Source organism: Periplaneta americana, chromosome 1 (assembly GCF_040183065.1).
Source record: "Periplaneta americana isolate PAMFEO1 chromosome 1, P.americana_PAMFEO1_priV1, whole genome shotgun sequence".
Lineage (NCBI taxonomy): Eukaryota > Metazoa > Arthropoda > Insecta > Blattodea > Blattidae > Periplaneta > Periplaneta americana.
In genome coordinates this window covers 201,424,435-201,568,613 of record NC_091117.1, presented here as the reverse complement: position 1 = coordinate 201,568,613, position 144,179 = coordinate 201,424,435, and the positions used below count along the sequence as shown (strand labels likewise).

The 144,179-nt window shown below is 35.2% G+C and overlaps 2 protein-coding genes across 2 annotated transcripts in view; both read right to left on the bottom strand.

The window, feature by feature from the left end:
- Positions 1–68,250: 68,250 nt before the first annotated feature.
- LOC138706379 (methanethiol oxidase-like) lies at positions 68,251–129,550 on the bottom strand. The gene is made up of 11 exons (XM_069835591.1): positions 129,394–129,550; positions 121,957–122,123; positions 112,918–113,103; positions 104,124–104,283; positions 94,471–94,614; positions 92,252–92,417; positions 82,664–82,758; positions 79,475–79,662; positions 74,922–75,067; positions 73,608–73,730; positions 68,251–68,502 (listed from the first exon to the last, which is right to left on the bottom strand). The coding sequence occupies exons 1-11, from the start codon at positions 129,407–129,409 to the stop codon at positions 68,445–68,447; spliced, it is 1,449 nt and encodes a 482-aa protein (XP_069691692.1). The 5' UTR covers positions 129,410–129,550; the 3' UTR covers positions 68,251–68,444.
- A 9,529-nt stretch (positions 129,551–139,079) lies between these two features.
- LOC138706383 (methanethiol oxidase-like) overlaps positions 139,080–144,179 on the bottom strand; it is a 36,929-nt gene continuing 31,829 nt past the window's right edge. Inside the window, exon 11 of the mRNA XM_069835606.1 lies at positions 139,080–139,318. Coding sequence (XP_069691707.1) covers positions 139,270–139,318 — 49 coding nt within the window. The 3' untranslated portion in view covers positions 139,080–139,269. The remainder of the gene's footprint in view (positions 139,319–144,179) is intronic.

Here is a 144,179-nt window from a genome sequence, read left to right as displayed (position 1 = left end):
CCCGAATTATGTAAACACGTATAACTCACCTGGAACAGAGTTGAATTGTGAGGTTAAATCCAACCAGGTAGCCTGCTTTTCTCTTAGAGAACTTCCGTCAGTACTTTTATTTTCTAATATAGATGCCGAATTGCCGACGAGTTCTAAAAGAATTCCCACTTCGAACTGTGAGAAGTTCGGTGCTCTTTTCTTTTTTTCTTCCATGAAACTTGTTTTGAAACCTGTGACGATGTTTGAAACAGTCCGACAAGGCGACAAACAAAAACGAAGCGATAATTGACAGAGTGCGTTCGTTCGCTGTTTTATACGCGGTTACCTAGCGCTCAGATGATTCTTCTCAAGCGAGCGTACCGTCAGCTGACGGTAATGAGTTGATCGAGGGAAAATGTCGGTGCACCGCATCTGTAACTTGATCATTGTCAAGAATTGACCATGTTTCCGTGATTGCTGATAAACGGGCTAGATGATCGAGAATGGTGCACACGGCCATCAGTATTGATCAACAAGAAGGAAAAGATTAGAATGGGCCAGAGATGAAATGAACGCAACAAAATTGAGACTTTGCATTGGAACGGGGAATGTAAATACCCAAACCTTGAAGGGAAGAAGAGAAGAAGAATAGGCAGTAGCATAATTGAGATCGCGTGTAATGTTCTGGACACGCGATCTTTATTATCATAGAATACAATTTCTAAAAGAGTATCGAAGGTATTCGTGCCTGCTACACAGAAGAAAACTGCACCTGTCAGATGCCATCTATAGTTTACACGCATCACTGAAATGGTAAGCAAGGTTAAAATACAAATGAAGGGCTTTTTGAAAAAAAATAAAAATAAAATAACCATAGTCCAAAAACATAAATTTTCAGGAGAAACAAAAAACTATGTGGCATGGGTGTTGTTGATACTTCAAGTATCAAATTCATCATGCCCTTTCTTAAGGTGTTGTAGAAACTTGGGAAAACTGAAGCAGGTACATCTATCAAGTATGAATACCGAAGATGATGTTGCAATGGACAGCGGAGAGAAGGAGAAACACAAGGGAATCAAGGGAACAATGGATGGACAGCGGAGAGAAGGAGAAACACAAGGGAATCAAGGGAACAATGGATGGACAGCGGAGAGAAGGAGAAACACAAGGGAACAATGGATGGACAGCGGAGAGAAGGAGAAACACAAGGGAATCAAGGGAACAATGGATGGACAGCGGAGAGAAGGAGAAACACAAGGGAATCAAGGGAACAATGGATGGACAGCGGAGAGAAGGAGAAACACAAGGGAATCAAGGGAACAATGTATGGACAGCGGAGAGAAGGAGAAACACAAGGGAATCAAGGGAACAATGGATGGACAGCGGAGAGAAGGAGAAACACAAGGGAATCAAGGGAACAATGGATGGACAGCGGAGAGAAGGAGAAACACAAGGGAATCAAGGGAACAATGGATGGACAGCGGAGAGAAGGAGAAACACAAGGGAATCAAGGGGACAATGGATGGACAGCGGAGAGAAGGAGAAACACAAGGGAATCAAGGGAACAATGGATGGACAGCGGAGAGAAGGAGAAACACAAGGGAATCAAGGGGACAATGGATGGACAGCGGAGAGAAGGAGAAACACAAGGGAATCAAGGGAACAATGGATGGGCAGCGGAGAGAAGGAGAAACACAAGGGAATCAAGGGAACAATGGATGGACAGCGGAGAGAAGGAGAAACACAAGGGAATCAAGGGAACAATGGATGGACAGCGGAGAGAAGGAGAAACACAAGGGAATCAAGGGGACAATGGATGGACAGCGGAGAGAAGGAGAAACACAAGGGAATCAAGGGAACAATGGATGGGCAGCGGAGAGAAGGAGAAACACAAGGGAATCAAGGGAACAATGGATGGACAGCGGAGAGAAGGAGAAACACAAGGGAATCAAGGGAACAATGGATGGACAGCGGAGAGAAGGAGAAACACAAGGGAATCAAGGGAACAATGGATGGACAGCGGAGAGAAGGAGAAACACAAGGGAATCAAGGGAACAATGGATGGACAGCGGAGAGAAGTAGAAACACAAGGGAATCAAGGGAACAATGGATGGACAGCGGAGAGGAGAAACACAAGGGAATCAAGGGAACAATGGATGGACAGCGGAGAGAAGGAGAAACACAAGGGAATCAAGGGGACAATGGATGGACAGCGGAGAGAAGGAGAAACACAAGGGAATCAAGGGAACAATGGATGGACAGCGGAGAGAAGGAGAAACACAAGGGAATCAAGGGAACAATGGATGGACAGCGGAGAGAAGGAGAAACACAAGGGAATCAAGGGAACAATGGATGGACAGCGGAGAGAAGGAGAAACACAAGGGAATCAAGGGAACAATGGATGGACAGCGGAGAGAAGGAGAAACACAAGGGAATCAAGGGGACAATGGATGGACAGCGGAGAGAAGGAGAAACACAAGGGAATCAAGGGGACAATGGATGGACAGCGGAGAGAAGGAGAAACACAAGGGAATCAAGGGAACAATGGATGGACAGCGGAGAGAAGGAGAAACACAAGGGAATCAAGGGGACAATGGATGGACAGCGGAGAGAAGGAGAAACACAAGGGAATCAAGGGGACAATGGATGGACAGCGGAGAGAAGGAGAAACACAAGGGAATCAAGGGAACAATGGATGGACAGCGGAGAGAAGGAGAAACACAAGGGAATCAAGGGAACAATGGATGGACAGCGGAGAGAAGGAGAAACACAAGGGAATCAAGGGAACAATGGATGGACAGCGGAGAGAAGGAGAAACACAAGGGAATCAAGGGAACAATGGATGTAGGTATGACATCATCTATATTAATAATAAATCTGTAGCCGAAATTTTTCTGGTAATTTTCGATTTTCCAAAAATAATTGGTGTTAACATGTATAATTAACCATCCTGACAACGGAAATCGCTTTTTTGAAATTTTTGTTTGTATGTCTGTCTGTCTGTCTCGATGTTTGTTACCTTTTCACGCGATAATGGCTGAACCGATTTATATTAAAATTGGAATATAAATTAAGTTCGTTGTAACTTAGATTTTAGGCTATATGGCAATCAAAATACTTTATTTAAAAGGGGGTTATAAGGGGGCCTGAATTAAATAAATCGAAATATCTCGCTTATTATTAATTTTCATGAAAACTGTTACATAACAAAATTTTCTTTAAACATGATTTATGATTTCCGATAAGTTTTATTCTATACAAAATTTTGATAAGACTGATATTTAATGAGATAAATAACAACGCCATCTAAGGCGCTGTATTGAAATAAAAACAAATGACTTCGTCTATAAGGGGCCTTGGACAACAACAATCGAAAGCTATTAAACATAGCCTACAGAGAATGTTTCTGTGTTTGTATGAAGTAATATCGAAAGCTAATTAATTGTTTAATTGTTATTTCACCTTTGGAAAGTGTAGTTTCTCTAGATGGACATAATTCTACAATGTTATTACAGTAACTTCTGAGTGAAATGAGACTTTAAAATAACAATACAATACATTTTCACCGCCGCCTCAGATTATAGCGTTGTTGTTCCTGCAGTAACTCCTATGTGCAAAATATAAAATTTTTGAGTAGGAAGAAAAAACACATTTATTCAATCCATGGCAAAGGGACATAGGAGATCGAAAATTCTTACATTTTCGAAAGAAAGAAATATAATTACATATCACTGTTTATGCTGTATCACTATTTAAGTTATTTGAAGGGTTCAGAACCATGGTGGGCCAAGCGTCATTTACTGAAGACGTAGAAAACAAGGGTTAAAATTGAGTTATTACCATAATTCAATGGAAACATAGCAAGTAATATAAAGTTTACACAATAAAACTAAATGCTATGTCAATCTTCATTAAACTATGGTTACATGTAATAACAATTAAGAAACATGTTAAAGGAATGGTCATTGCACCAAATGAGTGTCTCTGGACCAAAATGACCGCATTGAAATTATTTAAATACAATTTAAATTAAGTAACATATTAAACGATTTATCCTTCTATCAAACACGAATGTTCCCTGGATCAAATGTCCTATTTTAATTATGTAATTACTTTATATTTATTTCTAATGTGTGCAGCGGAGCGCACGAGTACGGCTAGTAAGGAATATGACTAGATGAGATCTTATTAAAGGAGATGCTGAGAATAGAAATTTGTGAAGGAGGAAAATTTCTTTGAGTAAAAGTCCGAGTGGTTATGTCGCATCTCAGGTTCTTTCACCTCTGAAAAGCCTTGTGACTGGACTGTTTTAGCTATTTCCTGAAAACATTTGCTATTCAGAATAGTAATTATTCTCAATACTGTATTACACGACTGTTTAAAATAATGTACTGTAAAAAAGGGCCCCGTTAAGTAACTGTCACGTGATGAGTCTGCGACTAGGGCTGGGGACGGAGCGGTTCGGTTCGGAGCAGTTACTGTGACGTCATTACTCGGTTGAACCGAGTACAGTACAGAGTACAAATTTGTGGCGGCAGATTTAAAATTTAGATAGATTGAGTCGATTTTAGAACGTACTTTGAAAGTGAAACCAAGTGTGTTTTAAAAGCGTTGTAGTAAAGCGCTTTCGCTTTGCCGATTGACGAGAAAAAAGTGCTTCTCTTCATTGCAAAATGGCGGTTGCAGATTTTATTTGCGTGATTACAACTATTTGCGGAGTTATTTTGTATGAAAGGCCTATTTAACTTTCAGTGTTGTTATATATGACAGAAGAAATAAAATTGATAAAACAATTAATAATACTAACAGGTAATAAATTAACATGTGAGGCAAACGTTAAACGCTGCTAAGTTAAAAAAAGAAGATGGAAGGAAACGGGCTCAATGAAGCGCTGCCTAAAACACTTAAAAATAACACACAGAATTATTTACTATTACGGAAAGTGGATAAAATAATCAATAAAACGTGGAATCTTATACTGAAGAACATAATGTTTATTTATTTTATAACATTACTAGCCTTCAATACAACCATGTTCTCTTTGTGAAGAGTAATGTTATTGATAAATTAAAGTAATTAGGTAATATAATTCGTAGAAATAAATACAAATAAAATGATGACTGATGAGGTAACACAAATCCAATAAACACAAATAGAAGAAAAATATAATGCACTTCTTTTTTTAACATATTTTAATATTAATCAAACACTATAATATGATGATATTATTATTATCATTATTATTATTATTATTATTATTATTATTATTATTATTATGTACAGTAATAATGTTGAGATTCGGTGTTCATTAGGCCCACTTGACAGGTCATATAATAGGATGAACTCCTCTTCAATACTAGAAGCCTTTCAGCCCGCCTTGGGGATAAGGAAATAATTTGTCCTGCAGCAGATAATATTTACATACAACAGTACCTACGTTGTTGTCTGCTAGAATTAAATAAAACACGTGAACTCTGTTTGAACTGACCGGTAACGGCTACGGTTAACCGAGTAGCTTCGGTGCTCCGCTGCCAAGCACATAAACCGATAGAACCGAGTAACTCAACAGTTCTACTCGCTCCGTCCCCAGCTCTATCTGCGACATAACTACTCGGACAGACAGTGCTGTGTTGTAGAGAAATGCTGATAACATGCGCATCTCTCGAAGACTGTCACAGTGAACTTCATTTGACCTTCCTCTGGTGAGGACACCTGTCTTGCGCCGGGCTATTGGGAAACCTCGGTTGGCCGAAAACATCTGCCCAGCAGACAGATGTTGGTCGGATTCCTTTCCTACTTGTCATCTGGTGGCTCGTGGATTGCACCTGCCCAACCGCCCCTGCTCATCTGCACAACGTTCAAAATACAGAACTCCACAAATGTGGGCGAACGCAGAGACGGGTGTCTGCTATCAGATCAAGACGGGAACAGTCAGTCACAGAATGGCACTCAATGATTTACTGCTCAATGACCGAGCGCAGTCGATTCCCGGCGTTGATTGGCATGATATTTTTAATGGAAAACTGTGAGAATATTGATTTTCCTGGGTTCTTCAGTTTCCTGCAATAGTCTATTATAAATTTCATCCCACAATCACTCCACTTTACCTGACTTAGGGTGGAATTCATAGTCGTCACTTAAAAAATGAGTGAACCCTTAAGTAATAAGTGTTTGCTTATAATAAGGGAACCCTTATGTCAATTCCGAATTCATAGACAACACTTATTTTCACTTAATGAGTGCTCACTTATAGCTGCCGGACATGACGTCATAACAAAAGCTGACTCTCATTGAACTCATCGAAAGCAGCTCTGCATGTGGAGTTGCTATAACAACGAGTTATCAATATTATTGTACTGAATAAGTTATATACAGCAATAGTTTCATGATATGTTAAATTCTAGTTGCATGTTAGTCATAGTTATAATCAGATATCCTACTAATCGGAACACATGTTCTGTAGTAGTGAATTTCTTAAATAAATTAATTAAGCCTATTAGGCCTACTATATAATACTGTATATTGAATTTATTAACATAGTGTTATATTTACTCTATAATTTGCCAATTATAGCTACATTTTACATTTTTGGCTATGATATCTATACTTAACCCCTTTTAATTTATTTTAATTTAGTATTTTTCATTTATATCTAGATCTGTGTCTTTTATTTAGGTAGTATCTACTTGTTTTTTTTTTAATTTTTAATTTGTAATTAACCTTGTATCTGCTTTATCCCTTCTTTTCATGTTATATGTAATTCTATGTTTTTTTAACAAATATCTGTACTGTCTATTTTAATTGGGGCTTTGCCCTGTTATATAAATAAATAAATAAATCAATCAATCAATCAATCAATGATGAATGAGTGAATGAATGAATGAATGAATGAATGAATGAATGAATGAATGAATGAATGAATGAATGAATGAATGAATGAATGAATGAATGAATAACGATCAATTTGGCTAGAGCAAGAACTTCGAATTGATCTGAAAACGATATCGCTTCTTAAATTTCAGTTAACTATACATTTCCAGAGGATTCTCCATGTCTCTAATATACCTTTTTGGGACACATATTTTCCTCATTTCGTTCAACAAACTCCACAAAATCCTCAAAATCATTCTCAGTATACATTTTGAAAATGAGTGGTCACTTAAGGGTACAGATCAGCTCACTTAAGTAATCACTCATTATGTGAATGAGGGACAACTATGAATTAGAAATGAGTATAAGTAACCACTTAAGGGTTCACTCATTTATAAGTGACGACTATGAATTCCGCCCTTAGACTACTCCTTAATAATAATACAGGGACATCATTTTATTTTTACTTCAATTTTTATTGTACCTGCGTTCCACCCCTTTCACTAATGTCCTTGCTAACGTCAGTCACACAAACTTACGGCCGCTGTTGCTAGCAGTGAAGTAAACAGTACAAAGTACACTGTGTTTCAGAAATATGTTGCGTTTTCTATAGAAGAAAGAGCTTATATTATTGAAGTTTATTTTCACACAGGTATGGTGTGTAGCATAACTGAATTTATCTGTGTGGACTTAGCACAAGTGAAGATTAGAGTTACCGAAAGCACGGTACCCTATAATAAGGTACGGTACTTAACAGCATTATTTAAACAAGAGTTTTGTTTTACTATTTGTAGGTATGAAGGACGATGATGGAAACTGAAATTACAATGTAACCGAATGTGAACAACAGTTTTTCTTGTTTTCTTTCTTCACAATTTCCTGATTATATCATTACGGAATATTTTCGTAGAAATGTCATTAATCTGGTAGATAAATTTAGAGCAACAGAGTGTACAGAAAGGAAGAAAAGTGTAAGATGCCCAACAAAGGTGACAGAAGATGCTGTAGAATATGGTAGAGAAAGGATGCAGCGAGGTCGTAATAAGTCGGCCAAGAAGTTAGCTGTAGAAATTGGGATTTCTTACAGAAGTGCTCACAAAATTCTTAGGAATAAATTAGATTAGTAATATGCTGAATAAAGTAGACATTACATAATGTATATAACCGCCTGAAGACTTGAGTTTGTTAAAAAAAAATTGTTACTATTCTACTGTTTTTTGATAAAATACTGTAAAGTAATGACCAAACTGAAAATCGTAATAGGCCTACTATATTTCCCTGTAACATAAATGGATGCACTACTTTTCTCTCCTCCTGTAGCTAGTAAAGTGATTTGCTTACATATTGCACTAGCAACTCCAAACTCCTGCAATGGAAGGGGGGGTTACAGTGTTTCCGAGTATAGCCAGGTTAATGTTAAAAATGTTAGTAAAAATAAAGCGATGTCCCTGTAGAAGCACAATGGTCCGGTATTCATTCCAGTAACAAGTGGAGATAGTGTTCGTGTATGGCCAAGCAGGTGGAAACGGTCGAGAGGCAGCATGGATGTACAGAGACACGTACCTGACAGACAGCACCACCCACATCACACCACATTTGGAGCCATTTTTCGGTACATCATCTTGTTCCTGGAATGAATACCGGACCATTGTGCTTCTACGTTCCTTAAATCACACTATCTGCAACACACAAAACGCACACTGCAAGTTATGAGAGAATGTCGTCAGTGCCATCTACCGTGGAAACTATACATTTCCGGACACAAGGATATATATGAACTTTTGTGCTCAATTTTCAGTCAGGAATCACCCCCTGAAGTTTGTCGATGAACTTAAAACTCACTCTGTATTATTGCCTCCGATCGCACTTGTGATTCTAATGGCCGTGTGCACCATTCACGATCATCTAGCCCGTTTATCAGCAATCACGGAAACATGGTTAATTCTTGACAATGATCAAGTTACAGATGCGGTGCACCGATATTTTCCTTCAACTCAGTCCCGTCAGCTGACGGTACGCTCGCTTGAGAAGAATCATCTAAGCGCTAGGTTACCGCGTATAAAACAGCGAACGAACGCACTCTGTCAATTATCGCTTCGTTTTTGTTTGTCGGACTGTTTCAAACTTCCACACAGTTTTCAAATAACAAGTTTCAATAATCATGGAAGAAAAAAAGAAAAGAGCACCGAACTTCTCACAGTTCGAAGTGGGAATTCTTTTAGAACTCGTCAGCAATTGCATCCATATTAGAGAATAAAAGTACTAACTGAAGTTCTCTAAGAGAAAAGCAGGCTACCTGGTCGGATTTAACCTCACAATTCAACATGAGTTATACGTGTTTACATAATTTCATATAATTTTTAACGTAATTTATACAGTGGTTATTTCATATTATTGATAATAATTGGGAAAATTTCAGTATACGGATACCTCACCGACAATTATCTTGAAATAGGCTACTAAAAGAGCAAATTTGTATGCATTTGTCGAATGCTCATCATCTTGCTTACGAAAAGACACATTTCAGTGCCAATAATTTATCTGGGAAAATTTCAGTATACGGATACCTCGTTAACAATTATTTTAAAATAAAAAAAAAAACAATCCCTCTGTGTATGTCGAATACGCATCATCATGCATACGAAAAGGAAGTTTTTAGTGCCAATTTATTTTGTATGCACAAGGTGGAATTTTGAAGTAAGAGGGAAATGAAAGTATCCTTGTTCTGAAATTTATCCATTTATTTTGTATTCACAAGGTTGGAATTTTGGAGTAAGAGGGGAGGAAGGTATCCGTGTAATTTCTCTTAATTCAAGCGTAAATAGCCTAATTGTCCAAAACGTCATGTAGGTCCTAACAGTTTCAAACGGCAAATCTATAGCTAATAAGTGATAATCTCGCATTCTACAAAATGGTCATTTAGTTTTACTATATTATTACCGGCATAGAATAACTACTTTATTATTATGTTAACAAAATTGGACTGTTAGGCCTAAATGATATTTTGTCCCGATCTTCCAAAGCAGAAACATATAAAACATTAGTCTATTTTGAGAAAAAAAAAATTATTATTCATCTACAAACTTACTCTTTCTACAATAACAACAATTCTGTCATTTCCGCAGTGATTTGCGTGTTCAAGATACATCATTTCATCTTCAATTCCATCAAGTACGTCAAATCGTGCCGCCATTTTGGCTTTCTCGACTTGACCATGTTCAATTCAAGATAATCGGTCCTACACCCGTGATCAAATTTGATCATCATCAACTCGCTTGTTTAACTTTGATCGAGATTGATACTCCGCAAATTGGCGTTGAAGATGGTCAAGTGCCGACTTAACCATGGTCAAATTTTAATCGAGAATGGTGCACACGGGCATAAATGTCTGTTTCTTTTCATGTCTAGCTCTGAGACTAAATAAAGTGAGCTTGGTTCAAAGAGCAGATATTTTATCCCCCTCCCCAAGTTGTTCGCCATCACCTGCCCTCGCCAGGTAGACAAGGATCCCGAATCTTCCGCTCGGCACCTGCCCTCCTTAAGTACCCCGTGTAATCATTTGCTCGCTCTAGCGTCTAGCGCATTCTTCATGCTCTCTCCGACAGACTGAATCCCTACCCAGTCTGTAGCTATTGGTTAAGAACTCAGCAGAAACCATTCTTAAGAAACTAGTTCCATTTCTTTACCAGCGGATATCCCACGTGAAGATGTCTTGAAATAAATAGTATACTCTTACATAGATTACAGAAAAGTTGCATCTTAATTCTGAGGCGCTTCATTCTTAATCACTGATTATCTGTAGTGAAGTGGCGGCTCGTGATAAAATATTATGTGTGTTCACAATTTTGTGTTCCAAAATTGAGGAGGTTATGAAATGTCATGATTCCAATGTTTCACTACAAAAAAAGTATATAAAATCAAATAATAATAATAATAATAATAATAATAATAATAATAATAATAAAACCTAGTCTTTTTATTTTCAATTCTTCCTGGTAAGTCAGTTTACCCAGTTCTTTACTGTTCAAAATTGCTTGAACAGAATTCATTGTCTACGTTTGTTAAAAATTAATACATATCACAGTGCCGTTATTTACAAAAGCGTGTGTTCAGTAATACATTTTGATTCACAACAACTGATACACTATAGCCTATACCAGTACTGTAATCCCATTCGCATAGATTGATTACAATAAATATTTGCCAGTAAATATTATTCTTAGATAATATACACCACCATACATATACACCACCATACAGATATTTAAATTCATACCACCATCACATTCAGCCAAACTATGCTATTATGCTAACATCAAAGCATTGTAATTCACAAACTACACTCTCGTAGCAGCACTGTACACACATCCACATAAAGTAAACGTTCCGAAAGTGAGAAATGCTGACACCCTGTACAGGCTAAAATACAGACTATTAAATTTCCTCCTCGAGATATAGCACGTGAACGATAGGCATCGATGCACCTGACATCTGTAGGACAGATTCACTTTTCACTTAACGCTTTGTGCTCTTGACGAGTCATAAGCGGCCAGTGAAAGACAATTTTCTCCCGAACATGCGTGAAATTTCTGTAACCTTCTTGAAAAGAGCACGGTTTGTACGTGAACGCATGTTTCAAAGTTTACATAAGAAGTTTATGCAAGATGTGGGAAGTTTAAAATACTCGATTCTGATATTATACATCCCCACTACGTCAATACGGTATTAAATAATAAAACTAGTCGTGCATTAATGGAAACAAGGTGTTCACGTGTTCTTGTCCTCTTATTGACGCACCGCCACTGCTGTAGTGTAATAGTTAAGCGAATATTTCGCTATAAATGTATTATAAAACAATTGTTTATCCATTTACGTGAAAATATTCTCTTTTGACTGTTAAAATTGCAGCGACAGATATTAAAAATCCATTCTAAATGTTAACGATTAATGATACGTTATTCTTAACTACTTTATCTATGGATAAGTATTCCCTGTATAAAAATGCTTATGTGTGGAAAAAGTGTGAAATCGTAATGTATAGAGCATGAAATTCTTTATTGTTATTATTAGATCATCCTATTTATTTATTTCCAGGGTTTTAAATGCATACAATATAAACAGGAGTTATGAATTTTTACAGTCGGCAGTAATAAAAAATAGGTAATATTTTTTTAAAAACTCTCGGACGGATCACACGGATCAGAAAAAGACAATCTTTGCTGTAATTGTTATGTAACCGTGTTCACTACATCATATCGCACCCATCGGCTCTCGGTAAATCCGTCCACGTTTCCCGGATGAGCAACTTTTCCGATGCGTACGATCATGGCCTTCTTTAATAAATCAATTCTAATTGCTCAACTGTTACTATTATGTTGTGCCATGTTCAGTGTCGCGCCAAAATGGCAGACGGAAAACTTATTTCGCTTGTAGAAAACTGCGAAGAATTATATAATTTGAGGCGTTCCCATTACAGTAATCAAGTCGTTTCTTACATATATATTATGTAACCAATATCTCTTTCGTTTCTTCCTCCTCAATTAAGACGCATGAAGCAATTACAAATTCTTATTCGCTAACACTCATAATTAATAGACCTAACCTCAACTCCTCTGTTTTCAGTAATGTCAATATCGTACGACGTCATGTTTTAAACAGCTGATAGGGGAATCCGATGAGGCGATGAGGTGGAGCCGTTACAGTGAACGCACTGCACTTAAAATATCCGTTGCGTGCGTTTCATTCGAAGAGTGCGATACGATATAGTGAACAATTACCTTTAGAAAACCTTAAAATAAAAAATAAATAAATAAATAAATAAAATTGATGAACAGTCACAAATTTTACTTTGAGATTATCTTTAAATACTTTCTGTTTAGTTCAATGTGTGATCGAACAATACAATAATTGTATACTGGGACATTAAAGAACACATTACAAAACGTATGAAAAGGGTAATGTAACTTTTAGATTGCTGTAATATTGACGCGAAAACTGCATACACTGGAAGATCATGAAATTCTAAGATATCAGTTGAAATAAAAAATATATACATATGTATTTATCGTAACAATGTGAGTTCGAAATCTGAGGAAGGTTAGCAATCTTTCTCTTTCCACTTTCTCCGTCTTCTTCTTAATTGTTTTAAAAAAGTTTTCGTTTGAGATCAAGAATTAAAAATCGTCAATTGTTACACTACAAAAAACCAAACATCTTATGACATAAAATTCATCTCTGTTAAAAATGTGTTCTAAATTGAATTAATTACGTAACATATTGGATCTAGATTTCAGCTCATTACTTACATTAAATACAAACTTTTTCTTATTAAAATATGGAAGGTAATTGATTTAAAATGATAATAAAATGGTATTTGTTACTCTATAATCATCATTTACACATATTACATCTTATTTGTACTTACTAATGTTTATTGTTATTTGTATTTTTCATTTGTATTATTTATATCCGTGTCTTGTATTTACATCAGTATTTAATCTTTTTTTAATTTTTCATTTCTATTTATTTATATATTTATAACTTTTTCAAGTTTTTTTTTTCTTTTTCAACTTTTATGTCATAAGTAAGTATAATTTCGTGCAGCCTGTTGTAATTGGAGTTTTGCCCTATTATAAATAGGTAAATATATAAATAAATAAATAAATAAACATATAGATAGATAGATAGATAGATAGATAGATAGATAGACAGACAGACAGACAGACAGACGGACGGACGGACGGACGGACGGACGGACGGACAGACAGACAGACAGACAGACAGACAGACAGACAGACAGACAGACAGACAGACAGACAGACAGACAGACAGACAGACAGACAGACAGATAGATAGATAGATAGATAGATAGATAGATAGATAGATAGATAGATAGATAGATAGATAGATAGATAGATAGATAGATAGATAGGTAGGTAGTTAGGTAGGTAGGTAGGTAGGTAGACAGATAGGTAGACAGATAGGTAGACAGATAGGTAGATAGATAGGTAGATAGATAGATAGATAGATAGATAGATAGATAGATAGATAGATAGATAGATAGATAGATAGATAGATAGATAGATAGATAGATAGATAGATAGATAGATAGATAGATAGATAGATAGATAGATAGATAGATAGATAGATAGATAGATAGATAGATAGATAGATAGATAGATAGATAGATAGATAGATAGATAGATAGATAGATAGATAGATAGATAGATAGATAGATAGATAGATAGATAGATAGATAGATAGATAGATAGATAGATAGATAGATAGATAGATAGATAGATAGATAGATAGATAGATAGATAGATAGATAGATAGATAGATAGATAGATAGATAGATAGATAGATAGATAGATAGATAGATAGATAGATAGATAGATAGATAGATAGATAGATAGATAGATAGATAGATTAGCAAGTGAATGAATGAATGAATGAATGAATGAATGAATGAATGAATGAATGAATGAATGAATGAATGAATGAATGAATGAATGAATGAACTAATCCAGGTTGTTCAACGTATATACAGCTGTAAGTCTTCCGTATAAACTTCATATGGCAGACTTTCCTTCTCTGCTAGCACAGCAAGCAATTTTACGCAAAATCACAATCTCTGATTACGGCATTCATCCAACAGCCGTATGTTTTCGCGTAACATGCTGCAGCCGGCAAGTGAACCAACATCCAGTTACATAATGTAAGTGAACCTGCTCTGTTAGCAATGTTTCCGGGTTGCAGCACCTTTCCCAGCGTGATATTCGTAGAAGAAAGTTTTGGATCTACATTACACAGCGGAGCTAACAAGCGACATTTTATATTAAAAGCATATAACGCAATCTTCCACTCAAGTATTAGAACGGCTCTCGCTGTTGCAACTACAGTATTCCGTTCAGTCCTCATGCCAGGATTATGGGCATTGCAACTCATCTTTGACGTTATATGAAGTTACAGTCATGGATTCGAATTCTGTCTCGGGAATGAATGTTGGTTCATTTTGAATGAAAGCTGCTGACTTGCGATAGGAGAAGTTGAGCCCCGTATTTGTGCAGCGTGTGAATGGTGAATAATAAATGTAGAGAATTTTGATTACCTTAACGAAGAGTGTAACAGAAGAGAAGAAAAAGTAAGCGTAAAAGAAATTAAGAGAAAAAATAAAGATAAAGAAAACATATTACCATTATAATCCAATATTTTGTAAAGAGCTTTATTTACTTATCTATCTATCTATCTATCTGTCTGTCTGTCTGTCTGTCTGTCTGTCTATCTGTCTGTCTATCTGTCTGTCTATCTATCTATCTATCTATCTATCTATCTATCTATCTATCTATCTATCTATCTATCTATCTATCTATCTATCTATCTATCTATCTATCTATCTATCTATCTATCTATCTATCTATCTATCTATCTATCTATCTATCTATCTATCTATCTATCTATCTATCTATCTGTCTGTCTGTCTGTCTGTCTGTCCGTCCGTCCGTCCGTCCGTCCATCCATCCATCTAATCTAATCTAATCTAATGTAATCTATCTAATCTATCTATCTATCTATCTATCTATCTATCTATCTATCTATCTATCTATCTATCTATCTATCTATCTATCTATCTATCTATCTATCTATCTATCTATCTATCTATCTATCTATCTATCTATCTATCTATCTATCTATCTATCTATCTATCTATCTATCTATCTATCTATCTATCTATCTATCTATCTATCTATCTATCTATCTATCTATCTATCTATCTATCTATCTATCTATCTATCTATCTATCTATCTATCTATCTATCTATCTATCTATCTATCTATCTATATCTATATCTATATCTATATCTAATCTAATCTAATCTAATCTAATCTAATCTAATCTAATCTAATCTAATCTAATCTAATCTAATCTAATCTAATCTAATCTATCTAATCTATCTATCTATCTATCTATCTATCTATCTATCTATCTATCTATCTATCTATCTATCTATCTATCTATCTATCTATCTATCTATCTATCTATCTATCTATCTATCTATCTATCTATCTATTTATTTATTTATTTATTTATTGAAAAGTATTGGGAATAAATTAGAATAAAGAACAAAATAAGTTTCCTTCCCAGGCAGGATTCGAACCACGAAGGTCTTAGTTACCATCTATTGTGCTCTGGAATGAACAAGGCTCTGAAATCAGCTACAAGGGTCGGTCCGGTTTTTTTTTTGCGACTACTGTACGTTCAAAAACTCAGGTACAATAAAAATTGAAGTAAAAATAAAAGGATGTCCCTGTATAAGTCTTGCAAACTGACTTCATTGGGAAAAAAAACGAAATGTACTGTAGTATTGGTATGGGAATACCATGCATTGGATCCGACTAGGAATATTAGACTGTTGATTTCTAACACGTAGGACAGAAATGCAACAGAATTTGTACTAACTTATTATTCCCATTGAACAGCCATTGGCCCATTTGTGAAATAAAGAAGTTACATTATTCCGCACGAGTAGAGCCCACAGCTCAACTGAAGTCAGATCAACTTTCCTAAAGGGTCCAGCCGCTGAAATATGAACCCGTCGCCTTCTATAGTATGCACAGTTGCTCAAGGCTGCCAGGTGCCAGACGCCCACAGGTAATGAACTGGACGAGGTGCGCGGAAGAGAAGTTCGCTACTGCTGCGTGACAACGCCCTGCAAACAGACTGCTGGCTGCCTACACTGAAATAATTTAATTAACAACTTTATCGTCCGATATTGTGAGACAGATGAGCCGCCATTAGCATTCGTAATTAAGTTCCAAATCCACTTACACTAAAATGAACGTATGGCAACTGATTAATATTGCATTCGACCCCTTTTCTGTTACCTTGACTACCAAACTCTCTATAGTTAAACACGACATGGGTTCAAATCGCGCAGTCTGAGTGAAATTTCTGCAGAAAAATAATGTTTTCTTAGGAATTTACTTTTCCCTACCCATTACCATTTCTGCACAATCCAATCATTATCATCACATAGGAAAAACGCAGCTGAAAAACACTGCATCACGTCTTGTTACACGAGACAAACTCTATGAAATTCCCATGGCGACAGTTTGACGAAGCAAAAGAACTTTTAGATAATGATTATAATAAGTAAAGGAAAAGTGAACAAACCCTTCTTTGTGTGCCTGCAATGCTGCTGTCAAATTTTTAATGTCATTCTAAGTAAAATACAGAGTAAAAGTGAAATAACCTTCCTCATTGAAAGAGACGATAGGTTACACTTAAATGAATAGAAAACCTTCGTTTCGTGCTTAAATTATGATGATATTGGCGTAAAATACAAACAACTCAGACCCAGTTTCACCAACCTTCGTTATTATTATAACGTCTCGTTAAATAATTTAATTAAACATTAGTCAGTTTTTGCGTTTCACCAAGCATCATTATTGCTAACGCATCTTTAAACTCGTCGTTAATTTATTAGGACCTATTCGTCGCGTTAAAACAGTAACGATGCGTTAAGAAGTCAACAACATGGCGGACGTATTCGATGCTGAAATTCTTTAGTTAGTACTTCAATATAATGGCGAACTTATATGTTGTAATAACTCTCGGAATAATCATTTTGAAGATTTAAGTGATAAAGAATTCCACGAAAGCTACACATTAAGGAAATAAGCAGTAAGAATGGTTCTAGAAGAAACTGAATATAGGTTAGAATACGACAGATGGAAACACCCACTTAACGCCTCTTCAACAGATTCTTCTCGCTTTAAGATAATGTTACGGGAAGTTTTGAAATAGTAATTGGTGATATGGACGGAGTGTCAAAAGCTGCATTGTTTAGATATGTAAATAAAGTATCCCTACTATCAACATTACGACCACAATACAGTCATTATTTTTATAATAGGTTTATAGCTAAATTTCCTGTCGTTACTGACAACGATAGATTGTGTACATGTTCCAATCATCTCTCCTGGCAGTAATATGGCCAAAAGATTCTGCAATAGAAGATCCCATTCAATATTCAAACAATTTCATAGGCCTATGTAAAGCTCCACATATAAAAATTGTGGCTAAACTAGCGCTGTGGTAGTTTCCTTCGTACTCTGCTTATACAGCTTCCGTGACAGATTAGAGGTTTGGTTAGTTTAGGTTTTTGTTAAGTCTTGCATATACGTCAACTGCATCTCCTCAAAAAATATCTTATAAATTGAACGATTTTCACTTCCGAAACCAGCAGAATTACCTCAGCGTTAGTTTATTGAAATTGTAATAGGTTAGAATACGACAGACAAGAATCACCCACTTAACGCCTCTTCAACACATTCTTCTCGCTTTAAGATAATATTATGGTTAGCACAACATTCCAAAGGAGGATGCCTTTTTTAATGAAAAGGGTGCAAAGAGGTTTTCTTTTAGGAGAAAATGAATACCCCTTAAAATTCAATTTAATGACGGCTGTCCTGAATTCTGCCACATAAGCATGGTAAAATTGTTACAGAGTACATAAATCTGCATGAAATACAGTGGAAAAGTAGTATGCAATTTATGGAAGAGGCGATTTCCCGTCCTAAATTTAGGCCTAAGAACAACTGCTTAGAATGCTTTGATATAATTAATTGTGGCATCAATTCTGAAGCTTATCGTCCGCAAAATTGTACTGCTCTACATTCCTCTTATTTACATTTGGAAACATGTGTCTTTTTGTTTTTAATTATGTTATGACAACATACTGTATTTAGGAAGAATATCAAGAACTAAGAACTTTTAGATGTTCTTAAAATTACTGCCTCTTACCCGTTTGCCTATGATTATTTCCTCATGCCAAACAAAGTCAGCCATGATCATATGTAACCAATGAAATTTGTAATTTCGAAGCCATGGTCGTATGAGAAATAAAACATGCAAGATAGAAGTACAAAATCCCCACGTTAGTAAACGCATACTAATTTTAAAGAAACGATGCTTGATGAAACAGTCAACGTTTAAAGGTCTCGTTAAAATTAAACGATCTATTTGTTGACAAGTCGTTTGTGCTGATTTAAAGAAGCTTGGTGAAACCGGCCATCACTCTACTAAGTATAGGACGGAAGAAACGTAGTTCATCCATTTATGTAAACTGGGAAATATTGTAATTTTGAATTTTATAACTTTCATTAGGTTTTTGTTTAATCAAAATACAGTACAGTAATAACAATGAGTGTTTTTACTCACGAATTGAGTTATCCATGCGAACGTAATCATTATGCAGTGTATATTATACTGTCTAAAGCACATTAACGTAGAATATAGAGAATGAACTTAAATTGAAAAATAATCATAATATGAATATTTAAACACAATTTTGAAAATGGTGGCCGTTCATTTAGATACAGGCTTCAGTTCTTTTGAGCATATTATCGCACTATAGACTATTGCATCTAATTCCAATTACCAGTTTCGTCATTCATACTAGTAACTCATGTTGAAATAATTCTGTACCTACTTTGTAAAAGAGTACCTTACGTACTGTAAATTCAATCTTCACTTCTGCCCTACCCGCACAGATAAAATTACTCAGACCTGCTATCTACTGTCCGTCAAAGTAGTTACGTCGAAAGATCGTAAAAAGGGGGAAAATCACGTGACAGTTAATTACTTCTATTTAAGTTATTTTAAACAGTTGCGGGTGAGGGAAATCGTGATGCGACGTAGGCAAACGGACGACAGTATCTGTGCGAAAATATGATTCAATTTTGAAAGCTCTTTCGTCACTGGAAAACGCGAACATATTTCTGGAACGTACTATACTCACTAACTCAATACTGTTTGTGTTTACCACGACCTTAAGGCGACTTTGACTGTATACGCTTGGTTCTGTGAGGAGAAGAGTTGGAAGTTCACTAGTAGATGGGAGTGAAGTACATTCAAAAACTCAGGTATAATAAAAATAATAAAAAATAAAATGATGTCCCTGTATAATATAAACTAGCCCACTCCTGAATGAATAAGACTCGTGCTCAGGAGGGGATTCCAATACAAGTTCAAGCTTCCTGTCCATAGGTCTCCTGCCGAGCGGATGGCAGTTCAGTACAGGTATTCGATAAACAACTTACAATGTCATCCACAGTTCAGGAATATCATGATATGTTATTAATTTATGGAGAAAGTCTTCGTAATTCAAGTGCGGCAAGAAGGATGTACCCTCAACGTTTTCCGCAAAGAAAACCTAATCGGCGAACTTTTGTAGCAGTTTGTCAACGATTATTAGAAACTGGGAGTCTCTTACTCCGTTTCGAAAATCACACGACCAGAAATTTCTTTAAAAATGATACTGCTTTAAGGAAGTGAGAGAGATTAAAATTCTGCATTAGAAAAAAATTTCATGTGGTTTTGTGCATTAAACTAGTATTGTTTATTTTTCAGACGTACAATAAAAAATGGAGCAATATTGTTAAATGAAATTGTAATTTATCATAATGTTCTATTAAGGGATTGAAAGTTTGTATTTGCTGCTCTTTTATGTAAACAACAGTTGGTCTGGTCCGCCCCTGCATTGGAACAGAGCATCTGTTTTGTACAGGTATGTCTGTACCCGCTTGAGCTGTACTGTGCACTTGTAAACCCCCTCCTCCCCATCCAGTAACGTTGCCAAACGTCTAATATTGTAAACATTTTATAATTTGTTAAATACTGCAATTATAAAAAAATTGTGAAGACATTTTTCTTCCTTATGACATGAATAATTATCAGTTAAAATAATGACACTTATACCTCTTACACCCTGTATAATATTTCAATGATTCACTCTCAGAAATAAGCAAGACTCGTGCCTGTAAATCGTTCTGTTTTCTTAATCTTTTCGTTGCAGGCGGGCTAGCAAGTGAAGGAATGTTTAGGAAATTTAATTTTGCACTATAAAACAAGCTAGCAGTATGCACAATAAAACAAGGGAGTTGTTAAATTAGGATCTAGCAAAATTTTTGAAATTCAAAATTTAAGAGGCATATTGGTCCGACAAGTTAGCATATAAATAAAAGTTTAAATTGAAACATTCAAGTTGCAGAAACCTGCAAAAAAGTATTCTCATTAATCCACTCGTTTAGACGATTCAAGAATTTTCTACCCTTTTCCACGAAAAAAATGTTAGTGCAAACACTCGTGATGCCCCACTTCGATTACTGTGATATTCTGCTTACTGACCTAAGCGTTACTTCGGCGCAGAGACTACAACGTGTTCGTAATATGTGCGTTCGTTTCGTCTGCAATATTCGCCGGGCTGATCACGTAACACCATCCCTCGAAATGTTGTCCTGGCTCCGTCTAGAAGATCGTAGGAAAATCCACTGTCTTTCCCTTCTCTTTCACATATTGCATTTCTCCACTCCTGTCTATCTTGCGTCTCGTTTTCAAAATTTATCCACCCATCATAACCTAGACACACGATCACAACACTCCTCAATATTATCCATTCCCTCCCACCGAACATCCTCATATTCATCTTCTTTCACTGTGGCTGTTCCTCGACTTTGAAATTCCCTACCGAGTAATGTCAGGGACTGTCAGACATCAAACCAATTTAAGAATAGGCTAACGAGATATTTTTCTAACAATTCTTGTTAACAATAATAGCTGTTTCAAGTTTCTCAATGTTTAATTGTTATATATATCACAGATAAATATCTAAATTATCTCAATATTATTATTATTATTATTATTACTATTATTATTACTATTATTATTATTATTATTATTATTATTATTATTATTATTATTATTATTATTATAACTATTTCTTACCCGTGTTTATTATTGTCACACTAACATTAGTTATCCAATTTTCATTATTTACTTTCATGTTGTTTTATGATCTAGATATTAATGTAATAACTATGTAAGCAAATGTATTTAATTAGAATTAGAGTCTGGCTGGGCGGAAGAGAAGGCCTACTGGCCTTAGCTCTGCCAGATTAAATAAATAAATAAATAAAATTAAAATTAAATAAATGAAATAAATGTAATAATCCTCCAATAACTGTCTTATTAACCTAAGAAATGATACAAACATTTACATTAGGTCATTACACAATGAAACATGACTAGCGCTTTCGCCAAATAATGGCATCTTCAGGTCTGTTATCATATAGTGATGCTATGAGCATAAAGACATAAGTAAATGGCGAAATAATAAAATACGATAAATTGCATGATGTGAAACTGGAGAAGATTAATTACAAACAGTACTACATGAATAAACTGTACAGCAGTCGTGGCGAAAATCTGATTCACGAGCATAGCTGTGCATTTCTCTTGCTTTCTACCTCCCCCAACCCCCACCCTCTCGCTCACTGGAGTCAAACTCGAGTGGCATATTGTCGCAATGTCTCTCTCGAAATCATGTACCTCTACAAAAACGAAAGTTTCAAGTAGGATGGGAGGACGCATTTTTTGCTGCCAATATGGTCAGAATATTAAATGTATGATTTGTTCACAAGTATTACGAGGAAAACGGTTGTATAACATAAAACGGCATTACACTACATGTTACTTATGAAACATTAAAAGGTTAAGTGTTATTATTACTATTATTATTATTATTATTATTATTATTATTATTATTATTATTATTATTATTATTATTATCTCTGTACGTCGATCCTTTTTGAGCAGATCTACGAATAATGAGGTTAGATCTTCAATTTAAACTCACAGATTTACAATGTAATGTTACAATGAAAGCTAGAAGTAAGGACTTGACAAATGTTGAACTTTTCAAATCTTTGCCAAAAAATAAATATCCAAAGCTTCGTTCTTTCGCTTGCTCTGTTGAAGCCATGTTCGCTACAACTTACGTTTGTGAAAAATTATTTGCAACAATGAAAATAGTAAAAACCAAATTTAGATCACGACTGACAGACAAATACCTTCGTGATCAACTACGACTGGTAGTAAGTGACATAATTCCTGATTCTGAAACTCTGTCGCAGAGACATTCTGAAGAGAGTTAATTTTAGGTTGTGATAATGTGTCCTATGTTTTATTGTTCATTTCTTTCTTCGTTACACGTACTAAACATTAGTTTGTAAACTTATATTGTATAAAATTATATTTAAATGCTTGACGTAAGCAAAATGAAATCCATTAATAAGTCAGACAGTTGCTTCACTTCCCCTTCTGGTGTCCGCCTCCCTCCATAGGTGCTATGCACGTTGCAGGTTACACAGTGGCTCGCGCACGATTAAATTTTTGTCACGGCTGCTGTACAGTCACAAAGTAATGGAATAATAATCACTTAAAAGCGTGGTAGTTGTAGTGATTAGTCATCATACGGAGTCCAAATATTAAAATGCAAAAACAATACATTAAGTAGAAGACTAAGAACATGTGTGCAGCAAAGATGCATGAAAATAATATAGACTGCTGCGATATTTTTACCCGATTTAACTATGTTATTTTCATGCATCTACGCTGCAGACATGTTCTTCCAGTCTTCTATTTAATGTACGGTTTTTGCATTTTAATATTTGGACTCCATATGATGATTAATCACTACAATCACCACGCTTTTAAGTGATTATTATTCAATTACTTTGTGATTGTACAGTTTATTCATGTAATACTGTTTTTAATTAATCTTCCCCAGTTTCACATCATGTAATTTATCGTATTTTATTATTTTTACATTTACTTATGTCTTTATGCTCATAGCATCACTATATGCTAATAGACCTGAAGATGCCATTAATTGGCGAAAGCGCTAGTCATGTTTGATTGTGTAATGACCTAATGTAAATTTTTGTATTATTTCTTAGGTTAATAACACAGTTATTGAAGGATTATTATATTTATTTCATTTTTGAAATCCATATATTCTAGGATACACTATCATTATAGTCATAGTACGTACATTGTATGTAAAGTACACTGCGTAATGTTTTGCCCTTAATCAGTTGATCGGACAGCGCTGATATTTTGGTGCCACGTTCATTCGGTTGAGTACGCTACTATCGAACGCACTTTCTATTTACTTTAATGCTCGAAGGTTTCGTATGTAGAGCCCGGACGAGAAGTTATGGCACCGGCGCGAGGGACGCATTTTAGTTCGTTTGCTTGGACTCGCCCTCACACTCAACTGGAGGGGTGTTGGGTTAGTTGGTTACTAGCATTCCGAGTGTTCAGATCGTTCTGCTACTACCGCTATTGCTAATACTGAAAACATTGTCCTTCTGAGCGCCCTCATTATGACATTGTCTAAGGTGTGAAATCATAGAGTAGTTCATAGTCAAGGACATGAAATAGCATACAAAGTATGGAAATTCATGTCAGAAGAGGTATGAAATACCAATTCCATTGAAAAGCGTGTGTGCAAGAGTACTGGCTGCCACTGGTATTTCAAAGCGAACCTTGGCAAGAATCAGGAAAGAAGGGGAAAATATTGATGCAGGAACAGCAGATTCTTTCTCCAGTCGGAAAAATCACAGCCGAAGAAGAAGATTGTTGCAGCTGTAGACAGTTTTGATGAGGAAGTCCTAAGAAGACTCATCTATAATTTCTACGCTATGCATAAGCAGAGGCTGACTCTGCAATCGCTTCTTCCAAAAATGGATATCAGTGTATGATTATGTGAAGAAAATAGAGAACAATTACATTGAAAGTGAGCACGCGATGGACAGTATTTTTGAGAACATTTCCATAAACTTAGGGACATCTGATTCCAGCACAGATCAGTCGTCTGATTCGGACGGAGAGTAAGAATATAAAGATGGAATAGCGGGCGTAATTTCATTAGGTACCTTCGGACTCTTGAGTAGGAAATTGGTGATACTAAGGTAAGACGAATGTTTTTGGAAAGAGATGAAACGGATATGCCTGCCGCTCTGAGCTTGAGAACCGTAACCCAAACAACCCCCACTCCTCTACCCTGCTGGCCGGCAATTTAAAACTTCGCGCATATTGGTGCCATAACATCTCGTCTCAGCTCTACTAGCACTGAAGCTGGGACAGTTGGGGTTCAAATTATACTCGGTGTTCTGTGGACGGTTAATGGCAATGACGTCAATCCTTTTACTCCCTCCTTCCCCAGCAATGCATGAAACTTCTTCATGAACATCGTAACTCTTCCGGAAAAAGGCAGCTGTAATTTTTTATCGTATTCTATGCGGCTCGAATTGCTGAGCAAGTGTCATAGTTATGATTGACATGAGCCGAGAATATGGGGCAAGGTTTCGAGCCATCTATAACAAACGACAATAAAAACAGGAATTCAACAACAGTAACAACGGCCACTGATATACCCACAAATCTTAAACACGCGATATGACCACAGATGTTAAAACGTATGTATATAATAAACTTACCTCTCCCCCTCCTAAAAAACCTTGATGTTTAATAAACAAAATGGTAACTATGGGAATGCAAAGAATAACAAATGAAAAACCTGATAGTTAGCCAACACAGTGAAGTTTTAGTTCTTTTTTCTACCTCAAATACAGTATAATAAATATAATACAGACGTGGACAAATTATTAGACTAAAACCTTTTTCTTGGAAACATAATATAATTCGTCATATCAACTAACCGCATAATTCACAGAGTCTCTATTGTTGTAAATATGATTGTCTACATCTACTGGTATATTTTTCCAGTGTTTAAGTATATTTTGTCTGGCTGCGTTGATACTACTGTTGTTTTAATTATATACTGCAGAAGATATTCAACAGTCTGTTCTCCCATGGCCTGCAAGAAGACCGGACATGAACGAAATTGAAAATCTGTGATCTATACTGAAGAAGAAAGTGAACAAAAAGAAGCTTACAACAAATCATGGACTCATTTAAGCACTGTCTGATATCTGGCAAAATGATGCTGATATTCAAAGAAAGTGTCAAACTTTGGTTTCCAGCATCCCTGACAAAATCAACGTGTTAATAAAAAATAATGAAATGTTCACAAAATATTAGTAACCTCCAGACTCAATTTTCTGTTCATTATATCTGTGCAAAATACATTTTGTTCATTATTTCTGCCGATAAATACAGCTTTGTTATACATGTAATTAATTTATGTCTAATAATTTGTCCACGTCTGTATAATAATCTATACTAATAATAAATCTGTAGCCGAAATTTTTCTGGTAATTTTCGATTTTCCAAAAATAATTGGTCCTAACATATATAATTAACCACCCTGAAACCGAAAATCGCTTTTTTGAAATTTTTGTTTGTATGTCTGTCTGTCTGTCTGTCTGTCTGTATGTTTGTTACCTTTTCACGCGATAATGGCTGAACGGATTTCGATGAAAATTGGAATATAAATTAAGTTCGTTGTAACTTAGATTTTAGGCTATATGGCATTCAAAATACATTATTTAAAAGGGGGGGTTATAAGGAGGCCTGAATTAAATAAATCGAAATATCTCGCTTATTATTGATTTTTGTGAAAAATGTTACATAACAAAAGTTTCTTTAAAAATAATTTGCGATAAGTTTCATTCCTTGAAAAATTTTGATACGACTGATATTTAATGAGATAAATGAGTTTTAAAATTAAAATAACTGCCATCTAAGGCCGTGTAATGAATTAAAAAACAAATGACTTCGTCTATAAGGGGCCTTGGACAGCAACAATCGAAAGCTATGAAAGATAGCCTACAGAGAATGCTTCTGTGTTTGTATGAAGTAATATCGGAAGCTAAATTAACCGATTTGTACAATTAATTATTATTTCATCATTGGAAAGTGTAGTTTCTCCAAATGGACATAATGCTGTAATTTTATTACAGTAACTTCTGATATAATATAATATAATATAATATAATATAATATAATATAATATAATATAATATAATATAATATAATATAATATAATATAATATGTAATATTATATTATATAATTTAAGTTATTTCAAGGGTTCAGAACCATAGTGGGCCAAGCGCCATTTACTGAATACGTAGAAAACAAGGGTTAAAATTAAATTATTACCATAATTCAATGGAAACAAGTAAAATAAAATATACACATTAAATCTAAATGATGTCCATCTTCATTAAGCTATGGTTGCATGTAATAAAAATTAAGAAACACGTTAAAGGAATTGTCATTGCATCAAATGAGTGTGTCTGGACCAAAATGATCGCATTTTAATTATTTGGATGCAATTTAAATTAAGTAACATATTAAACGATTTATCCTTCTATCAAACACGAATGTTCCCTGCATCAAATGTGCTATTTTAATTATGTAATTACTTTATATTTATTTCTAACGGGTGCAGCGGAGCGCACGGGTACGGCTAGTATGTATAATATAATAAATATAATGAATGTAGGCTAAAAATAATAACACAGAAGTTTGCGGCCAGGTTACCAAATGGGATCATTCACAATGATTCACATAAACATTGACACAGACATTACCGTTAGACGTTAACATGAAAGTTTGCAAACTCCAAACTTTCATGCTTATGCTTACGTGATTTGCAAACAGTACACAATCGTGGACCGTTGAAGTATACGACAGAATATGAGGAAATGACGTCGTTGTTATGTTTTCATGGTTACCAAGTATCTTTGTGGTTATGTTTATGTTCCCATTGTGAATGTTCTTGATTTTACCGTAACGTTTACATTGTTAAGTTAACGCTTACGTTATGTTTAATTTTCATTGTGAATGAACCTTGAGCCTTAACGCTCCGAAGTTCTAGCCCTGTTTCTCCTGTTGACTTCACTTTACAGCGCAGTGATAGCTGTTATAAGACGCGCACGTGCTGGCAATAAAAGGTTTCTCTTCCAAGTCAAGAATGAGTCAGAATTAATTAGCATTGAGTTGCGATGTGGGAAACTTTCTCCCGATCTCCATTAATAAAGCCGTTACTTCTGTTTATGATCGAGACCTTCGAAAGTTTTGGTTTTATTGTAGCCTATGTCTTGGAAGAAAGGTAGTAACTGTCTGAAGTGCAAATAAATTTTTTGCAAGTTCAGCACATGTGAACTTCTCTTATAACTTTCTTTGGTAGCATGGAAATTTTCATTTCGGTAAACAAAAGATAGCCTTTCTTAAAATGAGGAGCAGACATTCAAAAACAGTTTGTCCAGAATTTAAAAAAAAAATTGTTTCAATATACTTTTTAAATGTAAACCTCTATGTCATACATACAATTTTCAATGAAAAAAAAAAAACAGTGATTTCCTCAGTTAATTCGCTATGAAGTTAATTTTTCATACTGCGTAAAATTATATTTAATTTTTTTTTTTAATTTCGAACAAACTACTTTTTGAAAAATTTCAAGGGAAAAATTATTCCGGGGCCGGGTATCGATCCCGGGACCTCTGGTTGAACGTACCAGCGCTCTACCAACTGAGCTACCCGGGAACTCCACCCGACACCGTCTCAACTTTTCCCTTTTATATCCACACAACTCGAGTGGGCAGACGAAACGCCAGAGACCCACATCGTGTGCACACAATCTCTGTGTGACTTGGAATTGTGGTTTTCTGTTAACGTACACAGTGACGTATATATTATGCAAATCTAGTCTTTCAGGTAAAGCTCCCTGTAAAGCAGATTTGAATAATTTCAAGGGGAAAATTGTTCCGGGGCCGGGTATCGATCCCGGGACCTCTGGTTGAACGTACCAGCGCTCTACCAACTGAGCTACCCGGGAACTCCACCCGACTTTTTGAAAGTCTACTCCGCAAATATACTGTCCATTGTAAACCAATATATCTTACGGAATGTTTCGAAATAAAATGTAAATATATAACTTAATAATTTCGTACTTGAGAATAAATAAAGGGAAAAGCGCAGTTCATTTAATAGACTAACGTTACGTTATTTGAATAGAGTTGAATTAGTTTCTTACACTTTCCTTTAGTCACAATATTATGTAAGCTGAAAATTCGGATAGAACATAACTTCAACCTAAATTACAAAATATAACGAATCAAATGTGAAGTAAAAATATAGGCCTATAGGCCTAAACGTAATAATTATGTTAAATATGTCTAACTTCCAAAATCATCGATTAAAATGAATATTAGTAACTTTACGCTCTGAAAAGCGATTTTCTTCGGATCAAATTTCTGCACATTTAAAGGACAAAACTAAAATTCTTTCAATCAATTATTATTATCATAATACAATGTTCTCTTAACTTGATTGAGAATTAAATCAATCGCTTCCCCAAAACACTCTAGGCCAGTGTTTCTCAAACTTTCTGAAGTAGGGACCACTTTTTTAAGTCAGAACAGTTCCACGAACCACCTTACTCTTGTTCCCTTCGAAAGCAAATTTATCATTTATGTAGCATATTTTCATACCAGTATACTTTTTAGTGTAGTAATTTTAGTGTAGAAATAATTAATTAAAATTAATTTAATTCCATTAATTTTATATTAGTATTAACTAATTAAGTTGATGTTAATAGAAGAAAATTTCTTATATCGTCATTTGCAAAAACAGAAATAAAAAAAAAATTAATGCAGAAACATGCCCGATTTTCAACAAGTAAAGATGCAATTTTACATGTTCTATTATTGGTTATCGACGTACAGTACGTGACCATTTGAATGTGCAGTCTGGGTGTCAGCAAAACTATTAATAAAGTCACAAATACATGAAAAGGTTCGGTACTTTGGTCCTGTTATGAATTCGGGTGGTCCCTGGCTGGGTAACAGACACAGCGCCAGATTTGCACGGAAAAGATGGCGAGAAATACCACGTTCATAGTGCTTTAAATCCCTCTTTTGTTGCTGAGAGTAGTGTGGGAAGGCGATAGACGGGTAGGTTAAATAAATTTCATAAAATGTCGGTACTTGGAGAAAAAGTGAAAGGCGATTGCCATGTGTCATTTACAAACTCTGAGATTTTCAGCTATAGTGTGATACGCAATTCGATTGAATTTTATTTTTTCTTCTGTCTTTTTTTTAAGGACCACAAGGGCAGACATCGAGGACCACAGGTGGTCCGCGGACCATAGTTTGAGGAACGCTGCTCCAGGCTCTGAAATGTTTAATATAAAATATTGATCTAAATGAGGGGTTGGAAAGCAATGGTGGATTGTTAATGTTTAGGTGAGGGGTTTGGACTTTTTCCATTGCTGGTAGTCACATTCAAAAATTAAGACACAACGTTTCGAAGGGTGGTTCTCCCTACCACCCTTCGAAACGTTGTGTCTTAATTTTTGAATGTGACAACCAGCAATGGAAAAAGTCCAAACCCCTCACCTAAACATTAATATAAAATATATAATTTTTATCTCGAAAAGGAAGCAAAAACGAGCAAAATTTTATTAAATCGTTTGGTTTAAATATTTCAAAGAGTAAACCCTGAAATTCAGCTGGCTACGGACTGGAAGGTCCGGGGTTCGACCCCAGGTGGTGACAGGATTTTTTCTCGTTTCCAAACTTTCAGAACGGCCCCGAGATTCACTCAGTCTCCTATAAAATTGAGTACCGGGTCTTTCCCGGGGGTAAAAGGCGGCCAGAGCGTGGTGCCGACCACACCACCTCATTCTAGTGAAGAGGTCATGGAAAGCATGGGGCTCTACCTCCACGCCCCCCAAGTGCCTTCATGGCATGTTACGGGGATACCTTTACCTTTTACCTTTTTAAACCCTGAAATTAATGGCATTATTTATATATATACGACACGAAAATGATCCCCTCCCTTAATGCGAGAGCTCTAGGTAAAATTTACTGACTATTTCTTGTCAAAATCCAAATTTTTAGGTAGCACAATGAACCCACATGAATCTCATAAAAACGTGTGAGTTTGTCCTACATTGCATTTGTAATTCCTTCATCCAATATTTCACCAAGAAAATTTGCCAGTGTGCACAAAATAACAACTTTAATACATTTACAACCACTTCTAATAATTTATTATTTTACAAATTTTCCTGCTTTTGTTAATCTATATATATATATATGTCTGATGACTTCTAAGTAACACGGACATCTTGTTTACTGAGTAGCCCTTTAATCTTTCGGTCCATTGCCATTGGCACGTTACCACACAAGGTTTTGTTCTACGCCAATATTGTAGTTCCAAACTCTTCAGATTTTTATCCTCCTTCGCCATGTTAGTCCTGGAAATGTCATTTCCATTACGTTGTGAAAACTGAAAGAGCAAATCTTTTTAAAAGAAATGGAAATAGCTTGCTATGAAAAAGTACTTAAACATTTAGAAACCAATATTATCTCATTTATTTTTAATTTTCAAAACAATCACTTCATTGCTGGATATGTACCGGTATGTATGATAATTTGCCCTATTTGCTGTTAATTTATTGTACGACTCGAAGAAAGACAACTACGAAATTAAAAGCTTACCAGAATTATTATTACTAGTGGCAACAATGACTAAGTTTTCAAAAGCTTGAGAAATTCTAGCGTACCTCACTGAAAATAGTCAGGTGCAACAAAAAACATGACATCGCAGCCATATAATTTGACCGTTCAATAGAGATTCCCACACCTGCATGACCCGCCGTGTAGTCAAGCTCGTTTGGGTTTGGTGAGAAGAGGTCACAGACTCATTGTCATGAAGCAACTTTCTCTACCCCGGCCTCCGTAATAATATCGATGTGGACAAGGAGAAACTCGTATTACGGTACATAAGATGTTGCAAAATCGTTACAAGTGCGCGCAGTAATACATCCATATCGTCTTTTCGAATATTCATCTTCTGATGCGGCAATAACGAACTTGTGCTTGCCTTAATGACTTTTCTTACTTTCTGATGTATGTTCAGCTACATGTAGTCAAGCAACTTGCCTTAAATCATCTTCTTCCATTATAAATTCTATCATAAGATAATGTCCAACAGCAAATCATTTATACAAACCAACCAAAATATCAATCAAAATTGGAGATATTTTAACAGAATGAGGATCAATCTATACTGGCGTTCGACAAGGTTTGGCTTATCACTTCTGCTATTTATAATATAATTGCACTCATGAAGAAGTGAAAACGAACACACCATTATGGTTCGTCCTCTGAATTCACATAATTTGTATCTACGTTTATGAACTTGTAGGAGAGGTCACTTCATACAAATTTCCGTTTACGTTTTTGAACTTGTTTTAAGGGAAGTTATTTCACACAAGTCTCTCAGGTCACATTATTTGCCGTCTACGTTTATGAACTTGTAAGAGATGTCACTTCACACAAGTCTTTCAGTTCAGATTATTTGCCGTCTATGTTTATGAACTTGTAAGAGATGTTACTTCACACAAGTCTCTCAGTTCACATTATTTGCCGTCTACGTTTATGAACTTGTATGAGATGTTACTTCACACAAGTCTCTCGGTTCATATTATTTGCCGTCTACGTTTATGAACTTGTATGAGATGTTACTTCACACAAGTCTCTCAGTTCACATTATTTGCCGTCTACGTTTATGAACTTGTATGAGATGTTACTTCACACAAGTCTCTCAGTACATATTATTTGCCGTCTACGTTTATGAACTTGTATGAGATGTTACTTCACACAAGTCTCTCAGTTCATATTATTTGCCGTCTACGTTTATGAACTTGTATGAGATGTTACTTCACACAAGTCTCTCAGTTCACATTATTTGCCGTCTACGTTTATGAACTTGTATGAGATGTTAATTCACACAAGTCTCTCAGTTCATATTATTTGCCGTCTACGTTTATGAACTTGTATGAGATGATACTTCACACAAGTCTCTCAGTTCATATTATTTGCCGTCTACGTTTATGAAGTTGTATGAGATGTTACTTCACACAAGTCTCTCAGTTCATATTATTTGCCGTCTACGTTTATGAACTTGTATGAGATGTTACTTCATACAAGTCTCTCAGTTCACATTATTTGCCGTCTACGTTTATGAACTTGTATGAGATGTTACTTCACACAAGTCTCTCAGTTCACATTATTTGCCATCTACGTTTATGAACTGTTATGAGATGTTACTTCACACAAGTCTCTCAGTTCACATTATTTGTCGTCTACGTTTATGAACTTGTATGAGATGTTACTTCACATAAGTCTCTCAGTTCACATTATTTGCCGTCTACGTTTATGAACTTGTAAGAGATGTTACTTCACACAAGTCTCTCAGTTCACATTATTTGCCATCTACGTTTATGAACTGTTATGAGATGTTACTTCACACAAGTCTCTCAGTTCACATTATTTGTCGTCTACGTTTATGAAGTTGTATGAGATGTTACTTCACATAAGTCTCTCAGTTCACATTATTTGCCGTCTACGTTTATGAACTTGTACGAGATGTTACTTCACACAAGTCTCTCAATTCACATCATCTGCAGTCTACGTTTATGAACTTGTACGAGATGTTACTTCACACAAGTCTCTCAGTTCATATTATTTGCCGTCTACGTTTATGAACTTGTATGAGATGTTACTTCACACAAGTCTCTCAGTTCACATTATTTGCCGTCTACGTTTATGAACTTGTATGAGATGTTACTTCACACAAGTCTCTCAGTTCACATTATTTTCCGTCTACGTTTATGAACTGTTATGAGATGTTACTTCACACAAGTCTCTCAATTCACATTATCATTTGTAGTCTACGTTTATGAACTTGTATGAGATGTTACTTCACACAAGTCTCTCAATTCACATTATCATTTGTAGTCTACGTTTATGAACTTGTATGAGATGTTACTTCACACAAGTCTCTGAATTCACATTATTTGCCGTCTATGTTTATGAACTTGTATGAGATGTTACTTCACACAAGTCTCTCAGTTCACATAATTTGCAATCTACGTTGATAAACTTGTATATGACATTGTTAGCGAAAGAGAAGATATGAGTCCTGTAGAATCATAATTCACAATATTCAAAAACTTATTTTTTGGCAATTAAGTAAAACTTACATCTCATTAATTACCATTTGGCAGAATTATTTTAAATATGACATCTGTTATAATTATAAATATTAATGACTGTTTTAAGTCAAATCGTTTGTTTCATACAAGTTTAGTAATTGTTAAAGAATTGAATCGGTTATTGTTGAAAGGAACAAAGTCCACTTTTTAAAGTTTTGAGATAATCGAAAAAAACTGTTTTGTGGAAAATCTATCGAAGATTAAACCAAAATATATTGTACACATATATTTCATGTGTACAATACATTTTAGTTTAATCTTCAATAGATGATTCACAAATCAGTTTTTTTCGATTATCTCAAAACTTTAAAAAGTGGACTTAGTTCCTTTTAACAATAACCGATTCAATTAGTAATTTGTTGCATATTGTGATTTATGATTCTAGAGGACTGGCAAAGGAAGCTTTTAATGGAAAAACGAGCATCTTCTGCGGAATTTAGGAAAAGGGACTAAGGAAGAGACTAGTGAAGTGCTTTGTCTGGAGTGTGGCATTGTATGGAGGCAGAAACATGGACCTTACGACGAAGTGAAGAAATACAACTGGAAGCATTTGAAATGTGGATATGTAGAACAATACAATGTGTGAAATAGACTTATGAACTGAGAAATAAAGCTGTAATAGAAAGAGTGGGTGAAGAAAGAATAATTTTGAAACTCTTCAGGAAGATAAAATGAAATTAATAGGTCTCTGGCTGAAAAGAAATTACTACTGAAGGATGCACTGGAAGGAATAGTAATCGGATAAAAGTTCTGGACAGAAGAAGTTATCAGATAATAGACAACATTACATTATGTGGATCGTATGCGGAGTCTAAGAGAAAGGCGGAACAGTGGGAAGAGTGGAGAATGCTGGGTTTGCAGTGAAATACCTGTGAAAGAAGTGTATAAATTTAAATGTGTTGTTATTTTATAAATTACATTACTTTTTATTTTTTAAACAATTTATCACCTTTGTTTAAAAATCCACCGCCTTAACTGCAAGTGTGAGAAATAGATTATGGCATACAAATCCATGTCATCTATACTAATAATAAATCTGTAGCCGAAATTTTTCTGGTAATTTTTGATTTTCCAAAAATAATTGGTCCTAACATATATAATTAACCACCCTGAAACCGAAAATCGCTTTTTTGAAATTTTTGTTTGTATGTCTGTCTGTCTGTCTGTATGTATGTTTGTTACCTTTTCACGCGATAATGGCTGAACGGATTTCGATGAAAATTGGAACATAAATTAAGTTCGTTGTAACTTAGATTTTAGGCTATATGGCATTCAAAATACATTATTTAAAAGGGGGTTATAAGGGGGCCTGAATTAATTAAATCGAAATATCTCGCTTATTTTTTATTTTTGTGAAAAATGTTACATAACAAAAGTTTCTTTACAAATAATTTGCGATAAGTTTTATTCCTTAAAAAAAATTGGTAGGACTGATATTTAATGAGATAAATGAGTTTTAAAATTAAAATAACTGCCATCTAAGGCCGTGTAATGAATTAAAAAACAAATGACTTCGTCTATAAGGGGCCTTGGACAGCAACAATCGAAAGCTATGAAAGATAGCCTACAGAGAATGTTTCTGTGTTTGTATGAAGTAATATCGGAAGCTAAGTTAACCGATTTGTATAATTAATTATTATTTCACCATTGGAAAGTGTAGTTTCTCTAGATGAACATAATGCTATAATGTTATCACAGTAACTTCTGAGTGAATCGAGGACAGGTAAGATTAAAATAGATTCTTATGCACAGAAAACTTGATAGGCTATTCTTTATATTCTTTTCCTGTATTTCCTAAACTGATTTTTATGACCAAATGAGTGGTCTCTGGATCAAAATGATCGCATTTTAATTTTTTAATTCAATTTAAATTACGTAACATAATAAACGATTTATCCTTCTATCAAACATGAATGTTCCCTGGATCAAATGTCCTAGTTTAATTACGTACAGTAATTACTTTATATTTATTTCTAACGGGTGCAGCGGAGCGCACGGGTACGGCTAGTTAACAATATGTGAATGGTACGAAATTAATTGTACGATTTATTTTAATGTGTGTAATAATGGTTATAACTTTGGAAGGATAATTACAAGGAAACTTAACTACGCAAAGATAATAATCTTCTCAAGATTAGCTTTGTTCACATTAATAATTATGTTATAACTTCCGCTGCTATAACGAAACATGCAAGAAAAGTTTCCTATTCTTTACATTTAGCCTATACGTACAAATTTGTTGGAGACGAATCTGAAAGAGAAATTGTGAGAAAAATGGACAGTTACTATGTGACTTTTATATTCTGACAATTCCCATTTGTAAAATGCTTTCTTTATTCTCACAAATACATAATATGCTGTATGGTTATAGGAAGTAAACTGAGAAACTTGTACAAGGAAGCTGATTCGACAGAATAACTTCCGTAGTTTACATTTCGGAAATTTTTCCAGAGACAAACTAGAAAAAGTGAGTGCACTTCGTCAATATGCCTGCACTGATGTAACATTTTATTCAAGTTTATTTTGGTACCATTCCTGGTTATTCTACAACATTAACTCAATAGTAAAAAAAAAAAAATTATCATTCATTGCTACCAACAACAGTTTCGACAAATCGTATTGTATTGTTTTGTATTGTATTTATTTACATTCCATGGTATTCATACATGCTTACAGCTAGAATATGGAACAAGTCAAAAAACGTAATACTATTATAAAATCTTAATTTATAGTCACAGTCTAGATGAAATATATACAGACGAGATTTACAATATAGTCTACTAGTACAACACAAAGTTTTAGTATCAATTTCAATTTCATGAAGTGTTATTGAATGTCATGAATTCACCTACAGAATAGAAGGCGTGAGAAATTAGGTACTTCTTTAATTTGGCCCTAAATAATTTTATGTTTTGAGTATCATTTTTATATCGATAGGAAGGCTATTAAACATTTTTACTGCCATATAACGCACTCCTTTTTGATAGCACGATAGACTTGCCGATGGAGTATGGAAGTCATTTTTTGACGTGTATTTATGCTATGAACTGTTGAATTAGTTACAAAGTTTTCACGATTACATACGAGGAAGATTATTAATGAAAAGATATACTGACAAGGCATGGGCATTATTTGTAGTTTTTTTAAATAGTCCTACACGATTCCCTACATTTAGCACCCATTATTCTAATTACTCTTTTTTGTAATAGAAATATATTGTTACTATCTGTGGAATTTTCCCAGAATATTATTCCAAAACTCATTACCGAGTGGAAGTATGAAAAGTATATTGTTTTTAAGGTATTGATATTTACTATCTTTTGCATAGATCTAATAGCAAAACAAGCTGAATTTAGCTTGGAGGTAATTTCTTTAATATGATTTTTCCAATTTAACACATTATCGATTTTTAAGCCAAGAAATTTGGTTGTTGTTGTTTCTAAGAGGGATCTATTATTAATTATTGCGCTAGAAATTTGCGATGTTGAATTTGAACAGGATTTAAATTGAATTATGTTAGTTGTGTTACATTTTAATACTAATTTATTGACTGAGAACCAGTCACATATTTTGAAGAGAATTTCCTCTGTTGAAGATTGGAATGTGTTGGAGTTATTGGCTGTAATTACTATACTTGCGTCATCTGCAAATAATATGGGATGACCTACATCTTTTATTAGGGGGACAAGATCATTTATAAACACTAGAAAAAGTAGCGGACCTAATATTGATTCTTGAGGAATTCCATTATTAATAGTTCCCCATGTCGTGAGATTGCTAAAAACAATACAGCAGTCAAAGATGATGTTGAATTTATTTTAATCCATTGTAATTACTGTCGACCACAAACGAACTCGCAGTGGACGTGCTAGCTTTCCTTCATTGTAATTAATTGACTCTTCAATATTTGGCGTCATGACAATGGGACGTTAGAACAGCATATTAATAAGCATGGGGTATAGATCGCGATTACTTTCTCCTTTTATACAGGGTGATTCAAGAGGAATAGTAAATAGTTTAGGGAGTAGTAGTATTCTGTCAGATTAAATAAAATGAAATTGAAAACAACAAATCCATACATTTTCTAGACATCACAATAACAAAAGTAGACAAAAAACACACACATTCAAAGTATACAGAAAATACACAACAAGAAAAACACACATACACAGCACATCCAACCACCCAACACAACACAAACAAGCTGCATTCCGAACAATGGTACACAGACTAATCAACATACCAATGAACCAAGAGGATTACAACTAAGAGCTAAACACAATCAAATACATAGCACAAGAAAAAGGATACAACCCTAACATAATAGACAACATAATACGTAAGACAAAACATAACTACAAAAAACATAAGAATACAACACAAACACAAAAACACAAACAATACATCACACTAACATACGAAAACAAAAACACACACAAAATTGCAACCTCATTCAAGAAATTAAATTACAACATCGCATACAGAACAAATAACACTCTACAAAAACATCTCAACACACAAACAACACAAACAAACAAATACAACCATACAGGCGTATACAAACTCAAATGTAACACCTGCAACAACTTCTACATAAGACAGACAGGCAGATCATTTCAAACACGTTACAAAGAAAACATCACAGCCATAACAAAATTACAAAACACCTCCATATATGCAGAACACATCACAAATGCTAACCACACCCACAGAGACATCAACACAGACATGGAAATACTGCACATCCAACCAAAAAGCCAGAAACTCAACACACTGGAACAATATAAAATATACAGACACACGAAAACACACTCCAACGAAATTCTCAATACACAACTCAATTTCAGAACACACACACTCTTTGACTCTACATTATACCACACGAACACACCCTCACAGGAAACAAAACAAGAGGCGCCAAGACCAACAACGACCAGTTCTGAGGATGACCCATAAATAGGTCGAAACATGTAAACAAGGTACTTTAGAATATAATACAAGTCTTATCATAATATTCCGAAGTGATACAGTGTTAAAAGTTGTGTAATCAAGATGCATAAAATAAAATGAATGAAATAACCTGATAATTGCTATTCTTACGATTTTGTGTTGTCGTCGTTGTGTAGTGATGAACATACTGGCCGTTGAAGCCGAGGTTTGCGAGTTCAAACCATGTCAAGAGCAATGGATTTAAAAGGGCAATAAAATTCTTACCTTGGTTCTTGCCGGGAATAAAGTTGGGAGGCCTATGTCGTAGATCTATAGTAAGTAAGTGAAATCCGTCCCTGACAGAGAAATCCAGGTAAAATTTTTCGTTTCTCGTCCTTGTTAATTGTCGACGTCGAATAGCATCTGTAGTTCAAAGCGTCGTTACTTACAAAACAGGTCGTAAATTATGTCTTCCATTTTACTGCGCTGAAGTTCAATCGCATTGGCAGGTTAATTGCTCTTAATGACAGGATAATCGTCAATTGAGTGTCCACGAGAAGTGTGTGAAACGCGGAGGAGACTTTCTCCTCGTGATGAAATAACAGTCATTCACTTTTTGCTTTTCCTGTCTGTGAGGCTCCATTATGTGTTATCATCTGCAAACGTCACGCCCATGACACTGCTCCTCACCTTTTCCTGAGCCGTACGCACTTTGACATCTCCGTGACTGGTTAACTCGTTTTGAGGGTTTTATCTTCTGGCATTTGCTGCAATTATTTGCATATATGTCTAAGTATTTCACCTCACTACCTTTGGTAAGAAATTTGGAGATTGACTGTCACATAATAATAATAATAATAATAATAATAATAATAATAATAATAATAATAATAATAATAATAATAATAATGATTTATTTAACCTGGCAGAGTTAAGGCCATACGGCCTTCTCTAACACTCAACCAGGAGTAAAAACTGCGTTACAAAAACACTACAAATTTACAAAGTACACTACAATTTTACACACAAATCTGAATAAGATAATAATAATAAAATGTAAACAACAAGTAAGAAGAAATCAGACATAATATATAACATACAGAAAGAAAGAAAAAAAGCATAATAAAATGTGAACAGCAAGTCAAAATAAATTAGGCATGCAAAGTATAAAAAATAAGACAATTATTGATAATAATAATAATAATAATAATAATAATAATAATAATAATAATAGGCCTAATAGTAATAATAATACTAATAGTAGTAATAAAATAGTGCAGTACAAAGCATACAATGAATACAATAATTTTAAGTACACACAGTAAGGAAAATTATGATTATATATAGCTCAACTTATCACATTAGAGATATACCATTATCGGAAAATATGAAAACAAAAATATAAAATAAGTTAAATATCACTAGAACATTTAAAAAAATGTGAATACGTGGAAACATGCAATACAACACTTGGCATAATAGTAAGTTAGTTTGGCAACTCGTCATAAGATAATTTTCTAACTTGTATTTGAAAGATTTTAATGTTCGGCAGCCCTTGACTTCAGGCGGCAGAGAGTTCCAGTGACGAGAGATAGCAACAGTGAAAGATGAGGAATACAGAGATGATGCGTGAAGTGGAATTTCTAGCGTGTTATCGCGTTGTGATCGAGTATTAATATTATGATAGCGAGAGAGAGTATGAAAACGAGCGAATAAATAACAGGGGGATGAAGTATGCATAATTCGATATAAGAGAGAAAGTGAATGCAGATTTCTCCTCTCATGTAACCTACGCCATGATAACTTCTCGAAAGAAGGTGAGATATGATCATAGTATCGAACATTACAAATGAAGAGGACGCACGCGTTATGAACACGCTGTAATACCCTCTCGCTTCTTGTATTCACCTTGTCCTCCTTGTATTTCTCTTCTTCTTTTTGTCCCCTTGTTCTCCTTATATTATCCTTATTCTCTTCGTTGTCCCCTTGTTTTTCTTGCATTCTCCTTGTTTTCTCTATATTTCCCTCATTCTCCTTGTAGCCACCTTGTTCTACTTGTCGTTCCCTTGTTCTCCTTGTATTTGCCTGTTTTCTTTGTTCTCCTTGTTTTGGTATTCACCGATGTTGCTTTGATAGAAACTTTATATTTATACAGGGTGAATATTAAATGTCGTCTTCGAAGACCAGGGCGTAATAGAATACAATAAAAACATGCATAAATAAGATAGAGTATTGGTTCTTGTCTTGCAATTTTTCCTAAATGTCTAATAAGGCAAGTATTATTACCGTGAGAAACGCTTCTGTATGCATGGGTTTAAGCTCACATTATAACTCCCAGATGTCCTCGTCGAACATCCCACACTCACTCCAAGCATCGCGCACACAGGTTTGCTGGGATTTACTTCAACGCTGGACAACGGGCGGGTCGCGCAGCACACTTTGAAAACCGGCGCCTTCTTGACGTAGGCAATGGAAACATCACGTGCTTATCTTATTCACAATGCGAAACAGATGCGTACAGTGTTGCCAATTCAGCGGTTTTCCCGCTAAATCTAGCTTTTTTGATAACCGTCTCGCGGGTAAAATTATATTATCCCGCTTAGCGGGAATACTAGTGGTTTTTAATCTTTAAAGTTTCTGAAATGAAATTCATATTAGCCTTATAAGCGGCCTTCATAATTACATTTAATTCGTTCAGTGTGTGTTTTGTGAAATAATGGATGTGTCAATGTAGTGATAATTCCGTATTATATATGTTACCGTTAAAACCCGAAATCCATCAAAACCAGTTTCAACTATCTTAAAAGTATTTATTTCAGTCACTGACTTCACAACATATGTTTAAGGTGCTACACCTTTACATTACATATTTAAAAGACGTATGAACGTTTTCGTTGGTCTAAGCCAACATCATCAGATACGAAGTACATTTCAGCAATATCAGTGCTCTCTACATAATATCTACAAACACAAAACATATTTAGTGGCATGCAAAATGAGACATATTAAAAACCAACATTGCTGTGATACACATGATACTCTATATGACTGCCTTGATTGTCACTTAATTAAAATACACGTATAGAATTACAAAAAAAAATATATATATATATATATATATATATATATATATATAAATGCAAGTCTTCACATATGAGATAATAAAATGACATGATTTAAAAGTGATAAAAATAATAAAATATAAAACTAAGATAAAAAGTATTATGAATGTGAAGAGTTGCAAAATTACAGTAATTACATTTATTATATTCCTATTTCTGTTTCTCAATAATATATATATTTCCACCATTCAGAAACGTATGTATCATGGTTTGTGTCACGTAATTATTTGAATATTTTTCAAGTTTATATGGTTTTATTATATACATTGTTCATATTAAGAGTCTGTTGTAACCATTTGTGTAAAAATTTACTAAGTTTATAATTAGGTGAATTCATATTATTAACTATTGGTCGCATTGAAAGAACGGTTTTGTGGGTTTTAGGCAAAGCTTTTAAGGTTGGTATTGAAGGATTCATATTTATATATTTATTAACTTCTGATTCTGGAATGATGTATGATGCTGACTTTAATGCTATTCTAATTTCTTTTTGGTAAGAGTCCGTTGGGTCCTGCTTTATTTCTTCTATTTTGGATTTTACTAGAAAATCTATAGTTTTCTCATTATATTGTTCTTTAGTCATAATTACAATTGCGTTATTTTTATCTGTCTTTACATGGATCAAGTTGTTTTCATTTAATTTCCGCTTTAATTTTGTTATCTTGCTTTTCAGCTTCTTTGAATTTTGTATGAGATTGTTTGTTCTGGGGTCATTTTTGTAATCATTTATAATTTTAGATGCGTTATATCTTAAATAATCTTTATTTTCGTGAGACCTGTTTTGTATTATGGTTTCGGTTTCAATTATTGTGTCTTCTACTATTTGATTAAGGTTTGCTTGAAGAAAGTTGGTTTTATATCCTTGATTAAGAATTTGAACTTCATCATCCAAAAATGTGACGGTGGATAAATTGACAAATTTTATCTGATTCTTGTTTCCTTTTTCTTTGGTCAAATTATGTTTAGGAATTTTATTTCTATTTGGCAACATCATTAATTTACTTTGTAAGTGGTTATATTTTTTTGTCCATTAAATGCTTTATTTTATTTTGAACTATAGTATCCAAAATTGGCCAATTGTTTCCGAAGGTTTTTCCTGCTAGCAAATGTAATTCATATAATTTGGTATTGATGTAATCTTTTTTCTTGTGGAGGAATTTTATTTCGTTCTTTACCCAGTTTCAACTAGTAAAAACTAGTTTAAGCAAATATAGATAGGTAGAAAGTGAGTTTTCGTATGATCGAGAATCAGTGTCAGGTTAGGTTTGGTTTGTTTAGGTTTTTGTTTGGTAAACTGGTTTTGTTGGATTTTGGGTTTTAACGATAACATTTATAATGCAATAAGAATTTAAATATGTTGTGTCTGTGATAAAAGTGTTCAAAATTGCTTCATAGCGCCACATTGGCAATGATAATAGTGTGCAATATTCGTTACATTGGCGGGCGGATGTCGTTACATTGGCGAGTGGATGCTCTATCTTGACCATTATTATTATTATTATTATTATTATTATTATTATTATTATTATTATTATTATTATTATTATTATTAATAATAATAATAAGTATACATTAAAATCTAGAGATATTTGTTAGAAGATCGCGGGTTTTCGAAAGCTATCTAGCGGGATTATACGAACAACTGATGGCAACACTGGATGCGTATTGTAACGTTAGTTTTAACTGGGACATTGCACAGAGAACTCACAGTACAGTACTTAAAAACAAACCAGCTACCGTCATTTTCTCCGCAGTTCTTGCGCTGAAACCAAGAAATCCGACCATTTCAGGGAGAGGTGAGGTACATGTCGCACACATTACATCCTTGTTATGTTCTTGACATGTAACTCCAATTACTACGAGCTATGGCTAAAAAGTAACTAATACCCCATTTCATCTCGACTAATACCACCTCGCTATAATAACATAAATTCCATCAATTCTAAATAACCCGTTATTTGATATTTATTTATTTATTTATTTATTTATTTATTTATTTATTTATTATTTATTTATTTATTCTGGTGTAGTTAAGGCCATCAGGCCTTCTCTTCCACAACACCAGGAATACAAATACAATAATATAGAAAAACAGAGAAAAAATACACTATATACAAAATAAAGCTACACAAAAAATAAAGAGAGAGAGAAAAAAACACTATAAACAAAGTAAAGCCACACAAAAATATACATAGGTTGCAGTCACACAAACTGTAAATGAGTGATTAAGTATTATAATTAATTGTATCCTAACTAATTAACTAACAAGGAACGACCACTCATATAAATTGAGGGAAAGAAGGCAGAGGACGGACACTGGAAAGTTTTCTTTTCTCAATCGTACTATCAGGGACTGGAATGCTTTACCTGCAGACTTACTAAAGGCTTTACCAACAACTAAAAATTCATTTAAAAATAGGCTTAAGGACCTTACTAATAGACGGTAATTATACACAGTATTTAAAGGGTGTAAATGATATGTTGTTATTGACGTGTTGTATCAGTGAAGAATTATGTTGTGTCAGTGAAGTGTGTTGTATCAGTGAAGAAGTATGTCGTGTCAGTGAAGTGTGCTGTGTAAGTGAAACGTGTTCCTGTCAGTGAAGCTTTATAGTTTATAGTGGCAGTGCAAAGAATTTGAACAGTGAAATGTTTTTGAAGTATTAGTGAAATCAGGATAGAATCAGTGAAATGTGTCGTAGTTCCAGTGCAGTGAGTGAGTTGACAGCGAAATGAGTGTAATGTTGAAAGGTACTTGTGCAGATATGAACATATACTCGTGGGTTTTAGTTCGATCTTAGTTTTAAGATACAAATTAGAATATTTAAAATGTTATTTTAAGTGATCGTTTCATTTAATTTAGTATATTACCTGTTGTTGTTTTTGTTATTATTATTATTATTATTATTATTATTATTATTATTATTATTATTATTATTATTATTATTATTATTAGTATTAATTATTAGTATTATTATTAATTGTATTTTTAATTAATAAGTTTATTATTGTCATTATTGAGTGTAATTAGTTACCACTGCCACCGGCTATATACCCATTGCAGTGTGAATAAATACATACATACATACATACATACACATACAACATAAACAAGAAACGTGCAATTTTAATCTAGATTAAAAAAGAAAAAGAAAAAAAAACACAAATCAATACTTCTAGCAATACCTAAAAACATTAACTAAGACAAAATTTTCCAATTTAATTTTGAATTGTGATAAAGTCCGGCAGTCCCTGACGTCGTTAGGTAGGCCTAACGAATTCCAGAGGCGAGGTATTTCTACAGTGTAGGAAGATGAGTATAAAGACGTTCTATGATGAGGGATAGAAACAAGTGCTTGATGTCGGTTTCGAAGAGTTCTAAGAAATTGAAAGCGCGATAACAGATAATTCGGAGTAGAAGTATGCATGATTCTAAACAGAAGAGACAGTGAATGTATTGTATTGTTCTTCGTTCCTTCAGACGCACCCATGAAAGTAACAGCGTCGTTAAATAATCAATCCAACCAATATTAAGAAACCCATAAACAGAAGTTGCACATGGCATGGCTCAGTGGGTTAAGGCGCTTGCCTGGCGGTCTGAAGTTGCGTCGGGCGCGGGTTCGATCCCCGCTTGGGTTTTTCCGAGATTTTCCCCAACCGTAATGTGAATACAAGGTAATCTATGGCGAATCATCGGCCTCATCTCGCCAAATACCATCTCGCTATCACCAATCTCATCGATGCTAAATAACCTAGTAGTTGATACAGCGTCGTTAAATAACCAACTAAAAAAAATAATGCGATAGTAAGAAACCGGTTCAAAATTATTTCAAGTTACTTCATGAAATTGAACTTGACACGAATAGGCCTATACAAAGTTTGTCTTGTCCTGTGGCTACCTACACCACTTAAACAGTGCTAGTGTTTAGTCACACCACATGCTCTAAAACCTTCGCTAATAAAGAGATTACGATATGTGGTAGAAACCTGCTTGCCTGAGCGCATGTGATTCTAATATTTGTCTAGTCATAAATTCAAAGAAACCGGAATCTTAATTAAGAGACTAGAATATTTACTATATAACCTATACGCTTCTTCCTGATATTTCTGAAGCGTCGTGAGATTCTTGACTCTCTGCTCTGTATGAAGTAAGGAATAGCAATCACACCAATTAAAGCGTCGGCTGGAACAACGTTATAAGTTACATTTGATAAAATCTACAGGAGCTGCAAAAATGTGTACACGTACAACGTTGTTCTTATAGGGTAGCAAACTTTGGAGTGGACAAACTTCACGTACTGCATTGATGGACAGTTGCAAGCCAAAGAGCATAGCAAGGTAACATGACATACAACATTATTACACGGAAATATGCCGAATGAAAATTTTGTGACTTACAACGTTGTTCCAGCCGACGCTTCAATTATTGATCGTATTAGAAGGTTCTATCACGAAATGGGTGAACAAAGATTTATCCTTACCAAGTTTATGATCACAAATTGTAACGATCGTTTCCTGTTCGGTAGAGGTAATTTTATTTTTTACATTTTAAGATATTGATAAAAACTACACATTTATTCAATGCTTGTACATACATAGCAGTCATATCTCGTCTAGCTGACAGGTACGCATAAAAGAACAGTCGTTTGATAGGTCTATGTAGAAGATTTTTATCAAATGTTGCACAAAAGTAACCAGAACAATACTTCTAAGCCACATCTTCTTGGATTTATAGTTCACATTTTTTATAATTTTATCATAATCATATTGAACATTATTATCATTATTACTAGCAAGGCATGGATCTGTCGCTATGTTTCCCTGTGTTTGAAGAAGTCCTTTCGACTATAGTTAGTTTTATAACTAGGGGGCGGATGTTGATGAAAAGTCATCTTCTTATTTTTCACATTAGGACGATGCCTATTAATATAGAAATCCTTTCTATGTTAATATCAACGTATAAAAGTAATTTCTTATATTGATTTTTTTTTTTCATTTTTGGCGTTTTTGAACTAATAAGTCATTTTTATACTTTTTCGGCATTTTTTGGTCATTTTTAATACTTTGAAGAACTTTCAGATCATTTGGAATATATTTTACTTTTCTTCTTTACCGATAGGTCTGTTAAATCATTTTCTAACAAAATAGGTAAGTAGTAATTACTTACTGAATAAGTGAATAACAGTGAAGTTTGAGTTTATAGTTTGGAACAGGCTCTAAAGTCCATCCCTCATTCCACTGAAGGCTTCACTTCACACAACGGAAGTAATATAAAATGCTTGACAACAGCTTAGTTTAAGTGAGGACTTCGACCGCTAGTGTTCTTTTATCGGTACGAGGGTGTCTTTAGAATTTATGTTTGAAAGGGGAGAAACTTTCACCATGTCCTGGACAGGACGTTGTGTCCTCAACATGGTTCGGAAGGGATGTCTTCTGTAGTAGACAGTATTTTTAACACAAAGATTGTAAGAATGCATGCTGCGCCCGCACTCCCTCATCTGGAAGATCTGATAATAAAAGTGAAGCGCGGAAGGAGGAGGAGACGGAGAATGAAGGCATTGACATGGATCACCCTTGATTGAAACTCATTGTAAATCCTCATTAAAGTCTATAATTTTCCCTTAAAACCTTCATTTTGTTGCATGTTCTTTTCCTTTGCCTTAGCCAAATTCCAGGAAGTTGCCTCCTCTCTCCGAGATTTGCAGGGCAGTCATTGAAACAAGGTGACTAATTTTTAAGAAGTTGTGGTGCGAGTACGGTGAATAATATTTAAATGTCGTTTTCTTTTAATTTTATGTCATTTTTCCATCAGTTTAAGGGAAGAGGATGGTATTTTTTGGTGAAAAATGAGTAAATTAAAAAAAAAATCTTTAAAATACTCTGTGATATGTGTGGAATGCATTGCACAACATTTTGTATTTGTGCCCTTATAGGATGTTGAGTCTCCATTTTTAAACTTCCTGCGTTATGGATTTTTAAATCACTTGCCCACTTTTATTGTTGCTTCCGGTAAATTAAACTTAAAAAAAATTGTTTTTCTTTAAAATACCCTTTGATATTTGTGGAATGCATTGCATAACATTTTGTGGGTATTTGTGCCCTTATCGGATGTTGAGACGTCATTTTTAAACTTCCTGCGCTATGGATGTTTAAATCACTCGCCCACTTTTATTGTTGTTTCCGGTAAATTAAATTTTCTAAAATGTTTTTCTTTAAAATACCATTTGATATGTGTGGAATGCATTGCATAACATTTTGTGGATATTTGTGCCCTTATCGGATGTTGAGACGTCATTTTTAAACTTCCTGCGCTATGGATTTTTAAATCACACGCCCGCTTTTATCGGTTTCCAGTAACTTCATTTTTTTTTTTTTGCTACATTGCCAGACAAAAATGGATATAATTTCTGAACTATTAAAGATACATGCATGAAATTTAGAACACACATTCTTTAGACAATTAGGAAACTTTTCTCTGAAACAGAATTTTGTTAATTGATTTCATTTTAAAAATGCGTCCGTTTGTTTGCAAGAAAGGAAATCAGAAAATTGTTATTAAATTTTAATTGTTTATTTTACAAACGTAGGGACTAATATCAAAATTCTGTTACAGACAGTTTGTAGAACATGCTTTTGCAAATACATTGCAAAAAATTGTTTGAATCTATCTTTAAAAACGGTTTAGATATATCGGTTTTAGTACAATCCTGCATTGGGTATATTTTTTTTTTTAAATTTGGGCCCCCAAATAACTTTTTTTTTTTTCAAAATATTTTTATTTGGTTGAGTTGCCACAGCTATGAGCTCTGTACATACAAAAAATTAATATTTTACACCAAATAGGAAAAAAGTTTTAAAAAATACCATCCTCTCCCCTTAAGGGCATTTTAATGATCATTTTAAGTAGATTTTTAGATCATCAATATCCTCCCCCTATTTATAACCATTAAGTTCTTCAGTCTGTCTATTTTCACATCGTTTTTAAACTTTTCATTTAAATGAAAAGGTTTCAGTTCTTCCCAGATATGCCTATTGTTCCTGTTCAAGTTATTACCCAGCTTGTGGTTTTGTAGATTTTTTTCAGTTCGTATATCCTCAGTTTGAAAAACAAAATTGGCCAAATGTTAATATACTTTCCCCTGCTTTAATTTATCTCGCAACGTCATTGATTAAGGCAGAAAAATTAACATAATTTGAACAAGGACATTACGCAAATCTTCAAATCAACATTGTATATTGTATGGTATCTTTCTTTCGATCGAAGAGAATTTATGGGCTGAATTTATTTACGTCACGTAGGCCTATATCCTGGAAATTTCCTTATGAATCATTCACCCTGATCTGACGTAAGAGATTCAATCTGCTATTGTGTACATGAAAAATAGGTGGAAACGTTTTCACACGTTGCTCACTGTGGTAAATTGTCCAGAAAACAAAAGTGGATTCCTCTTTAACAATAACCGGACGTTACTCCGGCAACACGAAGGAAGGTAATTTGCTTTGTTTTACACTTGTGAGAAAATGCAGCACTGTTTCTGTTAATGTTTGTAGTGATATTTAATTACTGACTACCTTTCTAAAAGAACTAATTTTATCTACAGGCGGCCTGTTTTAAGAGTTGCACTTCTCTAAAGAATCTTACTGAGTGAATTATAACTACGATTATGTTCAAGTACTACATCAAAAACATGTCGAAGTTCAGACTTTTTAACTTCGGCTAAACTAGTGCTGAGGTAGTTCCCTTCGTACTCCGATTATACATCTTGTAGGGGAGATTCGGCTAATTCCGCAATATTAAGAAATAAATCTATAATATTTTTTATCAAAATGTTTATTGAAAAATATTATCAAGGTATGTAGACATGGACGAAACACGTTTCTCGGATGAGCAACTTTTCCGATGCGTGCGATCATGGCCTCCTTTAATAAATCAATTTTAATTGCTCAACTGTTACTATTATGTTGTGCCATGTTCAGTATCGCGTCAAAATGGCAGACGGAAAAATTATTTCGCTTGTAGATAATTGCGAAGAATTATATAATTTGAGGCATTCCCATTACAGTAATCAAGTCGTTTCTTACATATATATTATGTAACCAATATCTCTTTCGTTTCTTCCTCTTCAATTAAGAAGCATGAAAAAATTACAAATTCTTATTCGTTAACACTCATGAATAATAGACCTAACCTCAACTCCTCTGTTTCCAGCAATGTCAATATCGTGCGTCATATGTTTTAAACAGCTGATAGGGAATCCGATAAGGTGAAGCCAGCGAATAGGGATTATAAAGAATGGACACTGAGCGAACTTTCCTGTGTTTTGTTTCTCTGTGAGCCAACGTTTAGTTCCACTTTCAAGCGCTAGAGGTTAGTGTAATCGAGCATACGCTAAGATAATAACTGAGAATAGAGTTGAGACACAGGATCCAAACATCGCCTACCTTATTGCATAATCCAGTAACGCTTTGCTTCAAATAAATTCAAGTTAACAGCTTTTCCTTATTTCTCAGTGACAAACTAGTTGTAATAATAATATTTTATATTTCAGATATAATAAATTATATTATAAAATAATATAATACATTATAAAATTAAGTATCGAATTCGTTTAATATTTGTATATAATATAATATAGGTATATGGTTTTACTTCTCGTAAGAGTTTTGTTTTTCCATTTTCAGCGCTATCAAATCATTACATATTTTAATTGTTGTTGGGGTTAACGTCTCAGCTCTCATTGCAAAGTAACTCTAGAGTCTAGACATTACAGTTAATGAAGGATTTATTATTTTATGGATCCAATTTATTTTATTTGAGTACATAATGTATCTAGATGTATTAATTGTATGTGTTATATTTCCGCTGTGTCGACTGCTAGCTGGTGTGATGTCAGCGCCAACTCTAGGGAGAAAGCAGAATCTGACGCTCTAGCTGGCTTGAAGGTCATTGAAATCAGTCCGGCTACATCAAAGGTATCGACGCGAAGTGTCCATTCTTTATAATCCCTATTCGCTGGTGAAGCCGTTACAGTGAACGCCCTACACTTAAAATATCCGTTGCGTGCGATTCGTACGAGGATTGCGATACGATGTAGTGACGTTAATTTAAAAAAATGTTATATCTATTTCAAAATGCAACTTACTTTTAAATAAACCTATATTTGTAATGAAATCTCTCTTCAAATGTTTCAATCTCTTTCATTACTCTATCAGTTTTTTCTGAATCGCTTATTTAACGACACTGTATCAACTGTGAGTTATCTAGCGTCGGAAGAATGTGTGTATGTATGTATGTATGTATTTTTTAATTTTATTGGGTTATTTTACGACGCTGTATCAACATCTCAGGTTATTTAATGCCTGAATAAAATGATGGTGAAAATGCCGCTGAAATGAGTCCGGGGTCCATCACCGAAAGTTACTCAGTATTTGCTCGTATTGGGTTGAGGGAAAAGCCCGGGAAAAAACTTCATCCAGGTAACTTGGCACGACAGGGATTCGAACCCGGGCCTCCTGATTTCGAGGCCAGACGCGCTGACCGTTACTCCACAAGTGTGGACTGTCTGTATGTATGTATGTATTCACACTGCAAATGGGTAAATACGCAGTGACAGTGGTGACTAATTACACTCAATAATGACAATTAATAATAAACACAATATAAATACAATTAATAATAAATTAATAATAATAATACTAATAATAATTAAAGCTAATAATTAATAATAATAATAATGATAATAATAATAATAATAATAATAATAATAATAATAATAATGATAATAATAATAATAATAATGAGCATCCTAAATTAAATGAAGCACGATCACTTAAAATAACATTTAAAGTAAATCTAATTTGTATGTTAACCCTAAGTTCGAAATAAAACCCACGTCGAACTAAAACCCAATAGTGATAGCGAAATTGTATTTGGCAAGAGTTAGGGATTCGCCGTGGATTATCTGATATTCGTCTTATAATATTGTAGAAAACTTTCCCTAATAAAAATAAAAAGCGGTAAAGAGAAGAAGAGGGATTCGAACACACACGGGAATCAATCTCGTATCATCCCAGAACAATGTCGGTAATTGTAACAGTTATAGAATAATAACTGTGAAATCACTCACAGTGAACATTAAACACGATGTTAATTGTTTGAGATAATGTATAAAGAAGAAAATTGTAAAGCTGTTTTGAAGTACTAATTAAGCATATCTTTATTATTGCAAGAACGTAAGTAGGTACGACTGAAGAAGCACTAAGCCAGCATGAAGAAGAGCTTCGAACAGCAAACCGAGAGTCTCAATTCGGACATCCAGCTCCCCATCGTCTCCTCGAAGATTAGCAGGGATGTCCTGCGCGCAGCTAATTATAATTATTTCTTTGTGCGAAGGAAGAAGCGGCCAGCTGCCTTGTTGCAACTGTTAAGCCTTTGTTCCGGAAAGCAAGCAACACGTCCGCTAACAATTTATTGCCCTTTCATTCCAACCAGTTCCAGAAAGGCACAGAGGTTCCAGTCGATAAGCCCGGAGGAAATGAAAGTGTAGTGCTACAACTACAATATTGACACAGACCTCTTCTCGTCTTTTTCTGTAAACACGGCTGCTACGCGTACTTTCTCCTACACGGCAATTTTCTCAAACAAGTGAAAATTTAAATATTAACACCTTTGGCTCAGTGTGAACGTAAGTGTTAATTCTCTTCCGAAGAGATTTTCAAAACATTCTTCAATATCCATTACCCAAATAAATATTTACCCAAGAAGATCACATTACTGTAGGCTATATTCTGTACACTGTGTCATTTTGCAACCACATTTAAATTTTGCAGGTTCAGCGCCGTAGCTGAGGCGTCGTGCCTTGGACTAGAGATAGGAAATGAGCTCTGGTTCGAATCTTAATGAAGGAAGAAACTTTCTCAAGAAGTTTCGGTCAGTGTATTTATTTATTTATTTATTTATTTATTTATTTATTTATTTATTTATTTATTTATTTATTTACTTATTGACCAGCCTCATGGTCTAGTGGTCAGAGATTCTGGCTATAGTTCATGAGGTCCTGGGTTCGATTCCCGTCACAGGAATTTTTCCTTAAAGGGGATTATTCCTGTGTTCGTCCATGGTCTGGAATTTAGGTTAAGTTTAGATTTAAGACCTCTCCTGGCACCACACAATCATGATCATCCTATTACATCATCGGGGTGACGTAACTCCGCCTTCCAAGCGCCCCAATGTCAGAAGTGAGTTACAACTAAATCACTGCCAGGAGAGATCAGAAATGTCGAAAAGACAATCTGGTGGCATGGGTTAAAAAATGTATTTATTTATGTATTTATGTATGTATTTATGTATGTATTTATGTACTTATTTATGTATGTATTTATTTATGTATTTATGTGGAAATATGCATGATTCTAAATAGAAGAGACAGTGAATGTATTGTTCTTCGTTCCTTCACGGGTGCCATGAAAGTAACTGGAGGGAAGGCGTTATATGGTCAAATTTACGAGTATTGCAGATGAATCGTATGCACACATTACGAACACGTTGTAGTCTCTTAGCTAAAAGTGAACTTACATTAGTTAGCAAGGAATCGCAATAATCAAAATGGGGCATTGGTCGAAACTAGAAAAAACTTTCCTATAAACAAGTGTCCGAAAACAAATATCTGTTGAGAAATGGGTCATGCTGTATTGTGGCCTACGATACCCACCTGTCTGTTACGAAGACACTACAGAAGATGCTCTATGTGGTTACCACCCATTGTTACACAAGCTTCAGCCCTTCTTCTCAGAGAATCACGAACTCTTGCGACCACAGCTGGCTGTTGTCGGATTTACTCACAACACGTTCAACTTATAAAAGAGTTCTACATACAATGACCATGCCTGTATCTCAAGTAATAGAGCGCTGGTCTTCCATTCAAGCGATCCGGGTTCGATCCCAAGCTAAGTCGTGATGGAATTTGTGGTTAGCAAAGAAGATGTACAAGGGTTTTCGCGGAGTGTTCCCGTTTCCCTCTATCATTCTACCAACACTCTTCATCACCCATCATAAGAGTTAAACCTCCTTGATTGAAAACGGCCTTAAATAAAATACTACTAATGATGATGATGATGATGATGATGATGATGATGATGATGATGATCTATTTTTATGTTATTATAATGTACCGAAGTACATATGATATTTCCGTGCAGAAATTCTCCGTTCCATTCATCTTTCATCATATGATAACGCAGAATTTCTGCACGGAAATATCATAGGATGTACTTCGATACATTATAATAAAATAATATATGACATGCGAAAAATAATCACTAGATTGCTTTTCATAGAATTTCGCTAGCCCGCGCTACGAGCATGCTAAACTAGCGCCGGCTATCGACTGGTTACTTGTACAGGATTCATATCATAGCATATCGCTAACACTGGTTTATGAATGCGAAAAACGTTAATTAGCTGATCATCCTTCGGAAGCCCGCGCTAAGAATGTCTATGAATATGGCCCTAAAGTGATTTAAGATGGCGCTTACTCCGTCGGATCCCGGCCACTTAGTCACTCATAATGATTGCACCTCTGCACATGTGTGGACATTGTGCCACTGTGATACATCTATGACGCATTGCATGAGGGTAGGCACTAGAGATAACCCAAGGTAACTTAAACCGAGAGGATTCAATCCGACATCGGGATGGGAATCCGGTGTGGCTTACTGTATAGAGCGTCAGCACGTTGAGCTGAAAACCCGGGTTCAAATCGGAGAGAATTTTTCTTCGTTCCACTCATCTTTCATCATATGATCTATTTTTGTTGGAATCAAAATAACCAGAGTCGGCCTCGGTAGTGCAGTGGGTATAGCGCTGGCTTTCTGTGCTGGAGTTTGCGAGTTCGATCCCGGCCCAGATCGATGACAGTTACGTATGCTCTCTCTCACTTTACTCTTCAATATTCTTCAAACCTCTAACCCTAGCTACCTAGCTTCCCGTTTTCAACATTTGTCCTCATATCACGAAATAGATACTCGCTCACAACACCATATCACACTCTCCATTCCTAAACACAGAACATCCTTCTACTCTTCATCTTTCACCGTCTCTGCAGCTCATCTCTGGAACTCTCTACCACAACATGTCAGAGACTGTCGGACATTGTCTAGTTTCAAAAATAAATTAAAATTGCACTTTTTGAATTAGATTCCTTTCAGTTATAAGCCCCTTTCTCTGCCATTGTTTTGTAAAAATATAGGCTATATATTTCTTTTTCTTTCCTTTCCCCTTTTTGTTCTCTTTATCAGCCGATGAATTTATTATCATAGCCTTTTTATCGTGAATTTTATTTAATTTTCTCATTTCTTTTCTTTTTTATTATTATTATATTACATTCCATTTTGATATATTCTTCCTTACGTTTTTCCATATTAACCATTTGTACTAAATGATTTGCTTTCACTATATTCCAATGTATTTTACTTTCTTTTTTTTCTATTATGGTATTATTTTCATGTTGTTTGGTGTCGATTATTATTATTATTATTATTATTATTATTATTATTATTATTATTATTATTATTAATATTAGTGACAGGATTTTTTCTCGTTGCCAAACATTCAGAACGGCCCCGAGGTTCACTCAGCCTCCTATAAAATTGAGTACCGGGTCTTTCCCGGGGGTAAAAGGCGGTCAGAGCGTGGTGCCGACCACACCACCTCATTCTAGTGCCGAGGTCATGGAAATCATAGGGCTCTACCTCTATGCCCCCCAAGTGCCTTCATGGCATGTTATGGGGATTCCTTTACCTCTTATTATTGTTATTATTATTATTATTATTATTATTATTATTATTATTATTATTATTATTATTATTATTATTATTATTTTCTTTTTTTTTTTGTAATATGTTAGTATTCTGTTCTTTAACTTTTTGTTAAATTTTAACTGTTTGTATACTTTGTGACCTGGTAGAGTGTAAGAGAAGGCCATATGGCCTTAACTCTGCCAGTATAAATGAAGAATTATTATTACTATTATTATTATTATTATTATTATTATTATTATTATTACTATTATTATTATTATTACTACTACTATTATTTTCTTTTTCTTTTTTTTTTTTGTAATATGTTAGTATTCTGTTCTTTAACTTTTTGTTAAATTTTAACTGCTTGTACACCTTGTGACCTGGTAGAGTGTAAGAGAAGGCCCTATGGCCTTAACTCTGCCAGTACAAATAAAGAATTATTATTATTATTATTATTATTATTATTATTATTATTATTATTATACTTAAATGCGACAGGCTCATCTCAGTAGATTTACTGGCATGTAAAAGAACTCCTGCGGGACAAAATTTCGCCACATCGGCGACGCTGATATAGGCCTAACCTCGGCAGTTGCGAGCGTCGCTAATAAACCATAATTTAAAAAATAACCAGAGTGGATACAAAGCAACGAAATGCTACTAATGCATGTAAAACATGCTCCAGAACAGTACTTAATGGTGTGTGACCGAACTGGTGAATCCTGTTGCTACTGCAGCGCTTTGAATCTGATGATACGCACGCCGCCGCGCTGGGTCTCCCGTCTGCGCTCAACTTTCATGCAAGACGTGCCTCCATTCACTGTTACCCTAACAGAACTGGTTGATGCCAGCAGGAAGTGTAGCCCATTCATTCCCAGTCCCACTGACCTTCCTAGGTGATCAAACCCGCTAGCAGCCAGCGCCATCTCTGAAAAACTCGTGGCACTACGAAGCCTAGTTGCCAGAATATTTTGATTAATCAAAACTCATTATCTACCATTAAAGAAAGCAAAGCAGGTGTTCCCCAAGGATCAATATTATCACCTTTCTTATATAATCTCTACATCGCAGATATTCCAACCTCAGCAAATATTAAAATATATCTATATGCAGATGATACAGCCTTCACATCAACTTCGTAAACTCCAGACTTTTCTATAAACAAATTACAGCAATACCTCCCAGCCAGTGGCGGTGTGTCAATAAGAGCACAAGAGCAGGTGAACGCCTTATTTCCATTAATGCACGACTAGTTTTATTATTTAATACCGTATTGGCGTAGTGGTGACGTATAATATCACGATCGAGTATTTTAAACTTCCCGCATCTTGCATAAACTTCTTATGTAAACTTGGCAACATCCGTTCACGTACAAGCCGTGCTCTTTTCAAGAAGGTTACAGGAATTTCACGCATGCGCGGGAGAAAATTGTCTTTCGCTGGTCGTTTATGACTCTTCAAGAGCACAAAGCGTTAAGTGAACAGTGAATCTATCCTACAGATGTCAGGTGCATCGATGCCTATCGTTCACGTGCTGTATCTCGAGGAGGAAATTTAATAGTCTTTATTTTAGCCTGTAGTTGTCAGCATCTCACTGTCGGAACGTTTACTTTGTGCGGATGTGTGTACAGTGCTGCTACGAGAGTGTAGTTTGTGAATTACTATACATCAGTGTCAGCATAATAGCATAGTTTGGCTTTCAAACACGTGCTGGCTGAATGTGATGGTGGTATGAAGTTAAGTATCTGTATGTTGGTGTATATTATTTAAGAATAATATTTACTGATATGTATATATAGTAATCAATCTATGCGAATGGGATTACAGTACTGGTATAGGCCATAGTGTATCAGTGTGTTGTGAATCAAAATATATTACTGAACACACGCTTTTGTAAATAACGGAATTGTGGTATGTATTAATTTTTAACAAACGTAAACAATGAAGTCTGTTCAAGCAATTTTGAACAGTAAAGAACTGGTTAAATCGGCTTACGAAAAAAAATTGAAATAAAAAGACTGGGTTTCATTATTATTATTATTATTATTATTATTATTATTATTATTATTATTATTATTATTATTATTATTATTACATGTTGTTTTGAATTTATATACGGTTTTTTCGGTAGTGAAATATTGGAATCATGACATTTCATATTAGGCTAAACGTACGATTTCAAACTCTCTTCGATTTTGGAACACAAAATTGTGAACACAGACAATATTTTACCACGAGCCGCCACTGCTCCCAGCACTAGAACTATGGCTCCAGAAATGAAAAATGAAACTCAACGTCGCAAAAAGTCAAGCAATAATCTTCACGAGATGTTATTCTAGACCACACACAAATATCGCTCTGCTTCAGACACCAATCCCGTGGACATCAGTCAAATACCTAGGAATTACATTGGATTGTCGACTTACATAGCTACCATATATCAACACTAAAATAAAGAAAGGTTATAGAAGGCTCCATTTATTATACCCACTCATCAAAATCTTCCGCTCTCAATTACAAAGCCAAAGTGAACATATACAGAACCCTCATTCTATCTGTTCTAGTCTACGCAGCTGCAGCATGGGCATTCATACCCAAAACTTCAATGAAGAAACTCCAAGTCTTCCAAAATAAAATCTTACGTATTATTCATGGAAGTGGCTGGGATACACGAACAGTTCAACTACATGACGACCTGGAAATAAACACTGTTTCTACTACCATTCGAAATACAGTAGCGTGCAAATTAATCCGAACACGACATATTTTTACATTTTCTGTCATTGTTGACCTCACAGCTGCTCATACCGCTTCAATTGACATCTGTAGTACGTGTAATTCCATTGTTGAAGGTCTGCCATTATTTTTTTATAATATGTGACATTTTGCCTGTCGTTTTGTACTTATAAGCATTTCAGTTGTGTTGAAGACTTAATAATGCAATCCTGTGTACATTCTGTCGTCTTCACAAATGGATACAACTCACGAAAACGGTCTAAAATTATAACATTAGCAGAGCATTCTTCTATGACACAGAGGCAAATTGCTGCAGAATGTCACATCGGTTTGGCTGCTGTTAATTCGATCATAAAACGACACAGGGAGACTGGATCCATCACAGCCCAGAAAAAAGGAAACTGTGGCCGGAAAAGGAAGACTTCACCTGCAGATGATCGTTTAATTGTCAGAAAAAGTAAATTAAATCCTAGACTAACTGCTGTCCACTTAACCCGCGAGTTAATGGCTACCACTGGGGCGAATATTCACGTCACAACAGTGCGGCGTAGGCTTTTGGAAGCTGGACGAAGGGCTCGTAAGCCTATTAAGAAGCAACTGCTAACCCCTGTTATGTGCAAAAAACGCTTAATGTGGGCAAAATTACATCAACACTGGACAGTGAATGACTGGAAGAATGTATTTTTTTTTTCGATGAGTCTCATTTCGAGGTCCACGGCCACCGTGTTTCTTACGTACGGAAAGGATCCGAAAAAGTAGCAGTAGCTCTTCTCCAACAAGCACCCAAATACCCCCCTAAAGTAATGTTTTGAGGTTGTTTTACACATGAAGGGCTTGGAGCATTAATACCTATCAAGGGAATGATGAATTCTGACAAATATATTCACTTATTGGAAACCAGAATCGTACCCCAGCTGCAAAAATCATTTCCGGATGGCAGAGGTGTGTTCCAACAAGACTTGGCACCATGCCATACGTCTCGAAAAACTACAGAATTCTTCAACAAGAAGAATATTCAGGTACTCCCCTGGCCAGGCAACTCACCCGACATCAACCCTATTGAGAACTTGTGGTCAATTTGCAAAAGAAGAATGCAAAAAATGGATTGTTCTACAAAGGAGAAGATGATTTCTGCCCTCATTGGTGTATGGTCTCGCGATGAAGAAATGAAGAATATTTGTGGGAAATTAGTGGAATCCATGCCAAATCGTGTCAGAGCTGTTATTAGGAACAAGGGAGGCCACATAGATTACTGAGGTATGTCTTAGATTCTTTTTTCTTTTTTTATCCGGGTTGAGATGTTTTTGCGTAAGTAATTACGTTGTTCGGATTAATTTGCACGCTACTGTATGACAACGAAACTCTATCACAAGACCTCACAAAACACTAACCCGCTAATATTCATTCATTCATACTTTTCTGCCCAAGGATAAGTCTTTCACTACAAACCCAGCATTCTTCAATTTTTCCTATTGTCTGCTTCCTCTTTGTCTCCTCATATGATCCATATATCTTAACGTCATCTATCATCTGATATCTTCTTCTACCCCGAATTCTTCTCCCGTTCACCATTCCTTCCAATGCATCCTTCAGTAGACAGTTTCTTCTCGACCAGTGACCCAACCATTCCTTTTTCTGTTTCTGATTAGTTTCAGATAAGTTTTTATTATAATTGTGTTGTCTGGGTTTAAGTTCGCTTTGAATAGATGATTAAATGTATATATGACTCCATTAAAATTTGTGGATTTAAATGCAACATCCCTTTAAATATTATAAATTATGCCTAAACATCTGATGGTACTCGTTTAAAAAGAACTAAAGCCGTAACAGCAAACTGCAGATATCAAGAAAAGAGAAGAGAAAAATACGGCTAGAAGTAAAGTAGGCAACAGATCTACTCAGAAATCAGGTTGTTGTGCTGGAAGGGCATTATTTTCAGAGATGCGTGGATATCACGAAGATCCCCTTCAGGCTCTGCGAAGCTTACAAAGACAAATAATTGAATATTATTAAAATGTCACGCAATTCTAGAATCGAAGAGAGCCCAAGAACTGGCACTTTCAATTCTCTAAAACTAGTTTCCTTGGCAGATGATAGGATTCCTGGAATTTAAAAGTTGAGATATTTAACGTTTTTCAGAAACAATTAGAAGAAACTCATGGGAAAAGAAAGAAACAGCCAAAGGCCAAAACTGCTGCTTTCTCTCTAATACATTAATACATTCAGATAATTACAATAGCAAATTTGTTCTTCCTAGTATAATATTCTGGCCTTGATTTAAGCCTAATGGCGAAGTAGATGCACGTCTGTTAAAAACAAATAATCATGGGTTACGGAACCATGGTTAAAAAGTAACTGTGATTAAAACAAGATAATGCATGTATGTACATTTCTGTGTATGGACATTTTAACCTCCAACCACTTAGCATTATGGTGAGTACTGGGGAAATAAAATACGCGTGGCGGACCGAAACTAGTGACCCTTGCACAGGATGAAGGATGGAATCCACAACTTAAGGAAACTGGCGGGTTAGTTAATCCCCCTGTCAACAGACTACTCAACGTAAGGTCGGTAACCAGTCTTGAGTAACTTTTGTTACTCAAAATGCAAATAGGAATTGCCGGATGGACAAAACTGACACTAGATTATCATACTGGATACTGGATAATAGCGAAATATGATCACAAATCCAGATTAACGCTAGAACATCACATTTAAGAAATCGTCAATTGTTATATTATAAAAAACCAAACACTTCAGCACATAAAAATTCACCAGTGTTAAAAATGTGTTCAAATTTCAATGAAATATGTAAAACATGGGATCTAGATTTCTGCATTCCTTACATGGAATACAAACATTTTCTTATTAATATACTGAAGGTAGTTGATTTTATATAATATTGTTATTTGTTATTCTGTAACTTTCCAATTATAGCTACATTTTACATTTTTGGCTATGATATCTATATTCAACTATTTTTCATTTATTTTATTTTATATTTTTCATTTATATCTATATCTGTATCTCTTATTTAGGTAGTATCTATTTGTCTGTTCTCTTTTTTTTTTTCGTTCCTTTTCTCACTTTCCATTTTAATTTGTATTTACACTTGTATCTGTTTCATCACTTTTTTCATGTTATCTATGTTTTTTTTTTGTAAACGAACATCTGTACTGTCTACTGTAATTGGGGCTTTGCCCTGTTAAATAAATAAATTAATAATTGAATAAATAAATAAAGAAACAAACAAACAAACAAAACAAAACAAAACAAACAAACAAACAAATAAATATTTTTAAAATATATCTATTCTAGAATTTAAGTTGTTGCAGCAATGATATTTCCACATAAAACAAATGAAAATTATATATCAATTAGAAAAAATGTCAAATTTCACCATCTTCTCTCCTTAAAACCAAGCACTTGCCAGAATGTCATAATATAGTTGTTAAAGTTCTGAATTCATTCTTCAGAAAAAGATTGTATTGTTTTACTTGATTAGAAAATACAAAGAAAGCCCGTAGAAATCCCATTATATGCGGAAGCCGAAGAGTGGGCACGAAAAATGCAGCTGAAAATGTTTGGATTTATTATTTTTTTAATTTACAGCATTGTTTCCATTTATTATTTGCAATTTATTAAGTTTATGTTGCTGAAATACCTAGATGTGTATGAATGAATATAAATGTAACACTTAAATGCATATTTATGCTGTAATAATTAAATTAAGTCTTTGTGTATTGATATGTTGACTGACAATAATGTTCTAAAATATAATATGAAGATCTGTTTGAAGTTTCTGTCCTTAAAACTAAAAATATTTGAGTTTTACTTTAAATATTCCTATCCCAAGCGTGTTAAAAAGGAATAACAATGAAGGCCGACTCGGTGATTGCGCTGCCATCTACATGCACGGACTCTTATCTAGACCCCAGAGTCCGTGTCTAGACCTCACCACCACTGCCATCTATCAAACTTTGGACAAACCACAAGGAACATGCATTGTGGAAGATAGTGAAGTTGAAGCCATGCGGCACAGATGTCCTATTTTTCAAAAAGGAGATAATTAAAGGGGAATTGCGGAGAATGTTGGTGGAATGACGGGTGGGAAACCCTCGTAAAAGCCTCACAAGATCGACTTTTTTTTTTACCACAGACACATTTCCGTCATCGCAGAGATTTGAACTTGAGTCCGCTATCGTTGTAATCCAGTTCCACCAACTGCGTTACGAAGACGGTTACAGAACATTTAAGTGACGATTAAAATAATTAAGTGTAAATCACGAACTATACTAATACATTCCTGAAGTGATAAAAGTTCACTATAAAGCAATCTTGTCTTCTGAGCTGGGAAGTAATACATTGAAAACGCCGCAAAATTCTTTCTAAATTGAATCGGTGTTTGTAAAACCACATGAGTCACAGAAAATAAGTTTCGAGAAAAATAGAAAAAACTGCTTATAGTTAATGAATTTTTTGTTAGATCTGTGAAATTTTTACAGGAGGATCATAATGTTAATGTGCATGAAAATGATTTTTATATTTAAGTATGACTTTACTATTTTTGTCATTGTTTCATTAGGTATTTCACTTCTGGTAGTGTGGAAGAGAAGGTCTCATGGCCTTAACTCTACCAGAATAAATAAATACATTTGTATCTCTGATTACAAAATCATTGTATCTTAATTATCTCATTACATACCATCTTAAAATATTTTTTTTTTTAGTTCTTGGACTCATGTTGTTTTAACAAGTACCAATAATAACAACTCCAGTATCCTGACACAATATGGAACGTACTGTTTGTTGTAGTGTGAAATACATTATTATACAGTTTTCAAATACTCTATATTGTTATTTTTATTTCATATTCAAAATAGTTCATACCATTCACAAATTAAATTCAGAATATAAAAGCCGACTTAAAAGAAAATTATTCGCGAGTAATTAATTTTCAAACCAGTGTGTCACAGTTTAATAGCAATATATGAGTACAGACATATCTTTAGTTAACAATGAATAAACAACATAAATTGCATATTATCCCTCCAAAAGAGACGATGTTTCTTGATTATACATCTTGATTACACAACTTTTAACACTGTATCACTTCGGAATATGTATGATAAGAACTTTCTTGTGTTAAATATTAACGTACCTTGTTAACATGTTTCAACCTATTTTCGGTCATCTTCGGAACTGGTCGTTGTTGGTCTTGGCGCCTCTTGTCTCCTGTGTGGGTGCGTTCGTAGTGTAAAGTCAAAGAGTGTATGTGTTTTGAAATTGAGTTGTGTGTTGAGAATATCGTTGGGGTGTGTTTTCGTGTGTCTGTATATTTCATATTGTTCTAGTGTGTTTAGTTTCTGGCTTTTTGGTTGGATGTGCAGTATTTCCATGTCTGAGTTGATGTCTCTGTAGGTGTGGTTGGCATTTGTGATGTGTTCTACATATGTGGAAGTGTTTTGTAATTTTGTTATGGCTGTGATGTGTTCTTTGTAACGTGTTTGAAATGATCTGCCTGTCTGTCCTATGTAGAAGTTGTTGCAGGAAACAAGAGGCGCCAAGACCAACAACGACCAGTTCCGAAGATGACCGAAAATAGGTCGAAACATGTTAACAAGATACGTTAATATTTAACACAAAAAGTACTTATCATACATATTCCGATGTTTCTTGCTTTGGAATCTCTCTTCGAAGATGTTTTCTCTTTATATCATGCATTTCTGCAAGTCCTTGAAGGACAAATCTTGCTCATTTTTGTTTTCAAATGACGAAGTTTTATTAAAAATGTCTGTTCTATGTAGTAGCTAAACACGTTATTGTTTTACAAAAGAAAGCTATAAGAATAATGGCCGGTGTGCATAAAAGGACCTCATGTAAAAATATTTTCCGAAACTTAGAAATCTTGACTTTACCTTGTGAATACATTTTTTCCCTAATGATGCTGTATATTAAGAACCAAGATAAATTCAGTACTAATCAAGACATTCATCATTTTAATACAAGACATAAATCAGATCTTCATCTACCCTCTGTTAGTCTAAGCTGTTTTAAAAAAGGAGTTCGCTATTCATGTATAACAGTCTTCAATGCACTGCCTAATTATCTTAAAGATCTGAAGAACAACGAGAAAAGGTTCAGAAAAGAATTAACCAAATTTCTACATACTCATACCTTCTACACAATTGATGAATTGTTTATGCTTGTGAATTGAATTATTCTACTTAAATGACATGTACAATTTTATATAGCTCAACTAAATATGTTTTTATATTGACTTAATCTGTTTACTATGTATTGTATTTTTTGTTTAGCATAACTGATGAATTGTATGTACTGTATACGTCAACTGATGAATTGTTTAAGCTTATAAATTGAATTAATCTACTTCATATGAATTGTATAGCTTAACGAAAATAAGTTTGTAAATTGAACTAATTTGATTGTATATGTTTGTATAGTTTGGCTGATGAATTGTATATGTTCTTAAAATGATTACTAGTCTGTGTAGCTCTACTGATGAATTGTATATAGACCTACTGTAAATTGAATGGTAATATGTATAGCTCAACTGATGAATTGCTTATGATTATAAATTGAATTAATCTACTTGATATTAATTGCACAAATTTGTATAGCTTAATGAAAGTATGCTACTTTGTATTGTATATATTTGTATAGTTTTGGCCGATGAATTGTATATGCTTTAAATTGAATAGTAATCTATATAGCTCTACTGATAAATTGTTTGTGTTTGTAATTTGAAGTAGTTTGCATGATATGTATTATCAATTTCTGTATATCACAACTGGTTGAATTGTTTATGCCTTAAATTTAATTAACTTGTTTTGTATTATAATATAGCTCAACTTATGAATGATCGTTTGCGTTTGTAAATTTAATAATCTGATTGGCTATGTATTGTATACTTTTAGTAGAGCCATCGATGTAGCTCAGTCGGCAGACTCGCTGGGCTGCTGATCCGGAGCTGCGTTCGGGCTTGGGTTGGATCCCCCATTGGACTTTGGTTCCTTCGGAGGTTTTCCCCAGCCGTGGGACTGAAGCCGGATGGTCTATGGCGAGTCCTTGGCATCAACACCTTTGATTTGATTACCCCCTTTGATTTGATTACCTGGTTGGGGTTTTCCGAGGTTTCCCCCACCGAAAAAGCAAATGCCGGGTAATATTTTGGCGAATCCTCGGACCTCATCTCATCTCACTACATCTCGCCAAAATGTAAAAAAAAAAAAAATTGTACAAAATTGTAAAAATTGTAGAAAATTACTAAATTGTAAAACTATAAAAATTTGTAAAAATTGTAATTGTAATATTGTAAAATGTTGACATGTTCCACATCTTAAAGCTTCATTGCTCATGTAAGATCTATGGAATAAAATAAATGAATGAATGAATGAATACAAATATTTTTATAGAACACTGTTGCTTGTACCTGAAAACAACAAAAACGGCAATATTAATATCTATGCCATGTTTCTAATCACAACCCTATTTAGTTTCACATAAATGCTTCTAGTTGACTGGACTAACAACGAGATCATTGTGACAATATAACATATTCCCACCAAACCTTCATACCGATAACCACAAAATAAACAATCATACTGTACAATACTTACATGCATGGATCTCCTCGCTTCCCTGCAGCTATGCTCTTCCCTCTGTGATTAGTATTAGTATGTGACTCTTTGCAATGTTTTACCCTCTAATTTATACACATCTCCATTAATGACACCTTTTGCGTATATTTACTTCTACAGAACTCTTGGAACTACACTCACTGTCCAACATCTTGACAAAGAAATGCATGATAGAAAATGCATCATGGCATTAAGGGATTAGCTACAGTTTACAGCAGTAAAATTTTGGAAATATTCAACATTTTTTCCTCCATTACTGTATCTTGAACAATAATGAAAATCAGTATATTGTCCTTCTGCTTTATGAAAATAGTACATTATGCAACGAGCCTATAATGATAGTAATTAAGACGCGAGTATGTTTGTTTATGAAACGAGCGCAAGCGAGTTTCATAATTTTCATACGATCGTCTTAATTACCATTATAGGCAAGTTTCATACGACTTTTTATGCTCGACCATATTTCTAACTTGAAATTATGCATAAGTATTCATGTTATGTTTATCGAAGTGAGGAGCGGAACTGACCTAAATTGTGAGATGTGCGCAGACGCGAAAGTATTGACCTTGATATAATCTAGAGAATAACATGGACATTAATCTTGATATAAGCTGGAAATTGATTTAGAATTGAAAAACGAGATGACAAATTGAATTTATTTGAATATTATTTACAATTAACGCTAATTATTATAGTAACAGAACATAACCTTCTGCGACAGTATTGGATATCCAGCCTCCGTGACGTTTTGCTAGTTGTCTTTCGATTGCATATCCGAGAATAATAATCGATACTTGCGCTTTTATAATGCTACAATGGTGATTTCTCATTGGCTGAACAACTGAACTGTAATGAATAGGTGTACTTTAATGAGGTGGATTAAAGGGCTGCTACCAGGTGTATAATTACTGCATTTCGGCATGGTCGAGCATAAAAATATTTTTTACGATTTAAAAAAAAATATTTACATTTCCCCCCCCCCCCAAATTCAGTTCACTGTGCAGTAATGAAGTTTTTCCCACATAAGTAAAAAAAAACTATTCAACATTCTGTGATGAAAATTTTTTGTGTGTATGTCATATCTACAATACGATGCAAGATCACTTCTCTACCTTTCATAGATTGTCTGATAAAAAATAAATTCATTTAAAAATGGTCAAATATCAGTATTTTCTTCTAACACAAAATAAAAAAAAATATTGTTTTTTAAGGATTGTAGTTGAAAGAGCATGATATTGTAAACATGAGTTTGAGCAATAAAATAAAAGAGAGAGAACATGAAAAAGTTAACAAGTTTATGAGTTATGACGGAAATGCTTCATGACTGCACAGTAAACCGTCACCTTTTTGAATTTTGAAAAAAAAAAAAATATATATATATATATATATAATTTTTTTAATCGTAAAAATATTTTCTCATATAGTAGAAGGACCGTCTTTTACACATACCAACTTTCATTATTGAACAAGATAAAGTAATGGAAGAAAAATATGTTGAATATTTCCAAAAATTTTACTGCTGTAAGCTGTACCTAACCCCTTACGCGTTAAAACCACATGAGTCCGGGACTGATGTAGTTTTGAAAGAAATTCAATATTTTAAGATTTTATATTATTTTATTGGGTTATTTTACGACGCTGTATCAACATCTAGGTTATTTAGCGTCTGAATGATATGAAGGTGATAATGCCAGTGAAATTAATCCGGGGTCAAACACCGAAAGTTACCCAGCATTTGCTCGTATTGGGTTGAGGGAAAACCCCGGAAAAAACCTCAACCAGATAACTTGCCCCGACCGGGATGCGAACCCGGGCCACCTGGTTTCACGGCCAGACGCGCTGACCGTTACTCCACAGGTGTGGACGATTTTATATAATGTTTAGTAATGATCGGACTTATGTTTTTTCGACTGGAAATGATGCGTATACCCATAGTGCTTGCTATAGCACCGGTAACTCATTTTCGTAAAAATGTGGACTCATGTGGTTTTACAAAAGACCGATTCAATTGTTGGCAATGTTCCATATCAGTTTAACTATGTAGTGTTAAGATCCGTTCTTTACCAAATTGTAGTTCCGAAGTAGTGAATAAATTTGTTCTTACAATAAAATAAATTTCTGTATATCAAGTGAATTTGTAATTACACGCTAATAAGTGAAACTGTAAAACTATTCTTCGAGGGAATTTTTAAAACGCTGCTGAATATGAAAGATAATTGCTTTTATGTCGAAAGAAATGTATAAATATAACTGAACCAATTAAAATAAGGCACAGAAAGTGTTCCAGGTAAATAAGGCAAAGCTTGTAATAACAACAATAATAATGAACATACAAGAAAAATTACGTAAAATTGTGTAATACAAATATATAAAAGTTACACATTATGATGCATGGTATAGCTTCCGCTTCGTATATATTCCAACAAAACATTCACGAAGCATTTAATAAACTTCTCGGTGTTCTCACTGCCAAGTCTAATGACATTCATCCTCCACCAACCAGATGTCAGAAGTGCAGTCTCCGCCAGGATACCTGAAATAAATCAAATATGTGAATTCACAAAATTCCTATTTGAAGTGACCAAAGACACACATCTTACTTTAGATGCATCCTGTACTTCCACTGAGAATAAAACCATGAATAACGATGCTAACTGCTTGACATTATACCACGCCACTTATGCAGCTCAACCACTTTATCTTGTACTATCTTTCCACTTGAAGTATCGAATATCTTTCCGCGAAACCAGGTGACACGGGTTCGAATCCCGGTCGGGCTAAGTTACATGGTTGAGGTTTTTTCCGGGGTTTTTCCTCAACTCAATGTGAGTAAATGCTGGGTAACTATCGGTGCTGGACTTCGAACTAATTTCACCAGAACTATCACCTTCATTTCATTCAGATGTTAAATAACCTGAAATGTTGATAGCCTACTTACTTACTGGCTTTTAAGGAACCCGAAGGTTCATTGCCGCCCTCACATAAGCCCGCCATTGGTCTCTATCCTGAGCAAGGTTAATCCAGTCTCTATCATCATATCCCACCTCCCTCAAATCCATTTTAATATTATCCTCCCATCTACTTCTCGGCCTCCCTAAAGGTCTTTTTCCCTCTGGTCTCCCAACTAACACTCTATATGCATTTCTGGATTCACCCATACGTGCTACATGCCCTGCCCATCTCAAACGTCTGGATTTAATGTTCCTAATTATGTCAGGTGAAGAATACAATGCGTGCAGTTCTGCGTTGTATAACTTTCTCCATTCTCCTGTAACTTTATCCCTCTTAGCCCCAAATATTTTCCTAAGCACCTTATTCTCAAACACCCTTAACCTATGTTCCTCTCTCAAAGTGAGAGTCCACGTTTCACACCCATAAAGAACAACCGGTAATATAACTGTTTTATAAATTCTTACTTTCAGATTTTTTGACAGCAGACTGGATGATAAAAGCCTCTCAACCGAATAATAACACGCATTTCCCATATTTATTCTGTGTTTAATTTCCTCCCGAGCATCATTTATATTTGTTACTGTTGCTCGCAGATATTTGAACTTCCCCACCTCTTCAAAAGATAAATTTCCAATTTTTATATTTCCATTTCGTATAATATTCCCGTCACGAGACATAATCATATACTATGTTTTTTTGGGGATTTACTTCCAAACCTATCTCTTTACTTGCTTCCAGTAAAATTCCCGTGTTTTCCCTAATCGTTTGTGGATTTTCTCCTAACACATTCACGTCATCCGCATATTCAAGAAGCTGATGTAACCCGTTCAATTCCAAACCCTCTCTGTTATCCTGGACTTTCCTAATGGCATACTCTAGAGCAAAGTTAAAAAGTAAAGGTGATAGTGCATCTCCTTGCTTTAGCCCGCAGTGAACTGAAAACGCATCTGACAGAAACTGACCTATACGAACTCGATACAGCGTCGTAAAATAACCCACTAAAAAGTATCGAATAATATAACTTTGATATAAGTATTAACTTAATAAAAATTACATTTCAAAGAAAATTAATCATTTCTTAAACCGATAACAGAGATAAAGGAGGAATTAATGATATGAGAGTTACTGCCATGGTGGTATAGTGTATAGACTCGGGTTCGGTCCCCGGCGTACCCCCGATTTATAGCTCACGTTGGGCAAGCCCGTCGTTCAGGTAATACAGAGGTTTTCTCCGGGAGCTCCGGTTTCCCTGTGGCACCCCAACAAATCCCCATCATCATCTCATATCTCGTCTCATCGCGGGTTTAGCGTAGATCAGTCTCCTATGGTGCACCCTGGACAACGACGACTCTGTCGGTAAACTGGTCTACATAACTGGCTTCATATGGGTGAATGCAGAGCCATCTTCAGTACCAAGCCGGAGCATGCGTACTTTCGAAGTATTTTTATTTTCCATCTTGAATCTTGCGTACACTACTTTTAACACTTAAATACAGTGAAACCTCTCATTTACGGACATCGAAGGGACGTAACAATCTGTCCGCATCTGGGAGGTGTCCTTTATTGGGAGGGAGGCTCCCCAATCAAACAGTAAATTTATAATAAGCAATATGTATCCCTTCACGCTTTAAATGAAATGTATTACTGTAGTTTAATTCTAAATACAGTGTACTGTACTACAGTAAATTCTTTGCAACTCTGAACTACAGTAGATAAAACTGAAAAAGGAAAATACAGTATTGTGCCATGCAATTTTATTCTAGGTTTACAGTCATGCAGTACTGTAATTTACAGTTTTCAACTTAACCTCTACGTTCAGGTGCCGTGCCTCTCGAAACAGAACAACTGATTGAAGTGAAGAGAATAATCCTATTAACCCTATCATGTGCCGAATACAATTTCACGATCGCGGAAACCTTGGACCCATCAGACAGGTTAAATTTTGTGACTTTGTTTATCCACCCGCTTCTAGCTAACAAGGGATAGCCGGCTGGGCTAGTGATAGCCTAAGAGACCCTTATGTTATGTTTCATGTTAAGGAATTTCTGCACAGTTCTCAAAAATAAATTTTCCATTTTTGTAACACATTAGGTCTTGAAATCCAAGTTCTGTCCGCAGTCAGGAGGTAAAGCAAGCTTTAGGACTGTGAAACAGCTGTCCATGTCCGTGTCTGAGAGTGTCCGTAAACGAGAGTTAAATTTATCATTATTTCTATATTATTTCAGTTGGGACATAAAAATCTGTCCGTATATGAGGAGTGTCCGTATCTTGGGGGTGTCCGTAAGGAGAGATTTCACTGTATAAATGATTGGTTGATTGGCAAACTTACTCGTGTTAAATTACATAAGCACGTGTGGCTTACAGCTGTTTCGGTGCTTCTTCACACCATCCTCAGAGCCTACTAGATCTCGGCTTCATCTCGAACTTCCCTGCCTGTTGTGGGGGTGCGTTTGCGTGTTGAAAATTGTTGAAAAGTGGCGTCAAATAGTATGTGTGTTCTGAAATTGATCTGTGTGTTGAGAATTTGATCGGGGTGTGTTTTAGTGTGTTTGTATATTTCATATTGTTCTAGTGTGTTGAGTTTTTTGTTTTTGGGTTGTATGTGTAGGATTTCCATGTCCGCATTTATGTTATTGTATGTATGGTAAGCATTGGTTATGTGTTCGGCATATGTAGATGTATTGTGTCCTCTGGTTATTGCTTTAATGTGTTCTTTTTAGCGTGTTTGGAATGATCTGCCTGTCTGTCCAATGTAGAACATAATGACAAGAACACAAGAAATACATCACACTAACATATGAAAACAAAAGCACACATAAGATCGCATCTTCATTCAAAAAGCAGAAATACAACATAGCATACAGAACAGAAAACACACTACAAAGACATCTCAACACACAAACAACACAAACAAATAAATACGACCACACAGGCGTATACAAACTCACATGCAATAGTTGCGACAAGTTCTACATTGGACAAACAGGCAGAACATTCCAACTACGCTAAAAATAACACATTAAAGCAACAACCAGAGGACACAATACATCTACATACGCCGAACACATAACTAATGCCAACCATACATACAATAACATAAATACAGACATGGAAATCCTACACATACAACCCAAAAACCAAAAACTCAACACACTAGAACAATATGAAATATACAAACACACTAAAAACACACCCTGATCAAATTCTCAACACACAGATCAATTTCAGAACACACACACTTTTTGACTCCACTTTTCAACACGCAAACACACCCCCACAACAGGCAGCGAAATTCGAGATGACGCCGAGATCTATAGTCAGGATCAGCTTACTTAATACCGTAAGGGTGAAACCTAACCATTTTTCCCCTATTACTACATATGGTAGTGAATTATAGTAATTTTCTAGCTCTCAGGTTGAATTTTCTTTTACCAACTTCGTTTCGAATTTCAGGTACTGACAAATACTACAACTGGTAGTTATTTTCTAACTATTATGTTGGCACCAATAATTTCAGTTTGCAGTAAAGCAAACTGATGAAAATGCAAGAAAGAAAATACATTTTTAGGTTAGGTCTCCTGAATCGTAAATTCTTTAGTCAAAGCAATGAATTTCATGTCAGACAAAATACATTTTAATATTAGATCATAATAGTCCTAATGACTAACATAATATGCGAGAAGTCGAGGAAGAAAACGTATTATTTCATAAATTATTGAATGATTTAGTTAACACCCCGCAACATAAAGATGAGATGTGGTAAATATAAGCAACACATTGTTAGTAATAATAATAATAATAATAATAATAATAATAATAATAATAATAATATTAATAATAATATATTATTATTACTATTATTATTATTATTATTACGATTACTATTATTACTATTATTATTATTATTATTATTATTATTATTATTATTATTATTATTACGATTACTATTATTATTATTATTATTATTATTATTATTATTATTATTATTATTATTATTATTTCAGTACATAGCATTGTGATTTTACCGTCTTTGATAATATCTGGTATTAGTTGGCAACACTGACGAGACGGCCAAATTAGACTTTTAGGAACTATACTTACGAGATCCTCACTATAGTAGGCTCTGAGGATGATGTGAAGAAGCACAGAAACAGTTGTAAGCCACACGTGTTTATGTAATTTAACACGAGTAAGTTTGCCAATCAACCAATCATTTATATTTTTATTTATTTTATGATGTGGAGCAGATATGTCGATTATTCAGTCGTCTGTTTCAAAGAGATTTGTATGGAGAGGAACTGCTCCCGACACTTAATGAAGATCAGTACTGCGAAATTTGTTATTATTTCTGGCTTGTAATCAACCGACTTTCCAGTTTAGTCAGACTAGTGGCTTCCCCTCACGCATCTGGTCCAACTGGTTTACATATTGTTGACGACATGTAGTTTTCGTGCAATAAGCTTTTCAAATGTTGCATTTTTTGTAACATCCGAAAGTCTGTACGTACTCCTCACCCACACTCGAAAAGAAAGGAATTACACGTCAAAACCTCTTATTTATATTCAGGTAAAGACGTATACTCAATCCTGGAAGCAATAAGCAAGAGACGATGCGAACATTATATGCTGTACTGATGAAGAGTTCAGGTATAATAACACAACTGACAACTAAAATAAAATTGAATACCTCATCTCGTGGGCCAATATTGGACCCTCGGGCTCTTGGCCAAAATCAACGAGAAAGTCAGGGTTCAAAGTGAGGCCACCTTTATCCGTGTCCACATCCAGCATCACCATGAAGGACCCTTTTCTGCAACAAGAAAATAATTGTTAGAGGCATTGCTCACAATCCCGGTATTAGTCTCAATCTACTTCACTCTATTTGAATGTGATACTTGCTCTATTTGGTAAGTTTTACAAAGAGCAAGAGAAAAGAACGGGATATTACTCGTAACTTTATAAAATGTAGTTGCACCATAAAATGTTATATACAAAAAATGTTGTTTGACATAAATCAAGTAATATTACCCGTAACTGTATAAAATGTAGTTGCACCGTAAAATGTTCATTATTGTTTATTTTAGTGATTTTTCTGTTACTATAATATATTGTATAATATAATATACTATAATATAATATAATATTGTATAATATAATATAATATAATATAATATACTATAATATAATATAATATTGTATAATATAATATAATATAATATAATATAATATAATATAATATAATATAATATAATATAATATTGTATAATATAATATAATATTGTATAATATAATATAATATAATATAATATAATATAATATAATATTGTATAATATAATATAATATAATATAATATAATATAATATTGTATAATATAATATAATATAATATTGTATAACATAATATAATATAATATAATATAATATAATATAATATAATATTGTATAATATAATATAATATAATATTGTATAACATAATATAATATAATATAATATAATATTGTATAATATAATATAATATAATATAATATAATATAATATTGTATACTATAATATAATATAATATAATATAATATACTATAATATAATATAATATAATATTGTATAATATAATATAATATAATATAATATAATATACTATAATATAATATAATATTGTATAATATAATATTGTATAATATAATATAATATACTATAATATAATATAATATTGTATAATATAATATAATATAATATAATATAATATAATATAATATAATATAATATAATATTGTATAATATAATATAATATAATATAATATTGTATAATATAATATAATATAATATAATATAATATTGTATAATATAATATAATATAATATAATATAATATTGTATAATATAATATAATAAAATATTGTATAATATAATATAATAATATAATATAATATTGTATAATATAATGTAATATAATATAATATAATACGGTATAATATAATATAATAATAATTCATATGTTACGTACGTGATCACTTCCGGATAGAACTGCTTGTCCCACGGAGAAAATAGGGAGGAAGAAACATACAGGCGCTTTCCATCCAGACTAAGTTGGAGCATTTGAGGACTTCCGTACAGGCGCTGGCCCTTCAGAAATACCGGATTGGGTTGTTCCTGCAAAATAAAAACTCTGAGCGATTGCAATTGCCATAGCAATTGTAGCACAAAGATAATATGGGCATGCTGAAGAACTTTGTCTCGCAAGGCGTGCCTGGACCACAGCTGTCACACGTTATACAGAATATTTCAGAATTCAACCGAAGAATTTTATCTGGTTATAGAGAGGGATTGCAGACAAGCAATTTGATGTAATGTACCCAGGATCTTCGACGAAAAATATCAGAGTTATCAGTTGTTAAGGTTGTTTACATTTGGAACTCATATTCCAGTATTAAAACGAAATATAGACTACATGTGTAGAATGGTATGCGAGGGTTTTGGACCTTATCAGGGATTGCATGAAGCCCAACTCTTAAGAACTATTCAACTGCGTTTTCCAAATTTAGCCTTCACAGAATCTGTAAAACTGCGGGTAAATTATGAGAAAGAACATTTCATTAAATGACTATGTTTTAAGTTGACGAACACTTCCTTTGACTCTTAAGTAACTCAACCTCTCTTAGGCCTATGTCTGAGTGCTTCGTGGGTAGATGTTGATCCTCCTCAGGGCAGAAAAGAAACGTTCAACAGAGCTTGTAGTACAAGGGATAGTCAATAACGCCTCATTGAATCCAGACCAGAGATAGTTTCACTTATGCAATTAAGGAGTTAATAAACGTATTGACCGTGGAATTCTGGTGATTAATACAGCAGAATTAATTCGTTTTTCAAACCAATGTTGTTAAAGAGAGGTCTGCTGAATGTTCATTTCAAAGTTTGTCATGGCGTCACAGTTGTGAGCAAGCGATTTGAAGCGAGTTTCAGCTTTTATGTCAGAGAAGTTGCCTATTATTCAAGGCGTTCAATCTGAACTTGAGAACGTGTACGGTATAACTTGAACGTCGTAGCAACAGATGGCAGTCTGTACGGTCTGTGTGCTACCATAACCTCGTTCGAATTGTATTTTGCGCGGGAAAACCGTACGCAGGGTATTTGTTATCATCGGTAACGGCAACATTCCACAACGCAAATCAAATGCTGCGTGTCCATGTTGACCGTCGAAATTAATGTCAACAAATGCGTAAGTAATCGTTTTAACCCTTTCCCCATATCTCGACAGTAAAAAAAAAACTCACCTCAGTAAGTGTTTCGAAACAGTTCACATTCCTGCCACTACCGGCGTTACCATACGTATCGGTAAGTACTCTTCAGAATGAACGCCGTACTTTCTAGTCAACTTCTCTGGCACATAGGTAATACACCTCTGCGGAAGTGTAGGAAGATTGAATTCTCTAGGCTCATCGACTAACCACATGATGGCATATAGCGAGCGATGACACACTTTGACTAGAACAAGGGATAGTCAATAACGCCTCATTGAATCCAGACGGGAGATATTTTCACTTATGCAATTAAGGAGTTAATTCCGTAGAATTCTGGTGATTAATACAGCAGAATTAATTCGTTTTTGAAACCAATGTTGTTAAAGAGAGGTCTACTGAGTGTTCATTTCAAAGCGTGTCATGACGTCACTGTTGTGAGTCAGCGATTTGAAGCGAGTTTCAGCTTTTATGTCAGAGAAGTTGCCTATTATTCAAGGCGTTCAATCTGAACTTGAGAACGTGTACGGTATGACTTGAACGTCGTAGCAACAGATGGCGGTCTGTACGGTCTGTGTGCTACCATAACCTCGTTCGAATTGTATTTTGCGCGGGAAAACCGTACGCAGGGTATTTGTTATCATCGGTAACGGCAACATTCCACAACGCAAATCAAATGCTCCGTGTCCATGTTGACTGTCGAAATTAATGTCAACAAATGCGTAAATAGTCGTCTTAACCCTCTCCCCATAAAGAAAAAACTCACTTCAGTACGTGTTTCCAAATAGTTCACATTCCTGCCACTACTGGCGTTACCGTACGTATCGGTAAGTATCATTCAGAATGACCGCCGTACTTGGCAGGCAACTTCTCTGGCACATAAGTAATACGCCTCTGTGGAAGTGTAAGAAGATTGAATTCTCTAGGTTCATCGGCTAGCCACATGACGGCATACAGCGAGCTATGACACACTTTGAACTGAACACGCAGTTCAGAAGTGAGTCCGGAAATTTTTTTTTTATTTATAGCAATTGAAAAGATTCGAGTTTGTAAATTAGGCAAACCTACAATCAATCTGAGAAAATATACAATCATTCGTTTGCATACACATATACAATTAGGCCTATTCCAATTCGTTCACATTGCATCAGTGCCATTTAGAATTTTTGGGATCTCACATAGACTGTAACCACAGTCTACTATATACAATCGCGAAGCTCAATATGTAGTAAAAATGCAAACATGGGTAGTTGCTCACCACTAGGATCGCTACTATCGCCTCATCATCGCAGATCTCTCTCCTAGCAGACGACAAAATAAGTTACACTTTCGTTGTCATGTTCTTTTGGAAAAATTAACACCTTCATTCCATTATTGAAATATTAAATGCATAAAGTTAATTTATTATTTTAATGAAGTATACTAAATATGCACTCTTCATCCCCCTATTATTTATTCGCTCGATTTCATACTCTCTCTCGCTATCATAATATTAATACTCGATCACAACGCGATAACACGCTAGAAATTCCACTTCACGCATCGTCTCTGTATTCCTCATCCTTCACTGTTGCTACCTCTCGTCACTGGAACTCTCTGCCGCCTGAAGTCAAGGGCTGCCGAACATTGAATTCTTTCAAATCCAAGTTAGAAAATTATCTTATGACGAGTTGCCAAACTAACTTACTATTATGACAAGTGTTGTATTGCATCTTTCCACGTATTCACATTTTTTTTTATGTTCTAATGATTTTCAACTTATTTTATATTTTTGTTTTCATATTTTCCGATAATGTTATATCTCTAATGTGATAAGTTAAGCTATATATAATCTTAATTTTCCTTATTGTGTGTACTTAGAAATATTGTATTCACTGTATACTTTGTACTGCACTATTTTATTACTACTACTACTATTATTATTATTATTATTATTATTATTATTATTATTATTATCATCATTATTACTATTCTTATTATTATTATTATTATTATTATTATTATTATTATTATTATTATGAATAATTGTCTTTTTTTTTTGTATGCCTCATTTATTTTGACCTGCTGTTCACATATTATTATGCATTTTTCTTTCTTTCTGTATGTTATATATATTATGTCTGATTTCTTCTTATTTGTTGTTTATTTTTTATTATTATTATTATCTTATTCAGTTTTGTGTGTAAAATTGTAGTGTAATTTGTAAATTTGTAGTGTTTTTGTAACGCAGTCTTTACTCCTGGTTGAGTGTTAGAGAAGGCCGTATGGCCTTAACTCTGACAGGTTAAATAAATCATTATTATTATTATTATTATTATTATTATTATTATTATTATTAAATTCCACCATAAACTCGAAGATACCTGCAAGAAATAGGTTAATATTATTTTTGTTTGTGCAAAACGAACTGAAATTTACTATAATCGCTTCACTCATTCAAGATTATAGCGATAATTAACTATGAAACCAATAAATATTAATTTGCATTTCCCTTTACAACAATAATAATGGAAATATGAATTAATGGAGTAACTTACGTGTACTGGTACTTGTAGTGTAGGCTTACGTAGTTAACAAAGTGGGATGAGGTTAAGCAATAATAATCACATCAGAATTGGAAATAAAACGTGATCAATAAATTTTATTGTAACAGACTTTTTCTACGTCTCTAGTAAAGCAACAAATAAAAATAACAACAAAATTAACAGCTATAATTAAAAACATATCATTTGAAAAAAAAAAGCAGGCCTAAGCAATAATAATCCCACCAGAATTGAAAATAAAACGTGATCAATAAATTTCATTAAAACAAACTTAATTTTTCTACGCCTCTAGTAAAATATTATTATTCCAATTATTGTATTTTAGCCATTAACATTTTCATTACAACCAATAACGAACATTTCACAAGCATCAATGTGAAATACGCAACGAGCTAGCACTCGATGGAAATACGACACAGTCCAAAGTCGACCGTGGACAGTCTATAGTTTCTAGTTGCTAACCGCTTGGAACGCTTTATCACGAGATTTGCAAAAAATCACCTCAAGCTTCGCGACTGTATATAGTAGACTGTGCTGTAACGCTAAGTAGGCCTACAATGATAGCTCGAGTACCAGACATCGTGCTGGAAGTGCGTCGTCACTCCGATCGTCCGAGTACCCCGTGGATGAGCTTTCCACATGGAGTTTTCAGGAGAGTAAGGGTGCTCTGAAGTGAAAGCTCTGACAGAACTCCCCGTCCTCGCATGGATATGTGGCTTCATCCGGACCGAACACTATAAAATGCAGAAGAGAGTAAAAAGTATAAAGTTGTTGCTTACTTTGAGTTCCTTGTCTTCTGTCACTTTGTAAGGACTATCGCTCAGTACGCTACCGCCCAGGAAAATTTGCCCGACGAGACGAGGATGTCTGGGATCGCTCACGTCATACTGCCGCACATCCCCATGCAGCCAGTTGCTGAAGTACAGGAAACGATCGTCCAGCGACAGAAGGATATCAGTTATGAGACCTGAAGACACATTCCAGTTTGGTAACAAATTCGTGTGGAATAAATCTGTTTAAATAACTTAAATAATGACATTATTTATCACCTTATTGCCTTAGAAGAAAGACACATTGAAAAGAAACTATTACAATTCACTTAATGCTCAAAAAGACGGATAAAAAAAAGTGGTGTCGCGTGACAACTAAAAAAAAAATGCTTAGCAGAATGCTAGTCCATTACGCTTCGTCCATTCGTAATTTGGTCCTAATTTTACGTTTGTCCACCTATATGTTTGTCCTGCATCAAATTTTGTCCACAAATCTTTGGTCCACCTCATTTTAGTATTATGTGAAATTTCGTCCTATATATTTTTTGGTCCACACCTGTGCAGTAGCGGTTAGCGCATCTGACCGCGAAACCTGGTGGCCCGGGTTCGATTCCCGGTTGGGGCAAATTACCTGTTGAGGTTTTTTCCGGGGCTTTCCCTTATCCCAATAAGAGCAAATGCTGGGTAACTTTCGGTACTGGACCCCGGACTCATTTCACAGAATTATCACCTTCATCTCATTCAGACGCTAAATAACCGTCGTAAAATAACATTATTACCTGATTTAGTCCAAATTTATTTACTTGAAATTTTCGTAGTTGTGTTTATTACAAAAGAATCACTGAAATAAAACATGAGATTTATTTTCAGTTATTTGAAACAACAAAGACCAAGTATTCATTGCAGCTATTTCTTGGAAAGTGTAATTTCCTTATTTAATTACCACCTTCGGAGTTCTGCGGGTTGCTGTGTAATTTCATTACAGGTTGACCCATTCTCACATCGCTAATATATCCTGGTTCGATCCTTATTATAAGAGTAGTGTTGATAACAGTAGCCATATTTTATGAGCAGTGGTTTGTTCCTTTTAGAAGTAATTACTTTGGGATCCATACCTGATAATTTTAAGTAAAACTTATATTTATGCATTTCCTTAGCAACACCTGTCCATTTTTGAGTTCTCCAATATTTGGTATTCTATTGTTAGTATCTGTTTAAAATGTGCTTCTAGTATCTGAATATCCAAAATCAATCACGATTGGACAATATGTATATTGGACTAAATTTTTGTGGACTAAAAAATTTCTGGACGAAATTTACTCTTGGACGAAAATGCTATGGACTTATTCCACTGGACTTAAATGTGTTGGTCATAGAAATTTGGACAAAATGTTGTTTTGGACGAAAATGTTTGGACAAAAATTCCTGGAAGCAAAAAAATAGTTGTCTTTCTGATCGGTTATAAATAGGTATGTTAAGTACAATAGAAGATAAAACAAAGTGGCTTTTGTTACGTAAGTCTGTTGTCACATCGCAATTTGTTTCAATTTCATAATAGTTTCACATTTAAGAATAAATTAAAGATCAGCAATGTTATTCTAACATACCTAATGACTGAAATTGTTTTTGATTGCACACACTATACAATGAGTTTACTGAACAATTTTCCAACCTATAGATTTTAGTCAGCATGCACGCACGCCATCGTGGGAATTTAAGAGTCTTTGGTCGGTATGTGGCTTTGGATTGTGCCATGGGCTAAGAAGGGTTGTACAGTCAATTGCGATAAATTTATATTATTTCTCAGTATTAAGGGACTACAATTTCATCCGTTCATAATATATTTCTGCACAAGTAGAAAGTTACACATGTGAAATGATGGAACACCGGGAACTTGAAACAAATTTAAGAAGTATTATTGGCAGTTACTCTGACTGGCAAAAGGTTTTCCATTTATTGCAACGTGTATAGTATGTATGAAGTCCAACAATTCTCAATACAGAGAACAACTGAAAAATACAGAAACAACACAGTAATAAATGTGTCATTTCACATGAGAATTTGACGATGTAAGAAACTTCTTAGGTAAATTAATTTAACAAGGAGTAAAGAGCCGCAATTTTTATGATTATTGTTCCTCTGATCACATTATTATTTTAACCTGTCTTTGATGGTTAAATACAGAGTGTTAGGAGTTTGAGTGCACAAATTTTAACAGGAGGTTCTTTGTATGAAATAGAATCAATGCTTTTAATGAAATGTTTTTCTACAACGCATAGTTCAAACAATAAAAAATAAATTGTGTAGAAAGTTTCGTTGCCGATGTTTTCATATCTCTTTAAAATTTTAATGTTTACTATAAATGTCGCGATAGATATTAAAAAGATGAACACTTTATGTCTGTGTTTTTTGCATAAAGTGAACCGTTTATTCACAAATTAATGCCACATACAATACTAATGGTTTAGTTACTCGGATGGTACAGACAATAAAAGTTGAACATTAATTTGTGAATAAACGGTTAGAAAGTGTATAAAGAAAGTATAGAAGGAAGTATATAAAGATTAGGAGAAAGTATATAAAGATTAGAAGAAAGTATATTAAGATTAGAAGAAAGTATATTAAGATTAGAAGAAAGTATATAAAGATTAGAAGAAATAAAGTACTCTAATACAATAAAATATTAGGAGTAATTGACTTACTGAAATTCTATTTCACTAATGTTAGTTTCACCAATACGTTTGAAAGGAGCCGCCATTTTCAGTTGACTATCTATGCAGAAAACAAATGACGATTGCAAAGCATGTTTTAAAGTACCGTAAAGAATTTGCAGGTTGAAGTGTTGGTAAACAAAGAAACAAATGCTAGAGAAGTGGTAAAAACAGAAAAATGCTATGGAAGTGATAAAAATAAAAAAATGCTATGGAAGTGATAAAATTGTTGCGATAAACAGCCATGATTAGTTGAAACACGTCCTTTCATACCGTTTTATTGGTTAAAAGTAGTATGACGTAGTAAAAGTGTAATAGTCGTGTTAAAATATTTTTCTTAAGTCCAAATGCAATGCATCTTAAGTCAGATTTCTCGTGATTAAAGACTGTGTCTGCCATAAACTTTCAACATACTTATGGCATTTTCCACATTAGCGATTTTAGTTCATTTATTAACAATAAATGAGAGACGAAATGCAAATCTAACCTTGCATCTCAGGAAGCACCCAGCCTTCCACTTTCTTGGCTGGAACATCAATCACCAGCTCAGCATCCCACTTTCCATCATCCTTGCGGAAGAACCTGCAGATAAAAATGTAAGCCCTATTAGTTCTGCGTTACGAAATTATATAAGAGTGCACTTATCGAATCTTCCATGAACAAAGACAAAAGACTAGTTCACAATAAACCTGGAACGAAAACGACAACGAGAACGGGAATGGAAATATTGTTAAAATAAAGGTATTTAATTGTGAGCATTCACAACTAACTATTGTGAACGCTCACATTTAAATACATTTATTTTAACATTATTTCCGTTCTCGTTCTCGTCGCTTCCGTTCCCGGTTCATTGTGAACCAGCCTAAAATGTGCTTCAAATTTAGTATACAACATGAAATAAATGTGCAGATGAAATGCATTTCATTGGTAATATTATAGAGTTAATTTAATTTATATGTTTTTATGGAAGTGTGAAAAAAATAAACTCATAACCAAGGCTCGGAACTTGGGGACTTGTGTGTCGTGCGCATGAGTAAGGTTACAGGGACACCGTACACAAAACTCGCCCTGCTAGTGTTCAGGGACAGTCTTATGTGCTAAGAAAGTGGTCACATCGAATGCCAGGAAGACGGCGGAAGAAACCAATGGCATTCAGAGAATTACAGGTAAACGGTCTGTTTGAGGAATGGGTATTATAGAAATTTGAAAATATATTTTTTAAATTTTAAGTACAGAATTTCGTGGAGGAATTCGGAGGAAATACATTACTTTCTTCGAATGGAGAGTTTATATTTTGTAAGTTGTACCACACACAAACTAGAGGCTGGAAACGGGCATCCATAGAAAGACATTGCAGTCCTTTAAATTGGTAGAAAATTTGTCCATAGCCATGGATCAAGTCGAAGAGGGACCTGGCCTAGTAGTGACACACAAATTGAAAAATATTTTCGAGAAAAAATTAGGATGTAGTTATCTTTCTCAGATAAGAGATCAGCTAGCAACTGCTGAAAATCGAACAGAAAACAGTGACAGTGAAAACATTCATGTCACTTCATGTGACGTGGAAATACGTTTTTCTCGTTTCAAATCATGTTTAACTAATAGCCGAAGAAGTTATGGGTCCGAAAATCTTCGAATGTAGTAGTCATACACTGTAATGAAATGTACAGAGCAGAACAGTAAATTTGATATATTTCTCATGTTTATTCTTATTATACAGTATGCCCTATATGCTATAAAATTACGTGTTTCAACCTGTTGTAATACTATCAATATGTTGTTCCCGCCAGAAACCACTTTTATAGCAGACCTGGCAGTACCTCCGTGCTGGAAGCGGGAGTTTGTTGACATTTAAGTCCGGTCGCTTAGCCAATTCAAAGACACAAGTCTCCAAGTTCCGAGCTTTGCTCATAACGCAACATGAAACTGAAATGATATTTAATAACATCTGAAATAGCATTTGAAGACCATATGGGGAGAATGAGTTAAGTAAATTTAGTGAAATATTCACAAGAGAAATTTTGACTAACTTTTGAGTCTACAGGGTGATTCACGAGGAGTTACCATCACTTATGGAGCATATTCCCGAAGACATTTTGAGCAGAAAATGTCATATAGACATGGGTTCTATTTTCGATATTTTCAGAATTGCACTAATTTGAAGTTGTTAAAAAAATAACGTTTTTTCCTTAGTTTTAAGGGTAAAAGAATATTACAGTTAGACAATGAACTATCCAGAATTAGGCCACACTTTAATCCTTATCATCAACATCTTCCTAACAAGTATTAGGCCAAGTGGCCTGTTAAAGTCTCAAACTAGAATTTTCAGTCCATCTCTTCTTTGGACGGCCTAGAGCTCGTTTGCCATTTGGATGGTAATGAAACAGTGCTTTTGGAATTCTGCATCGATTCATTCGTTTGAGACGACTCTTCCACTGAAGTTTATATTTGCTGATGAACTGTATAATGAGTTCTATTTGAAGTTCTTGCATTAGGTCCTCATTTTTTTTATCCCAACTCCCATACATCTCATCTCACTTGCTGTTATTCTACTGACATCTTTATTCTTCACAGTCCGTGCTTCACTACCATAGCTTAATACTGGCTGTGCTAAGGTTTTATACAAGCCTATTCTTGTGTGTCTTTGTACTAGTGAAGGTTTCATGATTTTATTAATGATCCCCATTGTTTTATTATATTTATATATTTTTTCAGCAATATCTACTTCATCATAAGATGATAGTGTATACCCAAGGTAAGTGAAGGTATTTACTCTTTCTATTATTTTACTATTCAAACAGATTTTACTTGGTACAGGGAATTTCCCACAAAATGACATGGTTTTCGATTTTTAAATATTAATTTCCATGTTATATTTTTCACTGACCATATTTAAATTGTGTACTGAATATTGTAAATCATCTTCAGTTGATGCCATGAGAACTAAATCATCAGCGAAAAGTAAAATCTCGGAGTACATTTCGAATCTAATCTCAATTGGGATACGCATATTAAATATACATGTAAGAAGGCATTCTCTATTCTCCATTCACTAAAAAGATTGTATCATTATCCATCTAAATTAAAACAGACGCTGGTACAGACACTCATTCTACCTCACTTCGATTATTGCGACGTTTTGTTCAGTGATCTCAGGATTGATTCCGCTCAGAAACTACAGCGTGTTCATTACGCGTGCGTCCGCTTCATTTGTAATGTTCGATACTATGATCATATCTCACCTTCTTTCAAGAAGTTATCATGGCTTAGGTTACATGAGAGGAGAAATCTGCACTCACTTTCTCTCTTATATCGAATTATGCACTCTTCATCCCCCTATTATTTATTCGCTCGATTTCATACTCTCTCTCGCTATCATAATATTAATACTCGATCACAACGCGATAACACGCTAGAAATTCCACTTCACGCATCGTCTCTGTATTCCTCATCCTTCACTGTTGCTACCTCTCGTCACTGGAACTCTCTGCCGCCTGAAGTCAAGGGCTGCCGAACATTGAATTCTTTCAAATCCAAGTTAGAAAATTATCTTATGACGAGTTGCCAAACTAACTTACTATTATGACAAGTGTTGTATTGCATGTTTCCACGTATTCACATTTTTTTTATGTTCTAATGATATTCAACTTATTTTATATTTTTGTTTTCATATTTTCCGATAATGTTATAACTCTAATGTGATAAGTTGAGCTATATATAATCTTAATTTTCCTTATTGTGTGTACTTAGAAATATTGTATTCACTGTATACTTTGTACTGCACTATTTTATTACTACTATTAGTATTATTATTATTATTATTATTATTATTATCATCATCATCATTATTACTATTCTTATTTTGTATTATTATTATTATTATTATTATTATTATTATTATTATTATGAATAATTGTCTTTTTTTTTGTATGCCTCATTTATTTTGACCTGCTGTTCACATATTATTATGCTTTTTTCTTTCTTTCTGTATGTTATATATTATGTCTGATTTCTTCTTATTTGTTGTTTATTTTTTATTATTATTATTATTATTATCTTATTCAGTTTTGTGTGTAAAATTGTAGTGTAATTTGTAAATTTGTAGTGTTTTTGTAACGCAGTCTTTACTCCTGGTTGAGTGTTAGAGAAGGCCGTATGGCCTTAACTCTGCCAGGTTAAATAAATCATTATTATTATTATTATTATTATTATTATTATTATTATTATTATTAAAGCATCAAGCTGCAAATTTCGATTAATTGGAATAAATCCATGTCGTGTCTGTCGCCAATCTTGAATGATTCTATTTATATATATAATAAACAGAAGTGGTGAAAGGCCACAGCCTTGTCGTACTCCACTATAAATGGGTCGCCACTGTGAAAGTTTATTGTTGCTTCGAATTGCTATGATGGTTGTTTTATATAATGTTGTAAATATTGTGTATAATCTGTTGAGGCACTTAATCATCTGCCAAAATCTGAAGTAATTTATTCCGATTAACTTTATCAAAAGCCTTTTTAAAGTCAATGAATGCCATATGCGTTTCTAGATTAAATTCTCTATTTCTCAACCAGTAATTTCAATGCGAAACATCCATCACAACAGGACCTTCCTCGAAGAAAACCATTTTGTTCCTCACTGATAATATTGTCGTAATGCTCATTGAGTTTGTTTTTCAAAATATTTGCATAAATTTTATATCCTGCGTACAATAAACTTATTCCTCTATAATTATCCGTAATTTTCTAATCTCCTCTCTTAAAATAATAATACTAAACTGCCCCCCATTGAGGGTAGCCCTTACGGACTCAGTATATCCTCAAAAAATTATTATACATATGTAAACATAGGTATTAAATTTAAAAGAAAAGGGGGAAACAAAGAAAAGGGCGTGAAACATTCCAATTGCTATCAATGTGGCACCATGTGATTAATTAGGATTTGACAGGATTTTTTAACACAATTATCACAATGTCATCCCTCAAAGATGTTGGCAGAACAAATTTCCGTCGAAATTCTTCGAAAAAAGCTGGTATATTCCCTCGAGTACCTATGAGGAAGCCGAATACCTCAACGTGAATTAAGGCATATTTCAGATTGAAATAGTTGACTGTAGGCTCATAGATCGACTTCTTCTCAAGGTGGACCTCGACTGACTGATGACATTCTACTTCAAAACGTATCGTGGAGTCCACAATGATGCCCTGTTTAGTGTCAGCATTGTACGCTAAAATATCTACTCGTTTCGTTGACCCATTTTCAGCTAGGCAGGAGATTTCTCCTTCTACTATCCAGCCCTTAGTTCTTAATGCGGCAGCAATTTTGGATCTTACAAGATGATGTCTAGAGTTCCTCAAGAACAATCCCTGTTCACAGAATCCCAAGACGTGTGCTAAAGTTTCAATCTCCGGGCAGCCATGTCTGCACCGGGTACCGTCGAGAGATCTGCCGGGAACGGAACGAACAGCTGCTAAATTTGCTGTCATTTTCAGGCTAGATATCCATTCACTTCGCGAAAGTATGGATTAGAACAGATATAATCCTTAAATTGGCAAAACTTCATTTTTCACACTAGTTTATTAAACCGTGTCGGACTGTAAAGAAAACAACTATCGCAATGTCCATATTTTATATGTTGTACAATATTATAGTATCGTGAAATTTTAATTTTCCTACCAATTTTTTTTCTATTCTTCTATTAAAATTACAGCATATAGCCTATTAACCTGTTGCATCCTATAGGATACTCTGTCAATTTAAGGATTAATTGGATAGTATTCTGAAACTAAAAATGTGTTGTTAATACCATAGTTCCTTCGTACAACAATTTCTTTCAATTTTTTAAACTGCAAAATCACATTTTTCGTACGCATTTATCAGAACAATTGCTACAAATCACGTCATTCTTGAATAATTTCCAGGGAAAAATTGTTCCGGTGCCGGGCATCGAACCCGGGATCTTTGGTTAAACGTACCAACGCTCTACCAACTGAGCTACCCGGGAACTCTACCAGACACCGATGCCCGGCCCCGGAACAATGTTTCCCTCGAAATTATTCAAATCAACTTTACAGGGAGTTATACCTGAAAGCTTGAGTTGCATAATACACGTCACTGTTCGTTAACAGAAAACCACAATTTAAGTCACGCAGAGTTAGTGTGCACTCAATGTTGGTTGCTTGACGGTTGTCAGCCCACTTTGAGGTCTGTGGATATAGAGTGAAAAATTGGATCGGTGTCTGGTAGAGTTCCCGGGTAGCTCAGTTGGTAGAGCGTTGGTACGTTTAACCAAAGGTCCCGGGTTCGATGCCCGGCCCCGAAACAATTTTTCCCTCGAAATTATTCAAATCAACTTTACAGGGAGTTATACCTGAAAGCCTGAGTTGCACGTCATTCTTATAAACTCTTTAAGACTGTACATTAGGATACAAAATTGAACTGTAAAGAATCAAGTTCCTGCAAGTATCGTGATCTATAACAATTGTTGTGATAAGTGTGCAAGAATAATGTAATTTTTAGTTAAAAAACATCTTTACAAAGCAACTAAGTAACAACACATTTTTAGCTTCAAAATACTATTAATATTTGAGGAGAAAAATTCGCTCCGGCGTCGGAGATCGAACTCCAATCCTTGGTTCTACGTACCAAGCGCTCTGACCACTGAGTTACGCCAAATTCAATCCACAGCACCGGATCGAAAACGGGATCGATCCCCGGCGCCAGAGCGAATTTTTCTCCTCAAATATTAATTGTCAATATTACAGATATTATTCTGTATGACAAATTAATAAATCTATAATATTCAAAATACTAGTCAATTAAAGAAATGATACTTCTGAACAGTTTATTCACTATTTGTAACATTCTTTTACCCTTAGAACTAAAACAGAAGGGTATTTTTTAACAACTTCAAATTAGTGTAACTCTGAAAATATTGAGAACTAGCCGTACCGGTGCGCTCCGCTGCACCCGTTAGAAATAAATATAAAGTAATTACATAATTAAAATAGGACATTTGATCCAGGGAACATTCGTGTTTGATAGAAGGATAAATCGTTTAATATGTTACTTAATTTAAATTGCATCCAAATATTTAAAATGCGATCATTTTGGTCCAGAGACACTCATTTGGTGCAATAACAATTCCTTTAACATGTTTCTTAATTTTTATTACATGCAATGACATCATTTAAATTTAATGTGTATATTTTATTTTACTTGTTATAGGTTTCCATTGAATTATGGTAATAACTTTATTTTAACCCTTGTTTTCTACGTATTCAGTAAATGGCGCTTGGCCCACTATGGTACTGAACCCTTCAAATAAATTATATTATATTATATTATATTATATTATATTATATTATATCAGAAGTTACTGTAATAACATTATAGCATTATGTCCATCTAGAGAAACTACACATTCCAGTGATGAAATAATAATTAATTATACAAATCGGTTAATTTAGCTTCCGATATTACTTCATACAAACACATAAACATTCTCTGTAGGCTATGTTTCATAGCTTTCGATTGTTGCTGTCCAAGGCCCCTTATAGATGGCAGTTATTTTAATTTTAAAACTCATTTATCTCATTAAATATCAGTCCTATCAAAATTTTTCGAGGAATAACACGTATCGCAAATTATTTTTAAAGAAACTTTTGTCATGCAACATTTTTCACAAAAATCAATAATAAGCGATATATTTCGATTTATTTAATTCAGGCCCCCTCATAACCCCCCTTTTAAATAAAGTATTTTGAATGCCATATAGCCTAAAATCTAAGTTACAACGAACTTAATTTCTACTCCAATTTTCATCGAAATCCGTTCAGCCATTATCGCGTGAAAAGGTAACAAACATACAGATAGACAGACAGACATACAAACAAAAATTTCAAAAAAGCGATTCTCGGTTTCAGGGTGGTTAATTATATATGTTAGGGCCAATTATTTTTGGAAAATCGAAAATTACCAGAAAAATTTCGGTTACAGATTTATTATTAGTATAGATAGGACACATGTTTATATGACAGTTCTTGCTCAAAATGTCTTCAGAAATAAGTTTCGTAAGTGGCCGTAAATCCTCGCGAATCACCCTGTATAATGCAGTACTCAAATTTATAATATATTCATGAAGAATGTAAGATTATATTTTGTAGGAAATCTTAGCTGCTTAGAGCCAAAGCTAGTTTATATATTGTATTTCGAACTCCAATTCAGAACATTTTAGAACATTATCTTATTAAGTTCTTCCATGTGATCTTCATTAAACAACATGGGATTATTTTACAAAAAAAAAGTGTCAGTTATTATGAATTACTTCCTCCTAAGGAACTGTGATAACTGTTCCTAATTTGTTCAGTTACATCATGGTGTGTTGCGAAATATTTCACTGTTTCTCAAGCAGTATTACTGTCATTAAAGGACATAGGATTTTTGGAGGCAATTATGATAGCTACGACTTTCCACGAATTTTAAAGTGGATTGCATCTTAACTATGAACACGTGCTTTATTTTCACGTGCTTACATTTTCAAGGCAAACCAAATTTCGAGCAAAATTGATTTAGAACATGTAAGTAGAACTCCTTGGGATTAAAATACGATCGTATCAGTGTAAAAAACACATAAACGAAAAACGTACAATCGAAATAAATCAACAGAAAATCACGGCCGTGTTTCTTACCCTGGAAAAATCCTTTAAAGGGAGGAAAAATTCAAATATTCTGGAGCAAAAGTAACAAATATAAATGACACTCGGGAGGAAATTAAACGCAGAACAAATACTGGAAATTTCTGTTATTATTCGGTTGAGAAGCTTCTGTCATCCATTCTACTCTCGAAAAGGTTATTTTACGACGCTTTATCAACATCTTAGGTTATTTAGCGTCTGAATGAGATGCCGGTGAAATGAGTCCGGGGTCCAGCACTGAAAGTTACCCAGCATTTGTTCATATTGGGTTGAGGGAAAACCCCGGAAAAAACTTCAACCAGGTAACTTGCCCCGACCGAGAATCGAACCCAGGGCATCTGGTTTCGCGGCCAGACGCGCTAACCATTACTCCACACGTGTGGACGCTCTCGAAAATGCTGAAAGGTAGAATTTATGAAACAATTATATTACCGGTTGTTCTGTATGGTTGTGACACTTGGACTCTCATTTTGAGATAGGAAGAGAGGCTAAGGGTGTTCAAGAATAAGGTACTTAGGAAAATATTTGGGGCTAAGAGGGATGAAGTTTTACAGGAGAATGGAGAAAGTTACACAACGCAGAACTGCACGCATTGTATTCTTCACCTGACATGATTAGGAACATTAAATCCAGACGTTTGAGATGGGCAGGGCATGTAGCACGTATGGGCGAATCCAGAAATGCATATAGAATGTTAGTTGGGAGGCCGGAGGGAAAAAGACCTTTAGGGAGGGTGAGACGTAGATGGGAGGATAATATTAAAATGGATTTGAGGGAGATAATAATAATAATAATAATAATAATAATAATAATGTTTTATTTTCGCTGGCATAAGGCCTTCTCTTCCACTCAACCGGCCTTAATCAATACAATACATATTTAAATTACAAATATTTACATTACACTTAAAAGGTTCTTCTGCAATATTCTTCAGTTAAGTTAACGACTAGTAGACTACATATTTATTTAAATTTAGATAAACCTGTAAGGTAAAGTAGTAACTTAATTTATGAGCTAATTTAATTCAATCAATTATAATTAATTTGAGATTTTAGATAGCTAGTAAAATGATGAAAATTAATGTAATATAAGCTTACTAGAACTATGTTACAGGGAGATGGGATATGATGATAGAGAATGGATTAATCTTGCTTAGGACAGGGACCGATGGTGGACTTATGTGAGGGCGGCAATGAATCTACGGGTTCTCTGAAAGCCATTTGTGAGTAAATATGTTTCTTATCCACATTTTGAAATTAACATAGCTTCAAGAAAGTTTAAAGGCTGTTTACTTACTACATTATTTACACTTTTGGCTTCTTATACGCACATACTCACTGCTATGATTAAAAGTCTGCCCTTATTCTATCACTGACCTGTACACGTTGGCATTGAGAGCGCATCCCACGAAGCCCTGGGGTTCTCGTGGGTTATGCAGGAACCTTATCTCCAATGGAGCGATGCCCCCTGGACCAAGATCGATAGTTTGCAGCAAGCGACGTTCTTTCCATGAAAATACGTTCAGAGATTGCCCATACATATCTGAGGAACACAAATAAGGGTAACAACTATATTATTAATACATACATTATGCTACGAGTAAAAATTTGAACAAAACACGACGAAGAAACTTTTAAAGATTGCAGCATAATTGAAAAGGACAGAGAAGATCATTTCATGATAGATTTTAAATGCTAAGAATTAATGAACTGAAAATAGCTATTTAATCTACAGTCTGATCGTTGGGAATGGATAATATTAATTTATTATTATAAAGCTATTATGATAATAGAAAACATTTCTTGCTGGTTATATTATGATTAAAAGATGGGAGTTTCCATATATGGCAATCAACAATGCATAATCTGACCAGCCTCATGGTCTAGTGGTCAGAGCTTCTGGCTATAGGTCCCGGGTTCGATTCCCGGTTAGAGCATAGGAATTTTTCCTTCAAGGGGATTATTCCTGTGTTCGTCCATGGTCTGGAATTTAGGTTAAGTTTAGATTTAAGACCTCTCCTGGCACCATCCTATCACATCATCGGGGTAATGTAACTCCGCCTTCCAGGCGCCCCAACCTCAGAAGTGGGTTACAATTAAGCCACGGCCAGGAGAGAAGACCAGAAATCTCGAAAAGACAACCTGGTGGCATTGGATAAAAAAAAACAATGCATAATCTGAAAGGACAAATGAAGATTATAGATGATTAAAATGGCTACAACAAATCAACAGCGGGCACAATGTATTCTTTGGTATGCTAAATTTGAGAGTGTTAAAAGAGTTCAAAGGGAATTTCGACGTGAGTATAGTGTGTGTAATGTATAGCTCGCGCAAGAACGATTACCGAAAACCAATGGTGGCGTTGCTGTCCGTTTTGACGTGTGTTTGTAGGCACGCCGAGGGGGGAGAGGTGCGAGCCGATGGAAGTACTGTCTCTTCCAAGAAGATGAACAAATGAGGACATCGCTGTGCAAATAAAGAACGTAGCAAGAGAAAAATTCGAAGCTAATTAAACGCGCAACATATGTTTACGAATGAAATAATAATACCGTGCGATACAAGACACGTATTTACATGCAATAGAACAAACTAAAGTCGTAATGTAACTATCACAACGCAAGACTGATTCTATCGATGTCATTTCTCTTCGGACTGTACTCTTGAATATCATTCAAGTTATCTCGTGACCTTTCCTCTCGCCCGCTCTTCCTTATCGCAGTGCTTGATTCGCATTCCTTCCGTCGGTAATCTGTACTTGCGAGACCTATAGTCTACCTAAATACGATTCCATAATGTTGTGGGATAGAACATTTGTAGAAACAGGTTCTGTGTTAAAAAAAAAACATGCAGGAGGGCGTAGGCGAAACCCATTACGAGAAGCAGCTATCTCTTGGCTTGGCCCCCAAACTCCCCAGATTTAACTCCTCCTGACTTCTTCGTGTAGGGTTTTGTTAAAGACATTGTCTATTCACAGAAACCCAGGAACGTTGATGATCTGAGAGTAAAAATTACTCAAGCTTTTCAACAAATCACCCCTCTTATGTTACAACGGACATGGGCTGAATTGCATCACCGTTATGAGTTGTGCAGGGTACGCAATGGGGGTCATGTTGAGCTCTGAGGAATCTCCCATCTTTCAGTGTTGTATGCACAAAGTTTCAACAAATAAAGTTCAGTAGTAAATGTTTTACGGTATTTTTATTTTATCCATATCCAAACGCATCACCCTGTATTTGTGTAATAAGTTACGAAATGTTCACCGAGGCGGAGATGAGGTGGACAATAGTTCGAGTGCGTAATTTTCGCACGTATTGCATGCAATATTTCAGACAGTCATTTTGAAATAGTTATTATAGTAAAGAAAAATAAATGTATTGTTGTACATTTCATGCTGTAATTCCTCTTTTCTCTTACATAGACTACAGGCTTTACGAGCAGTTTCCTACACTGTATGCCCATAGTAATTTCTTTTTAATGACAGGAGTCTATTACAACACATACATGTTTATAATACATTTCCTGTAACAAAATCCCAGTCTGTTAGGAAAACATTTAAATAACATGACCATGAACAGAACGCTTTTGTCAGTAAGCACCTTTATCTTGAACGTCGTTTAAAACAAAGCCTTTCTTGAAACCTTTGGGTGCACCCCATTCGGTGGAAATCATCACATCAAAATGCGGTTGATACCAGAAGTCATATCCAAACTTGGCCTTTTTCTGTCCAGTGGTCCACAAACCTGAAATTATATAAGGAAAATATAAATTTGTTTCTGGATAACTTTGATGTATGATGCTGGCAAATTGTGATCAGAAATCTTACTGTAATTCTACTTGAGAGAAGAGAATATTAATTACGTGGGGTAAGCTTGCTCCGTGTTGTGATCTGCAATCATCACCACATGACCAATAATTCTTAAATCCTCCTTGTAAAGAAGATGCAAATTTCACAACTCATAACACTATTTTGCTACAGTTTAAAATATATAGGCTAAATAAAGTCACGATGTTGTAGATCTATTCTTTAGTCAAAAACATATTGTCGAATTAATTTTCTTAGCACTTTTGACTATAAAAAACATAGCAAGGGAATATTAAAAAGAGGCAACTTCGACAGTTTCTCGATCTATGTTCATATTCTCACATACATTAATGTAAGCTTTTTTTTAGTTAATTATTTAATGACGCTGTATCAACTACGAAGTTATTTAGCGTCGATGAGATAGGTGATAGCGAGACGGTATTTGGCGAGATGAGGCCGAAGATTCGTCATAGATTACCTGGCATTCACCTTACGGTTGGGGAAAATCTCGGAAAAAACCCAACCAGGTAATCAGCCCAAGCGGGGATCGAACCCGCGCCCGAGCGCAACTTCAGACCGGCAGGCAAGCGCCTTAACCGACTGAGCCACGCCGGTGGCTTAATGTAAACTGAAAACTAAACAAATGAAAGCATTTATATGACACGTTATTATAACTGATCAACACAGCGAGAATAAAAGTGGTAAGTCTTCCGGGAAAGGTAATTCATATTTTTCTGGTTTAGTCAACTGTCGGAAGACAGGTTTGAACCTCATAAGTAGCACCAATAAGTCAACATTCATGAGGTAACTAAGCCAGAGGATAGCGGAGTAGGTTAGCCAGTTCCTTTACCTCTCCATTGCATACATCGCTGACTATAGGGGAACGACTTAGTAAACTCCGTTGGTCTGCGCATGCGTCAATCTTAAAGAGTGACACAATAGGTACGTTCCAACAATAGTCAGGAACCGTCCGTAACCATCGTGAGCATGCGCAGTACAGAAAAAGCGTTCCAACACAATCCGAACCAGTCCTGAACGCTTTTGACACGGGTTCGGAACGGTCAGAAGTAGTCCGCCGATTGAGGCATGTACGGAAGAGTACAAGAGACGCGCATGCGCATAAGCTCACCAACGTCTCCTGGATACTGAAGAAAGACATGATCGACTGTTCACATCATTGAGGTTAAGATGAAAAGTGACAGTGTAGACGAATAATAAAACTAGAGATTTAATTTAAATTTTCGCCAAAAAGAAAGGGAATGGCAATTATTTGGGTATTGAAATAGTTAATTACAATTTCAACATGCAGCTTTGATTAAAAGTATAATAAATAACGTACATACATTAATAATTAAAAAATAACTATTTTAGATGAGAGCCCTCCAGTACACGACGTTGAATTATCGGAATTCTTGCCTTCCATACTTTTTGTCATCTTTTTATAGAAAATGATCGAAATTCTATTTTCTGCAATTAGAATTAGCTGCGAAACGATAATAATAATAATAATAATAATAATAATAATAATAATAATAATAATAATAATAATAATAATAATAATAATAAGCTAATAAGCATCCCGTTCTTAACAAAGATCATCATCATCCATAGCGCTATAGCCCGGATCGGGCCTCGGCTTCCTTAAGAATTCTTCTCCATCGGTCTCGATCTTTAGCCATCGTCCACCAGTTCTTCACTCCAAGCCTCTTAATGTCGTCCATAACACAGTCCATCCATCGTAGCTTTGGCCTTCCAACTCTTCTTCCTCCAGCAATCCCATATTTCACATTCATCCATTCTCTTAACATGCCCTGCCCTCTTACCAAAGATAATCACAGTTATAGCTTTTCTGGATTTAGTACATAACGATCCGCGAAAGCGTTCCAACAGCGTCCAGTCAGTTTCAATCCCATAGCAGATGCTCAACTAGCGCATGCGCATGAGATAGTACAGGAACCGTACATGAACTGATCCATGAACCGCTTGTTGGAACGGACCTAATATACTATTCACCTCCTCCTTCCTAATTGTCAGCCAGTAACGGAAGAAGGCGTTACTTACGTAAACTTTCAATGAAGCGGAATATTTTCATATTTTATATACTTAATAATAACTCAAAACGTAGTAGTCATATTCTAATAATGAAAAAAGCATGTTGAAGAGTATTGTTTGCAGATTTCTAAGATGTTTGAGTCACCGTAATAGTAAATGTAAGACTTCTTAATTGAGGTTTGTTTTATACTATTGTAGTGTGGGAAAATATGTTTTGAAGTAGAAAAATCAATCAGCGATAAGCTTTTTTTCTTATAGAGATAAGTGGGTTGTTGCAGTGTATGAAATCGTCTAAATACATTATACTTTATGTTGAAAAAAACCCAGTCAGGCCACAAAAGGGAAACAACGCTGTAGGAGGAGAGTTCGATCCGGTGCTGTGGATTGAATTCGGCGTAGCTCAGTGGACAGAGCGCTTGGTACGTAAAACCAAGGACCCGGGTTCGATCCCCGGCGCCGGAGCGAATTTTTCTCCTCAAATATTAATTGTCAGTATAGACTGGGTTCCATGAATGCAAGTCACTCTACAATACGAGCACATAGGCAGGCTTACTCGTGTCCCGCCTGGACTGGGCTTATAAAACTCGGGCTGAATGGGCCAGTGCTAAATTTCAAACTGCTGTACAGCTGCGCCGGAATCCAAGCCTGACGGCAGACAGTTACGGGCGTTAGTATTGTCTGCTTTGCCGGTGTCGCCACACGGATATTTACAAGATGATGCAAAGACATACAGAGACTTATGATTCCCACAAACAGTATTATCATGTTTACAGACCAGATGTGTGAGTCACTTGCGGGTCTTGTGATGATCAGTATTTTTCCATCCAGTATTACATAATGTGCGATTCAAAATGGTGTGTCCGCAAACATGAGAGAAGCAAACACTGACAGGATCGTTTCAATCTGACAAGTAACGTCACAAAAACTATTTACAGCACAAATAAATCCATTTTTAAAGATTGACCTTGTTTTTGAGATAAACTTACGTAACATATTTCATCTAAGTTCTGGTCTCACTGAATATAAAACGAGCCGTTTCACATCAGTACTATTCAGGACATATTCGGGCAACAGAGAATAAGGGATCTGGTCAGATTAATACTTATACTCTAAGAACGAACATCGAAGTTCTCATCTGCGAACAGACATTGCAGAGCTTGCTTAATTCATTATGAGGTAGCGAGTATATTATTTATATTATAATTTATTTACACACGTTCACACAATGAGAATTTGTTGCTAGGCAATACCTAAATACACAATAATCGCTAAACTTTATACATTAACGTTGTACACTTTAAGAATTGAGAGTTTCATTACACGACTTCTAAGCACACTGAGGCCCAATTGTATAAAACTCCCTGACTAAAGATCAACTTTCATCGTAGATCGAAAAGTGAACCGAGTTCAGACACTTCTGCGATCAAATTACCTTGGTTCAAATGCAATCTAAGTTCACGTGAAAAGGATCTGGCAACATCGTATAAACAGGTGAAACACGTGATGCGCTGACAGGTTTGTTCAGTGTTGCCAATCTAGCGACTTTAACTCTTTTTCAACAACAATTTCTTTTAACTTTTATATTGCTTAAATAGGGATTTAGTGATCTTTTTAGCACCCCATAGTGACAAAATTTAATCTTTCTTTGTTGATAATGAGAAATCTAGTGACTTTACAACTACTTTCCGTACACTCTGTTGGAGACATTGGTTTTTTATGCAATGTAAATAATGGCGGACACTAAGAGGAAGGTTGGCTGTTCTCCGAGTTGTTATCATGTTATGGTGTTTGATACTGCTAAACATAATAAAGCTTTATAAAACGACAATTTTCGTTTAGTAATACAGTAAATTGAAAATTTATGAATGTACCTATCATATCCATTAATAATTAATGGTTGTTATAAACGTAATATAATTATAGGTTATGTTATTTGATACTACTGAGCACGACAGAGCCTTATAAAATATACGATTGTTTGTGTATTAAGGCAAGAAATTGAAACAAATATATATATATATATATATATATATATATATATATAGATGTACCTATCATATCCATTAATAATTAATGGTTGTTATAAACGTAATATAATTATAGGTTATGTTATTTGATACTACTGAACACGACAGAGCCTTATAAAATATAAGATTGTTTGTGTATTAAGGCAAGAAATTGAAACAAATATATATATATATATATATATATATATATATATATAGATGTACCTATCATATCCATTAATAATTAATGGTTGTTATAAACGTAATATAATTATAGGTTATGTTATTTGATACTACTGAGCACGACAGAGCCTTATAAAATATACGATTGTTTGTGTATTAAGGCAAGAAATTGAAACAAATATATATATATATATATATATATATATATATAGATGTACCTATCATATCCATTAATAATTAATGGTTGTTATAAACGTAATATAATTATAGGTTATGTTATTTGATACTACTGAGCACGACAGAGCCTTATAAAATATACGATTGTTTGTGTATTAAGGCAAGAAATTGAAACAAATATATATATATATATATATATATATATATATATATATATATATATAGATGTACCTATCATATCCATTAATAATTAATGGTTGTTATAAACGTAATATAATTATAGGTTATGTTATTTGATACTACTGAACACGACAGAGCCTTATAAAATATAAGATTGTTTGTGTATTAAGGCAAGAAATTGAAACAAATATATATATATATATATATATATATATATATATATATATATATATATATAGATGTACCTATCATATCCATTAATAATTAATGGTTGTTATAAACGTAATATAATTATAGGTTATGTTATTTGATACTACTGAGCACGACAGAGCCTTATAAAATATACGATTGTTTGTGTATTAAGGCAAGAAATTGAAACAAATATATATATATATATATATATATATATATATATATAGATGTACCTATCATATCCATTAATAATTAATGGTTGTTATAAACGTAATATAATTATAGGTTATGTTATTTGATACTACTGAACACGACAGAGCCTTATAAAATATAAGATTGTTTGTGTATTAAGGCAAGAAATTGAAACAAATATATATATATATAGATGTACCTATCATATCCATTAATAATTAATGGTTGTTATAAACGTAATATAATTATAGGTTATGTTATTTGATACTACTGAACACGACAGAGCCTTATAAAATATAAGATTGTTTGTGTATTAAGGCAAGAAATTGAAAGAAATATATATATATATATATATATATATATATATATATATATATATATATATAAATGTACCTATCATATCCATTAATAATTAATGGTTGTTATAAACGTAATATAATTATAGGTTATGTTATTTGATACTACTGAACATGACAGAGCCTTATAAAATATAAGATTGTTTGTGTATTAAGGCAAGAAATTGAAAGAAATATATATATATATATATATATATATATATATATATATATATGTACCTATCATATCTATTAATATTAATAATAATGGATATTTTATTTGCACAATCTGTCACTCGTATATTTCAAACAGAAAAGAAATAACTGAACTTGGATCATCTAACTTAATCGGAGAAATTTCTTCAGTCAAAGTTGACTTTAGTTTGAGACAAATTAATCTCAGATTAGACTTTATACAACACAAAATTCCAAGTTCAGCTGAAACAAGGATCAATTTAACCTCTGATCTAAGATTAAATTGTTTATACAATCGGGCCTGAATGCCATATGGCTACTGGAGCTCGATTGCGCGGGAGAAACGATCAGCGCACTATGATAATAGCTCTGTACAAGGTGAACCGTAAGTAATGTCTTTAATTTCAGTGGGTTATTCTTTGGGAAAACGTTTAATACAATTTTACTCGTTTTTGTTTCCTTTACGAGGTTTATATGAAAAATTTCATAGCGTGTTTTGGGAAAACCATTGACTTAATTCCCAATATGCTCAGTCAATTAAAGAGAGCAATGTGTTATAATAATGAATTATTGAAGAAATTTTAGTTTTGTCCTTTATATGTGCAGAAATTTGATTTGAATAAATGTAACGTTGTAAAATTATTTTGCAGAACGAAAACTTACATTTGTTCAGATCAAATTTCTGCATACTTAAAGTACAAAATAAAATTCATTCAATCATTTATTATCATAATACACTGCTCTCTTACATAGACTGAGCAAATTGGGAATTAATAAATTACCGGTATTTTAAAAACATGCACTTCAACTGATTTTAAATCGTGATTAGTATACATTATATTACTTCATTATATTATTGCATAATATTTTGTATTTATTTTTTGTATTATGTAATAATTTTTCATTATACTTTATTACTATTTAAAGAGGCCATCGTTCCTTGGGCTTTCTAGTTCACGTACTCTTCAATGTATTATCTGATATAATTCCATTGTATTTCTTGTATTTATTGTTTCTTGTATTATTATTTTGGTATTTTTCACTTTACTGTCGACCTGGTTGGCGAGTTGGTATAGCGCTGGCCTTCTATGCCCAAGGTTGCGGGTTCGATCCCGGGCCAGGTCGATGGCATTTAAGTGTGCTTAAATGCGACAGGGTCATGTCAGTAGATTTACTGGCATGTAAAAGAACTCCTGAGGTACAAAATTCCGGCACATCCGGCGGCGCTGATATAACCTCTGCAGTTGCGAGCGTCGTTAAATAAAACATAACATTTTTTTTAACATTCTCTTTACTTTCCTTACTTATATTTGATTAATTAATTAAACAATTAAATAATTACTTAAGTTTAGGCTTAAGCGTGTAACATTATTTTTTCATTATTTAATGTAAACTCCACTCCCGGCCACAAGCTTTTGCTTCATCGGGAGTGCCAACCAAAAGTGTACTATTATTATCTTTCAAATACAAATTATTATTATTATTATTATTATTATTATTATTATTATTATTATTATTATTATTATTATTATTAAATTAATGGCTTTCCCAAAGTACGCTGTGAAATTTTCATATAAATCAATTTTTTTTCTCGAAAAGGCAGCAAAAACAAGTAAAATTGTATTAAACCTTTCTTTGTTTGAAATATTTCAAAGAATAACACCTTGAAATTAACATGTGATCAGCATGATTATCCCTCATCCCCAGCCGTTACAGGTGGATTAAGAAACCGGATTCCGTTACTCATTGTATCTTCTCAAACTCGTCACGATGATAAGTGGACACCATTCTCATACACTGGCCAAAATGTCATGAGAAAATTCCTTCCCTCATAAGGACTGGAACTATCGCTCATTCCGTACCGTTATTCCAAGACATAACGCCTTAAATCACGTAGCTACGGCGCGGGACAGAAAATGGGAATAAGCAAAATAATGTCAAAAAATATCTGTCAGGGCAACGAATAAGGAATTACGACAAATACCAACAGCATTCCTTTTCATAGAACTACTCTAATTAGGTTCAATAAATTTAATGAAATACTGGCACTAGGTTTGAGGTCAAACAAGATAAAAGAGTATGTGTTTGCGTCATGTTAAGGGGAGAGGATGGTATTTTTTTTAACTTTTTTCCTATTTAGTGTAAAACATTAATTTTTTGTATGTAGAGAGCTCATAGCTGTGGCAACTCAACCAAATAAAAATATTTTGAAAAAAAATATTTCAGGGCCCAAATTTAAAAAAAATATACCCAGTGCAGGATTGTACTAAAACTGATATATCTAAACCGTTTTTAAAGATAGAGTCAAACAGTTTCTTGCAATGTATTTGCAAAAGCATGTTCTACAAATTGTCTATAACAGAATTTTGATATTAGTCCCTACGTTTGTAAAATAAACAATTAAAATTTAATAACAATTTTCCGATTTCCTTTCTTGCAAACAAACGAGCGTATTTTTAAAATGAAATCAATTAACAAAATTCTGTCACAGAGAAAAGTTTCCTAATAGTCTAAAGAATGTGTGTTCTAAATTTCATGATTGTATCTTTAATAGTTCAGAAATTATATCCATTTTTGTCTGGCAATATAGCAAAAAAAATGACGTTAGTGGAAACCGATAAAAGCGGACGTGTGATTTAAAAATCCAGAGCGCAGGAAGATTAAAAATGACGTCTCAACATCCGATAAGGGCACAAATACCCACAAAATGTTGTGCAATGTATTCCAGATAATATGTATTTTAAAGAAAAAAATTTTTTTTTGAAAATTTAATTTACCGGAAACAACAATAAAAGTGGGCGAGTGATTTAAAAATCCATAACGCTGGAAGTTTAATAATGGCGACTCAACATCCGATAAGGGCACAAATACCCACAAAATGTTATGCAATGCATTCCACATATGTATTTTAAAGAAAGATTTTTTTTTTTTTTTTAATTTAATTTACCGGAAACAACAATAAAGGTGGGCGAGTGATTTAAAAAGCCATAACGCAGGAAGTTTAAAAATGGCGACTCCGATAAGGGCACAAATACCCACAAAATGTTATGCAATGCATTCCACATATGTATTTTAAAGAAAGAATTTTTTTTTTTTTTTTTAATTTAATTTACCGGAAACAACAATAAAGGTGGTCGAGTGATTTAAAAACCCATAACGCAGGAAGTTTAAAAATGGCGACTCAACATCCGATAAGGGCACAAATACCCACAAAATGTTATGCAATGCATTTCGCATATGTTTTTTAAAGAAAGAATTTTTTTTAATTTAATTTACCGGAAACAACAATAAAAGTGGGCGAGTGATTTAAAAATCCATAATGCAGGAAGTTTAAAAATGGCGACTCAACATCCGATAAGGGCACAAATACCCACAAAATGTTATGCTATGCATTCCACACATATCACAGAGTATTTTAAAGGATTTTTTTTTTTTTGAAAATTTACTCATTTTTCACCAAAAAATACCATCCTCTCCCCTTAATAGGATATAGACCAGGGCTGGGGGTAAGCCTCTTTCTGAACGCGCTCGCGCTCAGAGAGAAACCAGCTGCGGACAGGTGGATAAGAACGATAGACTAAACAACGCAGATAGAGGTTCAGTGACGCGCCATTCACAATGAGTGCAAGACGTGCTTCGCCCACATATGTACATAAATACCACATTTAATTTTCTTTTTGCAACAAATGTAAAATGTAGTATACACATTGCACGCCACTGATCGATTCTTATGTCCACGATGAACACAATTGCGGGAGTAGAAGGAGACCGTTATCTGAAGATTGCTCAAGCTAATGCAAATTCCCCCAGGCCTGGTATAGGTCTACGTGTAAGTGATGTAAGTGAAGTGTACTTGTTATAATCTTGACAGCAATTCAAAGTCATCAGTGGCTCGGACGGAGGGCACCATTTATCGTCCGCCTGGATTAGATTACCTTTGACCTCGAACGTATTTGCATCGATGAGCACGAAGTCTCCCTTGCCGTTTCCGTTCTTGTCGCCCATAGTGGAGATCATGATTTCCCCCGACGGCAGACAGTGCGAAGTATGGGGCGTGGACACATCCAGCGCTCTTATGAGCTCGCCTTCGATCACCTGTAACACAAATAACAGATCCAAGCTTAAACTCTGCACATAAATATGTCGTTATAAACTTCCTTCACAGCTATTAAGTAATGTACTATATAACGAACGTTAAACATGTACACATGGACGAATCATTAATAGTATGGATCTCTCGAGTAAAAAAAAAAATACAAAATATAAAAAATACAAAATAATAATAATAATAATAATAATAATAATAATAATAATAATAATAATAATAATAACAACAACAACAATTCACCTCTTTGATATTGAACAAAGGGACGAATCAAGAATAGTATGTGTCTCTCGAGTAAAAAAAATATAAAAATATAAAAAATACAAAATAATAATAATAATAATAATAATAACAACAACAATTCACCTCTTTGATATTGAACAAAGGGACGAATCAAGAATAGTATGTGTCTCTCGAGTAAAAAAAAATTTAAAAAATATAAAAAATACAAAATAATAATAATAATAATAATAATAATAATAATAATAATAATAATAATAATAATAATAATAATAATAACAATTCACCTCTTTGATATTGAACACAGGGACGAATCAAGAATAGTATGTGTCACTCGAGTAAAAAAAATAAAAAATATAAAAAATACAAAATAATAATAATAATAATAATAATAATAATAATAATAATAATAACAACAATTCACCTCTTTGATATTGAACACAGGGACGAATCAAGAATAGTATGTGTCTCTCGAGTAAAAAAAAATAAAAAAATATAAAAAATACAAAATAATAATAATAATAATAATAACAACAACAACAATTCACCACTTTGATATTGAACACAGGGACGAATCAAGAATAGTATGTGTCTCTCGAGTAAAAAAAATAAAAAATATAAAAAATACAAAAAAATAATAATAATAATAATAATAATAATAATAATAATAATAATAATAATAATAATAATAACAACAACAATTCACCTCTTTGATATTGAACATAGGGACGAATCAAGAATAGTATGTGTCTCTCGAGTAAAAAAAAAATAAAAAAATATAAAAAATACAAAATAATAATAATAGTAACAATAATAATAATAATAATAATAATAATAATAATAATAATAATAATAATAATAATAATAATAATAATAACAACAATTCACCTCTTTGATATTGAACACAGGGATGAATCAAGAATAGTATGTGTCTCTCGAGTAAAAAAAAATAAAAAATATAAAAAATACAAAATAATAATAATAATAATAATAATAATAATAATAATAATAATAATAACAACAACAACAACAACAACAACAACAACAACAATTCACCTCTTTCATATTGAACACAGGGACGAATCAAGAATAGTATGTGTCTCTCGAGTAAAAAAAAAATATAAAATATAAAAAATACAAAATAATAATAATAATAATAATAATAATAATAATAATAATAATAATAATAATAAAACCTCTGATTGTACATCTATTATCAGGCAATACATCTCACTTAACGATATGTGTCAGAGGAAAAACAATTTTTTGTTTGTATGCATCTGAAGTCTGATTAATGTAATATGTAGCTAATCGTCGAAGTATGCAATGGAGGGGGAAAGGAACTGGCCACCCTACCCATTATCACCTGGCTTAGTTGCCTCATAAGTGGTGCCATGTTGGTATCACTTATGAGGTTCAAACCTGTCTTCGGGCAGTTGACTAAACAATAATAATAATAATAATAATAATAATAATAATAATAATAATAATAATAATAATAACAACAACAATTCACCTCTTATATATTGAACATAGGGACGAACTTCACCCACAGTCATACATTTATTAACACACTTCTCATAAATACTAATCCCTATAGATGAACTTCTCGGCACTTTGAGGAGCAAAAATCGTGACATGCCTTCAAAATCAATCTCCGCCGAAGTTCCATGTTCAATATTCATCAAACTTGAACTATTTAAGTATGGTTGTGCCATGTGATTGCTTAATTCATATTTTATTAATTTTATACTGGAAAATGAACCTTCTCCAGATACACTGGTCACAAAAAAATGTCAGAAAAATTCTCATAGCGAATCAGCTATCATTTCCAGCATATTCTTGCAAAGATTTCACATTCCCGGTACCGGAGAGAATTTTTCTCCGTTCCACCCATCCTTCACAAAATTTAATACAATTTTAGTCGTTTGTTCTTCCTTTTCGAGATAAAAATTGTTTTATATGAAAAATTTCATAGCATGTTTTGGGAAAATCATTGATTTAATTCCCAATATTCTCGGTCAATTTAAGAGAGCAGTGTATTGAAAGAATTTTATTTCTGTCCTTCAAATGTGCAGAAATTTCATTCGAACAAACGTAACTTTTCTTTCTGCAAAGGAATTTTACAATGTTACATTTGTTCAGATCAAATTTCTGCACATTTAAAGGACAAAACTAAAATTCTTCCAATCATTTATTATCATAAAACACTGCTCTCTTAAACTGACTGAGCATCTTGGGAATTAAACCAATGGTTTTCCAAAACACACTATGAAATGTTTCATTTTTAAATATTTCTTTTTCTCGAAACATGTAGGCCTACGAGTATGTATCTGCTATGTTTCGTGTTGTAGTTTATGATATTCGTATAGTTAGTGTAAAATGTGGCTAATTATATCCAATTACATTGCAAACTGTGGGTAGCTTCATTATTTGTTTATATTTTATCCCCCTAAAATCGATTGTAACAAACGTGTGAGGAAATTAAACTCCTAGTACCCTGGACATACTATGTATGAAAAAGGAAAGAAGTTCAGTTAAAGTTTGCATTTTATTATGCTTTTTATTTTCCACAACTTTATAAAAATGGAGCTACCTCGTTTTTGCATGGAGCCCTTCAATTTAACTATATTTTTTAACTGGGGAGGAAATTTACCTTCTCCGATTTTAGATATAGTTACTGTAAATATATCATTAGTCCTTTATTTAGAATCAATTATTGCTGAATGTACAACGCATTAAATACATAAATACACTCGTATTTTTATGAACACTTAAAACATGGAAAGCAGTTGGGAAATCAAATTGCTTACGAGTAGGCCCTTAAACATTTATTGGTAGGAGATTGCTAACTCTTTTATGGAAAGCTGGTTTTTAATTTCAGAATGTAACTGTTGCAGCATACTGTAGGCTATAACTAAATCAATTAGAGGAAATTAACATTTATTGCTTAATACCTTCTTGAACATTGCCTATTACATTAACATTTTATTTAAATTTAGGTTCTGCAGAACTAACCAGTCCATACACAACCCTGATTTTATTTTCTCCATAATTAGCTTTGTTTCTGAAGTTTTCTCAAGTCTAATGTGGTCGTTGCATTTTTTAACATTTACATTAGAAGTTCATGGAATTTTTAGATGTCGAATATCAAAATACGACGAATGCAAATGTAACTTAACCCGTGCCTGAAAATGAGCAGCTCGTTATCAGTGTTGCCGGTCAAGAGAACAGTTGCGTCAGTAAATTGGAACATTCTAGCAACATTGTAATAAATAAGATAAGAAAGCCATAAAATCGTCAGTATTACCCTTTAATTAAAATGAAGGAATTGCTGTCTAGGGATAGCAGAGTGACTGTATTTCGTGGAGGACTATATGGCCACTTCCGCTCTTTTCTTATCACTTGGAAACCAACCGATTCACAGCTATTTACTTCTTCTCTCGGGATTGAAAATTAGTACGGTCGGGTAGGGAAAAGATCTTATGTTCTAAACCAGCGTTTCTCAAACTATCGTCCGCGGACCACCTGTGGTCCTCGAGGTCTGCCCTTGTGGTCCTTCAAAAAAGACAGAAGACAAAATCAAATTCAAATGAATTGCGTATCACACTATAGCCGAAAATTTCAGAATTTGTAAATTTTATTTTATTTTAGCAGGTTATTTTACAACGCTCAGGTTATTTAGCGTCTGAATGAGATGAAGGTGATAATGTAGGTGAAATGAGTCCGGGGTCCAGCACCGAAAGTTACCCAGCATTTGCTCATTTTGGGTTGAGGCAAAACCCCGGAAAAAACCTCAACCAGGTAACTTGCCCCGACCGGGAATCGAACCCGGGCCACCTGGTTTCGCGGCCAGACGCGCTGACCGTTACTCCACAGGTGTGGACCAGAGTTTGTAAATGACACATGGCAATCGCCTTTCACTTTTTCTCCCAGTACTAATATTTTATGAAATTTATTTACCATACCCGTCTATCGACTTCCCACTCTACTCTCAGCAACAAAAGAGGGATTTAAAGCACTATGAACGTGGTGTTTCTCGCCATCTTTTCCCTGCACATCTGGCGCCGTGCCTGTAACCCAGCTAGGGACCACCCGAAATCATAACAGGATCAAAGTAGCGAACCTTTTCATGTATATACGACTTTCTCAATAGTTTTGCTGACACCCAGTCTGCACATTGAAATGGTCACGTGCTGTACGTCGTACACCAATAATAGAACATACAAAATTGCATCTTTACTTGTTGAAAATCGGGCATGTTCTGCATTAATTTTTTTTATTTCTGTTTTTCCAGATGACGATATAAGAAATTTTCTTCTATTATCATTAACTTAATTAGTTGATATTAATATAAAATTAATTGAATTAAATTAATTTTAATTAATTATTTCTACATTACAATATAAGTATTCTGATATTAAAATATGCTACAAAAATGATAAATTTGCTTTCAAAGGGAACAAGAATAAGGTGGTCAGCCAAACTGTTCTGATTTAAAAAAAGTGGTCCCCGCTTCAGAAAAGTTTGAGAAACGCTGTTCTAAACCATTTCGAATATATATTATTATAATGTACCGAAGTACATATGATATTTCCATGCAGATATTCTGCGTCATCATATGAAGAAAGAGTAATGGAACGGAGAAAAATTCTCTCCGGCGCCGGGACTTGAACCCGGGTTTTCAGCTCTACGTGCTGACGCTTTATCCACTAAGCCACACCGGATTCCACCCCGGCGTCGGAAGAATCGTCTCAGTTTTAAGTTCCGACTCTTGGATTCCCTCTAGTGGCCGCCCTCTGCACTACGTCATAGATGTCTATGAACCTAGGACCGAAGTCCACACATGTGCTGAGGTGCACTCGTAATGAGTGACTAGTTGGCCGGGATCCGACGGAATAAGCGCCGTCTTAAATCACGAAGTGATTTACGCATATCATATATATTATTATAATGTACCGAAGTACATATGATATTTCCATGCAGATATTCTGCGTCATCATACGAAGAAAGAGTAATGGAGCGGAGAAAAATTCTCTCCGGCGCCGGGATTTGAACCCGGGTTTTCAGCTCTACTTCGGTACATTATAATAATATATATGATATGCGTAAATCACTTCGTGATTTAAGACGGCGCTTATTCCGTCGGATTCCGGCCAACTAGTCACTCATTACGAGTGCACCTCAGCACATGTGTGGACTTCGGTCCTAGGTTCATAGACATCTATGACGTAGTGCAGAGGGCGGCCACTAGAGGGAACCCAAGAGTTGGAACTTAAAACTGAGACGATTCTTCCGACGCCGGGGTGGAATCCGGTGTGGCTTAGTGGATAAAGCGTCAGCACGTAGAGCTGAAAACCCGGGCTCAAATCCCGGCGCCGGAGAGAATTTTTCTCCGTTCCATTACTCTGTCTTCATTTCGAATATGTTAAACATTACAGTTTCTTACATGTGTTTTCAAGAAACTTAAAATAATGTAAACTCTGTGTATGTTATAGGTGCAATTTCTATGGGATAATGTTTACGTAGGGTAAGTGAAGGTATTAACACTATGAATTAAAAAAATGTTTTACAGCTGATCAGAAATACGTCTCAATGACGTTGTACTCGTAATAACATTATATTTATGAGGATCAATCAATATATTTTCGAACTGCACTTATATTTATTGTAGGCCTACAGTTAAACATACATGCGCGTGTACCACTGAAGATCACTGCTTCCATGCCTGTTGAGTCAGTCTGAAACAGCGTCAGATTGTCTTTAATAACTGAGCTTCTACATGTGATTTTGTGCAAACATGTGAAAGACATAATATTGTGATTTTTCCTGGAATCTTTCCATATACGCCGTATGGCTAGTCTTCTTCTCTGCCTTTCAAGTGATGCATTCAGTATAGATTCCAGGCGTTCCCCTGGTTCTAGATAACTTCTCCGTTTCCTATGTCCTGTTGTTGCCTACATAGCAGTATAGCAGTATAGTAGTAGTAGTAGTAGCAGTAGTAGTAGTAATATATATTAATTTAACATGATAGAGATAAGGTCATCGGGCCTTCTCTTCCTCTCTACCAGGGGATTACAACTACAAAATTAAGAATATAATTACAGTTATAATTACAATTAATATTAATTTACAATTACAATAAAAGTCAAAGTACTAAAAGATTACCCGATTAATAAACTAGACAATTTATTATAGAAGTTAAGAACAAAGAAATATTTTTTTTACTGAAGTACAAATTAAACCCAGAATAAAAATTATATAGTGATTAAATTACAGAATATTTAAATATTTTATGCTAGAATAAGAGAACTACTTACAAGAAGCCATGTCTGAACAATTCTCAATTACTGACCAAGTGCCTAGTAAGTTTGCATTTGAATTCAATTTTATTTCGACAGTCCCTGACGCTAGCAGGTAGCGAATTCCAGAATCTTGGCAGGGCTATTGTGAAAGAGGATGAGTATGAGGAGGTACGATGGGATGGTATTGTTAGTATTGTTTTATGGCGAGAGCGTGTGTTCAGATTATGATGGGAAGAAAGGTAAGTGAAGCGAGACGACAGGTACGAAGGAATAGAAGAGTTTAATATTTCTAAGAGAAGAAGTTTTCTTATCTAGTTTAAGCCAACCTATTGCTTCCAGGGATAGGGTAATACAGGGTTGGGCAGATAAAACCGGCCCCATCTCATGTCATATGATTTGGAAAATAAATTATGTAGGGTATTGATTTCTTTTCTTTCTTTTTTCTTGAAAATGTAATTATGTTGGCTATACTGTATCTTCCGCGTGTTTTGAGTCATTGTTGTTTTGCCATTGTTTCTTATAACCTCTTCTGGTTGCTGTTTAAAAGTCAGACGTTCTAATGTAATTATGTTGGCTATCCTGTATCTTCCGCGTGTTTTGTGTCATTGTTGTTGCTTATAACCTCTTCTGGTTGCTGTTTAAAAGTCAGACGTTCTAAACACATTATAAAGAGTTGTTTTTTAAATAAGCATGACTTATTCAATATCAGAGCGAATATTCATTGTGGAGGCGTACGTACAGACCAGCTCTATTAAGGAAACAACAATTATTCAGAGACAAATATCCGCTTCGCTCAGTACCAGCGAAAAGCAGCATTCAAGATTTGGTGCAAAAATGGCGTACGACTGGATCCATAAAAAATGTAACAAGGAACAGAACTCCTGTCCGGACTCCTCAACTTACGGCGCGAATTAATGAATCTATGACTAGGAGTCCTCGAAAGTCTACCACGAGATTGGCTCAACAGGTTCATGTGAGTAGGAGAACTTGCGGACGTGTGTTGAGGTGTTTGAAATTCAAACCGTACCGAGTGACAGCTGTACAACAATTGAAAGAGCCCGATAGAGATAAACGTGTAAATTTCTGCCGCTGGTTGTTGGACATGGTTGCAGATGGTCATTTGGACCCGCTGATGTTCATCATGAGTGACGAGGCTTGGTTTCATCTATCGGGATATGTAAACTCCCAGAACAGCAGGTATTGGGAGACTCAGAATCCTAACCTATTGTTCGAGCAACCCCTGCAGGACCAAAAGATCGGTTTGTGGTGCGCTATGACTGCGAAACGTATTGTCGGTCCAATCTTCTTCGACACCACAGTCAACACAGATGTCTACTTGACCTTCTTGGAGGAATTATATCCCCAGCTGACAGAAGAGGAGAATAATTACTGCTTCTTTCAACAAGATGGGGCAACATGTCACACATCTGAGAGGTCACTTGCTCGTATTCATCAGATGTTCACTGAAGAAAGGACTGTGAACAAAAACTTATGGCCACCGCGGTCACCAGATTTGTCAACATGTGATTTTTATTTATGGGGGTACTTGAAGGGAAAAGTGTACGAACAGAATCCCCATACCATTGATGATCTCAAGGATAATATCAGGAATTGCATCCGCAGTATCACCCAAGAGGAATTGACACGTGTTTCCATGAACCTGTTAAAACGTGCACAGAAGTGTCTAAATGCAGATGGAGGGCACTTCCAACATTTATTATGAAAGTAAATGCATTTTATTTTCATTCCATTTGAAGTTTGTTTCAAATCACTAGTACCTATCAATGTCATAACACGGGCTGGTTTTATCTGCTCAACCTTGTATTATCATAATTGCGAACATTGCTTACAAAACGTACACACAAATTTATTATGAGCACGTTGAAGTTTCGTTTTGCTGTCACTGGAAAGGTCAGTCAGTAAAATATCGGCATAGTCAAAATACATATAGGGCAGTCCGGAAACTTTTTGATTGACCCTCGTATAAGTCAGAAAATGACGTCCACAGCTACTAGAAGTTTGTGTGTTAGGCCTTTAGAAAGTAACGTTCACTTGTGTAGGCCTATGAACTCTACGTACCTTGTGCAGGCGAGGCGCTTTTGGGTCAGTGGCTGTGTCCACCAAATACACCCGGTCGCTGACAAGCGATGGCAGCACTAGTTTATCCCTCTTCTTGGCGGAGTCCCCATGACAGCTGCTGCACACGTTCCATCCTGAATGGTGCAACTCGTCGCCCACGGCGGGCATCTTCAAGCGATGGATCACCTAACAGCAGTGACATTTCAATCTTAAACAAGTTACATATTTTAGAAGCTTCGTTCAGAATTGTTCCACAGTAACATTACTTCCAAACATAACTTATTTCAAAATGTACATGATAAAACGTATCACCAACCACAACTTGAAATTCTTACGACTTCGTTTGTTAACTCCTACTTACAAACCTCTTCTCCAAGGCTGCAAGGGATAGTGAAGTGCATTCCATAACCTCTCCTATCCAAAACCCAACCTCAACCTGTTCGTGGTGCAACCTGCTTTTACAAACGAGGCTCTGGGGACCGGGTAATGGCGGTATAACCACACAATCAGAAATAGAGGAAATGCTATTTCATCTCTTACGCTGGCCTGCCACGGCGTAGAAATGTTCCGCATGTGGTGCTTGTGAGAAAGGTTGGTGGACTCTAAAACTCCTCCCGGCCAGGTCCGATGGACCCATTAACCAACGACAAGTGTGGCCCTCCAGTCATACTGGGGGTTTACGTGAGTGGGTGATGTAACCACCATTACAAACAAAAAATTGGTGCCCACTTAAAAAACGGTTACACTTATGCTAATTAATAAAGAAGAAGAAATGACTGAAGATCATCTACAAACCTGTGAAATTCTACCTGTTGGATCCACCACAGAGAAATATTGGAGAGCAAGAACGCTAATGGCTTCGTTGCCAAAGCCCGGCATTAGATAACAACAACAACCTCTTTTCCATTAACCATATCTATTTTGACAAAGGAATTATTTGAAAAATGTACTACTGTGTACGTCTTATTTTCTTTCAATACCGATTTCTGGGTACACTTAACAACAAATTCGCATTTTATAAGTGAAGCACGCATATGGTGTCTTTAGTTGGGCACACTTGACGTATACCATACCGAAGGATACCATATCGAAGAGTATTTACTGTTTATGGGGTTGGATGAAAGACTTGGTATAGCAAAGGAATGTGGAAACGAGAGAGGCGCTAATCGACCGTATTTTGGATGCTGCACGTCGCATAAAGAACAGCCACGAGCAACTCTCCCGAGCGACGAGCGCGATTCACGCCCGAGCGCAACAGTGCGTTGAAACAGAAGGAGGTACCTTTGAAAATGTGCGAAAACATCGACCCCGATGTCTAGAATATTAGGTATGTATGCATACGTGAATATAAACTTTAAATTTGTCCGTTATCTGTCTCTAAATGCGAGTTAGTACAATGGAATCCCAGAAGTTTTTGTGAAATCAAAGAGCCATATCTCCATAACCGTTCGAAAACGGACCCATATTCATATGAACTTTTTGACTCAGAATGACATCAGAATTCACATCCTAAATTTGTTTACCTTTCCTCGTGAATCATCCTGTATATTAATTTAATTGATGGCCTCTACTATAGTATGTTGATGATTCCGTTAAATCATAGCGAATCTGTTTAGTGTGGATATAATGAAAGTGAGGCCATATCTACAAGCAAAAGTCGCAAATGTATTAAATTACATTTACGTGAAAAGTGAATGTTGAGATTTGGCAGGAGTAGATATTTTCAAAATGCTCAGAAAGTCAAAATTCCCTGTTCTTAGATCATTTTCCACCAATATCACGGCTTTTTGTTTTTGTTACATATAATATATGCGATAATTTTTCTTCCGAAATGAAAGTTGTAAAATCAAAGAGATATTCGTATATCACAAACAAACATCTCGTTGCTCAGTTAAAATTGGCTACAAGCTACATGTAGCTTGACTCCGAGCTAATTACGCATCCATTATAATGATTAAATTATGTATGAAATAACAGAAAAAAGAAGTAAAGTCAAAACAAAAATGAAAAAGAAAGGAAAAAAATAATAAACTCTGACATGAACTTAATTGAACATCTCCTTAGTTTGCATATGTTCACTGTCCGTCTCTGCGTACTGAAAACTTGCAATAGTGAATGTGTTCCCAGCCTTCTCTTCTATCTACCTTCTCCTACCTTGCTCTTTCCTGTGATTTGCGAGTTGTATTTTATGTATGTATGTATGTATGTATGTATGTATGTATGTATGTATGTATGTATGTATGTATGTATGTATGTATGTATGTATGTATGTATGTATGTATGTATGTATGTATGTATGTATGCATCCATACATGCATGAATGTATGTATGTACCTTTTTTGAGCAGCATGTTCCATTACAAATGAGAAGTAATACTACATGCCTAGGTTTACCTTCAAGTACATAATCCATTTACATTATATATTATGATGTTTCCGTTCTAGATTAAATATGGATTAGTGTAGTTCATCTACTATGTGTAACTGCCAAGATAATACTGTTACTTCTTAGTCTAACTTATTTTCCTATTCCTAACCTATGGAGTACTAGAACCTATTTACATATTGTAGCATTTAAATATTTACAGTATTTACATATTTACTATCTTTTTGATGAGCCTATTTTCAAATAAATTATATCATCTAATATTCTAGCTTATTTACACAACATAAGTAACCTATTTTGGACCCTTATCACTTACGTCTGACTTTTAACCTCTTTATCTTCCCAAATAACTTATCCTTATATACTAGCCAGCCTACTGTAGTTGTACAAAGTCTATCTATTAGCAAACTTTATAAAATGTTTTATATAACTTTTCATTAATTTTGTCTTGTCCACAGGCCACTTCCCACCACATTTATGTATAGACTGGATTAGTGTAAGTATGTATGTATGTATGTATGTATGTATGTATGTATGTATGTATGTATGTATGTATGTACAGTATGTACAGTATGTATGTATGTATGTATGTAGCCTACGTATGTATGTATTCACACTCCAAATGGCTATATACCCGGTGGCAGTGGTAACTAATTACACTCAATAATGACAATAATAAACACAATTAATAATAATAATAATAATAATAATAATAATAATAATAATAATAATAATAATAACAGGGAGCATCCTAAATTAAATGAAGCACGATCACTTAAAATATCATATAAAGTAAATCTAATTTGTATCTTAACCCTACTGTAAGTTCGAACTAAAACCCACGAGTATGATATGTTCACACCTGCGCAAGTACCTTTCAGCACTACACTCATTTCGCGGACAACTCACTCATTACTCTGGAACTACGACACATTTCACTGATTCTATCCTGATTTCACTAACACTTCAAAAACATTTCACTGTTCAAATACTTTGCACTGTCACTATAAACTATAAAGCTTCACTGACAGGAACATACTTCACTTACACAACACACTTCACTGACACAACACACTTCTTCACTGACACAACACTTCAATAACAAAATATCAATTTCACCCTTTAAATAGTGTGTATAATATACTATAGTCTATTTGTAAAGTCCTTATGCCTATTTTATATGACGTCTTTGCCGACCGTTGGTCTAGGACAGCGTTGTCAGAGACTAAACGGAGCGGAGCGCTCTAGACTGGTTGCGTGCTCCGGTGTTTCCACAGACATAAGCAAGTTCACGCTCCGATATAGCTCCACAACTGGTTTTGGAGCTTACAACTCTGACACTACTGGCCTAGGATTAAGGTCTAGAACATGCATCGCCGACTGAAAACTCTGGTAAGTAATTTATAATGCTATGCAGTGGTGTATGTGCTCCAGAACCCAGTGAGTGGGCATAGATGAGTGTAGGAGCAACGCGTAAGAGTATGAGTGGCAACGGACTCCTGTAGTGGCGAGTGGTCAGACCTTCAACCTGCCATACAGTCGGTCCGGGTTCGAGTTCTGTTCAGGCCTCGGTTTTTCATTGAAAAATCTATAGTTTCACATGTGGAGAACAATGTCGCAGATGAGATTTTCTCGGGGTTCTCCCGTTCCCCATATTAGGCATCTACATCATTCCGACAATATTTCTCCACTTCGTCACCATTCCATAGCATTCTCCGGACTTCGGCTGGCGACGCACGGAGAAGGTTGGCCTAGGGACGAATGGGGTTGGTTGCTCGAAACCTGGGAACGCAGCGAACCTTAGTGTAGTCAGCCGGTGTAGGTTTGGGAAACCGCCTGGATTGAGGGTTAGCGCAATAGATCGTGAAAGGTCGCAGTGCTAGGTCGTAGTGCCCCTTCCCGAAATTTCATTCCATTCCATGAGTGGCAGCAACTCGTGTGTAGAGAAAGGGTTTCCTTATTGACAGATATCGGCGACAAATGGAGGTTTCTTCGCTTCCCTTAACAAAAGGATTTAAAGATTCAGTAAAGCAAAGAAATTTTCATCTGTAAAATTATCTCCTTCACTAGTGAATACGGTAAAATGCCAGTATAACGAAATCCTAAGGATCTCTGAATTTACTTCGTTGCAGGAAATTTCGTTATATCGAAATATGTTATTTTATAAACCAAAAAAGCAGGCTTATTCATTTCCCATTACTTACGCCGTAAATTAATAGCTGAACTTGCATTGCATTTCAAAAGAAAAAGTTTCAAGAAAGGCATAGCAGAAGTACAAATTTTAAGTTTTATGAAACACTTTCTAGGACAAGATGTGCCATGTTGGAAAGTCACGTTGCGAGATTAGTGAGCTGAGCTGTGATTGGTAGAAGGAAACTAAATGGAGAGCTCAAGGAAACAACTGTATGAAAAAAACGAATACGAAATTTACAGACATATTTATCATAGTAGACATACTACATTAGCTAGACATTTAACGACCGTGTGATCACTATGCAGTTGCAATGTTTTTGTAATATAAAATATGTCTCTATTTGCTAACGAACTGTACTCTATATTTTTAAAATACTTTTCGTATAGGTAGATTTTTGAGCGAATTTTTTTCTCGTAAAAGCGAAATTCGTTAAATTGAAGTATTTTAACAATAAATTATATAGGAAAGAGGCAGGGGACAGAAAATAATTTCGTAATACAGAATATTTCGTTGTATTGGTCTTCGTTATAACGATATTTTACTATATATTGCGTTTCTTACAATGATGCCAGATTCTAAATTCCATTTCCTTAGAATGTTCAGCCTTTGAATGCAGATTACCCTCTGTGCATAATTTCTCGCGTGCTGTTTGTCCAACCGTTTTTTCAAAGAAAATAAAATGCGGTAATCCGATGCTTAAGACCTGGAATTGCGGAGGAGGGACTACCGACGAAAATTTCATTATAATTTTCTTTGCTAGTCGAACAATGTGTGACCTTGCATTGTGGTGTAGGCGAGGAATACCTTCACGATTGATTTGCCAGGTTGTTTATGACGAAGAACTTAATTAATTCGGTTCTGCTGTTTTCAATACACGTATGTACATGGGCGGTGGCAGTTCCTCCTTGAGGAAGAGGCTCATAATGGATGAGTTCTGCTGAAGTTTGCTAGACATAACTAAATATTCTGTTGGTATAGTGATTCTTACCTGCAGGCACTAAATACGAGTGTCACAGGCGATCCCAATGCACACTATCAACATTTTGGCAATGACAATAGTAATTCAACTATTAGACGCCTATACGCTTACTTACTTACTTATTTCCTTACTTACTTACTTACTTACTTACTTACTTATGGCTTTTAAGGAACCCGGAGGTTCATTGCCGCCCTCATATAAGCCCGCCATTGGTCCCTATCCTGAGTAAGATTAATACACTCTCTATCAACATATTCCATCTCCCTCAAATACATTTTAATATTATCCTCCCAGCTACGTCATGACCTCCCCAAAGGTCTCATTTCCTCCGGCCTCCCAACTAACACTCTATATGCATTTCCGGATTCGCCCATACGTGCTACATCCCTGCCCATCTCAAACGTCTGGATTTAATGTTCCTAATTATGTCAGGTGAAGAATACAATGCGTGCAGTTCTGCGTTGTGTAACTTTCTCCATTCTCCTGTAACTTCAGCCTTCTTAGCCCCAAATATTTTCCTACACCCTTAATCTCTGTTCCTGTCTCAAAGTGAGAGTTCAAGTTTCACAACCATACAGAACAACTGGTACACGCTATGTGTAAAAATTAAAGGCAGCATCTATAGTGAGGGTCACGTAAGAACAGTTCCTTAACAGCAAATATTGCTGTCTTGTCAGTGTTGCCAACTGTTACCAGATACCACCATATGAAGTAAAATCATGATTCTACGTACTGAATGACTTATTACTTACCTACTTTATGTTTATGTTGGAAGGTTATTCTAAATAATTTCAATAATTTGTAACATATTTTCGTAGGCAAACTATACGAGAAAGGGATCAACATGTTAGATATAGCTATTGTCTGGAAAATGAAATTCATTGCTTTGACTGAACAGTTTACGATTCACGAGACCTAACCTTAAAATGTATTTTGTTTCACCACATGAAATTATTAGTAGGCCTACTAACTCCGAAAATCGAATGCCACTTTGAAATGTATGCTTAAGAATATTTACTCCTAATAATTTTGCTATTCTAGTTATAATTGCTGTCTCTGTGAGCATAATTCTTTCTTCATTATCTTCTTTCGGTTAAATCTGAAAGAACAGAACGCCAGTAGGGGAAGTTACATACTGATATTAATTAATTATTAGTATGTTCAGATTTCACTATCTTTCAATAACCGGCTCAGAAATCTAGTACAATTTTAATTTCGTGGAACTCCAGTACCGACAACGTCCGTCTCAGTTACCAACATAACAATTACAAAATCACTACCATTTGTAGTATTTGTCAGTATCGAAGTTAGTGAAAGAAAATTCAACCTGCAAACTAAAAAATCACCACAATCCACTAGCATATGTAGTAATGGGGAAAAAATGGTTAGGTCTCACCCTTAGGGTATGAAGTAAGCTGACCCGGACTATAATCATACGGAGTCGACTAGAACTATTGTGCCAATAAGACACGCACATCAGAGTTTTAAGTATCTCGTAATCAGGACTATTCAGTTAACTGGTTAACAGGTATTGCTGCTAAATGTTCTCACTCTGTTTAACATATATGTTGTCAGATATTATTAAAAATTAACATGTCAAATTATTTCTGTCCAAAATACAAGTTCTATCTGTTTCTATACTGGAATGCAATAAAAGTTAACTGAGACATAAACGGCGGAATTACATAAACACCGTCGAACACGACCCTTCCTGCATCATCAACATTTCAGAGGCCCTCAGTACGATCGATGATTTGCGATGGCACGGACTACGGTCGGTCGACTCAAGAAAATGGGTCATACCACACAAAAGAGTGATCTTCGCAAAAAAAAATTGCTGCTTTGTACCACTTAAGACTGAATAACACGACCGCAGATCAGTTAGAATGAAATTGGAATGGAATTTTCAGAAGGGGGCACTATCACCCAGCACTGCTACTTTTTACAATCTATTGCGCTAACCCTCAAGTTAGGCGCATTCCAAGATCCACACCGGCTGACTACACTAAGGTTCGCTGCGTACCCAGATTTCGAACACGACACTACACTCGTCCCTAGACAGCCCCCTCCGTGCGTCGCCAGTAGTCTTATAACACAAGATTTAATTTACATTGAAATTTTTGTGTTTTTCCAAATCATTCCTTACCCAACTATGTTGTTTCCAAAACTTGCCTTCTTCTAGTTATAATTCCAAAACTTGCCTTCTCTAATTTCAACATTTAAATAAAAACCTTACTGAACAAATTAACCTACTGAGCTTCTATTTTTAACCTACATACGATATCCCTTTCTCTCTTATACCGAATTTTGCACACCTCTACTCCCTCTTACTTATCTGTCCGATTCCACAGTCTCTCTCGGTATCATAACTTAAATAAATGTTATCACAATATGATAACACGCTAGAAATACCACTGCACACATCATCTCTTTATTCTTCATCTTTCACTGTTTCTACTTCTCGTCACTGGAATTCTCTGCCGCCTGAAGTCAAGGGCTGCTGAACTTTAATTTCCTTTAAATGTAAATTACAAAAATATCTTATGATGAGTTGCCAGGCCTAACGCGTTGCAAATATTTAATGGAACGTGTTCCACTGTACTTTTTTTTGTTTCTTATTTTTATTGTGTAATCATGTAAATCGTGTTTATTTATCACTTAACACCAATATGTATCCCACTGTGTTGTTTTTTATTATTAATCTATTTTTTGTGCACATTTTATTCAATTGACGGTTTCTGGTTTAATTATGTGAATCCTACTTAATTGTAATCTAATACTAATATGTATACTAATGTGTTTATTGTTATTTTTACTGTGTACATTTTTTATTGAATTATCGGCTTCTGTTTTTATGTGATTCGTATTTGATTCTAACAACATTAATATGTATTCCACTATGTTAATTTTTATTTAAAATTTTTATGTAACTACCTCTTTTGACCTCATTATGTAACCTAAATTGTATCAGTATGTAATTGCTTAATTCCGATCCAGTTGTATGTTCACCTATGTAAGCAAGTTTTAATCCTGGTTGAGTGTTAGAGAAGGCCTTATGGCCTTAACTCTGCCAGGTTAAATAAAGCCATTATTATTATTATTATTATTATTATTATTATTATTATTATTATTATTATTATTATAACATATTTACTTTAAAGGGTGAAAAAATATTCTTACTTTAACATAAAAAATGGGAAAAATATTTTTCTTGATTTGTGAAATAAAAACATCACAAGTGTAATAAGACACATTTTGGAACTGTAGAACTCATTTGTTAAATTCAACTGAACTATTATAAAAATCATTACGAAATATATCATCCTAAAAAATACTGATTGATAATGAAAACTCTCTTAACTTCGACATTTGTGTTAGAGCAATATTTGCTTAAAATGCGTATCAGTTAGTGCACAAAAAAATATTGTCTTAAAATATTATAATTTATACAAATTGAAAGGAATGTGGCCCAACGTCTTACCTTGCTGTAGTTGGCGCTCGAAGGGTCTACGTCCACTGTAGCCAAGTAGTCAGGACGATGAGTTTCCTGCGGTGAGGGCTGTATGCAGGGCACATAGATCAGCTTCTCACGAGGACCGTTCTTCATTGCTTCCAGGGGCGTCCTGTAGCCTGGCCCGCATTCTGAACCTATGCAAACCAATTAATACGTTCACTTACATTTTAGGACGACAGTCTCTTCGCTACTAAGATTTTAACTATAGATACACTCTAGTCCTAAGGTAATCGAGTCGGCATCTGTAATCTCATAAGGCAGCGGTCATCAGCACAGTGCACCCTCGGGCTAGCGTCTCTTACCCGCGGATAAGAGATAATTAGACTAGTGTGCATCCGTGGCTGTTGGCGGATATGCCTTCTCCCTTTCCCTTCATACAGTAGAACCCCGATTATTCGTCACCCTATTATCCTATCAGCGGATTATCCGACTGTATTTCACTCTATTGTTTATTTCTTTGCTGCGGAAAAAAGTATGTATTCTATACCTTATATTAGTGCCTATTCTTTTCTAGAGTCTATTATTATAAGCCTTTATCCATATAATATATATATATTACAAGCGTACTGCCAGCAATAGGAACAGTTACCGGTAGGCCTACTTGAAGGTGTTTTTCCCAGATTATAAAATAATCACTACCTGCTTTCAAAGAAATGGTCCCAAAAACTTCCGCAAAATTTAGAGCAAACCCGTGCAGCATTCAGTCCTTGTTCTACTGTTGGAGTGCTCGTACTTCATAATTGCTATCCAAAATATCTTCCACGAGTGTCAAAATTGTTTTAGTAAGTATCAAAATAAAAATACAAATAAATAATTGATCAATTTGCGAAAAGAGAAATCGCGGCTTCTCTCGCATCAGAATACGAAACTGGCATTACAAATGTGCGCGATTTAATTAAAAACAAGAATGAAGTGGACAAAATCTGTAAATCTACAATAAGAAGCCTCTACTATTCCTATCTTTCCACAAAGAATCAACGCAAGGAATTTACTTGGCCCTTATAAAGCCATTGTTGACAACCGGACTTAAATTATTACCAATAAACTTCTGATTCTCTATTTAGCGTGTTAAACACAAAACCACGGTGGAAATTATGAAACTGTGTTATGCACTTAATTTACGAAAATATTTTATGGTACGGATTATCCGATTTTTCGATTAACCGTCCAGTCCACCCCCTTCATTACCACAGATAATAGAGGTTCTACTGTATTTCGATACACTCCTTACCTGTAACACATTTCAGCGAATGCTGACGACCACTGTCTTTAAGCCTTGGTTTTTCTGAACCGACGCATGCGACGTTCGAGGCCCGCCTAGCACAAATCCGGACTTCACGAGAGATAGTGAGTGGCTTCTATAACTGCGAATGCCATTCGTAAATCCAATATTAACAGGTAGGCCATCCTGCCTCAGGTCTGTCAGGGCTAGGTCTCATCCTTACACGAGCACCTGATAAACCCCCAGGGCCCGAAGCCCCAAGCCCTTAGCAACATCTGAGACCCGTACTAACCCTCCCTCCACCTTGGGGAGAAAAGTTGACTGTGTTGGTGGAATGCAAGAGGAGGATGGAATATCACGAGAAAAATCCTCTGCGAGGTCTGCTTTTTTACCACAAATTCTAACACGACCTGGCTGGAGATCGAACCCTGGATAGAAGACCAGCGGGCTAGAGCTGTGCCACAGACGTGGCTTTCCTATCCATCTCGCCGAAGTTTACGTACAGTAAGTTACTCTGACAGTGGAATGGAAAATATTACAGTAAGCAGTAACGAATAACAGGATGACTAATTAACACACAATATGTTAACTGTACTAACTCGTCTGACATTCTATTTGTCATGTAACAAAGTACTACATGCTGCCTTCAGTCCGCGAGTGAAGTGCCTTCCAGTGCACTTGTGTTTGGAGAGAAGAACGGAGAATTACATCTACTTAAACAAGTTGCATATATTTCATTAAGCTGATTTTAATGAATGAGTTATGGATAACAAAACAACAGTTCGATTGCAGAATAAACTCCTATATAAGTATTCATTAGAGTAAACAAACAATATTCACACTAGAGTCGTGCAATGTTCGAACATGAGAGAGGATATCAAGATACTACCAACTTCGCCATATTTCTTAGACATCCCAACAGTACCTTAAAATGAAACATGTTAACTAATATACCCGAGCCAGTTGAGAAACTGGTAAGAGACCAGGGGTGGCTTTCGAAGAGGGGCTGCGGAGTTGCAGCACCCCCAGACATTTGTGGCTCTTTTCTCGTTTTATGTTGTGAAATGCATTTATTATACAGTCTCTATTTATCAGCTCGAATTTTTTAAAAAATTTCGCTCTCAATGACATGCACGCAATCGTTAGTGAAGTCACTTTCCTCCCCTGGTGCTGCCAGAGCGAAACCAGAGACAAGGACTATGAGTGAAGCCACTTCCTCCCCTGGAGCTGCCAGTCTCATCTCGGATGCTTTGCGCGTTAGTTTTACTCCTCCTCCCTGCTACCTCTGGCCGTGAATCCAGAGTTTCCAGGCGCTGCAAAATTTGCAGCAGTTTGTCAGTAGCGCGCAGTTTTAAATACATTTTCTTTAATGTTGTGAGTATAACAAGTGCAACAATGTTTAATTCTGTACAATATTTACAGTCTATTCAGTTCAGTACCTTAACAGTTCAGGAGAAATGTGAAATTAAGTGCCCATCAGTTGAATCTCATAATGGAAAGAGCCGCTAAACAAAATACAAAGGCTCGCATATTTTTTGATAATTTATCCAGTATCCCTGCTTTCGTCTCTCGATCTCCATACAGTCTGTATTAGATTAATGTGTTTCAAAGACAATTCCATCAGCTGGGGCAACAAGATGGATTTAAAATAAGAACAGTAAATGTTGTTCATGAGAAGAAGGAGCCATTGCTAGAATGTTTTCAAACCATAATGAAATCTGAAACATCTAACGTCACAATAAATGAGGCAAGCGCCCTGGTGCGTACTCCTGAATATAAAAAATTAATTCACTCGCAACTGCAGGGGTTATATCAGCATCTCCGGTGTGCCGGAATTTTGTCCGCAGGATTCTTTTAAATGCCAGTAAATCTACTAGAATGAGCCTGTCTCATTTAAACACAACTTGCAAGATAAGGCGCATGGAACTAATCTTTAAATAAAGTAAGTTGCTTGGTTTATTTTTGTATGCAGCCCCCCTTAACTCAATACTCACGAGCCGCCACTGTAAGAGACCTTATGTTCGGTTCATGTTTGCAGAGTCTCTGTAGAACCGAAGCTCCCTTTGCGTTTGTTCAATCTTTCCCCTTTCTTACATAATATCTTCGGTGCCTTTCTCCTTAGTTCCTCCTTTTCCTGCACCTTTATGCTTTAGATGCATCTACACGGTTCAACTTTCCTTTTAACTTTAAGCATTCAAGCAATGCATGAAAGAATGAACGAAACGCATTCAATTGTGCAAGTTTTTTTTCCCAATAAAAATGAGAGTGCATATACGGCAAATGAAAGCTACCCATAGCCGAAACTGAAAATTCTTTTGTTTGATCATGGTAGACATTTTAAGCTGAAAATGGCGGCTTTATTGAAGATTATAGCAAATGCGAGTGTCTATAGCAGTGGTCGTCAGCATTCGCTGAAATGGGTAACGGGTATGCAGTGTATCTGAATATGCACCGTCGTTCAGAAGTGATAGGGAGAAAGCATACCCGCTAGCTGCCACGGATGCACGATACTGCAGTCTGTTATCCGCGGGTAAGAGACACTAGCCCGAGGGTGCATTGTGTTGATGATCGCTGGTCTATGAGGTGTTCAACCACAATTTTACGAATCAAGTAGACCTAAGTACTGGATTGATATTTAATATTTATTAATTAAAATATATACGTAGTGAAAATGACGTTCAACACGGCGTACCGTGTAGATATAAAATCTGTATGCATATTAATTGAACGTTCATTTTCAATTAGATTCTTTCAACATTCTCCTCAGATTGCATGCGTAAACGCATGGAAGAAAAATTGAACAGTGTTAATGCACCTTATGACGTGTTTTGCAACTTACCATTCTCATTCAATTTTTACATGTTAAATCTATTTATCAATAATTTATTATTTAAAATAGGACCTTCAAAGAGTTTGTAATTGTCTCTACTGAAGAAGCACACAATAGATCAAAGCAATAATGATCTTCAGATCCTTTTAGGTTACCTCAGAGGGATATAAGAACAAAATTAAGATGACTAAATTAGATAAATTAATGATGAAGGATCGGTGAAGCGGAGAAAAATTCTCTCCGGCACCGGGATCCGAACCCGAGTTTTCAGTTCTACGTGCTGACGCTCTACCCACTAAGCCACACTGGATTCCAATTCCGATGCCGGATTGAATCCTCTCAATTTAAGCTCCACTTCTTCCCTTTAGCGGCCAACCCTCATGCACTGTACCACAGATGCGTGACAGTGGTACAATGTCCAACACACTATGTGCAGAGGTGCACTCATTACGAGTACTAAGTGGCCGGGATCTGACGGAATGAGCGCCGTCTTAAATGACTAAGTGATTATATACGCATATCATATTATTGCGATGTACCGAAGTACATATGATATTTCCGTGGAGGAATTCTGCGTTATCATAATATGATAAAGGAAATATATGTACTTCGGTACTTCGCAATAATAGATAAATTAGGCTAGATAGGCACAATGTTAACTGAAGTAACAAGAATGTGATGATGATGATTATTATTATTATTATTATTATTATTATTATTATTATATTGGTTGAGTGGAACACAAGTCCTTAAGACCTTAACTATGCGAGTAAAAATAAATCAATCAAATAAATAATAGTACATTATGCAATGAGCCTACAATGGTAGTAATTAAGACACGAGTATGTTTATGAAACGAGCCCAAGCGAGTTTCATAATTTTCATACGAGCGTCTTAATTACCATTATAGGCAAGTTTCATACGACTTTTTATGCTCGACCATATTTCTAACTTGAAATTATTCATAGGTATTCATGTTATTCTTATCTGACTGGGGAGCGGAACTGACCTTGTGCAATATCTCGTAAATTGTGAGATGTGCGCAGACGCGAAAGTATTGATTTTTTCCGAGGAACAAATGTCATTGACCTTGATATAATCTAGAGAGTAAAATGAACATTAATCTTGATATAACCTTTAAATTGATTTATACATTGAAAAACGAGATGACAAATTGAATTTATTTGAATATTATTTACAATTAACGCTAATTGTTATAGTAACAGAACATAACCTTCTGCGAAAGTATTGGATTTCCAGCCTCCGTGACGTTTCGCTAGTTGTCTTTCGATTGCATATCCGAGAATAATCGATACTTGCGCGTTCGTATTGCTACAATGGTGTTTTTTTTAATTGGGTTATTTTACGACGCTATATCAACATCTAGGTTATTTAGCGTCTGAATGATATGAGGGTGATAATGCCGGTGAAATGAGTCCGGGGTACAGCACCGAAAGTTACCCAGCATTTGCTCGTATTGGGTTGAGGGAAAACCCCGGAAAAAACCTCAACCAGGTAACTTGCCCCGACCGGGATTCGAACCCGGGCCACCTGGTTTCGCAGCCAGATGCGCTGACCGTTACTCCACAGGTGTGGACACAATGGTGTTTTCTGATTGGTGGAACATCTGAACTTTAATGAATAGGTGTACTTTAATGAGGTCCATTAAAGGGCTGCTACCAGGTGTATAATTACTACATTTCGGCATGGTCGAGCATAAATAAATAAACAATTTAAAATGTATGAAAGATCATCGTAGTATCATTCTTTATCACCAGAATGCATTGTGAATAGTCTGCGGGGTCTAGTTTTGAATAATGAAAAGGCTAGAACGTCAACTGCACACAAACAAAATGCAAATTATTATGCTTAATAATACTTATGCCGCTCGCGAAACATTACGTCACGTCCATATAATATATGAACAACTAACCTTATCTCCGTACGTCTTGGGACAGAATATGTCCCTAGTTATGAACATACTAGTCAGGATTAGGAGAATTTAGGCTTATTATTTAATGTGAAGAGTCACAAGATTCATTATATTATTTTATAAACAAGATTTCTTTTTGCAAAATTTGAATGAAGACTGGCGGAAAGATAAGCAACGCGAATAGATCCAAGAGTAAAACAACACAATCATTAGTAATAAATTACTAATAATGGTCAATGTAGAGTATCCACCGCCCACAGAACGAATATTGGTTAAACGAGCGTTGAGCGACTTCCGCCGATTTTGGAATAGACACCGACGCACTTAGGTTAGGTTAGGTTAGTTTAGGCTTTTATTATCCCGTCAAGGTGAAGGTGAAAGCGATTGAGTGTGATTTTTTTGTTTTCTATGTTGGCAGTTCAAGTGCGTCGGTGTCTATTCCAAAATCGGCGGAAGTCGCTCAACGCTCGTTTCACCCGATTATTTCACACTTTTATCACTGCCAATGTTGCGCTATAAACCAATTTTCGCAAATATAATGTAAAAGACTGCCTACACAAGCAACAAGTTATACTAAATGTTTAGGATTAGTGTAAAACTGGCCTATGTCTCCTATAGTGGACGGGACTTGAGTAACATTCACCCAAAAGCTTAATACAATTTCTCCGTTTTTGCTTCTTTTCGAGATAAAAATTGTTTTATATGAAACATTTCATAGCGTGTTCTGGGAAAGTCGTTGTTTCAGTTCCCAATATGGTCAGTCAATTTAAGAGAGCAGTATATTATGATAATAAATGATTGAAAGAATTTTAATTTTTTCCCTTAAACGTGCAGAAACCTGATGCGAACAAATGTAACTTTTCGTTCTGTAAAGGAATTTTGAAATGTTACATTTGTTCTGATCAAATTTCTGCTTATTTAAAGACATAACTAAAATTTATGCATAAATAATTATATGTAGGCCTATATAGCCTGACAGACAGCGTGACAGTCTCTTGTGTCGCGCGCGAAACATAACGTGACGTCAATAGTCTACGAACAGAAAACTAACCTTATTTTCGTACGCCCTGGGACAGAATACGGTCCCTGTTTATGAACATACTAGTCAGGTAGTCATGATTAGGAGAATATAGGTTTATTAATTAATGTGAACAGTCACAAGTTTCATGATATTTATAAACAAGAATCCATTTTGCAAAATTTGAATGAAGACTAGCGGAAACATAAGCAGCAAAGCGAATACATCCAACAGTAACACAACATAGTCATTAGTAATAAATTACTAATAATATTTCGCAGAGACCAAACTTTAGCTCGTATATAGCTATGCTTTAAGTAAAGCAATACATAGCTTCAACACATATTAGCCTATAATAATTTCATCTAAACTTATTTCACACGTTCCAAAGGCGAACTAACCTGTATGTAGCGGCATTTTCCTCTCTGTCCTGCACAACACTCCCCAAGCACGGCCAACAACTGACTGTGTGAGCTCGCCAGTGCAAGCTGCTCAAAGCATACGACAGTTGACCTTGACTACTCCTCAGGTCAATATACAAGCTTCGTCCACACATTATGCCTAATATGTCAGCGATATCGCACTGTTAGTTTAGCCTTTCTCCGGATCAAACTCCATTTCACGTTACATAAAGCATTCCTTCTTCTTCGATCCCCTACTCGTCTCTACGCTTACACATAACAATCAAATCCACAGTCACCAGCAATTTTGTTCCGATCTCCCTCATCAAGACCTTTTTTTCACTCTCATCTGTAGACGGAGGAGAGACCCGAAGCCTTACACTGCAGCCTGAGGCTTATTGTGCTTACCACTCCTATTCTGTGAATGATTGGGTAGCCGAACGGCCGCGCTCTTGTACAAGTACAGCACACGGCTCCGTGAACTTAATCCGGGCTATGTTTTGGATAGGGCCCGGTCTTTGATGAAGAATCATATTTTTTCTGAGTAGTCGGAGACAAGTATATGATTAGGTCTCGTGACCAGAATATTGTACGAAATGGAAATATAAAAATTGTAAATTTATCCTTTGAAGAGGTGGAAAAATTCAAATACCTGGGAGCAACAGTAACAAATATAAATGATACTCGGGAGGAAATTAAACACAGAATAAATATGGGAAATGCCTGTTATTATTCGGTTGAGAAGCTTTTATCATCCAGTCTGCTGTCAAAAAAATCTGAAAATTAGAATTTATAAAACAGTTGTATTACCGGTTGTTCTTTATGGTTGTGAAACTTGGACTCTCACTTTGAGAGAGGAACATAGGTTAAGGGTGTTTGAGAATAAGGTGCTTAGGAAAATATTTGGGGCTAAGAGGGATGAAGTTACAGGAGAATGGAGAACGTTACACAACACAAAACTGCACGCATTATATTCTTCACCTAATATAATTAGGAACATTAAATCCAGATGTTTGAGATGGGCAGGGCATGTAGCACGTATGGGCGAATCCAAAATGCATATAGTGTTCGTTGGGAGGTCGGAGGGAAAAAGACCTTTGGGGAGGCCGAGACGTAGATGGGAATATAATATTAAAATGGATTTGAGGGAGGTGGGATATGATGGTAGAGACTGAATTAATCTTGCTCAGGATAGGGACCTATGGCGGGCTTGTGTGAGGGCGGCAATGAACCTCTGGGTTCCTTAAAAGCCAGTAAGTAAGTAAGTAAGTGAGTAAGTAAGTAAGTAAGTCGGAGACAATGTATAGTAGCACATAAGTACATTCTCCAAGAAATATGTTAGATCTGTGGGTTTATGTAGGTAATCAGAATGAATTTTTCCATGCTTTCCAGATTAAAGTCTTTTTTTTTTTATTTATTATGTAGTTTTAGATTATTTTCTTTATTTTACAGATTTTTATAGGTCATTTTCACATTGTCTATGTTTAATTTACATTGCTACATATTTTTATAGTTTATTTTTTATTTTAGTAGGTTATTTTACGACGCTTTATCAACATCTCAGGTTATTTAGCGTCTGAATGAGATGAAGGTGATAATGCCGGTGAAATGAGTCCGGGATCCAGCACCGAAAGTTACCCAGCATTTCCTTATATTGTGTTGAGGGAAAACCCCGGGAAAAACCTCAACCAGGTAACTTGCTCCGACCGGGAATCGAATCCGGGCCACCTGGTTTCGCGGCCAGACGCGCTAACCGTTATTCCACGGTTGTGGACTTTAAGGGCCGTATTCATAGACATTCTTATTGCGGGCTTCCGGCGGATGATCAGCGAACTAACGTTTTTCGTATTCATAAACCACTGTTAGCGATATGATATGATATGAAACCTGTATAAGTAATCAGTCGATAGCCGGGGCTAGTTTAGCACGCTCGTAGCGCGGGCTAGCGAAATGTCTATGCATAGCACCCTTAGAGTTTACCTGCAATTCACAACACCCATAATAAGCTCTGTAAACTGATATTATTACTATGAGCACAAGAGAATGAATGGAAATAAAACCGCGGATTGGTCCCTACGATATTGTTGTAATTCATAGAAAACAAATGCAACAGGAAACATTTTGCTGTAGTTCTGATAAATATGTTTCATAAGTTTTAATGGAATTATGCTTTTCGCAACAGTTCATTTCCTTTATGGGATCCAGAATAACATTTCTGTTTATAGTTTATTTTCTTCAAGATCATTTAAAGGACAAACATAAATATTGTCACATACTTATGCAGATTACGAGTTTATATTTAGATAGGTAGAGATTCTTTTGCCTCTTCAAATGATCCAACCATTTTTAACAAACAAAGAATCAACTAAACGTCCCAACACTGGAAATGGATATGACAGACTTTGCCAGTTTATGCTGCTTTTTAACTTGGTTATTTAACGACACTGTATCAACTACTAGGTTATTTAACGTCGATGGGATTAGTGATAGCGAAATGAGGCCGAGGATTCGCGATTACGATAGGGGAAAACCTAGGAAAAATCTAACCAGGTAATCAGCCAAGCGGGAATCGGGCGCTGAGCGCTACTCAGGATCGGCAGACAAGCGCCTTAGCCGACTGAGCTACACCGGTGGCTTTTATGCTCTTGAGGACTAGTCTTTGGTTATGAAAAAACGCTCTTGCAGTAATACAGGGACATCATTTTATTTTTACTTCAATTTTTATTGTACCTGAGTTTTTGAATGTACTTCACTCCCACCCATTCTACTAATTAAGTTCCAACTCCACACAGAGCCAAGACCGCAGATAGTAAGCAGTACTGAGTTACTGAGTATAGTACGTTCCAGAAATATGTTCGCGTTTTCCAGTGACGAAAGAGCTTTCAATATTGAATCATATTTTCGCACAGATACTGTCCGTTTGCCTATGTCGCATCCTGATTTCCCCCACCTGCTTCTGCTCGCCCCTCTGTAAAAGCTGGGCTGTCTTAGCTCTTTTCTGAAAACATTAATTTCTCTTAGGAATTGGGCGTTTACGTAATATTATACAGCTGTTTAATTTAACTTAAATAAAAGGGCCTCGTTAAATAATTAACTGTCACGTGATTTCCTCCCTTTCTACAATCCTGCGGCATAACCACTTGGACGGACAGTAGATAGCATGTCTGAGTAATTTTATATTTTCGGGTCGGGCAGAAGTGAAGATTGAATTAACAGTACGTAGAGCAGGTATAGAATTATTTCAACATGAGTTACTAGTACGAAGGACGAAACTGGCAATTGGAATTAGATGCAATAGTCTATAGTGCGATAATATGCACAAAAGAACTGAAGCCTGTATCGAAATGAACGGCCACCATTTTCAAAATTGTGTTTAAATATTCATATTATGATTATTTTTCAATTTAACTTCTTTCTCTATATTGTACGCTAATGTGCTGTAGACAGTATAATATACACCGCATAATGAATACGTTCGCATGGATAACTCACTTCGTGAGTAAAAACACTTATTCTTAATACAGTACTGTACTTTCATTAAAGAAAAACCTAATGAAAATTATCAAACTCAAAATCGCGATATTTCCTAGTTTACGTAAATGGATGAACTACTTTTCTTCCTTCCTATACCTAGTAGAGTGATTTGTGTTTTACGCCAGTATCATCGAACTCCAGTCTTGAAGGGGGGAGCAAGCGGTGTTTCCGGTTCTCTAAAGGTATAGACAGGTTAATATTAAAAATGTTAGTAAAAATAAAATGATGTCCCTGTATAAAAATGAGTATAAAGCTGACACATACTTTCTCATACGTTTTACGCGTTTCGCAACAATCAATTCTTATGTCATGTTGGGAACAATATAACGGTTTAAAGTTTATTTTCTTGAACATCATTCAAAAGATATACTTAAATGAAGTCACATAGGCAACTATCTACTTGGAGAGAAAGATACGTTTTCGTTCTTGGATTGTACAGTAGTGGCATAAAAACCGGACCGACCCTTGTAGCTGATTTCAGAGTCACAGATTCAAATTTTGCTAGTCACAAAACACATCCATCTTGTATAATTAATTGTAACAGTGAAATCTATTGCATTTGTTCGATTCTTACCGTCTTTTGTTTCCTCCAGTGCCTCAAACTTACTGACGAAAAAACTTTGAGAGTTTTATTTTCATCTGGCATCAATATTACATTTCTACCTCTATTCGGCAAAGATAACTACGTATTTTTACATTAAATAGCAGTACATACTTCTGGCTTCACTATCCAACCATTCATATTGAAAGTACCACAGTTTGACACAATACACAGCACAGGATCGGTCCGGTTTTTTTGCCACTATTGTACAGTCTTAGAAAAACGTTTTGTGTCACAGATACTTTATAAGTCCAAGAAAGGAGACAGTGAGCATGATTACACTTACAACGAAAGAAAACTAATTTTATTACCTCAACTAGTCGTTCTCTTGTGAACCAGGTCGCTCGTCCTCTGATCATGCGCGCTGCCTCCTTTCTGGGACTTGTAAAGTATATGTGCGACAATTTTTTTTAAGACTGTACGTAAATAATTACTCTTCATACTTTCAAAACCAACATTTAACTTCATTTGTAAAATTTACAGGTTAAGTAGAGTATGTATCCTGATTAACTTTGCACTAACCTATTAGAGGGGTTCGGCCGGCGCCGTGGATCGTGTCCCGGCATAACTCAGTAGGAAAGAGCGCTCAGCGCGCAGAGCTAAGAGATCCTGGGTTCGATTCCCGGTGCCGGTACGAATTTTTCTCGTATTAAATAGTAATAATACATATTGGCTACTTCATAGTAGTCGTGTAATATTCAATGAGGTGGGCGAGACCTCATACAAAACGAATATGTGATCTATTAGATCTCGTTCACTCGATGGGGAAATTTCTCGAAACGGGCTGACTGGATTTCAATAATAAAATGTGTCACTTTGTGTTGAAAGTCAATTAAACGAACGTTTATGATGTGGACAATAGCATCTTCACCTTCACTAATGGTAGAGATTGTGATCAGAGAGGAAAGTCCTACGGTATTAACTAAATTGAAATTGAGTATAGTAATATTTTTCTCATAATACTATCAGTAATATGGAATGAATTTATGTCATTTGTAGCGGCCTTGCAACACTTCACGCGTCGGCATATTCCACACCAAATAATCCAGCAACTACCTGGTATAAGAAAATTCACGGTTCATTATTTTGCAGTTCACCAAACTCACAGCCAGCCAACAATACTACCAAACGACACAGCCATCTTGACACACAAAAGCAAAACAGATATAGGAATGATTACACCATCCTGTACCCAAAAAGGGGCACTACATGAATGTTCATTAACTTTAATTCTAGATTCGTACCTGGAATTCTTGTATAGGGGCGGTGAGAATGGTACACTATCGGTTTGTTTCTGGACTCTCTGTAGGAACAAACAAGTTGGAAGTCGTTGAAACCGTAATGATAAATGGTAGAAGAAAAGCAAGAGAGCCGTCCTTATCACAAAACTTTAGGTAGCCAGCTCCTCCGGTCGGTAAGTGTTGTATAACTTACTACAGCTGTACATTCGTATAAAGGAGTGAGAGTTGTCAATCATATTTCTATAATTTTTAAAGCGGCATGGATACAGGTGAGGGTACTCAATGAAAAAATTAGGAAATGTCATAACTGTGTTAAGTGACAGTGACAGTAGCAACAGTGAGGAAGGAAATTATGAAGGAGAGAGAAGTGAGATCAAAATTGAATGATTGACGACGAAGATCTACATGAATAGTTAGCTTATTCTGTACTTTGCAATAAGGTGTTGGAAGAAATAAGATTTATTTCCGTCGCTGCAGTTTACTTTCTATTAATACAGAGTGTTTCAAAAATAGAGGGCATAATTTCAGGTATGTATTCCTCATATGTAGACAATACAAAAAGTTCATTACAACATGCGTCCGGAAATGCTTGGTTTCCGAGTTATGGCCTTCAAAACAGTGATATTCACCGGAACGTTTTTCTTCCCGCAGGTAGGTGCCGTGACAGAAGATATTAACAGAGGACACTCTGACAGTTAATTCCGAGGCGAAGGGTTCATTGAGTGTTGTGTTTGGCGTTGTACTGTGCGACATGTACTCAAATCAGGAGCCGGCAGAAGTGCACTTCATGTACGGTAAGGCGGACGGCAATGCTGCGCTGGCTCTTCCTTTGTACCATGAGAAGTACCCTGATCGATGTATAGGTAGAGGTGACCCAATTGATTGGCCTCCACGCTCACCTGATTTCAACTCTATCTATTTCTGCTTGTGGGGCCATTTAAAATCACTGGTGTATTCATCTCCAGTGTCTGACGTGGAATCCCTTCGGAGTCGAATTGTGTCAGCTTGTGAGGAAATACGCACTACTCCTGGAATTTGGGATCGTGTTCGCAGGGCCATGAGACATTTTGAACATCATAACTCGAGAACCAAGCATTTCCGGACACATGTTGTAATGAACTTTTTGTATTGTTTATATATGGAGAATACATAGCTGAAATTATGCCCTCTATTTTTGAAACACTCTGTATAGGCCTATTATTATTATTTATCAGCAGAGCTGTAGTGGTACTTACGAGTAGAGTGTAATATACATTCTAATATTACCACCTCGGAGTTAACAACACTGTAGAAAAATATAATATACATAACCTCGCCTGTTCGTCTCTGGTTGGTTAACTTACTCTAAACTTTAAAGGACCTTAGTAGGAAATAAAATATAAGTAAAAATCTGTTTAAATATCTCCTCAGGATATTCCAAACAAACTATTACGTACTATACTTCCGTGTTCAAAATGATGAAAGCCCTTAATTACATACCTACACTTTCCATACGTGTGTTTCAGCGGAAAGCAAGAAGAACCAGACGTTGATATAGTAATTTATAGTATAGTCATTTCATTAGTGCTCATAAAATTGCATTATCTTTACTTGTATTACACTATTTTACCGCGATACGAACGCGACCGCGACAGAACTGAATGAGCCCCAACAGTCGTCCCTCTCCCGGCGCCTTCACTCGCAACATCTGTGCATCTTCGTGCACTGAGCAATACGCCGAACCAGGAACTACGTCATATTCTTCTCGTTAGGTCTGTATTGAGGATCTAGCATATACGGGCTGGAATTTATCTGTCGCTTCCACAACAGAAGCGTCTCCTCCGCGCAGATAAGTCCAAACCTTGACTATAAAGAGAACGAGACTTCCTCTATATTTGAGAGTTGTTCGTAAATATCTGAAATAATATATTACAGTAGCGTGCAAATTAGTCCGAACAACGTAATTTCTTATGCAAAAACTCTCAAACGGAAAAAAAAAAAAAAGGATCTAAGACATACCTCAGTAATCTATGTGGCCTCCCTTGTTCATAATAACAGCTCTGAAACGATTTGGCATGGATTCCACTAATTTCCCACAAATATTCTTCATTTCTTCATCGCGAAACCATGCACCAATGAGGGCAGAAATCATCTTCTCCTTTGTAGAACAATCCATTTTTTGCATTCTTCTTTTGCAAATTGACCACAAGTTCTCAATAGGGTTGATGTCGGGTGAGTAGCCTGGCCAGGGGAGTACCTGAATATTCTTCTTGTTGAAGAATTCTGTAGTTTTTCGAGACGTATGGCATGGTGCCAGGTCTTGTTGGAACACACCTCTGATTTTTGCAGCTGGGGTACGATTCTGGTTTCCAATAAGTGAATATATTTGTCAGAATTCATCATTCCCTTGATAGGTATTAATGCTCCAGGCCCTTCATGTGTAAAACAACCCCAAAACATTACTTTAGGGGGGTATTTGGGTGCTTGTTGGAAATGAGCTGCTGTTACTTTTTCGGATCCTTTCCGTACGTAAGAAACACGGTGGCCGTGGACCTCGAAATGAGACTCATCGGAAAAAAGTACATTCTTCCAATAATTCACTGTCCAGTGTTGATGTAATTTTGCCCACATTAAGCGTTTTTTGCACATAATAGGGGTTAGCAGTTGCTTCTTAATAGGCTAACAGCCCTTCGTCCAGCTTCCGCACGCCTATGCCGCACTGTTGTGACGTGAATATTCGGCCCAGTGGTAGCCATTAACTCGCGGGTTAAGTCGACAGCAGTTAGTCTAGGATTTAATTTACCTGTCCTGACAATTAAACGATCATCTGCAGGTGAAGTCTTCCTTTTCCGGACACAGTTTCCTTTTTTCTGGGGTGTGATGGATCCAGTCTCCCTGTATCGTTTTATGATCGAATTAACAGTAGCCAAACCGATGTGACATTCTGCAGCAATTTGCCTCTGTGTCATAGAAGAATGCTCTGCTAATGTTATAATTTTAGACCGTTTTCGTGGAGTTGTATCCATTTGTGAAGACGACAGAATGTACACAGGATTGCAGTATTAAGTCTTCAACACAACTGAAATGCTTATAAGTACAAAACGACAGACAAAATGTCACATATCATAAAAAAATAATGACAGACTTTCAACAATGGAATTATACGTACTATAGATGTCAATTAAAGCGGTATGAGCAGCTGTGAGGCCAACAATGACAGAAAATGTAAAAATATGTCGTGTTCGGATTAATTTGCACGCTACTGTACATAAATTTTCCTGCGGGGCTGAGCCCCGAAAGCCCCAAAGGACGAGATACCCCTGTGTAAAATGCACAATTCACATTTGTTATTGTTACAATTCTTCCATAATAGAGTACATTCCACATTCTTGCAGATATTTTAGCAAATTATTTGCTTATGTTTCTTTGGAGTACTAGAATAAGAACTACAAGAATTGTATGTATGTTATTATAAGTAAGCAATGAACATCAATTCATTGAGGTAAAAATATTTGCAGACAACCGGATTCCTCATTGCCATTCCATCATTGGCCAAACTGTTAGATATTCGGTCCTGCATATTGGATGCCCATGTTGAAATTCCGGCGTATGGTAGGGCACATTCGTATTAAGTTACACTGACTATTACACTTTTACTACGTCATACTACTTTTGACCAATAAAACGGTACAAAAGGACGTCTTTCAACCAACCATAGCTGCTTATCGCACAATTTTATCGTTTCCCTAGCATTTGTTTGTTTTTATCACTACCCTAGCATTTGTTTCTTTCTTTGCCAACATTTCAAAATGCAAATTCTTTACGATACTATAGAACAAGCTTTCCGATCGTCATTTGTTTACAGCATAGACAGTCAACTGAAAATGGCGATTCCGTTCAAATGTTTTAGTGAAGCTAACATTAGTGTAATAGAATTTCAGTAAGTCAATTAATATTTCATTGTATTAGAGTAGGTACTTTATTTCTTCTAATCTTTAGATATACTTTCTTCTAATCGTGTAACAGTCAATTAAATCCCACTCGAGTTTTGATTTTCTCTAGATAAATCAAAACCTCTAGTGAGATTACTATTGAAAAACTTCTGATACTCTGATAATATTTTTCCATATTCCACAGTAAATCTGTTTCAGTTGTCAGCGTCAACTAAACAACCACATCATATTCATATGAAGATAACGCTCAGGATTTGTAATGAGCCATAAATTGTCATCCAGAAATTATATTCTACAATCTTCCTATAACGACCAGTAGTTTAAACTTAACAGAGAATAACAGAGACAGAAACAAATAAAATAACTTGTAAATGCAAATATTCTAAAAAGTGCAAATATTATTCAAATATCTACAGTACAATATATATTTGTCCATAATTAAAAAAGTATATAAAATAATGTAATGTGCATAAATCTAGACCTTTTGCAAGTTACATAGAAACTATGTACATACTTTCTAAAAGCATTTAAATTTACTACAAAGATATGAAGTGCAGATCTAATGGCATCAACGTTCGGCCAACCAGATGTCAGAGGTGCAGTCTCCGCCTGGATACCTGCAGAAAGAAAGCATTATTATTACTCATCAAGTAAATCGGAACAGATTCAAATTTCACTTTACTAATTTACACATGCACACAGGTTCTATGCAAACTGTGAATGGATGTGTAACTTCCTAAGACCAAACAAATAGAGCTGTCATTAACAACGACGAGGACTATGAAAGGGTTCACTACTAGGACCAATATCATGACAACGACCACGGTAAAGACCACGATAAAAACAAGGTCCACGATAAGGACCATGATAAGGTCAACTGCATAAATCACGATAAGAACTATGATAAGGATCACAGTAAGGGTCATAACAAGGACAAAGATATGGATCACGATAAGGACCACGACTGGGATCATGACATGGACTATGGTGCTTTTCGTTGTTCATGTCATGTTCCTTATCGTGATCCTTGTCATGGTGTTCATCATGAATCTTGTTGTCTTCGTCGTAGTTCTTATCGTGATCACTGTCGTAGTCCTTATCGTGGTCCATGTCGTAATCCTTTTCTTACTCCTTGTCGTCGTTGTCTTTGTCTTTATTCTTATCGTGGTTTTTATTGTTTTCGTCGCGGTCGTTATAGTGCAGCAATGGGGAAAAGTAGCACAGTGTTTTCCCTTCTCCTCAATCATAGTTGAACCCCTCCCACTGCTAGCTAGCAGACTACTCACTCCTGTATCTGTTTCCGTCCACATTGCGACCACTCTGTCACAACAAGTCTGCGAGTATCAGTGGTGGAATCATGACCCACAGCAAAGTAAAATGATACATTTACAAAAGCGAATGAGAATATAAGTACTTTTGTGACCCTCGAAATAACAAAGCATTGTGTTTGTTGTGCAACAAGGACGTATTTTGCTCCTTGTTGGGTGTGTTCCGGCATTTTAAATCCCCCACGAACAGAATATTATAATGAGAAGAATTTGGCAGATAAAAATTTGAATTTGTATTTATATCGTGATGACATTGTTATAACAGAAATCCTGATATTACAGTATAGTGTCGGTTTTGTGTAGTCGTTTACAGATTAAACGCTAATTTATGTCCTTTTTAAATAGGGCCATCTCGCAATAAGAAATTGGAAGGACTAAAACATTTATTAAAAACCAAAGACAAGCCAGCTTCAGTTTGTTTAGCATACTTCGTGTTAGTTATCTTTTCTCAAAACATACAGTATAGCAGAGGTGTTCTCGAAGGTTTTATAACACGATAATAGCTAAATTCCTAAACATACAATTTGCTAATGCTCTTTATTAAAAAAAAAATCAATTAAAAATTGCTGTTAACAGAGAAAATTTAAAGTTCAATTATTGTGATATCTATGTTTCTTCTTCTTCTTCTTCTTCTTCTTCTTCTCCTCCTTCTTCTTGTTCTTCTTTTTTGCTTTTTACTCTGTTATTTAATAAAATGTCTTAACATTAGGCTATATGGAATGCTTCCTAAGCACGAGTATGTAACTTACTCTTTCTGGGGGTGCTAGAGTGTTTTTATATTAAAAATTCATTATGTATCTTTGTTCTGGCAATAAAGTATTATTATTATTATTATTATTATTATTATTATTATTATTATTATTATTATTAGTATATCTTTGAGTTTTTATGTCAGTATTATTAATAATGCCATTTGTTAAGATATGTATCATACTATTCTTGTCAATTGCATATCATTACAATACTCATATTATTCCAGGCTTCATTTTTTAATTAACTCACTGATCTAATTTTAATAATTATTTGTCCATTTATTTGTTTCATTTGGTCAATTGATTAATGTAGACTATTCCACTATTTCAATTATCTCATTGTACTAATTTTATAATTATTTATGCTATTCTACTTTGTTGCATTTGATCAATTATTGATGTAGACTATTATATTCTTTGTACTTCATCTCACTGCCATTTTCTGTCATTCATTCTCAACATCATTTGTTGTTTTGTTCTGTTTTGTATCGTGCTAAACTGTAATTGGCCTTGTGCTGTTGTTTTGCACGTTAATATTCTAAATAAATAAAACAAAATAAATAAATTATTATTATTATTATTATTATTATTATTATTATTGTTGTTGTTATTATTATATTGTTGTTTCTTTTGTAACATTTTATATTTTATATTTTTGTTAATTATTCGTGCTATCAATTCATCTGTTGCAAGAAAAGTATTTGCTATTTACTTTGTTCATTACTCATTCGATCTGTTTACCGAATTAAGTAACGCAATTATTATTTTCGTTCTATTTTAATTACTAAAATGTAAACGCTTGCTTCGTTCTATTAACATTTATCAGCACTCTATTAGTTTAGGTCAGGAGTATAACAACACAACTATTACATCGCGTTTCTACTGGGTTACGCCACTGCACAGCTTTGGACTCGCCTTGTAAACAATCAAACGAAATACGCTGACCTTGCTGTGAAGTGAGTAAGTTGCTGCTCATGTTCGTTTCACCCCTTTTCCCCATCGCTGTTATAGTGGCTCTTCTTATATTTGCCATGTTCCTTACATTTCATTTCAAAACAATATTGTTTTCTCCATGTGGCAAGTGACTTGTATCATGCGGTACCTTCCATTATGATGATAAAAGAGAGTGCACGTACACAGAGATCTGTACTACAAATAGAGACAACTGACGATATTTTGTACTGGTGTGTACTTCGCGGTAGGGTTGCGACAAGAGTGAGAGTTGGATGAAAATACGCATGCGCGGATAGATGTCTTTCTGCAGGGCTACCAGTATAGAGTTAGAATGTAAAAATGAAAGGAGTCCATCGCTGTGGAGTAACTGTTAGCATGCCTGACCATGAAACGAGCGGGCCCGGGTTCAAATCCTGGTAGGGACAAATTGCACGGTTGAGTTTTTCCGGGATTTTCCCTCAACTCATTAAGAACAAATCCTGGGTAACTTTAGGCGCTGGACCCTTGACTCAGTTCCCTGGCATTATCACCTTCACCTCATTCAGGCGCTGGATAACCATAGCAGCAGTGGCGGCGAGTGGGTATTGAATTCAGGGGGGCTGCGTACAAAAATAAACCATACAACTTACCTTATTTAAAGATTAGTTCCATGCGTCTTGGCTTGTATGTTGCAAACTTTTGAATCATCTTCTTATTAAAATCCGATATGTCGTTTAACATAGTCTTTACAATGGAAAACATAGCTAATGCGGTCAGTCTCTCTTCTCTCATCGTATTTCTAAGATAGGATTTTACTCTCTTCAAACACGAAAAGCAACGTTCTGGTTCGGAAGTTGTCATTGATATGGTGATAGCTATGCGTAGTAGTTCCACAACTTCTGAAAATGAGTCCTGCAAGAGCTTGACTGCGTCACTGATATTTCTGAATTCTTGTCTCTGATAGAAGTGAGTTCCGTTTTTAGTTTGTCTTTATCGAACATTGGAAAAAGCTTCACACATATATTCAGGTCATTTTCAGGAAATGAGCTTTTGTAGCATTCAAATTTTTCTTCACACAGAAGAAAAGATAATATCAGATGATCTATGAACTGGAATCGGGTGTTAGCTTGTGTGATAATGAGGTCACACTTCCTTGGCTGCCGCAACCCTTGTCTGAATCCCTTCGACCTTACGACGCTTTTTAGGGTTTTCATTTTCACAGATCTCGCTGCTCAACTGTGCACTGTTCCGTATTGTATGTATGGCATTAACAGAGCTTGATATGCAGAGTCGGCCTCGGTAGCATAGTCGGTGCGAGTTCGATCCCGGCCCAGGTCGATGGCATTTAAGTGTGTTTAAATGAGACGGGCTCATGTCAGTAGATTTATTGTCATTTAAAAGAATCCTGCGGGACAAAATTCCGGCACACCGGCGACGCTGATATAACCCCTGCAGTTGCGAGTGTCGTTAAATAAACCATAATTTAACTTTTTATATGCAGAGTTGAACCTTAGAAATATCTGACTGGCGATGTTGTAGTTGGTTGTATAATATATCTACATGATACATCAATAAATGGAAAAACTGAGACATAAATTGAATTCAGGATATTCGAAAGCACGCACCAGGGCGCTTGCCTCATTTATTGTGATGTTGTTTGTTGTATTGTGATTCCATTATGGTTTGAAAACATTCTAGCAATGCCTCCTTCTTCTCATGAACAACATTTACTGTTCTTATTTTAAAATTCCACCTTGTTGCCCCAGCTGATGGAATTGTCTTTGAAACACATTAATCTAATACAGACTGTGTGAGATCGAGAGAAGAAAGCAGGGATGCAGGATAAATTAGCCTTTGTATTTTGTTTAGCAGCTCTTTCCATTATGAAATTCAACTGATGAGCACTTAATTTCACATTTCTCCTGAATTGTTAAGGTACTGAACTGAATAGACTGTAAAAATTGTACAGAATTAAACATTGTTGCACTTGTTATACTTACAACATTAAAGAAAATGTATTTAAAACTGCGCGCTACTGACAAACTTCTGCAAATTTTGCAGCGCCTGGAAACGCTGTATTCAAGGCGAGGGGCAGCAGAGGGAGGGATAAAACTAACGCGCAAAGCATCCGAGACGAGACTGGCAGCTCCAGGGAAGGAAGTAGCTTCACCCATAGTCCTTGTCTCTCGGTTCGCTCTGGCAGCACCAGGGGAGGAAGTGATTGCGTGCATGTCAATGAGAGCGAATTTTTTTTAAAAATTCGAGCCGCTAAATAGAGACTGTATAATAAATGTATTTCACAACATAAAACGAGACAAGAGCCACAAATGTCTGGGGGTGCTGCAGCTCCGCAGCCCCCTTTCGAAAGCCGCCCTTGCATAGCAGCTGATAAAGCGTCGTAAAACAACAAATTAAAAAAAAAAAAAACATATTTTCCCAGAAATGAAGCAGATTAGGGTTCTAAC

Coding starts and splice junctions, on each gene's coding strand:
- LOC138706379 (XM_069835591.1), bottom strand. Junction 92,418..94,470: donor AAACGACGTTCAAGATAAAG/GTGCTTACTGAC, acceptor TGTGTTCCTCAG/ATATGTATGGGCAATCTCTG. Junction 79,663..82,663: donor GGTGCTTCCTGAGATGCAAG/GTTAGATTTGCA, acceptor ATGTGTCTTCAG/GTCTCATAACTGATATCCTT.